The 144,179-nt window shown below is 32.0% G+C and overlaps 8 protein-coding genes and 1 long non-coding RNA gene across 14 annotated transcripts; 6 read left to right on the plus strand and 3 right to left on the minus strand.

Moving 5' to 3' along the window:
- The first annotated feature begins 32,001 nt into the window (after positions 1-32,001).
- Positions 32,002-32,502, plus strand: LOC127811249 (S-protein homolog 29-like). Its single transcript, XM_052350959.1, has one exon. It carries the CDS (start codon positions 32,002-32,004, stop codon positions 32,500-32,502), a length of 501 nt encoding a protein of 166 aa, XP_052206919.1.
- Positions 32,503-38,742: 6,240 nt separating this feature from the next.
- LOC127811250 (S-protein homolog 29-like) lies at positions 38,743-39,174 on the plus strand. Its single transcript, XM_052350960.1, has one exon. It carries the CDS (start codon positions 38,743-38,745, stop codon positions 39,172-39,174), a length of 432 nt encoding a protein of 143 aa, XP_052206920.1.
- Positions 39,175-47,087: 7,913 nt separating this feature from the next.
- On the plus strand, positions 47,088-47,573 carry LOC127811251 (S-protein homolog 5-like). The gene has a single exon (XM_052350962.1). The coding sequence runs from the start codon at positions 47,088-47,090 to the stop codon at positions 47,571-47,573; it is 486 nt and encodes a 161-aa protein (XP_052206922.1).
- A 15,173-nt stretch (positions 47,574-62,746) lies between these two features.
- LOC127811252 (uncharacterized) lies at positions 62,747-67,089 on the minus strand. Its single transcript, XM_052350963.1, has 4 exons — positions 66,908-67,089; positions 65,889-66,814; positions 64,545-65,762; positions 62,747-64,338 (listed from the first exon to the last, which is right to left on the minus strand). The coding sequence occupies exons 1-4, from the start codon at positions 67,087-67,089 to the stop codon at positions 62,747-62,749; spliced, it is 3,918 nt and encodes a 1,305-aa protein (XP_052206923.1).
- A 727-nt stretch (positions 67,090-67,816) lies between these two features.
- On the plus strand, positions 67,817-77,034 carry LOC127810987 (uncharacterized). 4 transcript variants are annotated; one of them, XR_008025615.1, is made up of 5 exons: positions 67,817-68,253; positions 68,366-68,527; positions 69,399-69,496; positions 74,321-74,374; positions 74,460-77,034. It is a non-coding gene; the product is annotated as an uncharacterized LOC127810987 (long non-coding RNA). The 4 variants fall into 4 exon arrangements; XR_008025617.1 differs by having other exon boundaries at positions 75,056-77,034; XR_008025614.1 differs by having other exon boundaries at positions 74,321-77,034.
- Positions 77,035-87,540: 10,506 nt separating this feature from the next.
- On the minus strand, positions 87,541-102,619 carry LOC127810888 (NADH dehydrogenase [ubiquinone] 1 alpha subcomplex subunit 13-B). 2 transcript variants are annotated; one of them, XM_052350475.1, is made up of 3 exons: positions 102,297-102,619; positions 98,560-98,631; positions 87,541-87,924 (listed from the first exon to the last, which is right to left on the minus strand). In XM_052350475.1, exons 1-3 carry the CDS (start codon positions 102,509-102,511, stop codon positions 87,780-87,782), a joined length of 432 nt encoding a protein of 143 aa, XP_052206435.1. In that variant the 5' UTR covers positions 102,512-102,619; the 3' UTR covers positions 87,541-87,779. The 2 variants fall into 2 exon arrangements, with proteins under 2 accessions (XP_052206435.1, XP_052206434.1); XM_052350474.1 differs by lacking the exon at positions 87,541-87,924 and adding an exon at positions 98,091-98,477 and having other exon boundaries at positions 102,297-102,617.
- Positions 102,620-114,605: 11,986 nt separating this feature from the next.
- On the plus strand, positions 114,606-115,010 carry LOC127811253 (S-protein homolog 5-like). Its single transcript, XM_052350964.1, has one exon. It carries the CDS (start codon positions 114,606-114,608, stop codon positions 115,008-115,010), a length of 405 nt encoding a protein of 134 aa, XP_052206924.1.
- An 8,443-nt stretch (positions 115,011-123,453) lies between these two features.
- Positions 123,454-129,069, plus strand: LOC127811698 (chaperonin CPN60-2, mitochondrial). The gene is made up of 18 exons (XM_052351822.1): positions 123,454-123,670; positions 123,762-123,786; positions 123,885-124,016; positions 125,018-125,177; positions 125,429-125,604; positions 125,737-125,832; positions 125,970-126,074; positions 126,231-126,317; positions 126,426-126,515; positions 126,621-126,701; positions 126,812-126,880; positions 127,075-127,152; positions 127,353-127,448; positions 127,565-127,664; positions 127,749-127,852; positions 128,201-128,306; positions 128,391-128,469; positions 128,557-129,069. Exons 1-18 carry the CDS (start codon positions 123,633-123,635, stop codon positions 128,660-128,662), a joined length of 1,728 nt encoding a protein of 575 aa, XP_052207782.1. The 5' UTR covers positions 123,454-123,632; the 3' UTR covers positions 128,663-129,069.
- A 219-nt stretch (positions 129,070-129,288) lies between these two features.
- On the minus strand, positions 129,289-142,173 carry LOC127811699 (PHD finger protein ING1). 2 transcript variants are annotated; one of them, XM_052351824.1, is made up of 7 exons: positions 142,006-142,173; positions 140,839-140,910; positions 138,999-139,186; positions 137,629-137,692; positions 137,407-137,506; positions 129,802-129,946; positions 129,289-129,704 (listed from the first exon to the last, which is right to left on the minus strand). In XM_052351824.1, the coding sequence occupies exons 1-7, from the start codon at positions 142,034-142,036 to the stop codon at positions 129,594-129,596; spliced, it is 711 nt and encodes a 236-aa protein (XP_052207784.1). In that variant the 5' UTR covers positions 142,037-142,173; the 3' UTR covers positions 129,289-129,593. The 2 variants fall into 2 exon arrangements, with proteins under 2 accessions (XP_052207784.1, XP_052207783.1); XM_052351823.1 differs by having other exon boundaries at positions 138,999-139,189.
- Between the last annotated feature and the right edge of the window lie 2,006 nt (positions 142,174-144,179).

The following is a 144,179-nucleotide window of genomic DNA, read 5'->3' on the forward strand; positions in this document are numbered from 1 at the left end:
TCTTCTAACAGCCGCACGACCATCGCCACAGCCGCCCGAACCAATAACCATCTTCTTCGCGCGACTCGAGCTGCTATGTGCTCGCTGTCATGTCCACCGATCTCTATTACTGGTTCACCAAGGCCCCTTGGTTGCTGCCCCGCCGCTAACCTTCCCGTCTTCCACATGATCGGCTCAGCCCGTCACTGCCGCGAACCACCAGCCAGCCTCCTCGCCTCGGCCATCGCTGCCCTGCTTGATGTTCGTCGGCCATGGCCGCTCTAGCTTGCTGAAAGCTCACGGCCATGGCTACCGCGAGCTAGTTGCTTCCAGCTCTCTCACAATCTCTCCCCCTCTCTATCTCTTGATCTCTCATTTGTTTGCTTCTCAATCGGCCGATTCTCTTGCCTATTTATAGGCAGCCACGACTTGCTCTCCAAAGTGCATATATATATAAATATATATTGTACATCACATTAATCACGTAATCTCTCAAATTCGGCTGCCATTTCCTCAAATCTAGCTGCCACATCTCCTGCTAAAATCTCTTTAATCTTGCGCAAATCTCGGATGCGGCTGAATTACAAGAATTTCTTAGCTATGAAGATCTCACAGAGGCTGCCTCTGCCATTCACGCATATATGCACGTGCATATATATATATATAACTATTTATTACACTTTAAATTAAGAGAAATTATATATTAATCCCCAATTTTATCATAATATCACTTAGGAAATTTTCTTATTGTAACCATGCCCTAAAACACCGATTAAACTTGCATTTTAATACCGAAAATCCACAATTAATAACTTGAATTTTACTCGATATAGATGACTTTTTGCCCCAATGACCTTACCGGGTCGTCGATTCATCCCAAAATCACTGAAGGGTTACTCATTACGCAAAATCGAAGCCCCTCTAGGGTTCCATTAATTTTTTTTTTTGGAGTCTCATATGACAATTCGATTTTTCAGCCTAAATGGCAACTGCAATTTAGCTGTACCAAAAACTGTTCCTAATCCGATTTCTTTTGATACCATAAATCCTATCTCGAAACGCTCATCGAGACCATATAATTTTCTTTAGACAATTTCACTCCGAGACATTCCCTGCAATTGATTCGGTACTTGAAATTACTATAAAATCAATTTTTCGATGTTCTAAACTCATTGAAATTATGTGGCAACCTTATCTAAACATGGGGTATTACATGCACTATTTGATTAATTGTTAAGTTGTAAATAGTTGTTAATGTTAGTATTTTTGTTAACGTTAATATTTTTGTTAACTATTAATGTTAATATTTATTATAATATTAATTAACTGTTATTTATTAATGTGTTATATTATTTAATACATTAAATAATAATATTAGATCTGTTATTTATTTAGTAATAATAACAAATCTATTAGTATTATTTATAACAGATGTATAAATAATCTATTATAAATGATCTGTTAGTATATTTTATGTTATAATTTTAAATATTTGTTAGTATTATTTTTGTTATTATTTATAAATTATTATTATGTATTATGTGATTTAATTAAATAAATTAAATTTAAAATAATATATAATTAAAAATTGAGTGACTGTGTGGGAGGGAGGAGCGACTGTTAGGGGGAGGGTTTATTATATATTTTGTATTATTATTATTATGTATTATGTGATTTAATTAAATAAATTAAATTTAAAATAGTATATAATAAAAAAAATGGTGACTGTGTGGGAGGGGGGGTGACTGTTAGGGAGGGGGTAAGGATTTATTATATATTTTATATTATTATTATTATGTATTATATATTTTGTATAAATTATTATTATGTATTTTGTGATTTAAATAAATAAATAAAATTTAAAATAATATATAGTTCAAAACTTTGTGATTTGGGGGAGGGCGGCTGTTAGGGGGTTAAATTAAAAATAAATGTTTAATATAAAAATATTATATTAAATATTTAGTAAAATGATTAAAAATATGAGAAATGAATAAAAATAGGAGTTTTATTATAGGAAATTAAATAATTTGTAAGATTTTTAATAGAGTAAAAATTACAGTTTCTTCTCGTTGTGCCTTTTATACGTTAGATTTTAGATTATCAGGAAGATGAGAAATTAATGAATAAAAATAAGTAGATGATATTTTAAATAGATAAAAAAATTGTAAATAAAAAAATATAAGAGTTTTTTGTAATTATTATTTTTAATATAAAAAATAATTATTCAATCTAAAAATAGATATAAATTTTATAATGATTTTAAACAAATTTAAAAAAATAAATTTGTTTTAGTAAATTTTCGTATGGAATTTTTTTTTTGTTTCTAAGTTAAAACATATTTTTTTTATTTTTAATTTTTTGTGGATGAAACTGTTTTTAATTTCATTTTTTTAACACATAGAATGAATAATAAGAATAGGAGTTTTAATTTTAAATAATATATGTATATTAGGTGATTTTGTTTAGTTTTTAAGTCGTTTAATATTTTCAATATTATTTGGGAAAATTAGAATTAAAGAATAATCAAAACATTAAACATTAGAATTAAAATGAAAACATTAAATGAGAGAATTCTTGAATGTTTTAATTTAGAATTTATGATGTGATTTAATTTGTAGCTCAAAAATGATTTAATTTGTGATGTGATTATTTAATTCAATGCTCTAGTCACTGGCACGACAAGCACCGGAATCAAACATGGAATATTCCATGTTAATCCCACTATAATTGCAATTGCTTGCACAAAATTTATAAATTAATTTATATTTGGCATTAGGTGTGGAGTTTCATTTATTTTTGGCATGTTGACTGTGTGGGTTATGAGGTATCAAATTAATTTATTTAATACTCAATATTTTTAAATGCCAAAAATTAATGGCAAAGTTTGAAGAGTTATATAATTTTCTTACATCTCTCATGTTTTGGGATATATAAGATATATGGGGTTAGGTAGGTGAGTGTTTTAAAAATAAATTATTAATAAAATTTAAATAAAATTTTAATTTTATATTTAGTATTTAGTATTATTTAAAATTTTTAATGTTATTAATATTAATAATATAGTTAAATAATTTTAGTAGGATTAAATAAAATTATTTTGCACAATTGCGGTTTTAAATGTATAATCTTAATAAAATTAGATAATAATAATTGATTTTAATTAAATTAATAATAATCACAATTAGGGTTTTAAATGTGGTGTGGTTGGGGCTTTGGCTCACGGGTTTGGTTAATTGTAAATTTGCAATAAATTTAAAATTGTAAAATAATTTATATTAATTTTTTATTAAGTTATTAATATTACTATAAATTTGGTTGTTAAATAATTTTTTTAGGGCCAAATCAATGTTTTCTTAATTAATTTTGATATTTTGACTTTAATTTTAATTAAAATAATTATTCACAAAAAAAAATATGTATTAGTAATGTTCTTAAGAATAAAGCCTAATTTTCTAACTTTATTTTTTATTAAATCTCTTGTTAGAAATTAAAATAATTTAATTTTTTAATTTTATTAATTATATATTATAAATTTAAAATAATAAATATATGTTTTTTAATTTTTTAATAATATGGGTTTCAAGATTTAAGCAAGGTTTAACTTTAGGTTTAATGAAGACTAATCTTAACAAAATTATACAATAATACATAATTGAAATAAATAAAAACTTGTTGTTTAGTCTAGTTTAATTTAAAAAATGATTAGTTTAACGATAAATAATATATTTAAATATAACAGTTGAATGTTCGATAATATAGTTGTCAAGTTAGTTATTTATTTAATATAATATTAAAATTATAACTACAAATATAATGTTATTAATTATTTGGTTAAACTTTTGTTACTTGGTAAAAAATTTAAAGTTCTGTACATCTGAAAGTGGAATTATAAATTACATACTAAATAATGGTTTTGTGAATTTTCAGGATAGTTTTTTCGTCATACATATTATTTAATTTAAAATGAAAATTCCGTCGCATCGTAAGTGGATTGATAATAAGTGTAAGCCAAGAATGAGTGGGATTACTAAAGAATTTTATGAGGGTGTCGATGAGTTCATTCAATTTGCGTCTACCCAAGAAAGTTTTAGAAGATTAGAAGGAAAGTTAAAGTGTCATTGTATGAAATGCGAGTATCTAAGGTTTAAATCAGTCAATGAGGTGAAAAGAGATATTTATAAACATGGATTCATGAAAGGTTATTATTATTAGACGCATCATGGTGAAGAAGTGCATGTTGTGCCTCATTCAGTTGTTGAAAATGAATATTATAGAAAAGACAATTTTAGGGATCAGTTTAATTCCTATGAACAGATGGTAATGGATGCGGCTAGGCCATCAAATGCGCTATATATAATGCAAGAGACTGGTATTGAAAGTGGTTATCAGACTTACAATATAGATGAAACACCGAATGAAATTGCGACTTGGCCATCAAATGCGCCATATATAATGCAAGAGACTGATACTGGAAGTGGTTATCAGACTTACAATGTAGATAAAACACCGAATGAAAATGCACAAGCATTTTATGACATGTTATCTACTGCACAAGCTCTATTGTATCCAAACTGCAAAGTAGAAAGTGAACTTTCTACTGCAGTTAGGATGTTGAGTATTGTTATACGCTATTCCAGCATCACCCCTATATGAGCCAGGCTCAGTCCAATGAGCCGACCCAATCACCCAGAGCTCGGAAAGATCCCAGCGACCTCGTCAAATGAAATCCATACACCACCGAAACCCGAAGCCTGTAAAGCAAGCACCTTACGAGCTCCTGATAAAACTCTTGGTGAGCTCTCAACGATCGACTAACGGGCTCGCTATAAAACCCTCAGTTCGCTGTAACACCCAGGTCGCTGGCCTAAGATCATCAGCTCACATAAGTGGTAAAGTTACTGAGAAGTCAGAGGTAGGGACTATTCACTTTACCTGCAACAACCTATGCCCCTCGTAATGAGGATCCCACTCCCATTTTATGTAAACGATAAGGGCAGTTTGTCCGCCATTATACAATCATTGTATTTTTATATGTTATCTAAATTGTAAAAGCTCCTCAGTATAAAGGAGAATGGTAGATATCATGAGGGGCAATGACAGAAGGAATAATGAGATACCGCCATTCTGAGAGAATAATCAGAGGGCGGTCGTGGAGTAGGCATCGTTCTGGCCGAACCACGTAAAAATTCTGATGTTGACTCACGTTTGGAATTTGGGGTTCTTTTCATCTTCTTGGTATTTTGGATTTACTCACCGCAGCCCAAAACGAATCACGGTCGGCTGAAATCGAACGTCGACAAGTATAAAGTCTGATTATAACAATCCTGAAGGTGGATATAATGAAATCATGCAGTTTATGCATCAAACAATGCCAACTAGTAATCGAGTGCCAATTGATTTTTATCATACCAAGAAATTGGTTTCACAACTTGGCCTCGGTTATCAGAAGATTGATTGTTGTTCAAATGGGTGTATGTTGTATTACAAGGATGATGAATCCGGGATGAATTGTAAGTTTTGTGGTCATCCTCATTTTAAACCTGTAAGAAGTGGGAAAGGAAAATTTAAACAAATTTCTTATAAAAAAATGTGGTATTTGCCTCTCATACCAAGACTACAGAGAATATATACTTTTATGGTTACAACTGCGAGCATAAGATAGCATCATGAAAGTTGGAGGGATCCTGGTGTTTTGTCTCACCCGTCTGACGGGGAAGTATGGAAACATTTTGATTAGAAATATCCTAACTTTGCCGCTGATCCTAGAAATGTGAGGTTTGGTCTTTATGCAGATGGATTCACTCCATATGGTAATTCGGGTCGGCCATGTAATACCCCGAGAGCCCAGAGAAGTTAGTATATAACTCCCAAGTTAAGCGTGCTTGACCTGGGGTAATCCAGGGATGGGTGACCCCCCTGGGAAGTTCGTGTAGGCCCATCAGTGTAAGTTGTTCCGGATCTTCCTATTGCTCGAACGGGATGTTACAGGCCATATTCTTATTGGCCAGTTATTGTGACACCATATAACTTACCTCCTGAATTATGTTTGAAGAGAGAGTTTTTTTCTGACTGCTATTATTTCAGGTCCATCAAATCCGAAAAACAAGATAGATGTGTTCTTACAACCTTTAATTGATGAACTAAAATTGTTGTGATACAAAAGTGTTCTGACTAATGATATATCAACAAAAAATAATTTTTTCATGAAAGCTACTCTATTGTGGACCGTCAATGATTTTCCTGCCTATGGAATGTTATCTAGTTGGATGACATCGGGTAGATTAGCGTGTCCATATTGTATGGAGAAAACTAAAGCATTCAACCTCAAGTATGGTGAAAAGACTGAAGGATCATGAACGAGGATACAAAAGCATGCAACGGAAGCGTTTTAATCAAAAAACGTTCCTTGTATTGATTAGAATCTAGGAGACTTACTTTTTCGGCGGATTACCGGACGGAATGGAGCGATAGGAGCAGGATGAGCGGGAACCTCTTCTCGTAGTGGAGACGACGGCTGTCCTGCAATCCTTCGGCTCCTTCGCATCAGAACTCAAAGGCACTCTTTCGATCTTTCGGAGTATGACTCGAACTCGTGGCCTCTCTTTCGGTGAAGAAGAGTCAAAAACGACTTAAATGAAAAAACAACCAAGGAGAGAATATAAAGGGAGAACCCTAGGGTTAAAACCCTAGTGGGCCAAAACCTAATGGGCCAAGTCCATTTAATTAATTTTCTAATTGGGTTAGCCCAATTAATTAATTAAACTAATGAACTATTATTTTATTCTAGCCCAATTAATTATGGACCATTCTGAATAAAATAATTCTCTCTCAATATAATTCATCCAACAAGCCAAATGTATTAAATAATACATGAGTTATATCGAGCTACCCCGGGGACCAAAAGACAAATTATTCACGGCTACTAAAATGACCAAAATATCCCTGCTACCTAGTAGCTATATTTTGTCATTCTAAGTGTTCTAACTATCACCATATGGTAACACTGACCCCACGAATAATTTTGCATATGCCATGTCTTTGACCTACTAGTGTAATGACGAAAATACCCCTCTGCGTAACACCCATCATTTAGAAAGGAATAATGTACTAACACCTCTCTAAATGATTTCTACCATCCTTAGATCACTAGTCCAATAATCTGTGACTACTCGAATGTACTTGCTTATCACTGGGAGCTACCCAGAAGCACACACTCTTAAGTCACGTTCCAAGGGCCCTGGATTATTTGATTATTCTTGGACAATCACAAGGGGGTGAATCACAGAAACTATCTTGTATTAGTCTGTCTTAGCTAATTAAAAATCATACTCCCAACTCAAAAGGATATTGATCTTTGATAGACCTCACCTACAATGAATCTAAGAATATAGCTCTAGGTTCACTAGACCACCAACTAATACTCAAGTATTAGAGCACTCGTCCACGTAGTAGCAGTGATAGACTAGCTCCATGATAATTAGTACTTTGTCATTAGCTTCTATCACAGGTCCACTCTACGCATTCCAAATGCGCTTGTACAATTAGAGTAAACGGACTGTTTACTGGCTAAGGCAAGCCATCCTCCATTAGGATCTATTGCACAATGATCTTATCATGATAGAATGCCCAGTTCTATCAAAAGATCAAGAGTAATATTTTTCTTGCTTATTAAGTACCCATGATTCATGCCTAACTGTGAAGAACGACCCATCACATGAATCACTTACTTAATAGCATGGACACTTTTCCAACGATTAAATGCAAATAATATATGTGCCATGAACTGAATAAAAGAAACATCATTACCATAAATTAAACAAAACGTGTCTTTAGGGCATACATTTCCAACAAAGACATCATTTTTTTACTGTCACAGACAATTTTTGCCTATGAATCACGCTTTCCGGAGAAATATAAGTGCATTTAGAAAAAATAGAGTCGATAATTCTTCTCCATCACCACTGTTAACTGGAGATACCATTTTTCAGAGAGTCTGTAATTTTCCCTCTATCCTCCAGTTACAGGACTGTGCGATGCCTGAGTATGGTGTTGAGCACAATTGGACAAAACGAAGCATTTTCTAGGAATTGTCATATTAGAAAGATAATTTGATCCGACATAACTTAGATGTCATGCATATTAAGAAAAATATTTTTGACAATATTTTCAATACAATTATGGATTTGAAAGGTAAAACTAAAGATAATACCAAAGCTAGAATGGACCTTAAAGAATATTGTAAGCGCAAAGAACTTGAACTAATAGTTGGATCCTCAGAGACCTATTATTACGGAAAAATTTTAGATATTATTGAATTGGAATATGCAGGCCTACCAATCAAAAGGGTAGTTATGTTCAAATATGAATGGTACAATCCAAATCCCAGGGGAACCAAAATTCACGAAAAGTATGGTATTATCGAGGTTCGATCATCAAGAAGGTATAAGAAATATGATCTTTTCATTTTTGCTCAACAAGCTGAACAAGTATATTACGCATCGTACCCCAGCACTTGCCGTGATAAATGTGATTGGATGGTTGTAATTAAAACAAAGGCACAACCTACAATAACGTCTCCTGAGTCTAATATGGAAGAACCTTTCCAGGAGGATGAAATACCATAATTCCATCAAATTGATCAAAATGATGACTTTAAAGATAGTTTACAAGATTTAGATGGGATAGTCGGAGAAATAGATATTTCAAATATTATTCAACAAGAAGAAGATGATGATGCAGAGGAAGAATCTATATTAAAAAACGACGAATAAGAGTTATTGTCTGATGACATAGATAGTGATGAATTTATAGAAGAAGATTGATATATTTATAAATGCATGTGAATTTAAATATATATATTATGATATAATATCGATCTTTTGTGTAGCATCTCAAAAATTTGGAGACAAATAAAAATAATTAATTTGGGTGTTTGAAGAAAGTTTGTAGAATTTATAGGATTTAGATTATTAAGTGTTTAAGGTAAATAAAATATTATAAATATTAATATATGTATACATAAAATAAAATAATTGAAAAAAATAAAAAATAAAAAATAAAAGAAGTGATAGAAATTTACAGCATGTTAGCGTGCAAAGTTGCTCTTAATATGAATAGGTAAAATATATACATAATACTATCAAAGGCATAATGTATAATATACTAATATATGGGTACATATGGTATAGGCTCATAATTGGTATATATATAACTAATGGCAGCATATATAGGTTGGTAGTATATATATATATTATATAATAAGGTAAAATAGTTTTAATCAATATATTAACATTATAATAATATATTAATAGGAGAAATGGGCAATAGTGGACGCGTTGGGTTGTGGATTTGAAAGTGCCCTCCATTCTAGTTTTGGACCAAGCTTCACGCACAAGTCTATCTCATTTCAATAAAGTGATTAGGATTTTGCTGTTTGACTTTAGAAGCTCAAATGATATGCTAGGGAAGCGTGGAGCTTAGCTGTTAAGGCAAAATTGAGGTATAAATAGAGAGTTAAACTCGGCCACGGGCAGATTTGGGCACGAGCCAAGCATTGTGAAAAAGAAAAACAGAGAGAAAATAAGAAGGAGAAGACGGAGGAACGGCCAGCAGCGCGCGCGGGGAAGAAAATTGAAGGAAAAGTGGCAAAACATTTTACTTCACCACGGGAGCATGAAAAAGGAAGGAATCAATCATTTTTAGACAAGCTCCTAACCCTCCTCTCGCGTTATTTATTTTCCGCGAAAGTCTTCAAGGTTTCTTATACTCTAAACCCTCCCTCACCATGACTCGGTTCTACGCATAAATAATAATAATTTGTGTAGTAACCATTTTATGACTTTTATTTTATTAATGAGTTTATTGTTAATGGGATAAGCTAAGTAAGGATGTCATGGCGTCTTTTATATCGACCGTCACGGAGCTTCGTATTGCTCCGCCTCCCTTGGGAATGATGTTGAACCCGTTGGGGTTAATTTCTTAGAGAAATTGGTTATGGTCAGAATTAGGAGAATGTGCTAAAGAGTCTATTATGTATGTTGAGATGGTTTTTTATGAATGAGGAAGAATGAGAATGATATCATGATGTTATGTGGTTATGTACATGAAGAGTTTTGGAGAAATGTTGTGTAATGTTAAGTTTATAGGCTATAAAAGTTAATGGTGTCGGTAAGTGTGTCTAAGGGTATGGGTACAAAGCCACTGACTGTCGACCGTGAGTCGTGACAGTTGATGGCTGGATGTATGGGCGCCAGTCATCGGTTGTTACGATAAGCGCTAAATGGCCAGAAGAGCTGGTACTCCAGATTCCCGCCTTGGTTTGTGCATTTCATGATGTGTGTGCCACAAGGGGCTGGGTTGCATTCACGTGTGGACATGCTTTGTGTGTGATGGGATGTATGAGCATTTGCACGACCCGGTTGGTCTAAGAGCCAATTTGGGTACCCTATGTGAGCATATGCATTTAGAGCATGCTGCATGTGTGTATTCCTATGTGAGGCGTAGCAGGGCCTGATGCTTGGTTTATGGGGGTCTTGACATCACATTTATGCTACAACGACCATTGCATTTCTTACGTGTTGCATTGTATGATTTTATTATTATTGTTTCTCTGGACGGGAGTACCGTGCCAGGCGTCGGGAGTATCGACTTATGTCAGGATGTAACGAGTATCAGGAAAAGACCGAGGATTATAGTCCCACGGCAATAACAAGACCGGGGGTTAGAGTCCCACGGCAACGGAAGGATAAGACGACAATGACAAGGAAACTCAGGTGGAAGGGAAATGAAATGGTAGCCTATGTTAGGCTACAACAGGTTTGTATGTGGGACCTGGGTGCCAATGTGTGACTTATGTGGGCCCCTGTTCTTTATATGCAGTTAACTTTATGTTATGCATGTAGAAGTAAGGTACGTATGGATCATGATATAGCATGATTGCATTGGCATGAATTGCATGGGGTGTCACGGGAAGAGTCCTATCTTAAGCCATAGCCTTTCTTTCATGAGCTTGCTGAGTCTCGCGACTCATGTTGTTTTCCATCATTCCAGGTACGTTCCACGGGGTTTGGGTCTAGGACGTCAAGTCATGGTAGCAAGTGCGGAGCTCTCCCAAAACTAGATCCTGGGTGTCATCGTATCTTTGATAAGGTTAATGTTTATGTTTTCAGAGTTTGTCGTATGTTATGTAAGCCCATGTGGGCCAAAGTGATGAATGGTTTGTAAGGATCATGATGAGATGTTATAATAAAGAAGAGTTATGATTTCTAAAAGGATTATGTGTGTGTTGTAGGTGCGTCATTGTTCGATATCATTTTAATAATGACCTTCTCACGGATCCTCTATGCTAGCGGGGGCTCCGGGAGGCGGGCCGTTACATTTTATATTTTTTAATGTCTGAGACCTTGTACGTTTTATCATTTTTTTTTGTTTTATGTAATTTAAAAACAGATGTCAGGGCATTCACCTCCCGAACCAAGCAGGGGTAGGGGTAGTAGGGGTAGAGGAAGATGTCGATCTTATAGGGACACACCTTCCCCAGATCCTAGTAGTGCTGGTTCACAGTCTTTTCCTTTTGTCTTCACATATGCTGTTCCGTCTACTCCTGTATATCCTCAGCCATTGCACCCACATGCTTTCGTTCTGATGTCTCAGTTCCAACAACCATTCCCCTCTATATCATATCCTATGGGTTATACTATAGTCCTACTCACATCCCACCCACCTAAGACTGTACCACATTTTGTCCCTTATCCTGGGTCTACTTTTCATTCCATAGGAGGTTCATATCCATACTCATTTATGCCGACACCACATGCACATCCTTCGACATCTTTTCCTGCGCAGAATGTTGATCTGACTCCATCTGAGCCAATTAATACCGATCGAGCTGATCACCGAGTAGAGTTATCTTGCAATCTGAATTGTGATCAGTGAGTATTTTAATTATATTCTTTTTAATTAATTGTTTGTGATTTTTTATGTATAAATACAATTTCTTACATGATAAATATTAGTTTTACAATTTTTTCCTCGAGGTTGGCCCACCAGGTGTACAGTCTAAGATTTGGAAGATACGGTACACTAAAGCTTGGCTTCATTGGGATGAGGTGCCTGAATTAACACAACGGATGTGGTCAGATGAATTTAGCGTAAGTTTAATTGTAATTTTTAATTATAGAAAGTTTAAATTTAAAATTGTATACATATTTATTCATTTTTAATTTCTTGTAGAAGGAGTTTAAGTGGCAACCCGATGAGAGTGATCGTATATGGATCACTTGGAATAAATCTGGTCGGAGAAGTTTTAAAAATAATTTGAACAAAATTAAGGAGGTACAGATAAGGTGGAATGGATGGATCCGATGGTGCGGCGAGCATTACAGGCTAAGTGGGATGAAGATGAATACAAGAAGAGAGTAGAACAAAACAAAAAGAATCGTGCATCCGAGATTGGTGGATCAATACACACAGGTGGATCCATTCCTTTCACAGAGAGCCAAAGAAATATGGTAATTAGTTTTTTTACTAATTAAATATAAATTTTATAAAGCTATATAATGGTTTTAATTAGTTTTTGTTTATTTTATATATTTGTCATGCAGGCAAGGGAATTAGACTGCGAGCCCAATGAATTTGATATTTTTAGGAGAACCCACACTCAAAAGAATGATCAAGGATAAAGAAGTGTGGGTTGATAATAGATCAAAAACCGTCGCGGTAATTGTATTTTGTATAATTTAATAAACATTATAATTTAATGATTTTTTTAATTAGTTGACAACATCAATATTTTAATTTATATAGGAGGCCTTCAAGAGATTAAGTGTAGAGGCATCTTCAGCATCAATCGGGGATAGTGAGTCGTCCTCTCCACCTACAATCGACGAACGTCAAATTTTTTATCAAATTGTCTCTGGTAGGAACAAGAAAGGTCGTGTCTATGGTCTCGGCTCTCAAGGTAGTCAGTCTTTCCCGATTGGATCTGATAGCAGTTTCAGTGGTTCATATGGTTTGTCAACAAAATTAGAACAAATGAGATTAAGGGTCACCCAGTTGAATGAGGAGTTACATTCTGCTCACACCAAGGTCGTCCAGGTGAAAAATCAGATGCAATCCACCGAGGCTCGGATGAATGCGGAGGTGACAGATGTGAGAAATGAGAATGTGCAACTACGTCAGTGGCAACAACAGATGATGGCGTGGCAAGAGCAGATGAATACACAAATGATGGCTTTACAACAACCTGGCCCATTTTATTAGCAACCTGGATCGTCGATTCAACCAGGACTGAGTAATCAATTTTTTGATGATGAAGAACAAAATGATGATGATTGTAACTGAATATTTATGAATTAATCAGTTTGACTTACAAATTCAGTTTTGTTATGAATTTAGTTTGATTTAATATGAATTTTGATTTTTTTAAAAATAATATATTTTAAATTTATAATAATTAATTAAAATAAATTGTTAATTATCATTAATTTCATTTATATATAAATTTTCTTTTAAATAAATATAAAAGCTAAAAAATTTTGAATAATAATTAAATATGAATTTTTTTATAAATATATTTTTATTTATTGTAAATTTTTAAAATTTTATTTTTAATTTACGTTAAAAATTATTTTTTTTAATATTTTAAATTTTTTTATTTATATAAATTATTAATAATTTGAATTTAAGTTTTAAATAATTTAATTTTTTTATTTTATAATTTTTTTTATTTTTAAAAGTCTATTAGCGACGGGTAGTGACGGGTAAGACCCGTCGCTGATCAGCGATGGGCACCATGCCCGTCGCTAAACTCCTCCGTTGCTATTTTTCGTTGCTAAAATTTAGCAACGCCAACTTTAGCGATGGGGGTTCGCTAAATCTGTCACTAAAAAGTTTAGCGATGGATTTTAATGTTTTAGCGACGGAATTTTTTGTTACTAAAACTATGATTTTTTGTAGTGTTAATTGGATAAAATCGAAATTGAACCAAAACTGGTCTAGTGTGACGGATTGGTCATGGTTTGGTTTTATATATATAATGGTTCGGTTACGGTTCTTATTTTTTCGAAATAGTTAAAAATGGTTCGGTTACTGAATTCTTATAAAATCAGACCAATCTGAACCGTTGACAACTCTACTTTCATGCACCACAATTAATCGAAACAAAAACAACCATCACATGTACCAACAAAATAAAAATAACAACGAAATCTTCTTTTGATAGGGTACAAGCGACAACTTCTTTTGTTAATTTTTTATATACATATATACATAAGCTTAAAAAAAAAAATTAGGCCACCTCAACTGTGGGCCCTGGGCTGTAGCCCAAGTTGCCCTAGCCCAGGGCTGACTCTGGCAACAGGACATCAGTTTCAGAAAACTGCAATCCATATTCGTAACGACCTCTAATCAGACCTATTTCGAGAATAATTTTTAAACAACTTTGATAGTCAATTTTCTTTATGATATGACTCTAGGATTCCCGGGGAATAATTTTTAAGTCACTTTCTCACAAAAAAAATTGGGTCATACTATTTGTACATCATTTATATACACTTTGACCTACACAAGGTACATAAATGACATAAATATCCCTCACCTCATTGTGTCTCACCATCTTGTGTGAGGGCATTTTAGATATTGGTACATCATTGTGTAGCCCAAGGTGTACACAATGATATACCAATAGTATTTTTCAAAAGATTTCCATGGGAGTTGGGAATCCAAGTTTCTTATGGACTTGGAAATGTTTTTAATAAAGAAAAACACTAAAATGCCCCTTACCCTTTTATTCAGTATATTAAATATATTATATATATGTATATATATTTATATATTATATATTAAATATAAACATATATATTATAATGTATTTATATTATTTATTATAAAATATTATATATATATATATTAAAGTAGATATTCAAACAAACATATATTATATATATACATACACCCTATATATACATAATGCATAAAAAAAATGATATTTTTTTGACTTTCTAAAGATGTTGTGAGTCCTAATATTTTATATAATAGAAGGAATTTATTATTTTTAAACAAAAAAAATTAAATAACGGAAATTTGAGTAAAAGAACATGAATTTTCAAAAATGTTGCATTTAAACCAAACATAGAAATGTAAAATTTCTAGAAAATAATACTCAGCATTTCTAAGAATATTTAAATCTAACCAAACATAAAATTACATAAATCCTAGGAATCAAATATTTTTAAGAACATTCCCATAAATTATGAATTTTAGAAATTTAAAAACTTCTCCCATACTAAATGACCCGAACATGGTGCCAAACCCATTCTGTTGAGTCATTTTGAGGGCTATGCACCCTTTTGGTCAGAGTGTGTTGTCCTGTCATGGGACGAGTCTAGATATTTCTAGAGCATCATCTATTTAGTCTCTTAAGACTAATTAACATATCATCTTTAAATGAATCTACGTGTCTTTTCTAAATTAATCGATGTACCACTAGAGGCTAATTAATTGATAAATACTTTAATTACAATTGGAAACATTTTTATGAATGATTTAGTTGTTTCTACACCAAACCATTGAATGCTCATTAACTCGCTCTTTCAATGATCATTATATTACTGCATCTCTTAATTTGATTCTCTTGCCCAAACATGTACCAGAAGAAACAGTGCTTGGACAGTCCCAACAAGAGCATGTCCCGCTTCTTCCTTCCCTCGATGATACTAATGATGATTTGTTCCAGCAGCCCAACATCCTGCGAGCAACAGGACATCAGTTTCCAGAAAACTGCAGTCCATATCCGTAACGACCTCTCAGACCCATTTCGGGTTCAGTGTCAATCCAAAGACGACGACATTGGCATGCACACACTGAACCCTGGGCAACTTCTTAGTTGGAGATTCGTTCCCCATTGGTTTATCAGAGAGGACACTCTCTTCTTCTGCCATTTTTATTGGGGCCCCAATCAGAGAATCTTTGATGTCTACAATAATAAAGTAGCTAGCTACTGTTCGGATAAGTACACGAGCGACAAAATTTGCTATTGGTCTGTCAGATCGGATGGTTTCTATTTTAGTGGAACCAATGGACCCAATAGTTATGCCTTCTGGTATGGGTGGGAATAATCATTGGTTCTTATGATCGGGCTAATAGATGAATCAAGCTAATCATTGTTTCTGGTGCACTTACAGCATAAATAAAAGTGGGAACTTCATCTATAATCTTTTGTTGGTTCTCTTTAATTATGATGCTTTTTATATGTATTTTTGCTTGAGGGAGATGTTTCTGTTGGATTTTGTTGGGTTTTTCTACACTAATTATTTTGAATTGTGAAAAATAATTTGATAACACCAGTAAAATTTATTTAAAGTGATCCAATTAGCTCTATCTCAATATTTACTTATGTGCATGTGATATGAAAAAGTATAGATAGACTATAAGTTATTGGGCCACTAAACTTAGTGGGAGGGTGTAGGGATAATATTGTTATTTTACCTGATAAGAATAATCTGATGTAGGAAAGATCTCTCAATTAATTTTTATTAGATGATGATTTTAGTTGGAAGATTAGGATATGTTCAGTAAGCTTAATTTTGTTGTGATTGTTATTTGGTGCTTTTAAATAGGCAGCCTTGATTCAGCGTTTGGTGGACTATTCACAATAATATATGAAGAGATATATATCCAGATTAGTTATGGTGGTGTATCTCGAGTACATTTCACAACTTGATAACACAACTCTGGTGTGTAGTGTGACCATGAGATTAGTAGCCATGAGATTAGCAGGTTTTGGCTAGGAAATTATCCCTCTTGTGGTGGGATCATTGATCTAAGCTATTGAGTCGAACCACATTAATTTTTTTTGTGTTGTTATTTTTCTTATTTAATTTTTATTTATTATTCTTAGTTTGTGCGTGAATCAATTTTAACAAGTTATATAATTAGAGTGATTTGATCCTAACAAAAGGCCCATTAAAGTTATGGTTGTTTGCCACTATAACTAGATCCCCTCTCTTATTCAATATTCAGTTTTTTATTTAAATAAAAAATTATGGTTGTTTGGCCCATTGATAATTTCCACAGAGTTATTGGTGAGGGCAAGGGAACACATTTGTCTCTCAAGCTTGTTTAGCCGATCAAAGATAGGTTGTATGCCTTTCATTTTGGATCATCACTATATATAGATAACCAAATGCCATAGAGTTGTTGACAAAAATTATGCCATATGGTTTTTTAAGTTTTGACATTTTAGTTTTGTTGACTAACGATAAAATTTAGTTAGCCAAAGTCTTCTAATATAGTCGGAAACAATTTTTCAAAATCAATTTGGTTGACCAAAGTTTGAGTTTAGTCAACCAAAATCTTGCAAAATTGAATATGATCCTAATTTGAGAAGCCAGTTTAATTCTTCAAAACTTCATTTTGGACTACCAAAAACTATCAAAATTAAAATTTAAGTTTCAAAAAATATAATCCCTATTTACTTGCAAAAAATATTTTATGTTATTCATTTTTAGTTTCCATCTATGTTTCCATATTTCCATTTCTACAAAAAAATCAGAGAAAAATAAAAAACACATTTATTTCTCTTAAATAGAAACTAGTTGTAGACTTCAAAAAATAAAAAAAAAATGTTTAAAATCATGTAGAAGAAGAAATGTAAAAAATAACAATAAAGGAAGAGGTAAATGGCCAAAGTGGCTTGATGAAAAGAGGAGTTATGTTGTCGCAATGGCCAAGGGAAACGTGATGGTGTTGGTCATAGAATGAGAACGACAAAAGAAAAAGAAGAGGGCGCTAGTGGTGCTTGCCGACCAGTGACAGAGAGTGTCATTATAATGGTAAGGATAAGGACAATAAAAGAAAAGACTAATTGTGCTCGCCATCAAATGGCAACAAAGAAGATGAGAAAGTGTTGTGGTGAGTGAGTGGGTGAGTGTGAATAGAACACTAAGAAAAAGAGAAGCAAAAGAGAAAAAGTTCTTATTGATACGATTGAGAGGGGCTCAAATTAAAAAAAAATAAAGAAGCATATTTTCCCTAAATAACATATTTAAGATGTTTTTTAAAATCTAGTACAATTTTAAAAAATAAAAAAAATATTTTTTATCTTTTAATTTATATAAAAAAAACTGTTTTGAAAACAGTTTCTAATTTTCTATCTTTGTAAATATTTTTTGAAGAAAACTATTTTAATTTTTCATATTGCAATATTTTTGAAGCACATTGTTCACTCTTTATCTCACACACATTTAAATTTTACTTTATAAGTTTTATGTGATTTTTTTTTTTTTTGTGAGCTAAACAAATATTTCCTCATCCTGAAACATTAGTATCTTTCATTAAAATGACCACAAATAGTCCTTATCATCGTTTACCTCCAGAACCATTTTCTCCTCTTTGAGCTCTTTTCTTTTTCTTAAAATCTATTAATGGTTATTGTTTTACTTATTTTTTAAAATTATTTCAATTCTAATAGTCAAAAATCATATCTGATAATCTGTGGAAATTTTACCGACCACCAATATGAATTTTTTTTTTTTTTTTTGTTGCTTGGCATTAATTATGCTTGACCTGTTCGTTGTTGACTTATTCTTATTTAAAAGATTAACTTGCAAAACTTCATTTCACTACAAACCTAAAAAAAATCACAAGATTAATGGAGACTTTTCATGAAACTCAAAAAGGTGCTATGATATAATTTTTGACCCTGATGGCAGCTACTTCAACTTACTTATTTAGCTAGAAGCTAATAAAAGGGTTATAAAAGAATCTTATATATTAGCATCAACATTTACTTACTGAGCTCTTAAGTGGTGTGTTTAGAGTTGAAGGTGCTCAAGTAGTCAACTGAGTTGTACTTCTATTGCTTCTTTTTTCTTCTTTGATCATTGTAAAGGTTTGTAAGTCATTTTATTAAGTTTGAACTTATTAATGTGTGAGAAGATCTCACTTAACGAGGGTGTTAACTTGTTACAAAGGTGGTTTTGTTAGCAAGGGACATTTATAACGAGCTTTTGAACACCTTGACAAAAACTAGGGTGATTATTACTGTAGTCAAATATTCAAACTTTAATTTAAAGAGAGAGGGCACATGCTTTTAAACTCAAATTTATACAAAATCTTGGAGTGTTTGTGTTTGATTATACTTCTACTTATTCATCTATATTCATTAACAAATCACACTTTAAATTAAAGTTATATATTCAAAGTTCAGTAAAAAAATTCTTAAATTTTTAATTTTTATATATTTTTAAATTAAAGATATATTTTGAACATGGATAATGTTTATCGTTGCCTTAAGGGTTATGGTTAAACTGTAATAAGTGTATCTTATTTTCAGTTAATCTATATTTTATTACACATTGTTTTCAGTAGTTAAACAATTTAATTGGTTAGTTAGATATTTTAAAATGGGATTCATTTATCATCAATTAATTAAATTATTTAAATATTAAAAATAAAATATACTTATTACAACTTCACCATTTGCTTGAGATTAAAATGCTAAGGGAGGTAAGATATATGAAAATTGAGAGTGCAAATCTCAAAATAAAGTCATCGAAAAATTTCTCTTTATGTTAAATGCATATATATTGGTATATTAGAGTCATTTTTTTTTCAATTTTAGTTGTGAGAATCGAGGTATGCCTTATCATAAATTTGTAAACGCTTTGAGATTTTGTTTAATGAAATTTTTACTTATAAAAAAACATTTATATACAAATAGATAAATAATCTCTGCTCACAAGTAACATCTCACAATTTCACTTATCATAGCATTATCCATGAATGTGTATAAATGCATAGCATTAATTTGGGTTCCTTAATTGAGTCAAATTCTGTTCATGCTTTTATGATAATCATTTACTCAATCCATCAATACTCATAATTCACTTCCCAAACATTCAACCAATAAAAGAAAATTTATATTTAAATTCTTCTCTTTTTCTTTTTTCAACTAGTGGTAAACCCGTGCGATACATGAGAGAGTTTAATTTAAAAATAAAAGATTAAACACGTTATTTTAAATAATTCTAACATAATTAATACTTATATTTTTTCTTTTAATACTCAATTTTTTTTATCAAAATTTAAGTTTAATTAATTATTCTCTATTCAATATACTAATGAAAAACACTTTTAATTCAATGTATTGCCATTCAATGTGCTAAAGAATAATTAATACATTAAGTAGGTTATTTGACAAAATACTTATAAATTTTTTTATTTATTATATTATATTTATTTATAAATAAATATTATAAAATTTATAATATATCCACTCAAAGTTATTCGTTATTTTTTTATTTATTATATTATAAATTAAAATTAAAATTCTTAAATGTGAGTGAAAATAAGTTTTTCAATAATAACAAAACTTTAAAAATATGAATTTTGATTTCTTCCATAGTCTTAAAAATGTGATACCTTAAATATTAATTAACATTAAATATTTTTTTTACGAATTTGTTACGATATTACATTTTCAAGATTATAATATAATTATTAAAGTAAAATTAATAGTTAATTAATCACTACCTTTGATTTAATGCAAGTTTTTGAAGGAAAAAATTCAACGACACTTGGCAAAATACTTTGCCTGATTAACCTATTTTAATATTATATACATATAGAATAAAGATATAAAGATAAGATTTTAAATAAATGGATAATTTTCTATAACTTATTTAATAGTTCAAATTATCTATTAATATTTCTTAGAAAACCCATGTAAATCTAATATAAATTTTAGAGGCAAAAACAGTTTGGTAGATTTTTGGAGGGAAAATTTTTTTACAAACTATTCTACTTTAATATAATATATTAGTGTTCACCTGTGCGATGCACGGGAGGTGTAATCACAATAAATTTAAAAATTAAATTTTAATTAATATTAAAAAATTTATATATTAGTCTTAAAAATACAATATCTTAAATCTTAATTAGTATTGAAAAACTTATGCATTAATCTTGAATTAAATTAAAGGTAATGATTGATTAATTATTAAAGTAAAATTATTTATTATATTATATATTTATTTATAAATTATAAATATAAATATAAATTAAAACTCTCCTAAATGTGGGAAAGCATGGATTTTTCAATGCTAATTAAAAATTCACTTAAAATTTTTAATTTCTAATGTTAAAATTTAATTTTTGCAGTGATAACAAAATTTTGAAAATATGAATTTTGACTTATTTTTCTTTCACTATGTATTAATTTTCTTCCATAGTCTTGCAAATGTGATATATTAAATCTTAATTAACATTGAAAAACCCATACGTTAATATTTATTTTTTAATAATTGAGGAATTAATCAAAAATAATATTATAAATATTTTTTATTGATAATATTTATAAAAAAAATATTTATTTTTAATTCATTGAGAAATTATATATCTATACATGACATAATTAATAATTTAAATTGTGTATTCAAATTTTCTATTAATAATATTTATTTAATTGATAGTGAAAAATTCCAAAATACTTGATTGGAGGTCTCTAATTGCTTTGAAATAATAAATACTAAATGCAAATTATTTTTATTTTATACAAAAAAACAATTTTCTATGACTTAATAGTTTAAGTTGTCTATTCATATTCTTAAAAAATAATATTTATTTTTGATTGATTGAGGGATTAATTGAGGAATTAATCAAAAATAATATTATAAATATTTTAAATTAATTGATGAGGAGATTAATTGAGTTTAAAATTAAGTTATAAATAAATATTGTAAATAGTATTGGAAACCCATGCTTAATTTTTTACTTTAATTATTAATTATTACTATATTTAATTTAATACAAATTTTAGAGGTAAAAAATACTTTGGCAGACTATCGGAGGAAAAAAATGCTTGGAAAATTATTTAATAACTAAATGTTTATATACACATAATAATGCATTGAAAAATCCATGTTTAGAAATTAACTAACTAAATATTTAAACGGGTGGATAAATAATATACACATTATTAATGACTTTTAATAATTTTTCAGCAAGTAAGCCGGAAATACTATGGAAAATCAATATAAAAGTAATGTTTTGACTACATCTTGGTGTGTATCCATTCTTGCAGATTAAAAATGTAACGCCCCGTAAATGACAATTTAATTTAATTTTGGGGTAATTTGATTTAAAATAAATATCAAAATAATTTTTTGTGATTAAATAAAAATAAATTATGTGATTTTAAGGAAATAAGAAATTAAGGTAATTGATTAATTATTTTAGGAATATTCTGGAATAAGAAAAAAATTGAAATAAATTAACTTGTGTGATTTTTAGAAGTTTCGGGCATTAATGTAATTAATATAGGGGGGTGAGAGTGTAAATAATGGAAGTTAGGGGCAGCTGGTGCATTTCCGAAAAAGGGTCCGAAGACTCCTTTAAATAAAATGCGCGCACTATATGGTTAAGGCGAGCCTGTGGCGCGGGTGGTCACGGGCGTGCGTGCGAGGCGAGGGTTCGAAACACGGGGAGGCGCGCGCGAGGTCAAGGTTTTGGGCTGATTTTTAATCAGCCAGGCGTCCCAAAACGACGCCGTTTTGGGATAGAGGCGGTGGCCTCCGACGGCTGGCCGCGCGCTGCCACGTGGCGCATCCTCCTCCTTTCATTTTGTGGCCGAATTAAAGCCCAATTCGGGCGTTTTTTCTTGCAAAATCAGTGAGCAAATTTCAGAAAAGGATCCAGTGTGCTCACGGGAGAATTTGAGAAATTTGGGGCCAAAAATTCATATTAAATCACGTTTAATTCCAGGTATGTAGACAAACTAGTAATTAATATTCGGTACGGTCAAAATTTCTTTTAGAGCTTAATTTTATTAATTTTGGCGAATAATTGGGATATTGCAGTTTGTATAATTTTACCGCGTTTGGTCAAAACGAGCCTAAGGCTATCTTCGGAAAGGCAAGTTCTTTATACCCTTATCGTCGATTCTTTCGTTGTCAATTTATTTGACCTCCTTTCATTGGTTTCGGTTGTTAATAAATTATGGAATTTTAACCGGTTTGTTTTAAAATTTAATTTATTCAAATGGTTTCGAGGGTTTTATTCATTGGTTGCCTACGGGGGTTTGTACCACCCCAAAACCTGTGGGAATGATGCCATACTCACCCAGGGCTAGGTTTTTAGCTATTCGGGTATTATTATGGCTTTTGGGTTGTTTATAGGCTAGAGTGGTTGGGCAGTAGGGGCAAGGATCGGTTATTCGGTGACGGAGTGACTGTCGTACGGTCTATCTTAGGCCGTCGGCTGGTCTCTCCTATCCACTGACAGTTGACCGGTGCCAAACACTGTTGACTGGTTCTGCCGTTACGTGATTATAGCATGATCTGGTATCATTTTATCTTTATTGCATGGTTTGGTATGCACATGGGTACGAGCTACATGTTGGGATTATCATGATTTGGTTATGCTTAGTCACGGACATCCTAGTTTGGTTATGATGCATCCAGCACGGGCATATGCATTGCGTGTGGTTTACTATATGGGCGGAGCATGGCCTGATACCTGGATGTATGGGTGCCTTGTATCACGTTGATGCTCATTACGCCATTGCATTTTATATGCATTGCATGGTTACTGGTAGTATTTAGTTCTCGGACGGGAGTATCGTTCTGAGGGAGCCTATGGCTCGGGTGTCGAGAGTACCGACATGGACGGGTGACGAGAGTACCGACCCGGGACAGTGCGCACAGGTTTGTTGGAAATCTATGTTGCCTTTTAGGGCAGCGGCAGGTTGGTATGGGACTTGGGTGCCAGGTGTCTTATGTGGGCCCCAAGAACCGATATGTGCTTTTATTATGTGGCACTATTGTATTGTTGCGTCACATGGCTTGTGTGTACATGTGGGTCTATATTTGGGGTGATCTCCTTTTCTGTTTCATTTACAGCCTTCATTTTCATATAAACTTGCTGAGTCTTGCGACTCACCTTGCTTTCCATCATTTCAGGTAAGGGTAAAGCAAAAGTCGAGGGCGAGGACCGCGTCATCTAGCAGCCAGCCGTGTCGGTAGGGTGTACAGTTATCTGCCCCCGCCTTTTCTGATGTTTTGTTAGGAGTTCTGACTCTCATTTTTTACTGTGCCCGGTTGTTCCTTGTATCTTTTATTTGTTGGCACAGGTGTCTGTATATTTTTATATACTCCTTGACCGCTGTTCCAACAGGGTACTTGGGGTGTGCATGTATATTGTTTTGCTTCCGCTGTTGTATTTTTCGTATATATGCATGCCAGGATATTTTTGTCTTATGTCTATTTCTCTTCCCTTATGTAAGCGCTTTCGTTCGGATAGACCGGGTGGTTGGGATATCCGGGCGGGGGTGCTTACAAAAAATTAGTGTATATGTATATTCATCTATTTAATTGTGTCCACAACAAATTATTTACTATCTAAATATTTAATATACACATAATAATACATTAGAAAACCCATGATTAGCATTGAAAAACTCATGTATTAGAAATTTTATTATTAATTTTATAGTAATTATTAATTACTATTATTTTTAGTAATAATAATTTAATTATTATTAATGCAAGTTTTGAGGGAATTTGTTTTTTTGCATACTATCCTATTTTTATAATAATAATAATAATAATAATAATAATATAAAGATAAAGATAATCTAATTATTATTAATGCAAATTTTGGGAGGGAAAATTCTTTTGCAGCCAATCTTACTTTATTATGTGTATATTAATTAAATATTTAGTATACATAAATTAGTGCATTGAAAAACCCATAATTAGCATTGAAAAACTTATGTATTGAAAAATTCACTATTAATTTTACAGTAATTAATATTTTTAGTAATTAATGTAAGGAAAAACTCTTTGCCAAACTATGCTACTTTTATATATATAAATATAAATATTTTTTTGGTAATTATACTTTTATGTACGTTTAGAATAAGTTCTACCATCACCTCCTTGATTTGGGTTATTTTTACTAATACTTCTTAGATTTAATTTTAATTTTAGATTCTTTTGATTTGTTATCTTGCAAAATGCATTTAGAAAAATAAATCATAACTCAAAATATCATATGTAAACCATAAGCGGGTATTTGTAGAAAAAGCCGCCCCCCCCCCCCCCCCCCCCCCAAAAAAAAAAAAAATGATGAAATTTACCCTTACATTTACTATATAAATTGGGAATGATCCTTAATAGTTATGGAAAAATTATTTTTTTAGGCCCCAATAGTTGCTCACATGGTGACTAAAAAATTATAAATTCTAATTATAAATTTTTTTTTATAGAATAAAAATAAAATTACATACAAAGAGAGTCTTTTGACCCTTAATCTCACGCACTATCAAATTATTATAGAGTACCAAAAATAGTTTTACAATAATTAATCCTCATTAATTACACCTTTATGATTTTTCAAATTAATTTATTAAATTAATGAGTATCAAGAGAACCATTATAACAATCCCAATCTGTTGCCTGATGCGGGCTAGTAGAGGAGGTCGCCCCCGCCCCCCTTCTCTCCTTGGTTGCTCACGTTGGGCAATTGATCTATTGCCTAATGCACGCAAGAGATCAATTTACACCATTATGAATATTCTCTATAATGGATACTTAAAATGTTATTAATCATTAAATACTCTTTAAATGATCATTATATGATTTTTTTTAAAGAGTGTCATTTTAATACTCTTTAAAATATATTTAATTTTTAAAATGTAAATATTTTTATTAATTAATAAAATATTTTAAAATACGATATATTCACCAACACTTAAAAAGAGTGTTTGAACACTGAAAATAAAATGTTTTAAACACACATTAACTTACGACACCCATTAACAAAACGATAATGCTAAGCTGAGTGTCTTGTTATATTACTCCATGAATGTTCATTGATTCACTTACTAAAACTGAGGGATTTCTACCTACCAACAAGTTCATCTTCCATCCTTCAATTTCTTTTGCTTTCCTCAACAACTTCTAATTCCAAGCGTTAGTAGATGGCAGTTGTAAACTTTCCCAGTTCCACTAATGCTCATTAGTTACTTTTCTAAGTAAATAATTTATCTACCAAAACATGTATTTATGTGTGTGTGTGTGTATAACAATGTTCAACAAAGACATACAACTACGTACAAACATGTATCATTTTGACAATTGCAGCAACGCAATGCCTCGCTTCTTCCTTCCGTCAATGGCGTTGGTGATGATATGTTTGATCGGGTCAACGTTGTATGAGGTGAATGGTGAGAGAGCCCAATTTTTCTTTTTTTAAAAAAACTAGGGTTCATGTCATGAACCAGCTCCCAATGTCAAGACCCGCTTCCGGATTTTCCCATTAGCACAGGAAGTCCGAGAAAAGGTCCATTCAAAATAGATATAGATACTCAAATTTACAAGAAATTTCTTTTCCGAATTTGCTCACCAATAATAGGAGCCAAAATAAATTACATAACACTCATTACATCAACATCTTGGGCTTACCGCCCATAAATTTTGAAAATAAAGGGCAACAAGGTTTTAGAAATAAAATAAACCCTCAAATTCTTACCCTCAACATACACCCACGAATCTTTGAGGCTAAGACATCTTTGTACACATCTAACCAGAACTCGCCCCAAAAATCACTATCTACCATTACCTGGAATGAAAAAAGAAACAACGTGACCCACAAAGTTCAGCAAGTATATAGCAAAGGAAGTAACCATAGCACGATACATGAAGGCATGAATAATTTAGAGCCAAAGAAAGACCATTACCCAACATCTAAATACCCATTGGGTTCATGCCTTTTAAACTAGACAACAACATCTTCAAAAAAAATACTTCATTTTGGTTCATCAACCCATATTTCAAAGCGAGCCATAAGGTTCGACAGATATATATATATATATATATACACGAAAACAAGAAAGAAGGGATGGATAACAACATAGAGTACACCCGACTCCCCAATACCATTTGAATTCATCCTTCAATTCTCATTAATAAAACCATTTCATAGGCAAGCATATATTTCAACAAAGGGAGAAATAGAGTTAAGGGATGGATAATTCAAAGTGGAATAGATCCTACTCTCTAAGTACGAGTAGCATTTTCCATTTAGTTCCCATCAATAAAATTATTGCCATGCCATTGCCATTATGCATTTTATGCATCGATTCATCTCTCATGAATATATAAATCTTCATGCACCATATTGGCTCACATAGCCATCCATATACATGGATCACATTGGCTCTCAAGCCTTTTATTCACATTAGCTCTCAAGCCATTTATTCACATGCATGAATGCATACATATATATAAAAAATTAATTTGCCACTCATTGCCTCAAGCATCGCCTACTGGGTTTATGGCCACCTCACCAGCGTCAGGTGCTCTTTTAGGATATCCTTTTCTTTTCCCCATTTGCGGAACATAGCCGCCGTGCCAAAATAATAACAATAGGGCGCAAATCATAATGCCATACCATGCTCATAGAAGCTCACATAAAATATAACATACATGTTTCTTTATAGAAATGTACACATCATAAATATTATGCACAATTATACATGTCAATAACATATTCACTCATGAGCCCGTGCATGCACGTACGCATATCTTCCATCACCTCCTAGCATTTTGGAGGGTTAAGTGATGCTAGAGAAAGCAATCACCAACAATTTAGGTTATCAATTATTCTTAATTTAGATTAAGGAAAGCCTTGGCCCACTCAATTTATCACCAAAATATATGATATTATATATCAAATTAAATCCCTCAAAGTCTAGTTTATGGTGCTTCAAACGGATCGTAATTCCGAGTTTTATATCAAAAGTTATGATCAAAATAGCGCAACTTGCACAGTACTTAACAAATTTGATTAGTCAACTTTTAGATAGGCATTAGTCGACTTATGGGTAGGCAATAGTCAACTTTTGGGCAGACATTAGTCGACTTATGATGAGTCGACTCATGAACGCCTATTAGTCGACTGGGCCAAGGCTGGCACCGAAAAACTAAGAAAATAGGCTTCCGATGAGTCAATTAAGCCCCAAAAATAGTCGACTCATCACCCACAAACACCCAAAATGACCCCAAAACACCCCAAAACAATCCCAAAACAAACCATGGCTAATCTCCTAACCCCCAAGTTGCCATTCCATGAATTGAAGATGGGGAAAACAAACCCCAATGAAACCATTTACAAGACACCCAATGTCAATAAAATGAAAACCCACAATTTAAAGAAACTAATACAAGATAATTATACAGCTTTTACAACTAATAAAGAGAGACCCATTTTCACCAAAATAGACCCAACAAAAATAAAAAAAAACACAAAGATCTTGCATCAAATGGAGAGAACAAGAGAAGAGGGAGACTTGCACAACCAAGGTAAGAAGTGCAAGGAGAACTTGCCTTGATGATAGAATCCCAAAGAGAAGAAGAGCACCCAACTTAGACCTCTCCACTTAAAGCTTCACCCAAGAGAAGAAATGGAGAAGATAACAAAGAAAATAAATGAAGAGAAAGGAGAGGAGGTTCACTAAAAGGAGCAACAGAATTAAAGAGGAGAGAGGGAAAAATTAATTAAAGAAGGAATGAGGGAGATGGGTTGCATGACCCTTCTCCAACCACTCCATCCCACATTTCCAATTTTGCCCCTACCTCATACACACAAATGAAAATATCCTCATGACCCATTTGGACATTTCTCATTTTCCTTATTTCTTTCCTCTTTTCTTTATTCAACCCCATTATGAAATTCTCTAATTGCCCTCATCACCTTTTTTAATAAAGCAAGGACCATTTGGTCACTTTGCATTTTACATTTCCTTTCTCCTTTACTTTTAATCCACAAAATACAAATATATATATATATATAATTCCATTTATTAAATTCCATCTCTCATATTTTACACATGGGCCTAAGCCCAATTCAAAAATCCACTCATACAATTACATGGGCCCAAGCCTAACTCATTGGCCCAATTAATTATAATGGCCTATTTCCATTAGCTCACTCAAAGGGCCTCAACATAACATTAAGCCCAATGGACTTCACAACCATACAACACTTGCAATATACAAAATCTCTCTTTAGGCTCAACCCAAGTTTTCAAAGACCAATCTATTAATTTAATATATCATTTAATTACATAATTTTGCCACATAAAAAAAAATATTTCTCAACATTTAAATTGATAGGGCAAAATTTTCCAATTTCCATAAATAAAGTATTAGAAAACTCTAAGGCCCACTAACGGGTCATTACACCCGGACCTATATATTGACTGCTCATTGCAAGTCTAAAGAGAATGATCTGATCTGGGCGAGAGAAGACTCCAAGCTGGGCAAGCGTTTAGTTGGATATTCGTTCCCAACATCATTGGAGAGAACACTCTCTTCTTCTGCCACTTTTATTGGCACTCTCACAAAAATGTCTTTAATGCTTACGATAAGAACATAGCCAAGCGTTGTAAGTCTTTGACGAAGTATGATAGCCATTGTTATTGGTCTGTAAGATCAGACGGACTTTATTTTACTGGTACCAACGAAACTGGTAGTTATAGCAAATGCCATGACTGGCAATAGTCATTAATTGGCTCTTATGAAATGAAGTAATTAAACAAGGAAAATGCTATTGGTACATCATTGTGTATTTATGTTACCTTGAGCTACACAATGATATACCATTATCTAAAATACCCTCACCCAAGATGGTGAGACGCAGTGAGACTATGGGTATTTATGTCATTTATGTGTCATGTATAGCCTAAGATGTACATAAATGATATATAAATAGTATAACCCAATTAACAAAGTGTATGTACTCAAAACTTCATATATATATATATATATATATGAATATTTTGTTGCATCTTTTTATTATGCTTCATCATTTTGTAAGATGATAGTTAATTCTTTTGTTTTGTCAAAGGAAAAAATTAGTATGTGTAATTTTAAAAGATTTGAATAAATTTTCTTCTTTTAGAAATAAGGCTATTTGATACTCTTATTTTTAAGGAGTCTTGATCTGTTGCCCGCATCAAACACGCTACAGATCATGGGGGGGAATCATGGGGATGTAGGACCCAATTGGGTTCCACCCACCCTCTCACAATGATGTGTTATCACGTCAGTATTAGACAACATAATTATTGTCCAATATAAGTAACATCAGTTTTATTTTTTTAAGAGAATAAAATAATTTCATAATTTTAAATTTTAGGTCCAAAAAAAATTGAAGTATAAAAATAATTAATGATCCTAACAATCTAAACTCAAGTCCAAATCGAATACTCCATTATATATAATTCCACCTCATAGATGTATTTATAGTCATTCATAATTAAAGAATTCTATGTCCTTCGAAACAAACTAAAATACCCTAAAAATAGAATATGCGTGGTATGATTGGAGCTCTAATTTGAGACTAATTTTGAGGATTAAGATTTGATTTGAGGTAGACTTATTGATGGAATATAAAAGTCACTGCGATAGCATCTATTGTAAGGGAAAATGTGGCATTAAGTTTGAAAGAATAAGAGTTTATTTGGGCCTTTTGAAAGGACGCCCATTTAGCCCCTAAGCCAATGTGCAAATGCTAATTTGACACTTATTTTATGTAATTAAGATATACTACCACTGAAAAAAAATGAAAAATTTAGTCTAAAATTGAAAAGCCAGGTAAAATTATTTTTTTTATTTTTAATTAACCCTTCCTACTCCAATTCTCATAGTAATCCACTTGCCAACCAATAGATAAAAATCATACTTGTCCAATACTTCAATTCAAGTAGTTTCACTTTCGTTTTTACTATCAAGTTCCCAAACACTTCAAAATAATTAATGTAAGAGTGCGTTGATTGCAAATGTAGAATTTGGGTAGAAAGAAAATAAATTTCATGGAATTAAATTACCTAGAATTCAAATTTCAGGAAAAATATCAATTGAAGACGTTTAATTGGCTTAATTTTCTACCTAAAAATAAATCAAATATATTGCATAAAATATTCAAAAAATCAAATATATATACACAAATATTCAAAAAAAAAAACAAATATACTATACAAAATATTCAAAAAAAACCAAATAACATAGCATAAGGTTAATTGGATGTAACTGTATGTTAAACAATTGTCACTAAATAACATAAGGTTATGTTTAGCATATATGACTGAAATTGGACTAATCATGAAAATAATCCAATCTTTCATGTGAATTCGTAATTTTATACAATCCTTTTTATTTTGACAATTAGATCCAAATTAGCTTAATTGGATGTAATTTTATCTAACATATAAAATTGATTTAGAGAGAGTGTGTTCATATTGATTTGACATGACATTTGTCATATAATAATAATATTTATGAAAATTACATATACATATAAGTAAAATAAAAAGAATAAAAAATATAACCTGTAAAAAAAATAAAAGAAAAAAGTAAATGTGCAACAAGTTACATTTTTTTTTTTTACTTATGTGTATATGTACAAATATTACTATTATATGACACCTGACATCATAAGTTAGTATGAACACACTCTCTAAATTGATAGATAAAATTTTACCAAATTGATTCAATTTGAAATTAATTGTCAAAATTAAAATGATTAAATAAAATTATAAATTTACAAAAAGAATTGAATTATGTTCATGATTACCCCTTTGAAATTCTGGAATTCTTACCCTTTTTAGTATAAATCCCTTTTGAATGTAGCAGCAAGAGAAAGGCCCTATAACCTTTTGATCCTGGGCTCAAGTCATATTGGACTAAAGCAAAGAATTCACAATTTTTCAATTCCAAAACCATTTTAAGAAATTAGTTACATGGGTGGTATAATTGTTACAGCCATTGAATGCTCAACCCACCCTTTGAATGGCCATTGTGTTACTCCATCAATGCTCATTTATTCACTTGCCAAAGCTGATCGAAGAGGGTTCAACCAAACAACTTCCCAAAAAATGTATATATATATATGTGTGTGTGTGCGCGCGCAAGTGTATGTGCAACTTCATCAAAGATAGATATATAGGTAGACATAAACATGCTCCAAAGAGCATACCGTTCTTGGAGTCTGAGCAAGATAATGTCACAATTCTTCCTTCCTTCAATAATGCTGCTGACGATTGCTTGTTTCATTAGCTCAACATCATGCGATCATCAAGATGAGGCAATGAAGGCCTTTTTCAGGAAAACCGCTGTCCGTGTCTTTAACAATGTCTCGGGCCTATTGATTGTTCGCTGTCAATCAAAGGACGATGACATTGGCGTGCAGACCTTGCGACCTAACCAAAATCTCACTTGGAGATTTCGTCCTCACGTGTTCCCAGCCAACACTCTCTTCTTCTGCCATTTTTATTGGGGCTTCAAGGATCAGATCTTTGATGTTTACAATAACTACATAGATGACTTCTGTACACATCGCCACTCCAAAGATTATAGTTGCTATTGGTCTGTAAGACCAGATGGTTTCTATTTTAGTGGTACCAACTATGCAGGGAGTTATGTCAAATGGCATGACTGGAAGAACAGGTCATTGATTTGAGACCAATCGTGCGCTACTCATGTTGTGTCTCATGTACTCATTCTCCTATCCATCTTTCTATCTATATCAAAGAATAAAAGTTCATATATCATTTGTCATTGGTTCTCCTTGTCATGACTCTTAAATAATTATTTTTTTTATTTATTGATTATAAGGTTAGCATTTAGGTTGCTAGTTGTCACTCTAACACACAATATATATTTTAACTATAAGAATATATTTTTAATTACAAAAAATGATTGCTATAACTACTATTGAATACTCTCATTAACTCTTTTTTTGAACAATCATTATGTTAAACCATCAATGCTTGTTTATTCAGTAACCAAAACTTAAAAAATGATTCTATTAAACAACTTAATTCGTGTACATATATGTGAGCGACGATATTGTATTAAGGTTATATTTGTTAATCAATATATGTGTTGAAAAAAATAAGATATTGAAAATATTTCAGACAAAAGTATTTTTCATTGTATTTATTAAATTTATTTGTCAACTCACTAAAAACAATTACGTAATTTCTTATTTAGCATTTTATAGATAAATTTATCCCCCACTCTAGATAAATTTATCTGAGACTAGGGGCAAAGCCAAGATTTTGATTTAGTAGGATGAACTTAAATACAAAAAATATAATTTTAAAAATAAGATAATAACGGTAATATTAAAATAAATTTTTTTTTTACAATTGTTCCTTATGATTTTTCATACTAAAAATTGTAATTGTTCAAGAAAGTTACCTTGATTATTTAAATTTTTAGATTTGTCATGACCACGAAATGCTAGTTCTTACTATATAAGAAGTCGAACACAATCAATTGATGCATTCAGACGAATTTGATAATCACACAGTATTTATTCTAACTATCTGAAGAAAACTGTCTCAATATTTTACTCTTGATATTCATTAAGATTTCATAGTTATTTCGAGTTTAATTATGTGCACTATTAGCAGTTTTAACATGAACTTAAAGTCTATATTTTTTTATAAAAAAAAAAAATTATTGAAGCCTTCTTTCACAAAAAAAATCATTATCTTCTTGTTCCTTATTATTTGTTTTAAAAAGATAGCAATATAAGCAAAATGTGACATATTTGCATATACTATATTCCAACCAATCACCAATCATTGAACTAAACTAGAATAAATTGTCTTAATTTCGAGACTAACACAGACTTCTTTGCAAGTAGACTCTTCTAATTTGATTTTGAAAACTAACACTATAATTCATTATTGTGTTTCTTAGCCTGAGATTCATAAGAAGTTATGCAACATTAATTTACTCAATATTTGTTTTGTTAATTTGTTCATTTTCTTCAATATAAATTTCATCCATACTTCCTTTCTTTGTTTCATAATTTTCTTCAATACTTAGGTTTATTTACATCATTATTGTAAAAAAATAAAATTATAAGCAAATTATAAAAAATATTGTGATGGTTTTTAATTATTATTAGACCATTATATACTTGTTTTCTTCAATACTTATTTTTTTTTTATTTCTAGAAGTAAAATATAATATATTTTTTATTTCTAATAGTAAATCATTATAAAAAAAATATAATTAAAAAAAATCTAGCTTCCCTCACTGGGCCTCATGCGGCTTTGCCCCTGTATGAAACTTTATAGATAAAAAAAAAAAAAAAATGACCCATATATGTTCCAATGCATTTTAAAAATTCAACAAATAGTTTGATAAAAATTTTAGAATACTTTCCACTCTTATTTTGATCATTTTATATTTAAGTCAGAAAGCATTCTAATCTTATTTCGATATAATTTTATCTTTCTTATTTTAACAAAAGAACATATTCAGTCCATTGATAGGTTTATACGTGAGACCTAACTTTAGCCACCCGATGATATGAAAAATTCAGAGAAGCAAAGTATTATATATATATATATATATGCATGCGTGTGTAATCCAAAGAAAGAAAGTGAAGACAAAATCAATATTTAAAGAAATAGAGTGAATGTAATTAGGGAGTAATTTAAGTGAAGAGAAATAATTTTCAAAATTAAAATTACAAAAGCATTTCCAAGAGCCTTTTTTTTTTATTCTTGAACATAAAATAATTATAGAATTGGTTTAGAGTCTCAAACCTATGAACCTCTTTCTTCTAAATTTTACTTTCTATTTGCCTTTCAAATGATATGTATGTATACACATATATGAGCCAAGACTATATATATGTTGCAAGTTTTGTGCTCCAAACTTAAATGCCATTATGGAATGGACAATCCCACATAGGTGTAAATAAAAAAATAAAAAAAAGGTGATGGTTTATTCATAACTCCTAGACTCCTTCCTCGAGAGATTCATTTTGATTACAAAATCATGCAAACTATGCGAAGGATGTATTGAAATGCTAAGAGTGCTACATAATTTTGAAAAATGTTACTTTGCTAGAGAAGGTTATCAAGGTGTCAAAATGGCGAAAATACTCTCACACCAATTACAAAATTGCTTAGTCATCTCCTCTCTACCCTTCCCATGGCCGCTTTCAACAATCATCTTCCCCTCGCTGCCTTCGCCGCGGAGGATGTAGTGATGATCGTTGTGTGAGAGGCGAGATCAGGCGACGACCGTCGCTACATCCTCCGAGGCGGCGAAAGGAAGGTGGTTGCTAAAAGCAGCCATAAGAAAGGGAGAGAGAGCAGGAGGCCAAGCAATTTTGCATTTTTGGATGAAAGCATTTTCGTTTTTTTAATGTCTCTTGATAACCCTCTCTAACAAAGTAGAAAAATTGCATAGTTTTAGCCACCAAAGGATTTAGGGTTTCTAATGATTTTTGGACATTGTTTTCATGGTCAAACCAAAGACAAATATCTCAGATACATAGACTTCCCAATAGTAAAGAGTACAATTGGTCATTTAAAACCCGAGTTGATTAAATTGTTTACTAATTAAATGATGATTTTAATTTCGTAATAGTAAGATCAATCTGATGTAGGAAAGATCTCTCAATTAATTTTTATTAGATGATGATTTTAATTAGTAGGAGGATTAGGATATGTTTGGAAAGCTTAATTTTGTTGTGATTGTTATTTCGTGCTTTTAAATAGGCAGCCTTGATTCAGTGTTTGGTGGACTATTCACAATAATATATGAAGAGATATATATCCAGATTAGTTATGGTGGTGTATCTCGAGTAAGTCTCACAACTTGATAACATAACTCTGGTGTGTGGTGTGACCATGAGATTAGTGGGTTTTGGTTAGAAAATTATCCCCTTGTGGTGGGTTCATTGATCTAAGCTATTGAGTCGAACCACATTAATTTGTTTTTGTGTTGTTATTTTTCATATTTAATTTTTATTTATTATTCTTAGTTTGTGCATGAATCAATTTTAACAAGTTATATAAGAGTGATTTGATCCTAACAAAAGGCCCATTAAAGTAATACTAAGACTAGATCCCCTCTCTTATTCAATATTCAGTTTTTTATTTAAATAAAAAAGTATGGTTGTTTGCCCCATTGATAATTTCCACACAGTTATTGGAGAGGGCAAGGGAACACATTTGTCTCTCAAGCTTGTTTAGTCAATCAAAGATAGGTTGTGTGCCCTTCATTTTGGATCATCACTATATATAGGCCATATGGTTTTTAAAGTTTTGACATTTTAGTTTAGTTGACTAAAGATAAAATTTAGTTAACCAAAGTCATCTAACATAGTCCGAAACAATTTTTCAAAATCAATTTGGTTGACCAAAGTTTGAGTTTAGTCAACCAAAATCTTGCAAAATTGAATACGACTAATTTGAGAAGCCAATCTAATTCTTCAAAACTTCATTTTCGACAACCAAAAACTATCAAAATTAAAATTTAAGTTTCAAAAAATATAATCCCTATTTACTTGCAAAAAATATTTTCTATTTTTCATTTTTAGTTTTCATCTATATTTCCATATTTTCATTTCTACAAAAAATCAGAGAAAAATAAAAAAAAACACGTTCATTTCTCTAAAATCAAAACTAGTTTTAAACTTCAAAAAATAAAAATAAAAAGTTTAAAATCATGTAGAAGAAGAAATGTAAAAATTAACAGTAAAGGAAGAGGTGAATGGCCAAAGTGGCCTGATGAAAAGAGGAGTGGTGAGTGGGTGGGTGAGTGTGAATGAAACACTAGGAAAAGAGAAGCAAAAGGAAAAAAGTTCTTATTCATAAGATTAAGAGGGGCTCAAATTAAAAAGAAAGAAGCATATTTTCCCTAAAGAACATATTTTTAAGATGTTTTTTAAAATCTATAACAATTTTAAAAAATAAAAAAATTATTTTTTATCTTTTAATTTATATAAAAAAACCATTTTGAAAACAGTTTCTAATTTTCTATCTTTGTAAATATTTTTTGAAGAAAACTATTTTAATTTTTCACAAGTAAACAAACCCTAATCTTTGCCATATTTTTGAAGCACATTGTTCACTCTTTATCTCACACACATTTAAATTTTACTTCATAAGTTTTATGTGATTTTTTTTTTTTTTTTGTGAACTAAAAAAATATTTCCTTATCCTGAAACGTTAATATCTTTCATTAAAATGACCACAAATAGTCCTTATCATCGTTTGCCTCCAGAACCACTTTCTCCTCTTTGGTGCAAGTTAAGAGCTGCTCTAGAATTGATCTCTTTTCATTTTGTTAAAATCTGTTAATGGTTATTGCTTTGCTTATTTTTTAAAATTATTTCTATTCTAATAGTCAAAAATCATATCTGATAATCTGTAGAAATTTTACCGACCACCAATATGATTTTTTTTTTTTTTTTGCATGGCATTAATTATGCTTGACCTGTTCGTTGTTGACTTATTCTTATTTAAAAGATTAACCTGCAAAACTTCTTTTCCCTACAAACCTAAAAAAATCACAAGATTAATGGAGACTTTTCATGAAATTCAAAAAGGTGCTATGATATAATTTTTGACACTGATGGCAGCTACTTCGACTTACTTATTTAGCTAGAGGCTAATGAAAGGGTTATAAAAGAATCTTATATATTAGCATCAACATTTACTTACCGAGCTCTTAAGTACTGTGTTTAGAGTTGAAGGTGTTCAAGTAGTCAACTGAGTTGTACTTCTATTGTTTGTTTCTTTTTTCTTCTTTGATCATTGTAATGGTTTGTAAGTCATTTTATTAAGTTTGAAATCACTAATGTGTGAGAAGATCTCCCTTAAGGGTGTTTACTTGTTATAAGGGTGGTCTTGTTAGCAATGGACCATTATAACGAGCTTTTGCTTCCTTGACAAAAACTAGGGTGATTATTGCTTATAGTCAAATATTCAAACTTTAATTTAAAGAGAGAGGGCACATGCTATTAAACTCAAATTTATACAAAATCTTGGAGTGTTTGTGTTTGAATATACTTCTACTAATTTATCTATATTGATTAACAAATCACACTTTTAATTAAAGTTAGATAATCAAAGTTTAGTAGAAAAATTCTTAAATTTTTAATTTTTTATATGTTTCTAAATTAAAGATATATTTTGAACATGGATAATGTTTATCGTTGCCTTAAGGGTTATGGTTAAAGTGCAATAAATGAATCTTATTTCCAGATAATTTATATTTTATTACACATTGTTTTCAATAGTTAAACAATTTAATTAGTTAATTTGACATTTTATAAAATGGGATTCATTTATCACCAATTAATTAAATTATTTAAATAGTAAAAATAAAATTTAATAAATATATTACAACTTCACCATTGTGCTTGAGATTAGGACATGTATTTTATCATCTCATTTACTTATTTTTTTATACATGAAAGTACATAGGTTTTAAGGGATAATTGGAACAATAAAAAATTAAAATTACCATCCGAAAAAAATACCAAAGTATAGAGATTAATTGACTCAACAATCAAATTTAGGGGGATAATTGAGACAGTAAAAAATTTAAGTAACCATACCAAAAAAAATATAAAAATACATAAATAAAAACATGTACTAAACCATATTTATTGCGTCATGCTCATTGATTCACTTGCCAATCCTAAAAGAGGCTGGGCTGGCATTCTAGCAAACCTTTCCTTTCCTTCTTCTCTCAGTATTGCTCATTAAATCATTTTCTCAACTAATACCTTCCTTCTGTGCTTACCCATTAGGGTAAAATAATGAACCAAAAGTGTATATATATATACACACGTGTGTGTGTGTACCACCACAGACAGCTAGATTCATAAACATATATGCACCAAAGACAACATCGTTTTGAAGGTCTCATGAAGACAATGTCGCGCTTCTTCCTTCCTTCAATGGCATTGATGATGATTTGTTTCATTGGCCCAACGCTGTGTCGGCAGCAAGACGAGGAAGAGAAGGGCTTCTGGATGAGAAGTGCAGTCCATGTCGTTAACAACCTCCCAGACCCAATAAGGGTTCGTTGTCAATCTAAAGATGATGATCTCGGCCTGCAAACACTCCAACCTAGGCAAGATCTTACTTGGAGATTTGTTCCCAACGTGTTCATAGACACTCTCTTTTACTGCCACTTCTACTGGGGCTCCAAGGATAAATTTTTTGATGTTTATAATCATGACATGGGCAACCATTGTTCAATTTTGCATTCCAAAGATAAGAGCTGCTACTGGTCTGTACGATCAGATGGGTTTTATTTTAGTGGTACCAATGAGACTTACACAAAGAAATATGATTGGTACTAGTCATAGGATTCTTATATATGATGATATATATAGGGGAAATAAAGAAACAATCATGTTAATAATGTTATTCTAGTAAAAAAATATCTTGTTTGTTCTCTTTTATAGTGTTTTTGGATTTTTTTTTTTTCGTGGAAAAGATCAGAATCGGATAATCAAAATAATTATATGCATGCATAATTGTAATTAGAGATAAATGTGAAATATATATCTGATATGTCCCTTGTATGCACTTACACGATACAAGTTAGGATTGGTACTAGTCATTTGTAAATTTGTGCATTCACATATATAATTTAAAATGATATTATTTCGCATCTAAATATGATATTATGCATAAAAATATTAAAATAGTCTAATAAATATTAATAGGTAGTCAGTTTAATTAATTTCCTCATTAGTTAATATTGATGAATGTCCTCATCAAATGCAAAACAAATAAAATAAAAATGTTTTTGTTCAAATTGAATCAACTATAGGATAAAATCAAAATAATAGACAGAAAAGGAGATCTAGGAAGATGAAAAAAAAAAACCCCAAATAATATAATAGATAGGAAAGTGTAACTGTGGGAATAAAATAAATAAGTAGTGTTTGAGACTTTTAATTCTTTATTTAACAATTCTAACAAACTTTGATCGAAATTCAAATTCTAAAGTTTGAAGGTAAATAAAATTTCAATTGTTAGACCTTTTTTTTTTTTTCAAACATAAGAATTTATTGTAAATTTCTCAAATTAATTTTTTTTCTTTAAATAAAAAATTTCAATAAAGGAAAGATTACAAAAGCATCTACAATTATCGGCTTAGGCATGCTCCAAGCATTACAACCAAAACAAATTCTGTAGAGAAAAAACTAACAAAGAAAAGTTTCATCTGAACGAAACAAAGAAACAAACTGTAAAAATCAAAATTTCAATTCTAAGAGTTTTAGAGGTTTTGAAATAGGTTGATAATGTTAATTGTCTCACACTATGAATGATTATTAACTTATTCTATCGATCCCAATTGACTCAATATAAAAAACATTATTCTTTAAAGTGTAGATAATAGTGGAATTTGTAGATTTCTTCCTATTTCTATTATATTGATGCTTTTATGTTAACCATTTACTCACTAATAAATTCTCATAATTCACTTGCATTAATATTCACCCAAAAAAAGAAGGATAAATTTTGCTCCTATTTTTTTAATCAAGAGGTTCTAGCTACTTTAATTTTCGTTGCTTAAATTTTAAATTTTTTAAAATAGATTGCAAATTATCAAGTGATAAAAGATCTCTCAAGTAAAATCTAGATTTGTTAATCTTTTGTGATATATTTCGAGAAAAGGATTAGAGTCGGGTAAATGTTAATCTCCTTAGAGATATTTAATTAATAAAAAAAATCTCCTTAGAGATAAATGAGTTATTCCACTTCTCTTGAGTATGTTCCTTTGTCATTTTTTAAGAGAGCGTTTGGTAGAGGAAAAATTTTTAGATTTATGAGAATGTTAGATTGAAAATCTATATTCTCATATTTGATACAATTTTTTTAAAAAAGAATCATGTGAAACAGGATTTATTTTTAATCAATTTTTTCACAAAAAAATTTCTATGAGGGATTGAAAATCTTGGATTCCCATGAATTAGGGAAAGTTTTTAACAAATAAAAAGACTAAAACACCCCTTACTCTCTTATACAAACATATATTTATATTATGTATATACACACACACACATATATACATAATGTGTAAAACAAAATGATATTTTTTGATTTTCTAAAGTGGTTGTGGGTCTTAATATTTTAAATATTAGAAGGAATTTATTATTTTTAAACAAAAAATCAAATAAGGGGAATTTTGAAAAAATAACATGGATTTCTAAGAATGGTACATTTAAACCAAATATAGAAATCATGTAAGATTTTCAAAAAAGAATACTCAACATTATTCCTGAGTGATAAAAATTCTTATGTTTATAATCATGACATGGGCAGCCACTGTTCAATTTTGCATTCCAAAGATAAGAGCTGCTACTGGTATGTACGATCAGATGGGTTTTATTTTAGTGGTACCAATGAGACTTACACAAAGAAATATGATTGGTAGGATTCTTATATATGATGATATATATAGAGGAAATAAAGAAACAATCATGTTAATAATGTTATTCTAGTAAAAAAAATATATTGTGTGCTCTCTTTATAGTTTCTTTGGATTATTTTTTTTGGTAAAAAAGGTCAGAATGAGATAATTATATGTGTGGATAATTGTAGTTAAGTATAAATGTGAAATATATCTGATATTTGTGCGTGCTTACATGATACAAGTTAGAGTTGGTACTAGTCATTTATAAATTTGTGCATTCACATATATAATTTAAAATGATATTATTTCGTATATAAATATGATATTATGCATACAAATATTAAAATAGTCTAGTAAATATTAATAGGTAGTCAGTTTAATTTCTCATTAGTTAATATTGACGAATGTCCCCATCAAATGCAAAAAAAATAAAATAAAAATGTTTTTGTTCAAATTGAATCAACTATAGGATAAAATCAAAATAATAGACAGAAAAGGAGATCTAGGAAGATGAAAAAAAAAACCCCCAAATAATATAATAGATAGGAAAGTGTAACTGTGGGAATAAAATAAATAAGTAGTGTTTGAGAATTTTAATTCTTTATTTAACAATTCTAACAAACTTGATCGAAATTCAAATTCTAAAGTTTGTTGGTAAATAAAATTTCAATTGTTAGACTTTCTTTTTATTTCAAACATAAGAATTTATTTTAAATTTCTCAAATGAATTCTTTTTCTTTAAATAAAAATTTTAATAAACGAAAGATCACAAAAGCATCTACAACTATCTGCTTAGGCATACTCCAAGCATTACAACCAAAACAAATTCTGTAGAGAAAAAACTAACAAAGAAAAGTTTCATCTGAACAAAACAAAGAAACAAACTGTAAAAATCAAAATTTCAATTCTAAGAGTTTTAGAGGTTTTGAAATGGGTTGATAATGTTAATTGTCTCACACTATGAATGATTATTAACTTATTCTATCGATCCCAATTGACTCAATATAAAAACATTATTCTTTAAAGTGTAGATAATAGTGGAATTTGTAGACTTCTTCCTATTTCTATTATATTGATGCTTTTATGTTAACCATTTACTCACTAATAAATTCTCATAATTCACTTGCGTTAATATTCACCCAAAAAGAAAAGGATAAATTTTGCTCCTATTTTTTTAATCAAGAGGGTTCTAGCTACTTTAATTTTCGTTGCTTAAATTTTAAATTTTTTAAAATAGATTGCCAATTCTCAAGTGATAAAAGATCTCTTAAGTAAAATCTAGATTTGTTAATCTTTTGTGATATATATCAGGAAGAGGATAAGAGTCGAGTAAATGTTAATCTCCTTAGAGATATTTAATTAATAAAAAAAATCTCCTTAGAAATAAATGAGTCATTCCACTTCTCTTGAGCATTCTCCCTTGTCATTTCTTAAGAAAGCATTTGGTAGAGGAAAAATTTTTAGATTTATGGGAATGTTTGATTGGGAATCTATATTCCCATATTTGATACAAATTTTTTAAAAAAGAATCCTAAGAAACTGAATTTATTTTTAATCAATTTTTTCACAAAAAAACTTCTATGGGGGATTGAAAATCTTGGATTCCCATGAACTAGGGAAAGTTTTTAACAAATAAAAGACTAAAACACCCATTACCCTTCTTATACAAACATATATATATTATGTATATATATACACACACACATATATACATAATGTGTAAAACAAAATGATATTTTTTGATATTTTAAAGTGGTTGTGGGTCTTAATATTTTAAATATTAGAAGGAATTTATCATTTTTAAATAAAAAATCAAATAAGGGGAATTTTGAAAAAATAACATGAATTTCTAGGAATGCTACATTTAAACCAAATATAAAAATGTAAAATTCTCATAAAAAAAATACCCAACATTATCCCTGAGAATATTTAAAACTAACTAAACATAAAATTGCATAAATTTTGATAATTAAATATTCTTAAGAATCATAAATCCCATGAATCTAAAAACTTCTCTTATACCAACGCTTCGTAAAAAATAAAAGAATAATCAATTATGTACCCTTCTTATTTTCATTAATTTTACAAAAAAAAAAAATATTTTAACAATCAACAACTTTTCAGTTTTCAAATGAAATATGATTACTCAACTAATGAGTTGGATATAAAGGGATACTTGGTCAAAATATTATTAACTTTTTTATGTATTTGTTTAAATTATTGTTGATCTTTGAATACTCATTAACCATTCTTTTTAGATTAAGATTTTCTCCCGTCTCTTCCATCTCTAAATTTGTCTCAAAAAATTTCGTCTCAAAATTTTGTGTCTAAACTATTATTTTATTGTAGTGTCATTTCGTCACAATAAGTATGTTGTCAGAATTTTCATACGTATTGTAACAAATTAATTTATTATAACAAGTCTAAATTCTTGTACTAAAGGTGTTCACCATCTTACTGTGAATGACATTGTCGAAATCTTTAAGGGTTAATTAATTGAATATGTCTTTAACCTATCATGCATCCTTAAATAAATGAACAGTCCTTAGATTTCTCATAAAAGAAAAATATGATAAATCGATTATAAATTGACACATGGACTATTACTTTTAATTAGTATGAAATATTAATCTTAAAGTTTAATGAGTCACATGTCAATATTCATGAGATGAATATAGTATATATATGAATAAATGTTAGTTAAACATCTACTGAATGTGACACGAGTCGCATAGGTAGCACCATTTTTTTTTTTTTTTGTTGATTCCTTTAAGAAAATTATTTATTTATTTATTATTGCATGTCTATGATTTTATTATTTAACATTTTTTAATTGATTTAAAGGTTTTTTAGTTATTTAATCATCGTAAGTTGTAGATTGATTAACTTTTAATTTAATTATTTTTTAATATTTGATTCCCCCATTTTACCTCCTTAAAATTTAAAATGTAGTGTATGTTTAGTATATATTTTATTTATAGAGTTTCATAATATTAAAATGTAGTATATATATTATTAATATTACTAATTAAAATGGAGTGTGTGTTTTATAAAATTTTATATTTAGTTTACATTTTCTAATATACTTTTCATTAAATTTTTTATTTTATTATTTATATATTTAAATAAACTTTCAATAGACTTTAAATTAAATAATTATATTTAATTTCCGATTAAAGACAGATTTTAAGACGGAAAAAATCTATCTCAAAATAGAAATAAAAATTTGTCTCAAATCTGAGACGGATTTTGTACTATCTCTAATTCGAGATGAAAATTTTTCCGTCTCAAAAATCATCTCAAATTTGAGACGAAATTTTTTTCGTCTCAAATTAAAGACGAATTTAGAGACGGGAAAAAATTCGTATGTAATTAGAGACGGAAATAAATCCGACTCAAAATCCATCTCAAATTTTTTAGACAGATTTTTCCCATCTCTAAATCCATCTTTAATTTGAGACGGATTTTTTTTCGTCTCTAAATCCGTCTCAAATTTAAGATGGATTTTTACTGTTTCTAAATCCGTCTCAAAATAGTTTAGTCTCCAAATTCGTCTCCAATTTGAGACGAAAAAATCCGTCTCTAAACACACGTTTTCTTGTAGTTCATTGATCTTTCTCATTATTGACTTTGGCTTAAATACCCTAAAACTAATACATTGTTGAATTACAAAATTGCCAATGCAGGCTTGTAAACACAAAACAAAAAATATAGAAAATGCAAAGTAAATAAAACAATACAATAAAAATACAAAATTCACAACGAACTCTATTACTCTCTCTTAAGATGGACCATGAGGATTAACAACGACCATCTTGGACAATAAGGAAAACAATTGAAGAGTTGGGAGAGCTTTAGTAAATAAATCTGCTAATTGATGATGAGACCGAATAGGAAGAAGCTTGATGTGACCAACAATCACTTTGTCCCGAATAAAATGACAATCAAGCTCTATGTGTTAGGTATGTTCATGAAATAAGGGGTTGTTGGCAATGTGCATGGCAGCTTGATTGTCACAAAAAAGCAAAGCAAGAGATGAGGTAGAAACCTGAAAATCCACCAAAATCTAAGTAAGCTAAGTAATCTCGCTAGCAATAGAAGCTAAAGCACGGTACTCAACCTCAGCTGATGACCTAGACACCATGGTTTATTCCTTAGATTTCCATGAGACCAAAGAATTATCTAGAAATACATACTAACTAGTAACTGAACGACGTGTATCCAAACATGACCCCTAATCCGAATTCGAGAATGCCTGAAGTTGTAAGACAAAGAAAGCTAAAAAATATAAGCCCTAACCCGGAGTGGATTTGAGATACTGTAATAAGTGATGCACAACATCTAAATGGGGCTTGCGAGGATGAGATACAAATTGACTAAGTTTATGAATCGCAAGTGTGATATTGGGCCCAGAAATGGTGAGATAGAGTAACCAGCCAATAAGACGTTGATAGAGTGATGAATCTTCAAGTAGCTCACCCTCATGCATACTTAGTTTAAGATAATGAACCATAGGCAAATTAACATGTTTACAATTAAGAAAACCAATATATCTTCTAAGAGTTGTAAGGTGTAATGTCTTTGAGAAAGAAATATCTCTCTTAGATTGAGCAATTTCAAGCTCAAGAAAATACCTCAATCGACCGAGATCCTTCAGCTTAAATTGACTACGGAGAAAAGACTTGAGAGAGTCTATAATAGTCAAATCCAGACCAATGATGATGATATTATCCACATAAATGAGAAAAGCACAAAGGAAGACCCATTGCCTTTAATAAACAAGGAATAATCAGATTTAAATTGCTGAAAACCAAACTGAATAAAGGCATGAGAAAATTTGGCAAACCATTACCTTGAAGCTTGTTTCAAACCGTAGATGGGTTTATGCAAATTAACAACACACTAACTTATTCCTCTGAATACCAGAAACAAAAGGCTTATACTTAAGAAGTAAATCCATATATATATACTTCCTCAAATAAATCTCTATTTAGAAAAGCATTTTTGACATCTAACTGAACAAGGGCCCATTGCTTCATAGCAGCTAGAGCAAGCAAGATTTTCACCGTAACAAGCTTTGCAACAGGAAAATAGGTGTCTAAGAAATTCAATCCATCTTGTTGAGTATACCCCTTTGCTACTAAACAAGCCTTATGCCTCTCTATGGAACCATCAGTTTTATATTTAATTTTGTAAACCCACTTACATAATGATAAAATTTTTCGTATTATAAACGTTATAAACGAGAGTCAATTATGTATCTTAATTTTATAAAGAAATTGTTTTCACAATTCACAACTTATGCTCTTTAATTACAAAAGTTCCCATTCACTCAATTCTCAAAATGAATATTTTCATATCTAAATTAATGATGAGTAGGAAAAATTGACATTTGTTTAAGTTATTATTGACCTTTGAATGCTCATTAACTCACTTGTTTGGGATCATCAATGTCTTCTTCCATCAACGCTCTTTTGATTCACTTACCAAAACTAAAATTTAGAAGCCCAGAACCACCAAACAATAAGTTTTCTTCCTCTTCCTTTTCCGTCTAACAAATTTGATTCTCTTGTTTTTTTTGTTAAGTAAGAAGAATATTTGATTCCAAATAAAGCATTAATTCTGCATTCTTGCCACAATTTTGCTCATTAAATCACTTCCTCAACTAATACTTTTTCTCAATGCCTACCCATTAGGGCAAAATAATGTACATGTATGAGAAGTGTATATATATGTGGGTGTATGTGCAATGCATCCCAATTCATCTTTCTACCTGTAAAGATCGTATATCTGTGTGCGCTTGCTTGCTTTTATGCGCATGTTCGACAAAGGCAGACAATCATAAACATGAACCGAAGGCAGCATGATTTTGAGAGTCCCTACAGCACATTCCGCCACTTCTTTCTTCCCTCGGTGGCGTTGATGATGGTTTGTCTCGTCGGTTCAACATCGTGCAATGAGCAACAAGGTCAGGAAGAGAAGGGCTTTTGGTTAAAAGTTGCGGTGCATGTCATTAACGACCTCCCAGACCCATTGCGAGTTCAATGTAAATCTAAAGACACTGATATTGGGTTGCACATACTCCAAACTGGGCAAAATCTTACTTGGAGATTCGTTCCCCACATCTTTATTCAAAATACTCTCTTCTTCTGCCACTGTTATTGGGGCAACAAGGAAGCAGTCTTCAATGTTTACGATAAGTTCATAAACGTATACTGTACAACCTTTCAGTCAGACGATGAAAACTGCTATTGGTCTGTACAACCAGACGGTATTTACTTTAGTGGTACCAACAAGATTGGTAGTTATGCCAAGTGGTATTTATGGAATTAGATAATTGTTATTAGATAGGATGCGGCAGAGCCCTCATGTACTCAAACGATCAATATATATATAAATTGGAATTTCAATTAGCCTCCAACTCTGAAATTAGAATTCCCATTAAATGATATTATATTACGCAAAAAGTTTGTGCGTATTTGGTGTTGGAAATTAAACTTGCACGGGAGGAATGATGTCTTCTCCGGGAGGACTTCTCCTGGAGGATGTGTGATATGTGCAGTAAACATGGTATAATTAGTTAGTTTGTTTGTTTATTTGTTAAGATAGAGGTGGTAGTGTAGTACTGGATAGTATTTTCTTAATACCATACATTATAGTGGATAATTGTTCCCATATTTATTTTCTTTTTCTGACATGTGAAACTATTATAAATTGGCAAATAATATCATGAATAAGGAGGCAATTGAAAATCCAATTTTTGTCTCCTCTACTATTCTTTCTTCTTTAATTAGGATTTTGTTTTTTTACTCTTCTTTTTCTCTTCCAAATTTTATCCATATTAATGTGCTACAATCTTCTTTGAGAAGGCGTCACGGAGCAATGAATCTGGAAGAAGAAGCAGGGAAAGCTGCGTGCACAACACGCTGAAAGAAACCGAGAAGCCTTTTGGAATCCCGATAAAACATCAATATACTGTAATTACTTTCACACAGCACCCCACACACACCATGGTTGAATTAGGAAGTAGGAAGGAGTACCTTCCAACATTTGGTGGGCGTATCGATGTTGTTCTCACCGTCCCAACAATACTACGGCTCGCTCCTTCCTTCCCTAGTTCCCTCCATGGCGCTCATTATGATTTGCTTCATTGGCTTAATGTCAAGGTGAGAAAGATAAGACCTCCCAAAAGTTGCGGTCCATGTCATGAACAATCTGCCAGACCCGTTGCACGTTCACTGTAAATCTGTTTTCACATCACTCAAAATTGGGCAAGATATTACTTGGAGATTCATTACCAACTTCTGTTTTGGCATGGTACCCTTCTCTTTTGCCACTTTCACTGGGGCTACAAGGATAAAGTCTTTGATGTTTATGATATTCACATCGACAAATGACAAGTACTGTTTACCTTATCACTCAAAGGATCACGGTTGCAATTGGTCTGTAAGATCAGATTGTTTCTCTCTTAGGGACACCAACTAGACTGGAAGTTATGAAAAGTGGCATGAATGGTAGGTATTGGTTCTTATGATAGTAAGGGATAGTCTTATGATGTACTCATAGATCATAATATAAGAATAATCTATGATATGTTGTTGATTCTAGCTGCTTCTTTTTTTGGATGAAACTCCATCATAGGCGCCCCGCTGCTCGGCCCCATGATTCTAGCGAAAGGAGTAAATCAGGGAATTGCAACAGTCAAAGATTCGAACACTAGCACACTGCAAACATGAGAGCGAAAAGCCTTTTCTACGTTCGCCCTGACCACTGGACTATGCCCCTGGGGTGATTCTAGCTGCTTATTGAGTGAAGGGGAGCTAGAGAAAGAGATGACCCTACTCAATTGAGGGGTAAAAGTGAAAAAAAAAAAATGTCCTTAACATACTTGTAAGGTTCTATATAGAGGATAAAATTTAACCTTTGTTTGGAATGAATGAATTTAATAAAATTTTTGGAATTAATTTGCAATTCCAACTTTTCATGTTTGGAGTGAAAACAACAACGAAATTCAATTTCTGTAACCAAAATACCCAAATTCCTATGGAACTTTTATTGCTTTTTTTATGTTCCTAGAATTGAATTCTTATGGAATTCAAGTATATTAATCCAAATTCAACCAAAGTAAGTGGAATATTTGGCTTGGTTTCAGATGTATAGCCCAAGGTCATTATTCGCTTTGGTTTGCACAACCAACAAATTATTTCAAGAGATTTAGAAGGAGATAAAAAATACAAGATTATATCAAAAATTATATTCAAAGGAATATATGAGAATATCTTCTTAACATTGAGGGAACCGCACGTATAGGGATCGCTCCTCGGAATGGGATTATTTGTTTATTCTATTGATGTTTTATGGTAATCATTAACGAACTCACCATATCAATGTTTGAATTTTTTTTTTATCTTAGTTCAAATTTTTAATTAAGCAATTTTAATGTTAATTCTAATATTTAATTTTAAATACATTAGTGAACTATAATTTAATAGTTTCCGTCCAATGATATAACACTAAAAATTCACCTATTCAATTGCTTACTGAAATTCGAGAAAGATGCAATTAAAGTGCACACCCACAATTTTCTAATTTCAAAATGAAATAATAAATTATTTAATGAATATACGATTGATGTTAGGAAGTTGGGACCCAATATAACATTATCTGAATTTCTATAATGTCGAGGCTTTTGTCTCTTAATTAGGTAAACTTTGATAGTCAATTTAGTATTTAGAATTGAATAACCAAATAAGACAAGTAGAGAAATGTGAACAGTAGATATAATTATTCCCTTTTTTAAAAAAAAAATTAGGATCTATATAACCTGATCAAGGATGATTTGAGGGTAATTTTCTTCATGATGTGACTCTAAGGTATGACCCAAATATGGTGCCAAACTCATTCTTTTGAGTCATTCTGAGGGCTATTATAATATTCTGAAATTTGTAAGACGAAAATAATTATCAAATTTCGGTATTTGAGGTCCCTATTGAGGATATGAGAATTTAAGACATCAAAACAATAGTGAAATAATGTTAATGATGATAAAGATAACATCACTAACATAATAATAATAAATGAGTAAATCAAACTATAACTTCAATTAAATTTAATTAATTAATATGTTTATAAATGAGTGCCTGTGCACGTGTGCTTGGAGATTAAGTAATGCACAATGGCCATTTCTTTCAAATTGAAACAGATGAGAGAGAGAGGGGGAGAGTTTGGGAGGGATATAAAATATATATATATATGTATGCATGTGCGTGGCCTTGTCTTGGCCATTTTTTTTTGTGGCTTAAAAGCCACTTGAATTGTATATAAAAAGAAGAAATTTTGGGCAATTTAAAGGCCAATTTTGTCCTTCTTTGAGCCAGCGAGCAGAGGAGAAAATGAGAGGGAAGAAGGAGGCGCTCGGTAGCAAGAAAAGAGAAGAAAAGTGAGGGAATTAAAGGATTTTTTGAGGTTATTCGATATTTAAAATATTTCGGTAAGTGGGTTAAATTATCGAAAGTGTTATAGATTTAAATTATGGATTTTTCACTGTTAGATTATGTGGATTGTGCGACTAAACTTAATTAATCTGAGTCATAAACTTGTTATTTTTTTGTAGAACATTTTACTTCACATCGGGAGCGTTGAAAAGTCAAGAATTGGCCAAATACAGGCAAGCTCTTAAACCTCTACTCGTGTTCTTTAATTCCCGTAAAAATCTCCGTGATTTCTAGTATTTTATTCCCTCCATCACCGTGACTCGGGTCCACGCATTAATAACGCTAATCTGCATGGCAACCATTCCATAACTTGTATGTTAATAATGGGTCTATTAATGATTAAATAAGTTAAGTAAGTGATATTTTGGTGTCATTCATTCCGTCCGACACGAAGCTTCGTATCGCTTCGCTTTCTTTGGAAATGATACCGTACCCATTGGGCTAGGTTCTTAGAAGAGTTGATTATGATTTAATGAGCTTATATTAATAATTTATTATTGAATGTGGAGATGATTTTCTATGTATGAGAAGATATGAGCACAAGAATGATATAATGGAGTTTATGTTTTCATGGAGAAAGTTTGTAGTTTGTGAAATGATAAGCTTAAAGTGATTAAGTTCAGTGTTATTTATAAGTGTGTCTAAGGGTATGGGGTACAAATTCACTAACTATCGACCCTAGGTCGTGACAGTTGATGGCTGGATGTATGGGCGCCAATCATCGGCTGTTACGATAAGCGCTAGACAGGCCAAAAGAGCTAGTACTGCCAGATTCTCGCCTTGATTGTGTGCATATCATGATATGTGTACTGTATAGGGACTGTGTTGCATTCACTTGGGGACATGTTTTGTGTGTGATGGGATGTGTAAGCATCTACATGACCCGGTTAGTCTAAGAGCTAACCTGGGTTCTTTAGGTGAGCTGGTGGATTTAGAGGCATTTCGCATGTGTGAATTCTTATGTGGGCGTAGCATGACCTGATGCTTGGTTTATGGAGGCCTTGTCATCACGTTTATTGCTACATAAGCCGTTACATCTCCTAATTGTTCCATTGCATAGTAAGAATGTGCGGTTTTAAGTGATGAATATGTGTGGTTGGTATAGCCACGATAAAACCTTGGGAGTGAGACCCACGACAGCGTGGACCACGGAAAGATCAGGGGTTAGAGTCCCACGACAACAAGACCGGGGGTTAGACACTACAAAAAATTTGATTTTTAGCGGCGGTTTTTTAGCGGCGGTTTCTAAAACCGCCGCAAAAAATGAAATTTTGCGGCGGTTTGCAAACCGCCGCAAAATACTATTTTAGCGGCGGTTTTTTTTTACATTTTGCGGCGGTTTTCAAAAAACCGCCGCTAAATTTAGAAAATAATTAAATAATTAAAAAATAAAATTTAATTTAGCGGCGGTTTCTGAGAAACCGCCGCTAAATTCAAAAATTATTAAATAATTTAAAATTAAAATTAAATTAATATTTGCGGCGGTTTTCAAAACCGCCGCAAAATTCATTAAAAAATTTAATTTAGCGGCGGTTTCTAAAAAACCGCCGCTAAATTCAAAAATTATTAAATAATTTAAAATTAAAATTAAATTAATATTTGCGGCGGTTTTCAAAACCGTCGCAAAATTTATTAAAAAAAATTAATTTAGCGGCGGTTTCTGAAAAACCGCCGCTAAATTCAAAAATTATTAAATAATTTAAAATTAAAATCAAATTAATATTTGCGGCGGTTTTGAAAACCGCCGCAAAATTCATTAAAAAAATTAATTTAGCGGCGGTTTCTGAAAAACCGCCGCTAAATTCAAAAATTATTAAATAATTTAAAATTAAAATTAAATTAATATTTGCGGCGGTTTTCAAAACCGCCGCAAAATTCATTAAAAAAATTAATTTAGCGGCGGTTTCTGAAAAACCGCCGCTAAATTTAAAAATAATTAAATAATTTATAATTAAAATTAAATTAATATTTGCGGTGATTTTTGAAAATCGTTGCAAAATTCATTAAAATATTTAATTTAGTTTTCAAAAAAGAAATTTCCCCCCAAAACTTGCATTAATAATTTACAATTAATACTTATTGTATTAATAATTTATATTTTATAATTTGCATTAATAATTTAAAATTTTCAATTGCTTTGAAATAATAAGTAGTAATAAAATTTTTCCCCAAAATTTGCATTAATGATTTACATTTAATACTTATTGCATTAATAATTTACATTTTGTAATTTGCATTTTTATATATATAAAAGAAGGATAGTTTTCGAAAAAGAAATTTCCCCCCAAAACTTGCATTAATGATTTACAAATAATACTTATTGCATTAATAATTTATATTTTGTAATTTGCATTAATAATTTAAAATTTTCAATTGTTTTGAAATAATAAATAGTAATAAAATTTTCTCCCAAATTAATGATTTGCATTTAGTACTTATTGCATTAATAATTTACATTTTGTAATTTGCATCTTTATATATATAAAAGTAGGATAGTCTTCAAAAAAGAAATTTTTCCCCAAAATTTGCATTAATGATTTACATTTAATACTTATTGCATTAATAATTTACATTTTGTAATTTGCATCTTTATATATATAAAAGAAGGATAGTTTTCGAAAAAGAAATTTCCCCCCAAAACTTGCATTAATGATTTACAAATAATACTTATTGCATTAATAATTTGTATTTTGTAATTTGCATTAATAATTTAAAATTTTCAATTGTTTTGAAATAATAAATAGTAATAAAATTTTCTCCCAAATTAATGATTTGCATTTAGTACTTATTGCATTAATAATTTACATTTTGTAATTTGCATCTTTATATATATAAAAGTAGGATAGTCTTCAAAAAAGAAATTTTTCCCCAAAATTTGCATTAATGATTTACATTTAATACTTATTGCATTAATAATTTACATTTTGTAATTTGCATCTTTATATATATAAAAGAAGGATAGTTTTCGAAAAAGAAATTTCCCCCCAAAACTTGCATTAATGATTTACAAATAATACTTATTGCATTAATAATTTGTATTTTGTAATTTGCATTAATAATTTAAAATTTTCAATTGTTTTGAAATAATAAATAGTAATAAAATTTTCCCCCAAATTAATGATTTGCATTTAGTACTTATTGCATTAATAATTTATATTTTGTAATTTGCATCTTTACATATATAAAAATAAGATAGTCTTCAAAAAAGAAATTTTCCTCCAAAACTTGCATTAATGATTTACAATTAATACTGATTGAATTAATAATTTGCATTTTGTAATTTGCATTAATAATTTAAATCTTTCAATTGCTTTGAAATGATAAGTAGTAATAAAATTTTCCCCCAAAACTTGCATTTAATACTTATTACTTTAATAATTTACATTTTGTAATTTGCATTAATAATTTAAATCTTTCAATTGTTTCGAAATAATATATACTAATTATGTAAAATTAATAATAAATTTTAAATATACAAGTTTTTCAATGCTAATTGTTTTCTATTAAATTTGCATGAATTTTATGAGAAATATTAATAGACAACTTAAACTATTAATTAAGTCATAGAAAAGTATCTATTTATTTAATATATTATTTTTATATCTTTATTCTATGTATATTTATATAATAATAAAATATGATAGTCAAATAAAGTATTTTGCCAAATGTCAATTATTAGGGTTGTCAAGTATTAGAGTTTTTCAATGCTAATTAATATTTAAGGTATCACATTTTTAAGACTATGGAAGAAATCAAAATTCATTTTTTTAAAATTTTGTTATTATTGAAAAAACTTATTCTTACTCATATTTAAGAGTTTTAATTTATATTTATAATTATAATATAATAAATAGAAAATAACGAACGTCTTTAAGTGAAAATATTATAGATTTTATAATATTTATTTATAAATAAATATAATATAATAAAAAAATTTATAAGTATATTGAATTAAAAGTGTTCTCCATTAGCATATTGAATAGTGAATAATTAAGTAAACTTAAATTTTTTCAATATGATTAAAGATTAAAAAAATTATAATTATCAATTTAGTTAAAATTATTTAAAATAATAAATTTATTTTTTTATTTTTAAATTAAACTCTCCCACATATCACGCGGGTTCACCACTAGTTAAAAATTTAATTTAAAAAAATAAAAATAAAAATAAATTTAACAAAATTTTAATAATTTTAAAATATATATATAATTTTTTTATTTTTAATAAATTAATTTAGTTAATTTAATTCAATTAATTTATTTTTAATTTATTCCTTTATTCTTTTAAAAAATGATAAATTAATTAATGTTTTTCTTTCTATATTAAAAAATATAAAATATAATTCTGAAAAATAGTGGTATATAATTTATATATGTAATTATATAACAAGGGAAGTTGGTAGATCAGGCGGTTTCAAGCATGCAATGGCATATGGGAGGTTGTGGGTTCGAAACTGGGGAAGGGGGGAGGCTGGAAATTTATGCAGCCACGTGGCTGGGCGGGGGGTGGGCAACCGTGTGGGCGCGGGCAGGTGAGAGTAAAATTTTTAATTTTTTTTTAATTTTAGCGGCGGTTTCTAAAACCGCCGCTAAAATTTAAAATTTTAATTTTTTAATTTTTTAATTTTTTTAATTTTTGCGGCGGTTGAAAAACCGCCGCTAAAATAAAAAATTTTAATTTTTTTTAATTTTAGCGGCGATTTTTAAAACCGCCGCTAAAATTAAAAAAACCGCCGCTAAATCACTGATTTTGCGGCGGTTTTAAAACCGCCGCAAAATCAGTGATTTAGCGGCGGTTATTCCAGCGGTTGGTCAAAACCGCCGCTAAATGCTCCACGACGGCTGGTTCAGCGGCGGTTTTCAAAACCGCCGCTAAATCACTTAGCGGCGGTTAAAAACCGCCGCTAAATGCAAAAAAAACCGCCGCTAAATGCCAGTTTTTTTGTAGTGAGAGTTCCACGGTAATGGCAGGATAAGACGATATGATGATAGGGGATAGCATATTTGGAATAGTGATGATCTGGTAGCCTATAGAAGGCTGCCAACAGGTTTGTATGTGAGACTTGGGTGCCAATGTGTGTTTAATGTGGGCCCCAATAACCGTTTATGTGAAGTTTATTATATATTTATGCATTTAGAAGTAAGATAGGTATTGGGCATGGCATGACATGACGTTGCATTGGCATGAATTGCATGGGGTGTTATGGGAAGAGTCTTGTCTGTACCCTTCAGCCTTTCTTTCTAGAGCTTGCTGAGTCTCGCGACTCACGTTTGTTTTCTATCATTCCAGATAAGAGAAACATCTGTGATAACAAGTACGTTTAGCGGGGTTTGAGTCCAGACCGTCGAGTCATGATATCAGGTGCAGAGTTCTCCCGAAACTAAATCCTAAGTGTCATGGTGAGTATGTTGAGAGTAATGTTTTATATTTGTGAGATGGAGGTATGTTATGTAAGCCCAGATGAGCCCAAGTTGTGAATGATTATGTAAAGACGATTATGCAATGTTATGTGCTAAAAAAAAATATGGTTTCTAAAAGAGTTGTGTGGGAGGTTTCAATTAGATTATTGTTCGATATCATTTAAATAATGACCCTCTCACGGATCCTCTATCTGCGGTTGGAGGCGGGCCGTTATAGCTATGCACCCTTTTGGTCAGAGTGTATTGTGCTGTCGCGTGATGGATCTAGATATTTCTCGAGTATCCTCTATTGAGTCTTTTAAGACTAATTAACATATCATCTTTAAATGAATCTATGTATCTTTTTTAGATCAATAGATGTACTATTAGAGGCCAATTAATTGATAAATACTTTAATTACAATTGGAAACATTTTTATGAATGATTTGGTTGTTGCTACACCAAACTATTGAATGCTCGTTAACTCACTCTTCCAATGATCATTATATTACTCCATCTCTTAATTTGATTCTCTTGCCCAAACATGTACCAGAAGAGACAGTGCTTCGACAGTCCCAACAAGAGCATGTCCCGCTTCTTCCTTCCCTCGATGATACTAATGATGATTTGTTCCAGCAGCCCAGCATCCTGCGAGCAACAGGACATCAGTTTCCAGAAAACTGCAGTCCATATCCGTAACGACCTCTCAGACCCATTTCGGGTTCAGTGTCAATCCAAAGACAACGACATTGCCTGCACACACTGAACCCTGGGCAACTTCTTAGTTGGAGATTCGTTCCCCATTGGTTTTTCAGAGAGGACACTCTCTTCTTCTGCCATTTTTATTGGGGCCCCAATGAGAGAATCTTTGATGTCTACAATAATAAAGTTGCTAGCTACTGTTCGGATAAGTACACGAGCGACAAAATTTGCTATTGGTCTGTCAGATCGGATGGCTTCTATTTTAGTGGAACCAATGGACCCATTAGTTATGCCTTGTGGTATGGGTGGGAATAATCATTGGTTCTTATGATCAAGCTAATCATTGTTTCTGGTGCACTTACAGCATAAATAAAAGTGGGAACTTCATCTATAATCTTTTGTTGGTTCTCTTTAATTATGATGCTTTTTGTATGTATTTTTGCTTGAGGGAGATGTTTCTGTTGGATTTTGTTGGGTTTTTCTACACTAATTATTTATTTAAAGTGATCCAATTAGCTCTATCTCAATATTTACTTATGTGCATGTGATATGAAAAAGTATAGATAGACTATAAGTTATTGGGCCACTAAACTTAGTGGGAGGGTGTTGGGATAATATTGTTATTTTACCTGATAAGAATAATCTGATGTAGGAAAGATCTCTCAATTAATTTTTATTAGATGATGATTTTAGTTGGAGGATTAGGATATGTTCAGTAAGCTTAATTTTGTTGTGATTGTTATTTGGTGCTTTTAAATAGGCAGTCTGTATTTAGTGTTTGATGGACCATTCACAATAATATATGAAGAGATATATCCAGATTAGTTATAGTGGTGTTCGAGTACATTTCACAACTTGATAACATAAACCATAAGATTAAAGCGATTGAGTCGAACCACCTTAATTTTTTTTGTGTTGTTATTTTTCTTATTTAATTTTTATTTATTATTCTTAGTTTGTGCGTGAATCAATTTTAACAAGTTATATAATTAGAGTGATTTGATCCTAACAAAAGGCCCATTATATTAAAGTTATGGTTGTTTGCCACTATAACTAGATCCCCTCTCTTATTCAATATTCAGTTTTTTAGATAACCAAATGCCAGAGTTGTTGACAAAAATTATGCCACATGGTTTTTAAAGTTGACATTTTATAAGTTTAGTTGACTAAAGATAAAATTTAGTTAACCAAAGTCTTCTAATATAGTCGGAAACAATTTTTCAAAATCAATTTGGTTGACCAAAGTTTGAGTTTAGTCAACCAAAATCTTGCAAAATTGAATATGATCCTAATTTGAGAAGCCAGTCTAATTCTTCAAAACTTCATTTTGGACTACCAAAAACTATCAAAATTAAAATTTAAGTTTCAAAAAATATAATCCCTATTTACTTGCAAAAATTATTTTATGTTATTCATTTTTAGTTTCCATCTATATTTCCATATTTCCATTTGTACAAAAAATTCAGAGAAAAATAAAAAACACGTTTATTTCTCTTAAATAGAAACTAGTTGTAGACTTCAAAAAATAAAAAAATAAAAATGTTTAAAATCATGTAGAAGAAGAAATGTAAAAATTAACAATAAAGGAAGAGGTAAATGGCCAAAGTGGCCTTATAAAAGATGAGTTATGTTGTCGCAATGGCCAAGGGAAACGTGATGGTGTTGGTCATAGAATGAGAACGATAAGGGGAAAAGAAGAGGGCGCTAGCGGTGCTTGCCGACCAATGATAGAGAGTGTCATTATAGTGGTAAGGATAAGAATGGTAAAAGAAAAGACTAATTGTGCTCGCCATCAAATGGCAACAAAGAAGATGAGAAGATGGTGTGGTGAGTGAGTGGGTGAGTGTGAATAGAACACTAAGAAAAAGAGAAGCAAAAGAGAAAAAGTTCTTATTGATACAATTGAGAGGGGCTCAAATTAAAAAAAAAGAAGAAGCATATTTTCCCTAAATAACATATTTAAGATGTTTTTTAAAATCTAGTACAATTTTAAAAAATAAAAAAATTATTTTTTATCTTTTAATTTATATAAAAAAACTGTTTTGAAAACAGTTTCTAATTTTCTATCTTTGTAAATATTTTTTGAAGAAAACTATTTTAATTTTTCATATTGCAATATTTTTGAAGCACATTGTTCACTCTTTATCTCACACACATTTAAATTTTACTTTATAAGTTTTATGTGATTTTTTTTTTTTTTTTGTGAGCTAAACAAATATTTCCTCATTCTGAAACATTAGTATCTTTCATTAAAATGACCACAAATAGTCCTTATCATCGTTTACCTCCAGAACCATTTTCTTCTCTTTGGTGCAAGTTAAGAACTGCTCTAGAATTGAGATCTTTTCTTTTTCTTGAAATCTATTAATGGTTATTGTTTTACTTATTTTTTAAAATTATTTCAATTCTAATAGTCAAAAATCATATCTGATAATCTGTGGAAATTTTACCGACCACCAATATGAATTTTTTTTTTTTTTTTTTTGTTGCTTGGCATTAATTATGCTTGACCTGTTCGTTGTTGACTTATTCTTATTTAAAAGATTAACTTGCAAAACTTCATTTCACTACAAACCTAAAAAAAATCACAAGATTAATGGAGACTTTTCATGAAACTCAAAAAGGTGCTATGATATAATTTTTGACCCTGATGGCAGCTACTTCAACTTACTTATTTAGCTAGAAGCTAATGAAAGGGTTATAAAAGAATCTTATATATTAGCATCAACATTTACTTACTGAGCTCTTAAGTGGTGTGTTTAGAGTTGAAGGTGTTCAAGTAGTCAACTGAGTTGTACTTCTATTGTTTCTTTTTTCTTCTTTGATCATTGTAAAGGTTTGTAAGTCATTTTATTAAGTTTGAACTTATTAATGTACGTGAGAAGATCTCACTTAGGTGGTTTTGTTAGCAAGGGACATTTATAACGAGCTTTTGAGCACCTTGACAAAAACTAGGGTGATTATTGCTTATAGTAAAATATTCAAAACTTTAATTTAAAGCGAGGGCAGATGCTTTTAAACTCAAATTTGAACAAAATCTTGGAGTGTTTGTGTTTGATTATACTTCTACTTATTTATCTATATTCATTAACAAATCTCACTTTCAATTAAAGTTATATAATCAAAGTTTAGTAGAAAAATTCTTAAATTTTTAATTTTTATATATTTCTAAATTAAAGATACATTTTGAACATGGGTAATGTTTATCTTTGCCTTAAGGTTTTGGTTAATTAACTGCAATAAGTGCATCTTATTTTCAGATAATTTGTATTTTATTACACTTTGTTTTCTTTTTTAAGTAAAAGAGATATATATAAAAATAATTAAAATGTCTGTACAGAACACAATCCAGGGCATACCCTAAAGAACACGCTCACATAAGCAGAAACAGATACTCAAGATCCATACATGACAGAATCAAAACAATATAAAAAGAACACAAATAAGGTACATGGAATAGAAAAAGTAACAACTCTAGCTTGAAGTCAATAGTCTAAGACAAAAGGCACTCCAAAGCATGTCATCGTGGTCAAAAAAAAGACCAGGAGCAAATAGCAGACCTAAAGATAGCCACGAATGAGCTACCAAACTGACAATGTGAACAGAGAAAAACCATAGGATTGAGAGGATAAGCATGTATCAACTTATCCCAAGACCAATACAGGAACACACACTCAGGACCATAACCGTCAATATATGGACCTAAGCCAAGAGTGCTGATTGGTAAGGAGCTGCCAAACATGTCAAAGCGCACAACTCTATAAAGTATGTGAAAAAAATGGTGACCACCCGAGCCCACATTGCACACTACTTTGTTTTCAGTAGTTAAACAATTTAATCGATGAGTTAGATATTTTAAAATGGGATTAATTTATCATCAATTAATTAAATTATTTAAATATTAAAAATAAAATTTAATAAATATATTAAATTTATTAAATATATTTATTACAACTTCACCATTATGCTTGAGATTAAAATGCTTATGGAGGTAAGATATCTGAAGATTGGGAGTGCAAATCTCAAAATAAAGTCATCTAAAGATTCTTCTTTTATATATATATACTCTTATGTTAAATATATATATGTATTGGTATATTAGAGTCATTTTTTTTTTTAGTTTTGGTTGCGAGACTCGAGGTATCTCTTACCATAAACTTGTAGACATTTTGAAATTTGTTTAATGAAATTCTTACTTATAAAAAAAAAAAATATATATATATATATATACAAATAGATAAATAATCCCTGAAGTCACATCTCACATTTTCACTTATCATAGCATTATTATCCATGAATGTGTACAAATGAATAGCATTAATTCGGGGTTCCTTAATTGAGTCAATTTATGTTCATGCTTTTATGATAATCATATATTTACTCAATCCATCAATACTTAATTCACTTCCCAAGCATTCAACCAATAAAAGAAAAATTAAATTTAAATTCTTCTTTTCTTTTCAATTTTTTTGGTAATTATACTTTTATGTACGTTTAGAATAAGCTCTACCTTCACCTCCTATGATTTGGGTTATTTTTTCTAAATCTTCTTGGATTTAATTTTAAAATTAAATCTAAGAAGATTTAGATTCTGTTGATTTGTTATCTTGAAAAACGCATTTAGAAAAATAAATCATAAGAACTCAAAATATCATAGGTAAACCATAAGCGCAAGGGTATTTGTAGAAAAAGCCCCCCAAAAATGATGAAATTTACCCTTACATTTACTATATAAATTAAGAATGATCCTTAATAGTTATGGCAAAAAAATTTTTTTAGGCCCCAATAGTTGCTCACATGGTGACTAAAAAATTATAAATTTTAATTATAAAAATATTTTTATAGAATAAAATAAAATTACATACAAAGATTGTCTTGTTTTCCCTTAATCTCATGCACTATCAAATTATTATATGGTACTAAAATTAATTTTACAAGAATTAATCCTCTTTAATTCCAAAGCAAAGTACATCTTTATAAATTTTTAGATTAATTTATTAGATTAATAAGTATCGAGAGAACCATTACGACGACCCCGATTTGTTGCATGCGTTGAGTAACATAATTGCTACCCAATACGAACTAGCAGAGAGGGTGGGGCCTGAGTCCCACCCCTATGGGTTCCATGTCCTCCTCCCTCTCGGGTTGCCCACCTTAGACAATTGATATGTTATCTAATGTGGGTAAGAGATCAATTTTACCATTATAAATACTCTCTGTAATGGATAGTTAAAATATTATTAATCATTAAATACTTTTCAAATGATCATTATATCATTTTTTTTAAGGAGTACTGTCATTTTAATACTCTTTAAAATAAATTTAATTTTTAAAATATAAATATTTTTATTAATTAGTAAAATATTTTAAAATACAATATATTTACTATCACTTAAAAAGAGTGTTTGAACACTGAAAATAAAATGTATTAAACACACGTTAACTTACGACACCCATTAACAAAACGATAATGCTAAGCTGAGTGTCTCTTGTTTTATGATTCCATGAATGTTTCATTGATATTCACTTACTAAAATTGACGAGAGATTTCTATCTAACAACAAGTTCATCTTCCATCCTTCAATTTCGTTTGCTTTCCTCAACAACTTCTAATTCCAAGCGTTAGTAGATGACAGTTGTAAACTTTCCCAGTTCCACTAATGCTCATTAGTTACTTTTCTAAGTAAACTAGTTCTCGACCCGTGCGATGCACGAGATACAATATTCAACAAATATATATATATATATATAAATAATAGTTCAAAATATGAAATGCACATTATAATAAATTTAATATATTACATGAATTAATGAAGAAATAACAATTTTATTTCATTGTGATTAAAGTAAATTTTGGAAGACTTCTTTGTATACAACATTTGTAGTCGAAGTTGTTTGTTCACCCTCTTTATCACATATTAGCACCTTTAACCCACTGCGACTTGTAACTCTTGATATTGCAACGTACAGTCCCGTGACTGAACAAAGGTTTCTTCAAAAAAAGACCTACATGGGTCAAAGATTGGCCTTGACTTTTATTGATAGTCATGGCATACGAAACAATAAGGGGAAATTGTCTTCGTTGAAATTTGAAGGGCAACCTTGTATCGGATGGAGTCAACGATATTCTTGGAATTAACACTTTATGCCCTGCATTAGTACCTGACAATATTGTAGCCTCCAACACGTGACTTCCAAGTCTTGTAACAATTAGCCTAGTCCCATTGCAAAGTCCAGCGGTATGATCAATGTTCCTCAACAACATAACCGGAATACCAACCTTTAATCTCAACTCGTGGTTAGGGACACCAGAACATTTGATACTGTTTAAAAATTCTGTGGAATGAAGATCTTCCAACAAATCAATATTTGTATCTGACCTGCAAATCGTATCTGAACTGAAGTATGTCGTTCCTTCACAATCACTAATAGAAATCATGTAATCGTTGACAGATTCAACGACATCCAATGTTGGTGCAAGAATGGCCCTACCTTGCAAGTAGGATGTATTACCAACGTTGTTTGAAAATGACGGGTAAGTGGTCTCAACAATTGATTCAATCATATTACTGGACCCATGTATCAAAATATCATCTGGTATTTCCACAGTTGCATGTCCATCATTTCGGCCACCTAAAATCCCATCACCAATGCTTGATATCCATTCAGAAAATTCTTTCAAGTAAACATTGTGATCGTTATCAATGAGATTTTGGAGTCTCATATTCTTTGTCAATTTCAACACCTTGCAATGTCGCCACAAATAAGACGAATTAATTGTTGCATGCACAATATCTTGCCTACTACCTTTCGGTATGACTGGTAAAATTTGCCTGAAATCCCCACCAAACACCACAGTTTTCCCTCCGAATGGTTGGTCTAAACTTAATGGATTTTTGAATCTCATAATATCTCGCAAACTTTTGTCAAGTGCCTCAAAACAGTATCTGTGCATCATAGGGGCTTCATCCCAAATAATAAGCTTTGTCTTTAATATCAATTCAGCTAATGGACTCCCCTGTTTAATGTTGCATGTGGAGTCTTCAGTCGGATTGAGAGGGATCGCAAATCTTGAATGGGCTGTTCTACCACCGGGCAAGAGCAAAGATGCAATTCCACTTGATGCCACATTTAAGACAACTTCCCCTTTTGATCGCAAACCTGCAGAAAGGGTTTTCCATATAAATGTTTTCCCCGTGCCACCGCATCCATACAAAAAGAATACACCACCTTGATCAGACTGAACATCACTCATTATCATATCATAAACACTTCTCTGCTCATCTGTCAGTCTGGAAACAAACAACTTGTGATCTTCGGCAAGAGACCTTCTATCATATCGCATCTCATCGTGGATAAGCCTATTTTCTGAAAATGAAATGTCGATCTCGTACGGAAATGGCATTGATTTAAATTCACGAAGACTCTTCCCTCTACTACGCAATATCTTTTCAATCTCCAAAAGAACATAATTTTTCAGTTCCTCTTCACTTAGTTCCAAATCTGTAGTCATTTAAAACAACCAAATAAATAATTATAAATTTGAAACATATAAGTAAAACTTGGACGACATATAAAATCAATACAAACTAATTTTTTCATAAGTAATTTGTGATATTTGTTTTGGATGGAAAAAATAAATCTAAAACTTTTCACTGAACATGTTAAGTGATATTATGATCATTGATTCATAAAAAATCACAGAGTACCTTCATGAGCTAAAACACACCGCTGTCTATGAAGGATATCGTCAGACAGTAATAACCAACATTGTTCCCAAACATATTCAGGTCTCGACAAAGAATCAGATGCCAACAATGTTGCGAATAGATTTCTCAACGATTGCGCCGAACCCCAATGACTTGCTTCGACAATACCGTCGATGTACTCTTTATCGTCATCCAACAAACCCAGCGCATAGCAAGCATCCCTGAATGAATCGTACTGCACACCATTAACACACCTAATCTCTTCATAACTCTTTGGACCCCGTACTATATTGAGAAGGGTTCTCAAATAATACATCTCTCCACACCCTGGAGGAACGTAAAATATACGCCCTATTGAAAAGCCACGTTGTCTTGGAAGCCATTCTCTCTGTTCATGTTTCCAAACGAATTTAGTTGGAAATTCCGCATATGTAAGTTCCCTTGCAGCTTTATACTTTCTATTAGCATCCATCCAAGCAGTGAACATACTTTCCTTAACCGAAGGACGACTAAGAACATCATCAATATGATCAGAGTCGGAGAAGAATATATTTTGCTGGTTTGGTAGATGAAATGATAAGCGCTCAACCGGGGGATTCCTGTAGTGAATGTCATAACCAAACATCCTCCAAGCTGCCTCACAAGATGATATATATCTGCAATCATAGTACATGCTTATCTCATCAACCTGCTTATTATTGTTTTCACCTGCAGCGGTCTGATAAAAACTGGCTGTGACACGATCATGGCCCTTGTTCACATACTTGAAAAGATATTTAATTGATCTGGACTGATTGCACCATTCCACATTTATGTGAGCACCATACTTCAATAACAGGTAACGATTATGAGGAACGACAAATCTATTGTCAAGATCAATGCCACTCTTGTTGACAGTTATACCATTATCTCGTCGTCGGTAAATTGGGTACCCATCATCGTCAACATTTGTAAACTCTGCAAATTTTTTTGGAAAATGCTTAGAGCATTGTCCATTAACCATGCATGGGGAGCTCCTTCTCAAACTGCCGCATGGACCATGAATCATTAGATCTCTCACTGCAGCATAATATTTGGGATCAATCGATTCATCAGGGATTTCCGCAGATATGATGCGGTCTATGTCATCTCCAGTTGGGTACTTAGCATCTTGAGATAAAAAAAGCAATATATGGGCATGGGGCAAGCCACGCTTCTGAAACTCAATCGTGTAGACAACTAAAAAATAATTGAAAAAGGAAAAAGAAATAATGTGAACAGAACGTCGTACAAAGTCTCAACTAACAATGTGAAAATAAGATTATTAATTATGAATGTCTAAATAGTTAACAAATGTATATTTACCTGCTCTGACAGTCCCGAATACTTTATTTTGCCTAAGATCTTTCATCAAATGATCCAACTTGACCTTGAATATTCTGCACAATATGTCAGGCCGGTCCTCTGATTTCAGGCTTCTATTTTCTAGGAAGCGGATAACCTCTGGCCATTTCGGGTTACACGTAAATGTAATGAAAAGGTCAGGATATCCAACCCAACGACAGATAGCCATTGCATCTTGATAGTTCTGTATCATGTACCGGGCTCCACCGGTAAAAGTAGATGGTAGAACAACTCTTTTTCTTTGTGTGGATAGATTAGTCTCGCCTCGTAATAAGGCATCGGCCAAACCATTGTAAATGTCACATCTCAATTGCTTCTGATGAGTGCGTACATAATTCAATCGAGACGTCTCGACCATAGTGTACGCATCGACTAAAAATTGCTGGAACAATTTTCTGGAGAATAGTATGTGAGGCGATTCACAATCCCTTTCCTGTAGTCTATATGAAAAGAATTCTCGCATGCTTAACTTTTTTCGTGCACCAGATGATCCTGATCTCGAATTCTTTAACTGAACGTCTTCTCTATAGCCATCTTGGCCGTACACGAAAAGCAATGGGTACTGAAGCCCAAGATATGAAGGATTTAATTCATTAATTCGCTTGAGAAGTCCACTTCGAGTTTCAACAACTATATCTCTCTCACCAAGTGCAGTCTCGAAATCGCCGGGTACCAAACCCGCAACCTCTTCAGCTGATGGAAGGTTATACCTCCTTCCATCTGCAAATCGCTTTCCAATTAATCTAAGCTTTACTTCAGAGTAATCAGGCTTTCGCATACTTTCCCTCACCATCCTGAAAGACTTCACAAGGACATTGTGTTCATCAAGCATATCCTGAAGATCTTTGACAATATCCCCATGGAATTTAGTTGTCTCTGAAGTCCGTCTACACGAAGGAATAGAAAATTTAAAAATGATGTCGATACATCACATTAAAATAATATTGACATAACAAACTTTTATTTATAAGATTGCTTACCCAACAACGTTCATACGGTTTGCAACTTCGTTCGCAGTGTCGTATATGTATAACTGAGCAAACTTTGGTATAGATCCTTCTGTTGGCAACAAACTACCGATCATGTGATAGTTTTGCCCATGCAATCTGAAGACAGGAGGGGATTTACCATGATGGACACTTGTGTCAATCTTTCCGCCCATTGATGTGAAGGAAAACATCATGTTGTATGCCCTTATGTTTTCCAAGAAATGCTTGCTTTTATCGTTATCAGAATAAAATAAATCAATAAGAACTTGAGGCGGAGTATGCATCAGAGGGAGCTCTACTTTGCCTTGCATGCAACACAAAGAGAACTTTGGGTTTTTGGTATTGTAATGTTTTCCCACCCTTTCCTCGTACCAGAATATGGCTCCGCAAAATTCGCATTTATTATTAGGATCTCCTATATCAGTATATTCTGAACGATAACATAATTGATATAAGATTTTATTAGCAAAAAATAAGAATAAAGAATAAAGGAAGAGAGCGTAATAAAAAAATACATACAAAGCTTCTATCTCATTTAGAATTATTATATTAGAAACTCTATATTTTTCTTTAGCAAGAAGCATCGCAAAAAAAAAATGAAAATTAATTTCCATTTTTTGTTCTTTTAAGTTATTGTAAGCAACATAAAAACCTTACACATAGGGTTCTGCATGAACAAAAATTATCGTTCAGAAAATTAATTTTAATAATTTTAATGTTATTCGAATCTTTTTTTTTTTTTTTAAGTTTGAAACGTTGCTTAAATATTTAAATATAAACATTCTGTGAAACAGTCACAAGCTAAACAAAATATATAATTAGTGTAAATGAATGGTTCATTAGAAAAAAACAGAATAAAGCATTAACCAACATCCTTCCAGTCCATACTCCACGCGCACATGTGTGATGAGCATTCTAGAACCTAATTTTTTACACATTATACACACCATCACCCCCTTCCCACAAACCCTAAATCCTCATGGATCTACACACACATCTAGCCGAAACAATCAACATCCTCTCTCGAAATCCAGATATCTTCACAATCGGAGACATTAATACCTATTCTAAGTGTGATTGCTCCCAGATCTGCCCAAAGCCATCCTCAACAGATGCGTTGTTACACGAATTTGGGCAAAAAAAGAAAGGAAAATTAATTCGAAGGCACCACTTCCGTCCACCATCGTCCTGGGATTTATTTTTCTTCTGGAAAACCGTGGAAGCAAGCCAGATCTTTACAGAAAAATGGCCGACGAAGTTCAGATGCCACAAGGAGCTTGAATTTTTTTTTTTGTTTTGACAAACAAAAACCAAAGACGTTCCACTCGTTTGGATGGGTAATTTTTTCGTATAAGGACATTGAAAATATTTTGATTTAGTCATTACATCTGTTTCTAGTAGATGAAAATAAACTTTGCTTATGTTAGATGTTCTTCTATTTTTTTTTAGCTTTATTCAGGTGGGTCTTTCAAAGTAGAGCAGGGGGAGAACGAAGAAGACAGTAAAAGTGGGAAGAAAAAAAGAAAAAAGAACCTCTTCGGACACACTAATTCCAAAGGATCTACAGAACGTGTAATGGCTCATCGATTAGTGCAGCATAACAGAGTTTTGGTAAGTTCTTCTTTTAATATTTATAGATCTGTTATAAGCAATTTAAACATAGTTGTCTATTCTATAAAGAAAACATTAGAAGATGAAAACTAACCTGTTAGCTGAATGTCCGAACAAAGAACATCGCCACCTGCATAACCAATTAGACAAAGGGCTATAAAATAAAAGGCAAAAATAACAGCTTCCACGGATTTAACATACATAAGTTAGAAATAAAGAGAATGAATAAATATTACCGTCTAGTGAATTGCCATGATTTATGGAACCTTGAACCAAATTCCTTGAAGGTTCAGAACCTTCAAGTGAATAGAAATCGTCGTTAGATACAGCATGAAGATGGGATGCAATAAGAATTAATTGAAAAAATAAACCTTTTATTTATTTATTTTTTTTAAATGGAATAAATAAAAAATCTAAGAATAACCTGTGTCTGGTAAACCATCATTTTCTTGAAAGATTATTTCCGATGCACCATAATCTAAAGTAGAGCATCCTATCGAGGGCATAGATCTGACAAAACGTCCATTGCTTATGTTGTGTTTGCCGGACGACAACGTGCCTAAAGTCACAAACGTGCCACTGCGTTGTTGTCGTTGCCTATTACCAGAAATCGAAATGGGACTACGAAAACACGAATTTTCATCCCGACCCCTTTCAACAACTGTAACATGAAAGATATTTTAGTGAAAATTGTAGACAATTTGGTGGTTGAAAAAAATAAAACAAATTTGTAAATCATAATACCGTTGGTTATCACACTTAACGGAGTGCGTGTCTGATATTCACTTGTATTTTTCAATTGCGAGCCAACATTGACCCGACATTCTTTAAACTGACCGGTCCCCTCACGTGGGTTTGATATCTGTTGCAGAACAGAAGGACCTCCTGCGAGCGTCATTCAAATAGCACCTCAGATTCACAGATGATTCATCGGCATGTAATTCAAAAAATTAATTTTTACAGGAACAGGTAAGTATTTCTCACCCATGTGATTCCATGAATGTGATGTATTGCTTGCTTGATCCTGTGCATAGTCTACACAACAAAAGCGTCACAACAAATGGATTATTTATCACTTTATTAGTGCAAATACAAAATAAACACGAAAAAAATTGATAAAAAAGAAAAACATAAAAAAAGAAAAGAAAAAACAATAATTGATAGCATGAAGCCATTAGAATGTTCATAAATGTAATCGGACTTAGCACATGCAACGTAAGGTGGAAGCAGTTAAATGAGTTAAAAGATACTGATTTGTAAGATTAATTTATCAAACTTGAGTACCATAATAAGCATTAGGAAAATATATATAATGGGATTGTTCATAATATTTTGTCCAGTTCTTGATTGCGAATTTAAACCAATTCCTTGGACAAAACAGGAAAAAATGAATCTACCTGTTTCTTGTATACACACCCTTGCACGCTTTATCGATTTGGGACGAAGCTCTGCCATCCCGTAAGTCAACTTTAAGCAAAAATTCAAAAAAGCCAAAAGTTCAGAATTCCTTTCTCTAAAAATCTATAGAACTAAATTGTGGTGAAGAGAAAGTTCTAGGATGGAACAAATATAGGAGATAATATGCCAATAAAATGATTTATATATGCCGAAGGAATATGTAGAAATATAAATTGGATCAATTAAATGCACCAACAGCTGTATGCATGGGAAGACGATCCATGAATACATGACTTAAATGACATATGGAAGCACAGGGAATGTGAAGTGGCATTTTTTGTCCATATTCATGATTTTCAATGATTTATGTGCATTTGTATTTAATTTATTATCAATGAGTTGTGTTTTTTTTACAATATGATAATATTTCTTATTTATATATACCACACAAATTGCCTGAAGTCCACATATCTATGTGGACAAAATAACGTCATTTTTGTTCTGGAGATTAATTTTCACACAATGTAAATTATTTCACTATATAAAATTCACTAATGAGAACCATAATAAGCATTAGGAAAACATATATAATGGGATTGAAACCATCATTTTTTGGTGCATTGAAACATCCTGTATTTAATAAATTGAATGTAGGCAGAGTAATAGTTTGAAAAAGAAGAAAAATTAGCACAGTCAACTTATTAAGTTTCCGCATTCCTAGTTTTAATTGATAGTTGTACATTCAGTAATATTTATTTATTTGAAGAATTAACATTGTAACCATCATTAACCATACTTACCAAGTTGAATTTCAAAAGCTTTTCATCATTGTTTAATGTGTATAGATATATATTTTTTATTTTTTAATTCCTAAATATTTTTCTGTTGCATTCAATAAATTGAATAATTTATTTTTTGATGTATTGGAACTGTTGTATTCAATAAATTGAATGATTCATTTTTTGACTAATTGGAATTGTTGTATTTAATAAATTGAATAAATCATTTTTTGGTGCATTGAAACTTGCTGTATTCAATAAATTGAATGATTAATTTTTTGATTCATTGAAATTGTTGTATTTAATAAATTGAATAAATCATTTTTTGGTGTATTGAAACTTGCTGTATTCAATAAATTGAATAATTTATTTTTTAATGTATTGGAATCTGCTGTATTCAATAAATTGAATGTAGACAGAGTAATAACTTGGAGGAAAAAAAATGAATATAGTCAACTTATTAAGTTTTCGCCTTCCTAGTTATAATTGATAATTGTACATTCAACAATATTTATCTGCTTGAAGAATTAACTTTGAAACCATTATTAACTATATTTATTTGCTGTTTAATGTGTCTAAGATATATTTTTTTATTATTTAATTCTTAAATATTTATATATTGTATTCAATAAATTGAATAATTTATTTTTTGATGCATTGGAACTGTTGTAAATAATTTAATTATGTTAAAAAGATTCCATAAATAATTTAAGCAAATGGTATGAATATTAATACGTGTTGTGGTAGGAATGCAGTGAGGAACCACCTTCACTGCCGTTCCATTATAGCAACGAAATGGGAAATCATAGAAGTAGAAATAAGCCAATGTAGTCTGAATTCAGTGAGACATAACCCAACAGCCAAAAAAGGAAAAAAAAAAAAAACAAAAGGCAGTACTTGTCTGAATATGTAAGTGAATAGATTAACATCCACAATCCTCCTTCTCAACCTTCACGATGTTGCGAATTTTAGTAGCAGAAAGCTTTGTAGAAGAACCACCTTCACTGTCGAGCTCAGTGATGTCCAAGTCATCAGTTGACTTACGCTTCGACTTGCATGTAGATTTTATTGGTGTACCTACCTCGTTTTCAGATACAGAATCCTAAAAGGGCGTTAGAAAAGCAAAATTAGTTAAGACCGTAGTAAGCATTAGAGACTGGTATAAAGAACTCTAAATATAAGGATTGTAAAGTAGGCATACTTTAGGAACATATTCTTCGTGCTTGTCGAGCTTAGAAACTAAGTCAGATTCTTGTTCCACCTCGGTGCTCTCATCAAGTTTGTACTTTCCAATCAAGACTTGGTCATCGGTAAGCCTTGTCACAGAAAAAACCTCATCATTTTCACTTATGTTCTGCTCCTTTATATGTATTCTAAACAAAGCCTTTCGCCCAACCAAGTCTTCGAGCTCATCAGGAAACTCGTTCTCTGAGGATTCCTATAAGTATCAATAAGTTGAAAATTGTATTAGAAAGGAAAGGGTTGATCAAATTGCCCAATTAGAAGAATTAAGATATTCTTACTTAAAACATAAAAATAAAACTTACCAGAGCCAATCGTTCCCTTAATTGTCTTGCAGTCTTACCGATTAGTTGTACGCTCTCCCGGTCCCATAGCAAAAAGAATGCGGTACCAGTCCCGTCAACAACCCTTACGCGTAACTTATATCTAGGATTACCCGAGCTATCATATCTACCACAATTTTCACAATACACACGTTTGCCCTGCTTTTGAACCTTTTTAGGACATTTTTTGCAACTCATATACCACCATTCTGACTCCGAATGCACATCCACAATCCTTGCAGCAACCCAGCAATATACAGCCTTTGAAAAACGAAAAAAATGTAACATGAATATTAAAAAAAAAAATAATCTGATAGGAGTTATTAAGGTTCTGCTAGATAGGAACTCTCTAATTACGGCAATGAAACTTATTAATTTATGGCTACCTCAGCACATTGAAGAACCTCTCTTATAGTCTTAAATTTGGTCAAACCGCCTTCAAGGTCTTCTGTTATAGAATAGACAGACGAATTTGAAATCTGGCTTATACGTTGTGAATTACATTCACGGACAGTCAACAACCTCGTAAATAGAAAAATACAGCGTGTTTAGAAACAAACCGATTTCAAAACAATAGCAAAAAATAAAACAGTCTAATTTGAATGATTTAGAAACATACTTTGCCCGAAAATCCTCAACCTCGGCTATACTTGCATTCACCAGAACCTTTGTGACATAGTAGGAACTTGTCAACCTCATACCACCTAGAATTGAAAAACACAAACCATTAGAGGCGATCGACTTGTACAATAGGACAAAGCTAATAGCTTCCATAATCATTTAATTAGTACCATTGTAACTTTTCATACGGCATAATTGCATAAGCACAATCACAGGTTCATTTGACGTAGATTCAAGATAGCTGTTTACCAGATCGACATGGTCACCCCAAAGAGTACATGGTAGTCGATTTTTTCTTCAAAACAGAAATTAAAAAAATGACCACATATCCAACAAAATATATTATAAATAAAATACCCAACACAGGTTATATAAAGATACATTCTGCAACAAAAAAAGATAAAAAAAAATTAAAGACAGATAAAAAAAATTAAAAGATCATACTCCAAATCTTCAAGAACAATATCAATACACTTTGTAGTGGATCCGGAAGATGACTGAGTTCTAGCTTTGTCCTTCTGGACGACTTCGCCTATCACATCTTTAAATTCGAGATAAACATGGACAAAACAAAAATGAAAATGTATTAGAATTATGGAATAGTGCGTCTCACCAAAAAGAGATGCAAGTGAACAGTGAAGAATAATCTTTAAAAAATTAACTAAAAAGATTGATTTAAATTAATTGGGAAAAGAAACAGAACAATGTAATAAAAAATTGACCAAAAAAAGAGGTAGAAAAAGATTAACTTAAAAAAGGGGCCGAAACACACCAAATAGATAAGTTTCCTTGGACTGTGGACTGGACAGAATTTCGACAAAAGGCTTGAACCTATATATATCAATAGGAAATGATTGATCTTCAACCTCAATCACTTGAGTGGTCCTCATGAAACTTAGCACGTACTTATGTGTGGTAGTCTTGAACGTCATAGTATTATGATCAACTACGAAATTTTTCATTATGTACAACTTGTGCTCTTCAATTTTATCCGCAAAGTAACGCATCAAGTTTTTCTTGATTATTGCATGCATTCGTGTCCCCTACACAACATGATAAATGACACATTACATATATTATATATTGGCAAAAACAACAAAAGTGCATGGTAAGAACAAAAAGTAGCGTTTTCTGAACTTACATCTTTGTCAGACAATACTAAAGCGATGCTGTTAACCTCGTTTTGGTTATGATAACTGTAAACTTCCCACTTCCGGATGACTCGTATCTTGAACGCCCAATTCGCCCGAGTGTTGTCAACATATCTCAGCATGTGCAGTATTTGAGCCATGGAAAATACTGTGTCTCAGTTTTAGTTTGCAGAGAAATAGGTTGAATGAAGAATATTTATTTGCTGTATTCCTAAATATTTATATGCTGTATTCAGATGCCATTTAGGGAGCAGATAAATTTGTTTGTTTGACAAACAGGTTCCAAAGACGTTCCACTTGTTTGGAGGGGTAATTTTATATTGTGTTTAATGTGTAAGATATGTTTTTTTATTTCTTAATTCCTAAATATTTAACTATATTTATCTGCTGTTTGATGTATTAAAATTCTTGTATTTAGGGCATTTCTTGGAAGCGTGAGCAACTACTGTGCACGGAATGTCAAGTGCCCGATTTTGATAGTGAAGAGGCCGAAATCAACATCTGATAAGTTTAAATAAATTATTTTTTGATGCATTGGAATTGCTATATGCAATAAATTGAATAATTCAATTTTTAGTATATTGAAACTTGTTGTATTTAATAAGTTGAATAAAATATTATTGAATAATTTATTTATTGGTTCATTGAAATATGTTATATTTAATAATTTGAATAAATCTGCCTCATTGAATAAACTTGTTATATTTTTTGAATTGCTATATTTAATATACCTGTTACATTGAAACTTGTTAAATAATTAATATAAGTAGAGTAATAACTTGAGAAAAAAATAAATAAATCAGTACAGTTTAGGCGAGAAATTGGGATTCAGATGCCATTTAGGGAGCAGATAAATTTGTTTGTTTGACAAACAGGTTCCAAAGACATTCCACTTGTTTGGAGGGGTAATTTTATATTGTGTTTAATGTGTAAGATATGTTTTTTTATTTCTTAATTCCTAAATATTTAACTATATTTATCTGCTGTTTGATGTATTAAAATTCTTGTATTTAGGGCATTTCTTGGAAGCGTGAGCAACTACTGTGCACGGAATGTCAAGTGCCCGATTTTGATAGTGAAGAGGCCGAAATCAACATCTGATAAGTTTAAATAAATTATTTTTTGATGCATTGGAATTGCTATATGCAATAAATTGAATAATTCAATTTTTAGTATATTGAAACTTGTTGTATTTAATAAGTTGAATAAAATATAGTTGAATAATTTATTTATTGGTTCATTGAAATATGTTATATTTAATAATTTGAATAAATCTGCCTCATTGAATAAACTTGTTATATTTTTTGAATTGCTATATTTAATATACCTGTTACATTGAAACTTGTTAAATAATTAATATAAGTAGAGTAATAACTTGAGAAAAAAATAAATAAATCAGTACAGTTTAGGCGGGAAATTGGGATTCAGATGCCATTTAGGGAGCAGATAAATTTGTTTGTTTGACAAACAGGTTCCAAAGACATTCCACTTGTTTGGAGGGGTAATTTTATATTGTGTTTAATGTGTAAGATATGTTTTTTTATTTCTTAATTCCTAAATATTTAACTATATTTATCTGCTGTTTGATGTATTGAAATTCTTTTATTTAGGGCATTTCTTGGAAGCGTGAGCAACTACTATGCACGGAATGTCAAGTGCCCAATTTTGATAGTGAAGAGGCCGAAATCAACATCTGATAATTTTAAATAAATTATTTTTTGATGCATTGGAATTGCTATATGCAATAAATTGAATAATTCAATTTTTAGTATATTGAAACTTGTTGTATTTAATAAGTTGAATAAAATATTATTGAATAATTTATTTATTGGTTCATTGAAATCTGTTATATTTAATAATTTGAATAAATCTGCCCCATTGAATAAAGATACTTAATTGAAACCTGTTACATTGAAACTTGTTGAATAATTAATATAAGTAGAGTAATAACTTGAGAAAAAAATAAATAAATCAATACAGTTTAGGCGGGAAATTGGGATTCAGATGCCATTTAGGGAGCAGATAAATTTGTTTGTTTGACAAACAGGTTCCAAAGACATTCCACTTGTTTAGAGGGGTAATTTTATATTGTGTTTAATGTGTAAGATATGTTTTTTTATTTCTTAATTCCTAAATATTTAACTATATTTATCTGCTGTTTGATGTATTGAAATTCTTGTATTTAGGGCATTTCTTGGAAGCGTGAGCAACTACTGTGCACGGAATGTCAAGTGCCCGATTTTGATAGTGAAGAGGCCGAAATCAACATCTGATAAGTTTAAATAAATTATTTTTTGATGCATTGGAATTGCTATATGCAATAAATTGAATAATTCAATTTTTAGTATATTGAAACTTGTTGTATTTAATAAGTTGAATAAAATATTATTGAATAATTTATTTATTGGTTCATTGAAATATGTTATATTTAATAATTTGAATAAATCTGCCTCATTGAATAAACTTGTTATATTTTTTGAATTGCTATATTTAATATACCTGTTACATTGAAACTTGTTAAATAATTAATATAAGTAGAGTAATAACTTGAGAAAAAAATAAATAAATCAGTACAGTTTAGGCGGGAAATTGGGATTCAGATGCCATTTAGGGAGCAGATAAATTTGTTTGTTTGACAAACAGGTTCCAAAGACATTCCACTTGTTTGGAGGGGTAATTTTATATTGTGTTTAATGTGTAAGATATGTTTTTTTATTTCTTAATTCCTAAATATTTAACTATATTTATCTGCTGTTTGATGTATTGAAATTCTTGTATTTAGGGCATTTCTTGGAAGCGTGAGCAACTACTGTGCACGGAATGTCAAGTGCCCGATTTTGATAGTGAAGAGGCCGAAATCAACATCTGATAAGTTTAAATAAATTATTTTTTGATGCATTGGAATTGCTATATGCAATAAATTGAATAATTCAATTTTTAGTATATTGAAACTTGTTGTATTTAATAAGTTGAATAAAATATAGTTGAATAATTTATTTATTGGTTCATTGAAATCTGTTATATTTAATAATTTGAATAAATCTGCCTCATTGAATAAAGATACTTAATTGAAACCTGTTACATTGAAACTTGTTGAATAATTAATATAAGTAGAGTAATAATTTGAGAAAAAAATAAATAAATCAATACAGTTTAGGCGGGAAATTGGGCAAGTACAAACATGTATCATTTTGACAATTGCAGCGACGCAATGCCTCGCTTCTTCCTTCCGTCAATGGCGTTGGTGATGATATCTTTGATCGGGTCAACGTTGTATGAGGTGAATGGTGAGGGAGAGCCCAGTTTTTCTTTTTTTTTTTTTAAGAAAACTAGGGTTCATGTCAGTGAGGTGAATGGTGAGGGAGAGCCCAGTTTTTCTTTTTTTTTTTAAAGAAAACTAGGGTACATGTCATGAACCAGCTCCAGACCTATATATTGATTGCTCATTGCAAGTCTAAAGAGAATGATCTTGTAAGCACCACCGGCCGAATATCTCAATCATCCGGTATACCTGAATGGAAGCACTTACAAAAGGGAAAAGAGAATAAAACACAAAACGAGAATTTACCCTAACATGCATGCATAAAAAAACAACAGCGGAAGCAAACTACAAATATGCACGCACACAAGTACTCTGCTGGAACAGCGGTCATGGAGTATAATAATATATACAGATGCCTGTGCCAACAATAGAAGATACAAGAAATAACCAGGCACAGCAAAAAATAAGAGACAAAAATACTGACAAAATATTAGAGACAATGGGGGCACCTATCTGTACACCATACCAACGCGACCGGCTGCTAGGCAGTGCAATCTTCGCCCTCGACCTTCGATTTCCCCTTACCTGGAATGATAGAAAGCAGGGTGAGTCGCAAGATTCAGCAAGTTTATAAGAAAAGAAAGATTATAAATAGAAGAGGAGATCACCCCAAACACAATCTTGCACGTACACACAAACCATAAGACGCTACAATACAACAGTGCAGCATAATAAAAAGCATATACCGGTCCTTGGGACCCACACAAGACACCCGGCACCCAAGTCCCATACCAACCTGCCGCTGCCCTAAAAGGCAACAAATATTTTCAACAAACCTGTGCACACTGCCCCGGGTCGGTACTCCCGTCACCCGTGCGTCCGTGTTGGTACTCCCGACACCCGAGCCATAGGCTCCCTCGAAACAGTCCTCCCGTTCGAGAACTAATAACTACCAGTAACCATGCGATACACATAAAAATGCAATGGCGTAGTGAGCATCAATGTGATACACTAGCACCCATACATCCAGACATCAGGCCATGCTCCGCCCACATAGTAAACCACACGCGATGCATATGCCCATGCTGGATGCAACATAACCAAGCTAGAATGTCCGTGACCAAGCATAACGAGATCATGAAAACCCCAACATGCAACACGTACCCATGTACACACTAAACCATGTAACAAGAATAAAATGTAACCAGTCATGCTATATTCACGTAACGGTAGAGCTCATTAACAGTGCCTGGCACCGATCAATGGTCAGTGAATAGGAGTGACTAGCCGACGGCCTAAGATAGACCGTACAACAGTCACTCCGTCACCGAACAGTCGATCCTTACCCCCACTACCCAACCGCTCTAGCTTATGAACAACCAAAATCGATAATAATACCCGAACAACTAAGAAGAGGTCAGTTTAATAAATTAAATTTAAAGCAATTCATTTAAAATTTTCATAATTAATTAACGGTTGAAACAAACGAAGGGAGGTCAAATAAATTGACAATGAAAGAAACATTGCAGAGGGTATAAAGAACTTGTCTTTACGAAGATATCCTTAGGCTTGTTTTGTCCCAACGCGGTAAAAATTATACAAACTGCAACACCCAATAATTTACCAAAATTAACAAAATTGAACTCTAAATGAAATTTCAACCGTACGAAATATAGTACTCAGCTCCCTGAATTACCTGGTATCATCGAATTACGGTTAAAAGTGAGATTTTCTGAAAAAAAATCCCAATTTTCCAAAATTCCTGCTGCTCGCGCACGCGTCGCTGCTTCTGCCCAATTTCTTCCGCTGCTGCCGATTAATTGCTCCAATAGCCTGTTTAATTGGCTGATTAGAGACTTTAACTTAAAGGAGAAATGCTTGGAGGAGAGGCAGCCACGTTGTTGCCCCAATTTCTTCCATACGACACCGTTCTAGTGCTTTAATAATGTTGGAATTAATTTCCAACAACAACAACCAGCCAAACAGCCCCCATGCGCGCCTGCCACTTGATCCAATAAGCACCTTATTAATAATATACACATTCACTTGTATTTAATTGCTAACTTGAGTTAGCTTTATTAAACTTGGCATCTTCGGCACTTCACGCACTGCACCCTCCAATTCCTTAATCTCTTAATAAATTATTATTATGATGCTTGATAATGAACTTATTCTTACACTTAATATTATAATTGTTAATGTCATTATTCTCATACTTATTATCATTATAGTTATTAACAATATATTTTAATATCTTTTTTAAATTAAATTAACTCAATAACAATTAATTAAATTAAATTACGATTTACGAGTCGCTACAGATTTGATCTAGGCGAGAGAAGAGTTCAAGCTGGGCAAGAGTTTAGTTGGATATTCGTTCCCAACATCATTGGAGAGCGCACTCTCTCCTTCTGCCACTTCTATTGGCGCTCTCACGAAAATGTCTTTAATGCTTACGATAAGAACATAGCCAAGCGTTGTAAGTCTTTGACGAAGTATGATAACCATTGCTATTGGTCTGTAAGATCAGACGGGTTTTATTTTAGTGGTACCAACGAAACTGGTAGTTATAGCAAATGGCATGACTGGCAGTAGTGATATGTTATCACGTCAATGTCGGGCAACATATATAATTGTTATTCAATGTGTATAAGAGATTAGTTTTATTTTTTTAAGAGAATAAAATAAACTCGTAATTTTAAATTTTAGATCAAAAAAAAAGTTGAAGTATAAAAATAATTAATGACCCTAACAATCTAAACTCAAGTCCAAATCAAATACTCCATTATATATAATTTCACCTCATATACGTATTTATAGAGTCATTAAAGAATCCTTCCTCCTTCAAAACAAACTAAAAAACCCTAATAATAGAATATGCTTGATGTGATTGGAGCTCTAATTTGAGACTAATTTTGAGGGTTAAGATTTGATTTGAGGTAGATGGAATATAAAATTCACTGGATGTCATTTCGATAGCATCTATTGTAAGGGCAAATGTGGCATTAAGTTTGAAAGAATAAGAGTTTATTTGGGCCTTTTGAAAGGAGGAGGGCCCATTTAGCCCCTAAGCCAATGTGCAAATGCTAATTTGACACTTATTTTATGTAATTAAGATATACTACCACTGAAAAAAATGAAAAATTTTGTCTAAAATTGAAAAGCCAAGTAAAATTCTTTTTTTTTATTTTTAATTAACCCTTCCTACGCCAATTCTCATAGTAATCCACTTGCCAACCAATAGATAAAAATCATACTTGTCCAATACTTCAATTCAAGTAGTTTCACTTTCGTTTTTACTATCAAGTTCCCAAACACTTCAAAATAATTAATGTAACTGTATGTTAAACAATTGTCACTAAATAACATAAGGTTATGTTTGGCATATATAATTGAAATTGGACTAATCATGAAAATAATCCAATCTTTTATGCGAATTTGTAATTTTATACAATTCTTTCTATTTTGACAATTAGATCCAAATTAGCTTAATTGGATGTAATTTTATCTAACATATAAAATTGATTTAGAGAGAGTGTGTTCATATTAATTTGACATAAAATGTGTCATATAATAATAATATTTATGAAAATTACATATACATATAAGTAAAATATATATATATATAACCCATAAAAAAGAACAAAAGAAAAAAATAAATGTGCAACAAGTTACATTTTTTTTTTTTTTTACTTATGTGTATATGTACAAATATTACTATTATATGACACCTAACATGATAAGTTAGTATGAACACACTCTCTCTAAATTTATAGATAAAATTTTACCAAATTGATTCAATTTGGTATTAATTGTTAAAATTAAAATGATTAAATAAAATTATAAATTTACAAAAAGAATTGAATTTTTTTCATCATTACCCCTTTGAAATTTTGGAATTCTTACCCTTTTTAGTTTAAATCCCCTTTGAATTTAGCAGCAAGAGAAAGGCCCTATAACCTTTAGATCCTGGGCTCAAGTCAGATTGGACTAAAGCAAAGCATTCACAATTTTTCAATTCCAAAACCATTTTAAGAAATTAGTTACATGGGTGGTATAATTACATGGGTAGTATAATTGTTAGAATCATGCTACATGTATATCATTTTTGTATATTTTGAATTATATAAAGAGATATTATGACTAAAATGCCCTTCGCCTTCATGCTCCTCACATGCTTCTATGCGCCTCACGAGGAACTTTTTGTCATTGATACACTTTTATGTAGTTCAAGGTATACCAATAGCAATTATTCTAATTGTTACAGTCATTGAATGCTCAACCCACCCTTTGAATTGTTGTGATTTTGGTGTGTGAGTGTAAGTGCGTGTGTGGGTGATTGTCCCACATTGGTTGTGTAAAGAGATGGGAGTGGGTATTTATACTCCACCTTCCCACTTGGGGTTGGGTCCTAAGTGGCACCCAGATTTTGTGAGCGAGCGAACCCTTTGGGCCTCGCACATTGCCGTTGGTCGGACGGGCGGGCGGGTCGGTATATATCTTTTTATATAAAGAAAATTAAAACAAAACAAAATTGTTTTCTTTTATATTTTATTTTTGCTTCTTCTAGAAGCGGTCTGGGTTTCCGAAGCGACTCCTCTTTTCTCAGTTGCTGCTTCATCTTCCCCAAGCAACGGACATTGAAGCCGGTGTTCAATGCAAGCTTTAAGTTCGCCATCTCTTCGGTGTCCCAACGCAGTCTATAAAAGGCTGGTCGCGCTTCGATCTTGGATCATCAAGTACACAGTGCTTCTTCTTCCTCTCAAGTGTCGTTTGTCACAGATTGGGTTTCATCGAGTTCTGCCATATCCGAACGGTAGTGGTCGCCGTCCGTCGGAGTTGACCGTTGTAACCTGTGTAGACAGTCGCCGTAGCCTGCTAGTGACCGGAGCAGGGCACATCTGTGCAGCGTGTGTGTATCTGCCGTCGTTCACCTCACTAAGAGCTGGGTTTGGATTCCAATTATATCTTCCTTGTTGCCACTATTGTCGCGAATATACTGCTGTGAGTATTTTGTGTTCATTATACTCTGTGTTTGGGAACTTCGTATACACAACGTTGCTGCCAGTGGGTTTGGGGATTTAGTAAAATTGTTTGCCATTATTCTTGATTGTGCCAACGTTCTACATACGTTTTGTGTTGCTGTTCTAACATGAATGGCCATTGTGTTACTCCATCAATGCTCATTTATTCACTTGCCACAGCTGATCGAAGAGGGTTCAACCAAACAACTTCTCAAAAAATGTATATATATATGTATGTGTGCGCGCGCAAGTGTATGTAATGTGCATCTTCATCAAAGATATATAGGTAGACATAAACATGCTCCAAAGAGCATACCGTTCTTGCAGTCTGAGCAAGATAATGTCACAATTCTTCCTTCCTTCAATAATGCTGCTGACGATTGCTTGTTTCATTAGCTCAACATCATGCGATCATCAAGATGAGACAATGAAGGCCTTTTTCAGGAAAACCGCTGTCCGTGTCTTTAACAATGTCTCGGGCCTATTGATTGTTCGCTGTCAATCAAAGGACGATGACATTGGCGTGCAGACACTGCGACCTAACCAAAATCTCACTTGGAGATTTCGTCCTCACGTGTTCCCAGCCAACACTCTCTTCTTCTGCCATTTTTATTGGGGCTTCAAGGATCAGATCTTTGACGTTTACAATAACTACATAGATGACTTCTGTACACATCGCCACTCCAAAGATTATAGTTGCTATTGGTCTGTAAGACCAGATGGTTTCTATTTTAGTGGTACCAACTATGCAGGGAGTTATGTCAAATGGCATGACTGGAAGAACAGGTCATTGATTTGAGACCAATCGTGCGCTACTCATGTTGTGTCTCATGTACTCATTCTCCTATCCATCTTTCTATCTATATCAAAGAATAAAAGTTCATATATCATTTGTCATTGGTTCTCCTTGTCATGACTCTTAAATAATTATTTTTTCTATTTATTGATTATAAGGTTAGCATTTAGGTTGCTAGTTGTCACTCTAACACACAATATATATTTTAACTATAAAAATATATTTTTAATTACAAAAAATGATTGCTATAACTACTATTGAATGCTCTCATTAACTCTCTTTTTGAACGATCATTATGTTAAACCATCAATGCTTGTTTATTCAGTAACCAAAACTTAAAAAATGATTCTATTAAACAACTTAATTCGTGTACATATATGTGAGCGACGATATTGTATTAAGGTTGTATTTTTTAATCAATATATGTGTTAAAAAAAATAAGATATTGAAAATATTTCAGACAAAAGTAATTTTCATTGTATTTATTAAATTTATTTGTCAACCCACTAAAAAAAATTACTTAATTTCTTATTTAGCATTTTATAGATAAATTTATCTCCCACTTTAGATAAATTTATCTGAGACCAGGGCAGAACCAAGATTTTGATTTAGTAGGACGAATTTAAATACAAAAAATATAATTTTAAAAATAAGATAATAATGATAATATTAAAATAATTTTTTTTTTTTTACAATTGTTCTTTATGATTTTTCATACTAAAAATTGTAATTGTTCAAGAAAGTTATCTTGATTATTTAAATTTTTAGACTTGTCATCACCACGAAATGCTAGTTCTTACCGTATAAGAAGTCGAACACAAACAATTAATGCATTCAGACGATTTCGATAATCACACAGTATTTGTTCTAACTATCTGAAGAAAACTATCTCAATATTTTATTCTTAATATTCATTAAGATTTCATAGTTATTTCGAATTTAATTGTGTGCACTATTAGCATTTTTAACATGAACTTAAAGTCTATCTTTTTTTTAAAAAAAAATTTACTGAACACGTCTTTCATAAAAAAATCATTATCTTCTTGTTCCTCATTATTTATTTTAAAAAAATAACAGTATATGCATAATGTGACATCTTTGCATATACTATATTCCAACCAATCATCAAATTCATTGAACCAAACTAGAATAAATCGTCTTAATTTCGAGACTGACACAAATTTCTTTGCAAGTAGACTTTTCTAATTTGATTTTGAAAATTAACACTATAATTCATTATTGTAGTTCTCTTACCCGAGATTCATAAAAAGTTATGCAATATCAATTTGCTCAATACTTGCTTTGTTAATTTGTTCATTTTCTTCAATATAAGTTTCATCCATACTTGCTTTCTTTGTTTCACAATTTTCTTCAATACTTAGGTTTATTTGCATCATTATTGTAAAAAAATAAAATTATGAGTAAATTGTAAAAAATATTGTGATGGTTATTACTAGACCATTATATACTTGTTTTCTTCAATACTTATTTTTTTTTTATTTCTAGAAGTAAAATATAATATATATTTTTTTATTTCTAATAGTAAATCATTATATTAAAAAATAAAATTAAAAAAAAATCTAGCCCGTGGGGGCAACTTCCCCTACTGGGCCTCATGTGGCTTTGCCCGTGTATGAAACTTTACAGATAAAAAAAATAAAAAAAGACCCATATATGTTCCAATGCATTTTAAAAATTCAACAAACAGTTTAATAAAAATTTTAGAATACTTTCCACTCTTATTTTGATCATTTTATATTTAAGTCAGAAAACATTCTAACCTTATTTCGATATAATTTTATCTTTCTTATTTTAACAAAAGAACATATTCAGTCCATTGATAGGTTATACGTGAGACCTAACTTTAGCCACTCGAGAATATGAAAAATTCAAAGAAGCATGGTATTATATATATATATATATATATGCGTGAGTGTGTAATTCAAAGAAGGAAAGTGAAGACAAAATCAATATTTAAAGAAATAGAATGAATGTTAGGAAGTAATTTAAGTGAAGAGAAATAATTTTCAAAATTAAAATTACAAAAGCATTTCCAAGAGCCTTTCTTTTTTTTTTTTAATTCTTGAACATAAAATAATTATAGAATTGGTTTAGAGTCTCAAACCTATGAACCTCTTTCTTCTAAATTTTACTTTCTATTTGCCTTTCAAATGATATGTATGTATACACATATATGAGCCAGGACCATATGTTGCAAGTTTTGTGCTCCAAACTTGAATGCCATTAAGGAATGGACAATCCCACATAGGTGTAAATACAAAAATAAAAATAAAAAGGTGATGGTTTATTCATAACTCCTAGACTCCTTCCTCAGGAGATTCATTTTGACGACAAAATCATTCAAACTATGAGAAGGATGTATTGAAATGATAAGAGAGCTACATAATTTTGAAAAATATTACTTTGCCAGAGAGGATTATCGAGAGGTGTCAAAATGGTGAAAATACCCTCACACCAATTACAAAATTGCTTAGTCGTCTCCTCTCTACCCTTTTCATGGCCGCCTTCAACAATCACCTTCCCCTACCACCTCTGCCACAGAGGATGTAGCGACGATCGTCGTGTGAGCCTCTCACACGACGATTGTCGCTACATCCTCCGCTACAGAGGCAGCGAAAGGAAGGTGATTGCTAAAAGCAGTTGTAAGAAAGGGAGAGAGAGGAGGAGGGCAAGCAATTTTGCATTTTTGGATGAAAGCATCTTTGTTTTTTTTATGTCTCTTGATAACCTTCTCTAACAAAGTAGCAAAATTGCATAGTTTTAGCCACCAAAGGATTTAGGGTTTCTAATGATTTTTTGACTCTGTTTTCATGGTCAAACCAAAGACAAATATCTCAATACATAGACTTCACAATAGTAAAGAGTACAAATGGTCATTTAAAACCCGAGTTGATTAAATTGTTTACAAATTAAATTATAAATTAACTTTATTAGTTTCATGTTGACTTGAACAAGATTCGATATTGATTGGATTTATAAAATTAGACCCAAAGCTAAACCAATCACTATAAGCACTGAACCAACTCAAGCCAATAAAAGTCAAGTTGCTCAGTTTGATTCAAGTAATAACATATTAATCTAAAAATTTTGAGATAAATTAATTAAATTAAAATTCTTTCTTTGGCCCAATTATCAATTAGAAGATTATAAACTCAAAAAATAGTAACAATCAACGCTCAACAAACAATTTATTGTTTGTATTTAACAAAAAAAAAACGTAGAATAACATATATCATGCTTCAAGTCTAAAAGCAGGTAAAATCAATAAATATAATTTGTTGCTTTGTCCTTCACTATTTTTGTTGTGCATATATAAAAAACATAATATTAAACATACATATCATATATTATATTTTTATTTATAATATTTATATATTTATATTGCATACTTTTTGTTTATTTATGTATATTGATTGGTTTGGTTGGGTCTATGGACCCAAAAGTTTGATTCAGAACCAAATCGATCATTTAATTAATAAAACATAATTGACAGTGAGCCATCTTGGTTTATGTTTGCTCCTTACAGTCGACTAGCATTCTTATATTAAGTTTTCGTTGCAGATTAGGAGCTATATTTACTTGATAATTGACTGTTAATTAATTATTAGAAGCTTTGTTTGGTATAGAGCTGGTGATGGAATGGAAATAATTGGTAAAATATTTTCTCTTGATTTAATTAATTAGAATAACATTAGATGAAAAGTAATGATAGAAAAATGTTATTATTTACTTTTTTGTGACAAAAACTTGTCATGAAAAAATATGTCACAATGAAATTATTGTTGCTAAAAAATCGTGGCAAAGAAATTACATACATATTCAAAAATTTTGAATATCTTTTATGCATCATCGTGGCTAAAAAGAAAAAGATGATGATGATGTATTTATAAATTATATTTTATGTATTACAAAAATATTTTTAAAAGTTTTTCAAATATATTTAAGAGAAGGATTATTTAGTTGCTAAAATAATGTTTGTTAAAATAAGTAAGATAAAACTTTATCCAGATAACTTATCAGTAAAGTTCAAAATAAATTATTCAAAAGAAGTAAAAGAATAAATTTATTTTAAAAATTTAAGTTGAGAAGTCATGTGATTTCTTTTTAAAAAGTTTAACAAATACAATAAAGATCACTTTATGAGATGTTTTTTATATTTCACATTTTCTAATATATATTTTAATTAACAAAACTACTTAAATAAAATATTTTTATTTATTTTACTTTTGACATAATTTTTCAAAATTATGAAAATGGCACAAAAATATGTTTTTAATGTTTCTTGAGATTTTAGGATAAAAAATATATCGAAAATGCCAAAACGATTGGGTTTCAAAGTTTCCATGCATCAAAGGTGCCCATCAGATCCTATATCGCAGAAAGCAAACACAAGAAGGAAACAAAGATGATTCACCACAACATCTGATATGAAGTATGGCAGATGCAAGATTTCAAGAGTCCAAAACTTCAAATCAACTAGGAAAGTGAACAATGGTGTGGACAAGACCATAGTCATATCATATGATGGGATACATTTTTATTCAACTCGAAGGAGGACAATGTTTAGAAGCCAAGATGTTGTTCCAAAGCTTTTGACCGCTGACAATGCCGCAGTGTGGTCAAAGTGCCGCCACCTTACCAGACCTCGGGGCGGAGCTCGCCAGTTGCTGGTGGCATCCATCTTCCAGAGTGGTAGACGCTTTCGCCGACTTTCCAACCGGGCACATCCTTCTTTATTCTAGCCTCTTCTTCAAGAAACTTCTTCCACTCTTTGACAAATCTAAGACAAAGACAATAAGTTTTGAGTGGAGTGAAAAATTTAGTTGAGGAAAGGAAAGAGAGGCCGATTGGGACAGAAAGTTACCTTTCGTCCTCTTCAGCTTGAAGGAAGGGCAGTACAGCTCTGCGTGCAGCATACTTCTCTTCCTTAAGCTCTCTGAACAGACAAAATAATTTTAGCATCCATGAACGACTATTGGTTATTATCCAGAAACAAAATCGGAAGCTTAGCCCTTAGTAACCCGTTAATTATCATGTTTTCACTGTAAAAAGCACATCAACGAGCTTACCAAATATACAAAACATAAATACGAACTTATCACTAGATTTTTTAAATAAATATTTAATCTTTTTTATAATGATAAATATTTAATCCTAATAAGTTCTATTGAAGTACTGGGAAAACCAAGTGCCCCCGGCAGCAACAACTGAGCTCACTAATGAAGCAGACTTATTGTTACTACAAAAATAATTATGATTGTAACTACAAGGCAGAACAGCATCTATAATACAACACCATATTACAAGAAGAAAAGAGGCGTACAATTGAAGGTGCTTGACACAAAGGAGAAACGATAATAGAAGGCAATTTATTTGACATAAGTGTGAGCGGGCACTTGCTCCGCACATAAAGACGTTAACTTTGCCTCGTCAGCATTGCCACTTCATCAAAATTATCCCCGTCAGTTTTTTTCCCTAATTTTAAAAAAATAAAACAAAAAAAAAGACCTAATTTATTCACCCATCCCCCACATTTGTGGGCTTCGTGAAGCAGCTGTCGGCCACTCCCTGTCGTTCTTCCCGTTGAATCAAGCAACCGGCCCTTAGCATCAAATCTGGCTAGCTTTTCCTTGGAACCAGTCACCCTCTGACTCTCCCTGGGAGGGGTTATGCTTGGATAGGCTGACAGCAACAGAGGTAGCCTCGTCATTGCTAGAGAACGCCTTGAATGCATGTGTCTATTTCCTATTCAAAAACCAAAGCCTTGTCTATCACTAGCTCCCTCGTGAACGTTGATTTCCATGTGCGAGATGGAGTTCAATTCCAAGTATTGAGGACTATAAAACAACTCATTTCCAGCCTAAGAAGTCAAAGAAACAAAAGTATCAAGTAATGGGATGGTCAGTTCCTTAATTACTCGATCTCGGGACCCCTGTTTTTCTTTCCTCTGTTTCACATGCACTGGAATCATCCTGACCCTCCCCCACCCAACCCTTTCTCTTTCTCTCTCCCCCCACCTAACCCACCAGCTTGCTCTCTTCCCCAAAACTAGATTTGGCACGCAGTGGCGACGACCGACAGCGACGAAGACCTCCAGCGTCGTCGTCGTCATCTTCTTCTTCTTAAATGAGCTGCTGCTGCTATGTGATATTTTGTGCGATTGATGTTGTGTATATTTTGTTATTGATTTGTGTGTTTAATTATTAATTTTGTATATGTGTTTATTTAATTATTTTATGTATTTGATTATTAATTATGTAAAATTATATATCTGATTATTTTTGTATTAAATGATTGATATAGTGTGTTTAGTTATTAATTTGTATAGTTAATTATTGATTTGTGTATTTAATTATTAATTTTGTGTATGGGTGTATTTGTTAAATTTTTTGTATTTAATTATTAATTTTATTTATGTATGCATTTAATTATTTTATATATTTGATGAAGTGGCAGTGCTGACGAGGCAAAATTAACTCCTCTTTTAGCGATAGTTAAGTCAGAGATGAAAAATATACAAAAATATTTAATTCAAGAATAAACAATAAGTACAAAATATTTGAAATTCTTAAAGTCATTTTTTTAATTAGTTCAGGAACAAAATAATGCATCAAGCCCTTTCACTTATCATAGCATTGACCATGAATGTGTACAAATGAGTAGCATTAATTTGGGGTTCCTTAATTGAGTCAATTTCTGTTCATGCTTTTATGATAATCATTTACTCAATCCATCAATGCTCATAATTCACTTCCCAAACATTCAACCAATAAAAGAAAAATTAAATTTAAATTCTTCTTTATTTTATAATTATACTTTTACTTGTAGAATAAGTTCTACCTTCACCTCCTATGATTTGCTGTCATGTTTTCTAATACTTCTTATGGTTTAATTTTAATTTTAGATTCTTTGATTTTTTTTTTTTCAAAATAACCCCTTCCACTAGATCAACAATATGCTTATCTCGCAAAATATATTTAGAAAAATAAATCATAAGAATTCAAAATCCCATATGTAAATCATAATATATTTAGTAGAAAAAGCCCCCAAAAAATGATGAAATTTACCCTTACATTTACTATATAAATTGAGAATGACCCTTAATAGTTATGGAAAAATTATTTTTTTAGGCCCCAATATAGAGTTGCTCACATGGTGACTAAAAAATTATAAATTCTAATTATAAAAATATTTTTATAGAATAAAAATAAAATTATATACAAAGAGAGTCTTTTGACCCTTTTTCTGTGCACTATCAAATTATTATAGAGTACTAAAATTAATTTTAGAAAAATTAATCCTCTTTAATTCCAAAGCAAAGTACACCTTTACGACTTTTCAAATTAATTTATTAGATTAATGAGTACTGAGATAACCATTATGAATACTCTCTTTAATGGGTAGTTGTTAAATGCTCGTGAACGCACTCGCTCTTTAAATGATCATTATATGAGCTTTTTTAAAGAGTGTTATTTTAATACTTTTTAAAATATATTTAATTTTTAAAATTTAAATACTTTTATTAATTAATAAAATATTTTAAAATACCATATATTTACTATCAGTTAAAAAGAGTACTTGAACACTGAAAATAAAATGTATTAAACACGCATTAACAAAACGATACCCATTAACAAAACGATAATGCTAATTAAGCTGGGTGTCTCTTGTTATATGATTCCATGAATGTTCATTGATTCACTTACTAAAACTGAGGAGGGATTTCTACCTAACAACAAGTTCATCTTCCATCCTTCAATTTCTTTTGCTTTCCTCAACAACTTCTAATTCCAAGCGTTAGTAGATGGCAGTTGTAAACTTTCCCAGTTCCACTATATAATGCTCATTAATTACCTTTCTAAGTAAATAATTTATCTACCAAAACATGTATTTATGTGTGTGTGTGTGTGTGTGTGTATAACCATGTTCAACAAAGACATACAACTACAAACATGCATCGTTTTGACAATTGCAGCGACGCAATGCCTCGCTTCTTCCTTTCGTCAATGGCGTTGATGATGATATGTTTGATGGGATCAACGTTGTACGAGGTGAATGGTGAGGGAGAGCCCAGTTTTTCTTTTTTTAAGAAAACTAGGGTCCATGTCATGAACCAGCTCCCAGACCTATTGACTGCTCATTGCAAGTCTAAAGAGAATGATCTGGGCGAGAGAAGACTCCAAGCTGGGCAAGAGTTTAGTTGGATATTCGTTCCCAACATCATTGGAGAGCGCACTCTCTTCTTCTGCCACTTTTACTGGGGCTCTCACGAAAATGTCTTTAATGCTTACGAGAAGAACATAGCCAAGCGTTGTAAGTCTTTGACGAAGTATGATAACCATTGCTATTGGTCTGTAAGATCAGACGGGTTTTATTTTAGTGGTACCAACCAAACTGGTAGTTATAGCAAATGGCATGACTGGCAGTAGTCATTAATTGGCTCTTATGAAAGGAAGTAATTAACAAAGTGTCGTGTACTCAAAACTTCATATATATATGAATATTTTGTTGCTTCTTTTTATTATGCTTCAGCATCCTGTAAGATGATAGTTAATTCCTTTGTTTTGGCAAAGGGCAAAATTAGTATGTGTAATTTTAAAAGATTTGAATAAATTTTTCTTCTTTTAGAAATAAGACTATTTGATACTCTTATTTTTCAAGGAATCCCGATCCCTTGTCTGTGCTAGACACACCATAGATCATTGGGGGGGGGGGGGGTGGATTTGTTATCACGTTAGTGTCGTTAGTGTCAGGCAACATAATTGTTATCCGGCGTGAGTAACATATCAGTTTTAATTTTTTAAAATAAAATAAACTTATAATTTTAAATTTCAAATCAAAAAAAGTTATAAGTATAAAAATAATTAATGATTCTAACAATCTAAACTCAAGTCCAAATTGAATACTCCATTATATATAATTCCACCTCATAGACGTATTTACAGAGCCATTCATAATTAAAGAATTCTACCTCCTTCAAAACAAACTAAAAAACCCTAATAATAGAATATGCTTGATGTGATTGGAGCTCTAATTTGAGACTAATTTTGAGGGTTAAGATTTGATTTGAGGTAGACTTATTGATGGAATATAAAAGTCACTGGATGTGATTTCGATAGCATCTATTGTAAGGGCAAATATGTGGCATTAAGTTTGAAAGAATAAGAGTTTATTTGGGCCTTTTGAAAGGAGGGCCAATTTAGCCCCTAAGCCAATGTGTAAATGCTAATTTGACACTTATTTTATGTAATTAAGATATACTACTACTGAAAAAAATGAAAAATTTTGTCTAAAATTCAAAAGCCAGGTAAAATTCTTTTATTTTTATTTTTAATTAACCCTTCCTACTCCAATTCGCATAGTAATCCACTTGCCAACCAATAGATAAAAATCATACTTGTCCAATACTTCAATTCAAGTAGTTTCACTTTCGTTTTTACTATCAAGTTCCCAAACACTTCAAAATAATTAATTAATGTTAACTGTATGTTAACAATTGTCGCTAAATAACATAAGGTTATGTTTGGTATATACATTTGAAATTGGGCTAAATCATGAAAATAATTCAATCTTTTTTGTGAATTTGTAATTTTATACAATCCTTTCTATTTTTGGCAATTAGGTTCAAATTAGCTTAATTAGATGTAATTTTATCCAATATATAAAATTGATTTATAGAGAGTGTGTTCATGTTGATTTTACATAACATGTGTCATATAATAATAATATTTATGAAAATTACATATACACAAAGTAAAAAAAAAAAAGTAAAAAATTATAACCTATAAAAAGAAAAAAAAATTGATTCAATAAATTATATATACATTTTTTTTTTTTTACTTATGAGTATATGTACAAATATTACTATTATATGACATCTGACATAATAAGTTAGCATGAACACACTCTCTCTAAATCGATAGATAAAATTTTATCAAATTGATTCAATTTGAAATTAATTGTTAAAATTAAAATGATTGAATAAAATTACAAATTCACAAAAAAAAAATGAATTATTTTCATGATTACCCCTTTGAAGTTGTGGAATTCTTACCCTTTTTAGTTTAAATCCCCTTTGAATTTAGTAGCAAGAGAAAGGCCCTATAACCTTTAGATCCTGGGCTCAAGTCATATTGGACTAAAGCAAAGAATTCACAATTTTTCAATTCCAAAACCATTTTAAGAAATTAGTTACATGGGTGGTATAATTGTTACAGCCATTGAATGCTCAACCAACCCTTTGAATTGCCATTGTGTTACTCCATCAATGCTCATTTATTCACTTGCCAAAGCTGATCGAAGAGGGTTCAACCAAACAACTTCCCAAAAAATGTATATATATGTGTGTGTGTGCGCGCAAGTGTATGTGCAACTTCATCAAAGATAGATATATAGGTAGACATAAACATGCTCCAAAGAGCATACCGTTCTTGGAGTCTGAGCAAGATAATGTCACAATTCTTCCTTCCTTCAATAATGCTGCTGACGATTGCTTGTTTCATTAGCTCAACATCATGCGATCAGCAAGATGAGGCAATGAAGGCCTTTTTCAGGAAAACCGCTGTCCGTGTCTTTAACAATGTCTCCGGCCTATTGATTGTTCGCTGTCAATCAAAGGACGATGACATTGGCGTGCAGACACTGCGACCTAACCAAAATCTCACTTGGAGATTTCGTCCTCACGTGTTCATAGCCAACACTCTCTTCTTCTGCCATTTTTATTGGGGCTTCAAGGATCAGATCTTTGATGTTTACAATAACTACATAGATGACTTCTGTACACATCGCCACTCCAAAGATTATAGTTGCTATTGGTCCGTAAGACCAGATGGTTTCTATTTTAGTGGTACCAACGATGCGGGGAGTTATGTCAAATGGCATGACTGGAAGAACAGGTCATTGATTTGAGACCAATCATGCTCTACTCATGTTGTGTCTCATCATGTACTCTTTCTCCTATCCATCTTTCTATCTATATCAAAGAATAAAGTTCATATATCATCTGTCATTGGTTCTCCTTGTCATGACTCTTAAATAATTATTTTTTCTATTTATTGATAAGGTAGGCATTTAGGTTGCTAGTTGTCACTCCAACACACAATATATATTTTAACTATAAAAATATATTTTTAATTACAAAAAATGATTGTTATAACTACTATTGAATGCTCATTAACTCTCCTTTTGAACCATCATTATGTTACACCATCAATGCTTGTTTATTCACTAACCAAAACTTAAAAAAGGATTACATATATGTGGCCAATGATATTGTACTAGTATTTGTTAATCAAGATATGGACCGAAAAAAATGAGATATGAAAAATATTTCAAATAAAAGTATTTTTTATTATATTTGTTAAATTTATTTGATAACCCACCAAAAAAAAGTAACGTAACTTCTTATTTAAGATTTTACAAATAAATTTATCTCTCCCTCTAGATAAATTTATTTGAAACTTTATAGATAAAAAAAAAATAACTTATATATCCTCCAATGCATTCCTAAAACATCAACAAACAATCTAATATAAATTATAAAATACTTTCCACTATTATTTTGATCATTTCATATCTAAGTCAAAAAGCATTCCAACCTTATTTCGATATAATCTTATATTTCTTATTTTAACAAACGCTATCTAAATAACATATTCGATCCATTGATAGGTTTACACGTGAGACCTAACTTTAGTCACCCAAGGGATATAAAAAATTTAGAGGAGCATAGTACTATTATATATATATGTATATATGCATGTGTGTGTGTAATTCAAAGAAGGAAAGTGAAGACAAAATTAATATTTAAAGAAATAGAGTGAATGTTAGGAAGTAATTTAAGTGAAGAGAAATAATTTTCAAAATTAAAATTACAAAAGCATTTCCAAGAGCCTTTCTTTTTTTTTTTTTTCTTGAACATAAAATAATTATAGAATTGGTTTAGAGTCTCAAACCTATGAACCTCTTTTTTCTTCTAAATTTTACTTTCTATTTGCCTTTCAAATGATATGTATGTATACACATATATGAGCCAAAGACTATATGTCCCGAGTTTTGTGCTCCAAACTTAGATGTCATTAAGGAATGGATAATCCCACATAGGTGTAAATAAAAAAAAAAATAAAGTGGTGGTTTATTCATAACTCCTAGGCTCCTTCCTCAAAGATTCATTTTGACAACAAAATCATGGAGACTATGCGAAGGATGTATTGAAATGCTAAGAGAGTTACATTGTTATTTTGCCGGAGAGAGTTATTAAGAGGTGTTAAAATAATGAAAATACCCTCACACCAATTACAAATTGTTTGGCCACCACATTTCTCCTCTCTCTTCCCTTCCTATGGCCGCTTTTCTCTCGCTACCTCGCATCTCATGCATCGATTGCCGCTATATTCTCTTCAACGAAGATGACAAAGGAAAGACGATTACTGGAGGTGGCCATGGAAAAAGAAGAGAAAGGAGGCGGCTAAGTAATTTTGCATTTTTGAGTGAGTATTTTTATTATTTTGATGTCTTTTGGTAACCCTCTCTACCAAAGTAACAAAATTGCATAATTTTAGCCACCAAATGATTTAGGGTTTCTAATGATTTTTTGACACTGTATTTTCATCGTCAAACCAAAGATAAATATCTCAGATACATACACTTCGCAATGACAAAAAGTACAGATGGTCATTTAAAACCCGGGTTGATTAAATTATTTACAAATTAAATTATAAATTAACTTTGTCAATTTCATGTTGATTTGAACACGAGTCGAAACTAAACCAATCACTCTATGCAGTGAACCAACTCAAGCCAATAAAAGTCAAGTTGCCCAGTTTGATTCAAGTAATAACATAGTAATCTAAAATTTTTGTTATATAAACTCAAAAGATAGTAACAATCAACGCTCAACAAACAATTTATTGTTTGTATTTAACAAAAAAAAAACGTAGAATAACATATATCATGCTTCAAGTATAGGTGTCAAAAGGGCCGGGCCGGGCCGGGCCGACTCGATCCGGCCCGAGTCGGCCCACGGACTTTTTAAACGGGCTGGGCCGGCCCTTTTACTAAAAGGGTCGGGCCGAGCCCGGGCCCTTTTGTCATTGATAGGGCCCGGCCCGGCCCACGACCCCCTTACAAAGGGGCCTGGCCGGGCCAGCCCGTGGGCTAGAGGGCCGGGCCGGGCCCTTAGCCCACAGGGCCTAGCGGGCCGGGCCCGGTGGGCCAGACCCTTTTTTTTTATTTTTTTTAAATAATTTTTTAAAAAATAATACATATAATATATAAATATATAAATATCAAAATAATACATATATAAAAATTAATTTGTTTCTTTTTAAAATATTTTCTATCTTAATTCTTAAATTTTAAATATTATTTTATTATTTTATATTTCAAAATTCTATATGCCTTATAATTTTTCTTGTGAATTAATATGAAAAATAATGTACATATAAAAAGGAGAATGTTTATTTATAATTTAAATATATAAAAAAATTAACTTAAAAATTTTAAATAAATTAATTGATAGTTATTATTTATATATATTGCGAAATTAAATTTTTTAATATCCAATATCAATAATTACTAAAGAATAACAAAATTAAAAAAAATAAATAAGGGTCTTACTGGCCCATAAAGGTCTCATGGGCCCGGCCCATAAAGGCCCAATGGGCCACGGGCCGGGCTGGGCCGTGGGCCCAATTTCTTTGGCCCAGCCCGGCAATGGGGGCCGGGCTCGGCCCGGCCCGTATGAATAGTAACGGGCCGGGCCAAAGCCCGGCCCGTCACGGGCTGGGCCGCCTGGCCCTTTTGACACCTCTAGCTTCAAGTCTAAAAGCAGGTAAAATCAATAAATCTTATATCGATAAATATAATTTGTTTGTTTGTCCTTCACTATTTTTGTTGTGCATATATAAAAAACATAATATTAAATATACATATCATATATTATATTTTTATTTATAATATTTATATATTTATATTGCATACTTTTTGTTTATTTATGTATATTGATTGGTTTGGTTGGGTCTATGGACCCAAAAGTTTGATTCAGAACCAAATCGATCATTTAATTAATAAAACATAATTGACAGTGAGCCATCTTGGTTTATGTTTACTCCTTACAGTCGACCGTACGTACTACTGCTTTGCATTCTTATATTAAGTTCTCGTTATAGATTAGGAGCTATATTTACTTGATAATTGACTGTTAATTAATTATTTGAAGCTTTGTTTGGTATAGACCTGAAGATGGAATGGACATTTCTTGATTTAATTAATTAGAATAACATTAGATGAAAAGTAATAATAGAATATTTACTTTTTTGTGACAAAAACTTGTCATGAAAAATACGTCGCAATGAAATTATTGTTGCTAAAAAATCGTGGCAAAGAAATTAGATACATATTCAAAATTTTTGAATATCTTTTATGCATTTCCGTGGCTAAAAAGAAAAAGAGGTCAATGTTGTATTTATAAATTATATTTTATATATTATAAAAATAATTTTAAAAGTTTTTCAAATATATTTAAGAGATGGATTATTTAATTGTTAAGATAGTATTTATTAAAATGAGTAAAATAAAATTATATCAAGATAATTTATTTATAAAATTTAAAATAAATTATTCTACAAGAGGGAAGGGATAAATATAAAAAATTATGTGATTTTTTTAAAAAAATAATAAACAATAAAAATTACTTTTACCTCATATGCTTTTTATATTTCACATTTTTTAATTTATATTTTAATTAACAAACGGTATCTAAATAAAATATTTTTATCTGTTTTACTTTTGACATAATTTTTCAAAATTATGAAAACAGCGCAAATACATTTTTTTAATATTGCTTGAGGTTTTAGGGTAGAAAATATTTCAAAAATTCTGAAGCTTCAAAGTTTCCATGCATCAAAGGTGCCCATCAGATCCTATATTGCAGAAAGCAAACACAAGGAAACAAAGATGACTCACCACCAACATCTGAATATGAAGTATGGCAGATACAGGATTTCAAGAGTCCAGAACTTCAAATCAACAAGGAAAGTGAACAATGGTGTGGACAAGACCATAGTCATATCATATGATGGGATACATTTTTATTCAACTCGAAGGAGGACAATGTTTAGAAGCCAAGATGTTGTTCCAAAGCTTTTGACCGCTGACAATGCAGCGGGTGTGGTCAAAGTGCCGCCACCTTACCAGACCTCGGGGCGGAGCTCGCCGGTTGCTGGTGGCATCCATCTTCCAGAGTGGTAGACGCTTTCGCCGACTTTCCAACCGGGCACATCCTTCATTATTCTAGCCTCTTCTTCAAGAAACTTCTTCCACTCTTTGACAAATCTAAGAAAGACAATAAGTTTTAAGTGGAGTGAAAATTTTAGTTGAGGAAAGGAAAGAGAGGCCGATTGGGACAGAAAGTTACCTTTCATCCTCTTCAGCTTGAAGGAAGGGTAGTACAGCTCTGCGTGCAGCATACTTCTCTTCCTTAAGCTCTCTGAACAGACAAAATAATTTTAGCATCCATGAACGACTATTAGTTATCCAGAAACAAAATCGGAAGCTTAGCCCTTAGTAACCCGTTAATTATCATGTTTTCACTGTAAAAAGCACATCAACGAGATTACCAAATATACAAAACATAAATACGAACTTATCACTAGATTTTTTAAATAGATATTTAATCTTTTTTATAATAATAAATATTTAATCCTAATAAGGTCTATTGAAGTACTGGGAAAACCAAGTGCCCCTGGCAGCAACAGCTGAGCTCACTAATGAAGCAGACATATTGTTACTACAAAAATAATTATGATTGTCACTACAAGGCAGAACAGCATCTATAATACAGCACCATATTACAAGAAGAAAAGAGGCGTACAATCAAAGGCGCTTGAAACAAAGGAGAAACGATAATAGAAGGCAATTTATTTGACATAAGTGTAAGCGGGCACTTGCTTGGCACACAGAAAGGTAAACACCATAAAACCTATAGGCAAGGGTGGCTGGACCAAGTCTAGCCTCATCCATTACTCTTATTGACTGTGATTCCATCTATTACTGCCATCCAAACATAGCCTCAGTGCCTATGTGAATGTCTAAATACATTTGTCAAGCTGACCAACCACTTCTTGCCTTTCCCACACGGCCCTAAACTAAAAAATAAACACCTCCACCACATAGTTCCCAAACCATCCTGTGCAAAATCCACAAGAATATCCTACCCAGATGTCATGACCCCAAGGATAAATTAGTAAATATAATAGTAGGAGTTTTCATGCATTATACAATAATTGTAATTTCCTTTTCAATTTTCTATTATAGGGTTTTGTCCTTAGCTATAGGCAGTTAGGCTATTTGTTGTATTGCACATGAGTGCATGCGGGAGGCTGTTAGGCTATATATAAGCTACAGCTGAGGATGGAAAGAATTATGTTGAATGATATTGAATTTCTCTCAAATTCCCTCTCACGAATTCTCTCTAATTCCTCCCTCCCTTTCTGCCAATCTCCCCCTTTCTCTGTTCAGTCTATTATCTCCCCCCAATTCTGCTCAATTCTTCCTCCAATCCCTTCTGTTCTCAGTCCCAATTCATTTGGATTCTTCCAATTTCCAATCCAGCCCTAGGCTAAACCCTAGGTACATGCCACCATATAACATGGTTCCAGAGCAAAACAGAGGTGGCCAGCGGGGCTATGATCTGAATGTTAAGAAGCCAGTAAGTCAAAGTAAAGCAAGGTTAATACTAGGAAGTAATGGTTTGTGCTGACCAACCAGCAGGAATGCCGGAGGCCGCTTGGAAAGGAAGCTGGGAGAGGACGAAGAAGAGGGAGGCCATAACTCTTCATCAATAGAAAAACCATTGAAGAATACAACTCCATTTTATTAGCAAATGAGAAGTGAGCCCAACATGTGGGCTAGACCTCGAGTTTTAGGGTGGACTATTCTTCCATGCCAATGAGGTAGATAGACTACAAACCTTAATAAAATCTTTATAGTTCTAAACAATAGTCCACTAGTTAAGAGGGGGAGGGGGGGTTGAGGAGAGATGGCATTCTGGGTTTTGACCAGAATCAAGATTCTAGTAGGTGACTTATCAAAGATGCCCTGCTGGAGAAACAATGTCATGACGAGATGCTAAGGAGATTCATTGCAAGGAAGTATCTGCAGGAAGCATGAAGTGATAATGAAGAGGATATTAGCCACGAACAGGCGATACTTGATGATGGTTCTGAAGAGCATAAGAATCAAAACTCAGGCACCAAAAGAGATTGATTGCATATCTTCTGGTTGAGGCAATCCCTGTATAGATGGCACTCATGTTAGCAGTATATAGAGAAATTTGAGAAAAGGCCTTAGGATTTTGAAAGAGGTAGTGATCGTCTTCTTCTTCTTTGCCTTGTATGAGGATATCTGCAACAACAAAAAGATCATACACACTGGGGGAAACACAAAGCCCACCACAATGCTGTACATTCCCCTGCCACCCCTTTCTATCTTCCCTGCTTGAGGGCCATAGACACCTAAAAAAGGCCACCTAACCTGTCTGTCAACCATGCTGAACTAACAAGGAGCTCTAAACACTCCAATCTTCACCTCAAAAGAACAAAAACAAACACAGGAATTCTGAATCCCCCATAATCAGAATATCTCCATCTGTTGGGACAGATGGAGATAGATACAACAAACACAAGCCACAACCTCCTATCAAAGGAGAATATCCAAAGCAACCTCTTGTCAAAGTTGATACCCCTCCCTAACATGTGAAAGAACATCATCTAACCATTTTCTAATCAACTTCCTAAGCACCACATCTTGTCAAAGTTGATATTACCCAATATTCAAAGAAAGAACCCAAAGTTCAATAGATACTATGCCACACCCTCTACCCTTCCCCTCCTCCCCTCCCCCAGCGGGGGCATTGTATACCCTAGTAACAATTGACAAGAACTCAAATTTTCCAATGTTCTCTCCCTTCTTTCCCCAGATTCAGCAGTCTTCCTCCAAGAAATGACTGATCTTGTTCCAGCATGTTTGGATAATGAAAAAAATGCAATCATATCATTTTACTTGAGAAGTCAAAATTGTATCCTTTTGCCTTTCCCTTTCCTTTTCTCCCATCCCATAAGTCACACATGCTACACTGTCCATAGTTACATATCATGGACATGATTAAAAACAAATTAATAAAACTAACCATCTCAATCAATGTACCACCAACTGAGCTACTGCTACATTTTCCTAGAAGTGTCCGTGCCAAACACATTATTTTCCTCTCATGCAACCTTACCGCATACAATATACAATAAATTTCTTCTATAAATGAAGTCAAAAACTAGGATCTTGCTTGGCATAGGTTCCGCACACACAAAAATTAAACAAAAATAACCTACAACCACATATATCGATAATGAGATGGATTCAAGAATGGGTATAAAACAAGGGATCCAGAAAATACAGATACTGATTACTGATTGTAAAACCAATGATATCTACACCTGTTTTGTCAGCTATGTCTAACGAAAATAACATATACAAAGTTATGAACTACCAAATGTAATGATAAATAACAGTTATATAATAGTTTCTTTTCCCAATCAAAAAGTGTAGTAAGGGGGCCTTTGGTGCTGGTAAATAGCCTCTTCCCGCTAAGAAATTGGGAGTATGGGCCTTCTGACGTGTTTGAGCTATACCAATAAACAAATGAACCTAAGCCCTAGAGTATTCATGAAGAATAATGAATTTGGAGCCAATTATGTAGGCCAAACAGAGTGCCAAATAAACAAAATGTCTGGATTGCCCTTGCAAGAGCAATCTGAACATGTTGTCCAGTAGGCATCTCTGTTTGGCCTCAATAATCCACCCCAAAATCATTGCCCATTGATGAAAGGGCCAATCTCGATCGATATACGGATTCAGAAATACCCATTTCCATTAACACAACGAAATCATAGATGCATACATACATATTGGATACATATGCATACGCACACAGATACATATACACACAAAAAAGACTTAAAATTGATTACTCCCTAAACCTAGCAAAAAACCTACTTCCAATCGCAGATATCCATTTCAATTAACGCGATCAAAAGAGATATACACACATATAGGCATACAAAAACATAAACGCCGATGGGTAATGGGAAAAATCCGGACCTTCGGATCTTGTTGCCCTTTCCGACCTGGTACATGCCCCAAGAGAAAGCCCCGAAAGCGGTGAGGAAAATGGCGACGGCGCTGGGACCCTTGTTAGGGATCCGCCGGGCGAATCGAACCGGCGGAAAGCCGCCCGGCGGCGGGCCATCCTGGAGGATCGGCATGTCCTTCACGCTGGCCATCCCGGGCTTGTTCCTTATCACCGCCTCCGTCATCTTCTTCTTCTTCTTCCTTCTTCTCGACTCTGATTTTCCAGTTCAGTCGGGAGAGGACTGCAGAGAGAAAAGCCCCTTTCTTGAGTTGAGATTCTGAGAAGATTGGCATTAGTTACCTTGGCCGCTCTTTAGTATGTCACTTGCCACCCATAAATTTAAATTATTACATTTATTGACCAAAACTATTAGAATTTACGGTAAATTACACCTCGTCTTCTTTACAAATGAAGCTTGCGTTGTCTTTATTTTTTATTTTTTTATTTTTAATTTTGAGTTTTAAATTTATTTTAATTTTTTATTTTAGAAGTCTATTTTAAAAAATTAAAAACACATTTTTTTTATCATTTTAAAATACTATTTCTCAAAACAGAAAATTAAAAAACGCCTTCTCTTTGAAATTTTGAAAATATTTTTTAATAATATTTTATTTAATAAATAAAAAATACTTAATGTTAATATATTATTAAAAATATATATATACATTTTAAAGTTAATGAATTTTATAATATTTTTTTCATTATAATAATAAAATATGAATAAATAAATAAATGTGTCTTGAGTTTAAAATTTATTTTGAATAAAAACATTCAAAATAATTTTTTATTATTTTAAGTTTTTTATAATTTTTTTTTCAAAAATATATTTTTAAAAATAATAAAGAGAACGCGTTTTTATTATTTTAAAAAATCAAAAATTAAAAATGACTTAAAAATAGCAAAAATGCATTCTAAAGTTTAAGGTGAGTTATTCCTAAATTTTATATTGAGTAAACTAAAAATATTATGCTACACCAAAAAAATTCTTAAATGGAATAGTTATTGTATCAATAAAATAATGGCTAAAATCCAATTGATTAATCGACTCAAAATTATAATTTTTGACACTTAATCTGCTTGTAGTTTTATTTTTAACTGAGAACCCTTTCAACATCTTTTTTAACCAAAAAATAAGGTTGCATTCTCTTTGTTATTTTAAATTATTTTTAATTTTTAATTTTTTAAAATAAAAAAAATGTAAAGAAAACTTAAAACAACAAAAGGTTATTTTGAGTGTTTTCATTCCAAACAAACTCTAAATTCAAAATAAATTTATTTATTTATTTATTCATATTTTATTATTGTAATGGAAAAAAATATTACAAAATTCATTAACTTTAAAATGTATATATATTTTTTAATAATATATTAACATTAAATATTTCTAATTTACTGATTAATCAAATTTATTGAATAAAATATTATTAAAAAATTATTTTCAAATTTTCAAAAAAAACACGTTTTTTAATTTTCTGTTTTGAGAAATAATTTCTTAAAATAATAAAGAGAATGCGTTTTCAATTTTCTAAAAATAGACTACCAAAACATAAAACTGAAAAATGAATTCAAAATTCAAAATTAAAAAATAAAAAGAATGTAGTCTTAGAATTTTACATGAAAAGAAGAAAATCCTAATTAATCTTAAATAATTACACAATTCTATTATTGTAGACCAAAACTTACTTTTAAGTGAAGAAAAGTGACGCTAATTCATGATTTGAGAAAGAGAAAATAGAGGGGGGGAAATGTAACCACTAACCCCAATTAATCCCTCAATTTGAGTAAAATTCCAATCTATTACCAGAGAAATGCAAGACCTAATCAGTCCATAACCTATCTGAAATTCAATTCATCTTTGAATCACAAAATCAAATTAGTCTCCAATTTATTTTTGAAGGGAGGAAACAAAATAATCTCTAAATAATTAATTTTTTTATTAATCAAATTTATTGAATAAAATATTATTAAAAAATTATTTTCAAAATTTCAAAAAGAACACGTTTTTTAATTTTCTGTTTTGAGAAATAATTTCTTAAAATAATAAAGAGAATGCGTTTTCAATTTTCTAAAAATAGACTATCAAAACATAAAACTGAAAAATGAATTCAAAATTCAAAATTAAAAAATAAAAAGAACGCAGTCTTAGAGTTTTACATGAAAAGAAGAAAATCCTAATTAATCTTAAATAATTACACAATTCTATTATTGTAGACCAAAACTTACTTTTAAGTGAAGAAAAGTGACGCTAATTCATGATTTGAGAAAGAGAAAATAGAGGGGGGAAAATGTAACCACTAACCCCAATTAATCCCTCAATTTGAGTAAAATTCCAATCTATTACCAGAGAAATGCAAGACCTAATCAGTCCATAACCTATCTGAAATTCAATTCATCTTTGAATCACAAAATCAAATTAGTCTCCAATTTATTTTTGAATGGAGGAAACAAAATAATCTCTAAATAATTAATTTTTTTTCTTAATGAATACAAATTTTGATTGAATTTTCAAATACATAATTCTTTGAATTTTCTTATTTTTTCCTTAAAAAATATAATTTTTTATTGAATCTTCAAACACTATATTTAATACTTTTAATTTCATAAGTTGGAGTTTACTTTGCTACTTAGCAACAACCATAACAAAAAATTACTATGATCTACTTTATAGTGACAAAGTGTGTTTTAAGCAATCATAATATTAAAAATACTCATATATTGTTTCCATTAATTTTTCAAATCTTTTCAAAATTTTTGAAAACGAAAACAAGAAATCAAATAATGATATCTTCTATTTTTATTTTCAAAAAAAATGAAAACCAAAAGTTGAAAAATGATGTCAAAAGGGGTTATTAGTAAAAAATAAAACTATAAAAGGGTAAAGTGTCCTAAATTGTCAGGGATTTACTAAATTTTAACCTAAAAGAATATAATCCAAACAAAAATATATAATATATGAAATTTGGTAATATATATGTGAGATAATAATAATAATAATAATAATAATAATGAATTGAATATATTTATAATTTTCATTGTTCTATGGAGTAGATTAGAAAGAGGACTTCAAATTTGAGGGAAAATAAAAATTAACTTTAATCGAAAAAGTGAATCACACAATTTTAACATGAATTTTTGCAATCATTTTCATTCGTATTAGTTGATACCATATTTTGATTAGAATAAAATGATTAAAATTGTTTATGATATGTATCAACTATGACAAAAGAGATCCTGTAGCTATATTTAGGTGTAATTCTTAATATTTTGGGGGCATTTCACCAACTTAAGAAGGTGTCACTAAAGGGATCTTTTAGTGACGCTTTTAGTTGGCACTTAAAAGATGATTCTTTTGGTAAAATTCCTGCATTTATATATCTGAATATATGTTTTGAATGCAAGACTTCCAGACATGTTTTTAGGGATTTGCAATCAATTTGGACTGTTTGAAGTGGAATTGAAATTTTTTTAATTTAAAATCGAAGATCGGATTGATTATCTAGCAGTGACATGTCTAGTTTGGTCTTGTCTTGTCCAAATCAGTCCCATAAATTAAATTTATTCTTATTTAATATGAACTTCAAAAATATATATACACATTAATATATGCATGGATCCGAGCAAAATTAAAAATAATTTAATATTTAATTTTTTATTAAACAAAACAATTCAACTTAAAAAATATACATCTATGCAGGGTCGGACCTTCCATGAGGCAGCTGCCTCAAGGCCCACGAAAATTCAACAATTTAAGGGCCCATAAATTGAAAATGGCCCATATAAATTTCACAACTAGAGGCCCATGGAAATTTCACAACTCAAGCCCCATGCTTTTTCTGCCTGCCCACCCCCTTCTCACAACCCTTCTCCCTCTTTTTCTTTCGCTCGTTGCCCTGACCCTACTTCTTTGGCTCTGTTGCACCTCGCCCTCTTCTCGCGACCATTTTCCCTCTCTCTCTTTCACTCGCTACCTTAGCCCTATCTCTTTGGCTCCGTCGCGCCTCGCCTTCGCCCTCGCTCTCACTTCTCGCTGCTGCTTCGTCGCCAGTAGCTCGCTGCTTCTCTCTCTTCTTGCTACTCCTCACCCTCGCCCTCGTTTTCTCACCTCTCGCTGCTCGATCGGCGATGGCTCGTCCTCAGCGACTTGCCTCACCCTCATGGCCGATGGCTCGCTGCTCGGGCGCTCACCCAGCAAACATCGCCTCTCGTTGCTCTGCTCGGTCGCTGGCTAGCCATCGCCCTCCGTCGCTCGCCCTTGTGGGTTGTGGCCGGTGGCTCGCTACCCTACCTCTTGATTGTCGATTGGGTCATCAAATTAGATCTGCTTCTCAGATGCTCTAACTCCATATCTGCTTCAACTTTCAGCGGTTAGTTGCTTTTTCATTTCGTTTCGTTTATGGTAATTTTTAATTGGTAATTTAAAAAAAAATAATTTTATTCTTATGGTATAAATATTTATTTATTTTTTATATTTTATTATACAATTCGGGGCCCATTTTCACGTCTCGCCTTAGGGCCCCAAAAACTCAGGTCCGGCACTACATCTATGTACATATACTTGGTTTCCAATACTATCATAGTTCGGACGACGAGAAACCAAGAATTGCTATTTTTCATATTAAGATGGGTCGATCCTAGGGTATACCGATGTTTTTGATCTAGTTCCACCTTGGATCGAACTAGTGTTTTTGGTCCAATCTAATTTAATTTTCTAGTCCAAACCAAAATTTGCACACCCTTATATGTTTTTGCGCTTCAATTTTGGTATGTTGCATGGTCAATTGATTTTTATTTTGTAAGAAATTGCTTCAAATACATTACTATTTTGACTAGTCTTACATACTATTATTACCTTTTTTTTTAATTTAAAAGAAGATAGAAAGAAATAACAATGCCTTCTCTTTAAATTGAAATGCATTCAATATTTTTTAGGGTATGCTATCCAAATCCATTGCATATCATGAAATATGGAAGATCTAGTCATTAAATTATACATTTAATTTTGGAAGACCAAAAGCAAAAGGATTCTCCTTTTCTTGTAATTAGCTATTACATTATTGTGACGCTCTAGAGATATTTGTTCTTATGATTTCGCTATATTTGCACTCTTTCTACAAAAGTAGAAATGCATTTGTTAAGTTTAGATGTCTAATCTCTTTTGGGTTTTTGAAAAATATATGCAATTACTCTTATATATATGATTCCATTTAAATCTAATTACTTTAGCATCAATGTGTATGTGTATATAAGGGGACAAGGCAACATCACTTTGAAAATCAAGTAATACAATGGAGTGTTCATTTCTTTCATTAGTCTTTCTAATGTTTTTATTTGTTCATACAACTTCGCTTCCCATTCCCAAATTTTCTTTCATCCAACAGGTTACAATTCATATCATTAGTCAAGTTCCAGATGACCCGTTAACATTGTTCTTTCGGTGTCAATCCAAAAATGACGATCTTGGATACCATTCAGTGTATTTTGGTCAAGAATATAGCTGGAAGTTCAAGTCTACCGTTTATTCAAATACCCTATTTTTTTGCCATTTCTACTGGAATAAGAAGGAGATAACTTTTAATGTTTATGATCGTGATGTACGCAGAGAATGCATCACTAAAGATTCCATTCATTATGATTGCGACTGGATTGGGAGACCTGATGGATTCTATTTTACCACCCAAAATGGAGTGGAGAAAAAATATGATTGGTAAATACTTTGTATTAATTTGATCCCTTCAATAAAATATATAAAAAATAATAATAGTAAGGCGTTCTTTATTTATGTTACATTTTTCTTGTATCTTGCGTATGAGAACTTGCGACAATCATTACAGGTATATGTCGAACAAACTCATCAAGCATACACAATAGTCCAAAAACCGTGCGCATCAAAAAGCATATAGATATTTTCGTTCGAACATGCCCTAGTAAAGATCTAAACCTTGATGGTAGAGAAATCTATTGTAGCTTCCAAGTCCATTTGAGGTTTAAGTATTTAAGGATGACAAATAGTTAATGGATAGTTCTTATTTACCTATTTAAATTTAAAATAATTACGGAAAATTTATATTTTTGAGTCATAGAAATCAATTTTATTTGAATATTTACTACAATAAGTCCTAATTATCTATTTAAAATTAAAATAAGTTTGAAAATTTTATATTTGAAAGATATAAACATAAAACATATTTTAATTATCCGCAAAATAAGTATGCAAATAGGTAGATGGGGCACTGTTCCTCATTATGTTTTCCCTTTTTCAATCGTTATTTTTTTTACCGATAGTATCTCTCTCAAAATGAGAAATTAAAAAAATAATAGTGCCCCATAGCAATCAAATGTTGCCACTTCTGGTTTGGGTCTTGACACTTCCTTTAGTCTATCTTTGGTCCATCTTTGGCTTAGAGGTCCCCAGACTTTTCATTTATTTCGATCGTTTGTCTAGTTTCAAATGGTATCCCAAGTCATGATTTTCGTATCATTAATCTAGTTTCAAATTATCATTTATCGTTGTTCTTTCGATGCAAATCTGAAAATCACGACTTGGGATACCATTTAGTGTATTCTAATGAAGAATACAATTAGAAATTTTAGTCTAATACCAATTCATATAATTTATTTTCTTGCCATTTCTACTAGAATTAGAATGAGATAGTCTTTCCTATCTATGATCATGATTTAGGTGATGAATACATCACAAACGATTCAGCTCTCATCATGATTGCTATTGGACAAGGAAACTTGATGGATCCTATTTTTGGAGGCCAAATGGGATGGAAAAAAATATGAATGGTAAACTTTGTATATGATTCATCCAGTAAGACATATGAAAAAGAATAATAAGGCACCTTATTATGTAGAGAGATTTTCTTTGAAATTATTTTTCTTTGAAAAAATAAAATAAAATCAATACATAGCAAGACTCAAACTTAAACCTTAAGCTTGCGTTCTCTTTGTTGTTTTCAAATCATTTTTAGTTTTTAATTTTTTAAAACAATGAAAATATGTTTATTTTGTTATTTTTAAAAATGCATTTTAAAAACAAAAAATTTTTTGTAAAGGAAACCCAAAACAACAAAAAATTATTTGATTGTTTCCAATCAAAACAATCTCTAAGTTCAAAACATAAAAAACACAATCAATTTTCCATGTTTTGGCTCTAAAACAGAAAAGGGAAAAAAAAGAAAAGAATGAAAAAAAAAAGAAAAATTGTTTCTTAAATTTTAAAAATAAAATTATATATTTATTTAAAATTTAAAAATATAATATATCTATATTATAATTAAAATATAAAATAACATATAGTATATTACACATATTATGTAAGCACCCCCACCCGGATATCCCCAACCACCCGGACTACCCGAATGGGAGCGCCTACGGGAGGAGAAAGAATGAACCACAAGACAAGAACCACCCTGGCATGCATACTCAAAATAGAAACAACGGAAGCGAAGTTAAACACATGCATGCACTACGGGTACCCCGCTAACACAGCGGTCATAAGATAAATAAATAAACACAAACTCCTGTGCCGACATACACGAGACTCGAGGAAAGATCTGGCACAGTACAAAATGATAGAGTAAACTCTACTCAACCATCAGAGTTGACAAGGATTGACGGGACTGCCTGTACACCACACTGACTCTGCCGCTAAAAGATGACTCCCTTACCATGGCCCACGCTGTCATTACCTGGAATGATGGAAAAACAAGGTGAGTCGAGAGACTCAGCAAGTATAAGGAAAGAAAGGCTGCAAGCTACACAAAACCAGAAATCTCAACCCAGAATAAACCCCCAGGTACACACAAGCCATGAGACGCTACAACCCAATAGCATAGCATAATAAAAACATATACCGGTCCTTGGGGCCCACACAAGACACCTGGCACCCAAGTCCCATACCAACCTGTCGCTGCCCTGGACGGTAACAAATACCTCCAGCCAATCTGTGCGCGCTGTCCCGGGTCGGTACTCCCGTCACCCGTCCATGTCGGTACTCCCGACACCTGTCCCTGTCGGTACTCCCGACAGCTGAGCCATAGGCTCCCTCGGAACGGTACTCCCGTCCGAGAACTAAATACTACCAGTATCCATGCAATGCACATAAAATGCAATGGCGTAATGAGCATCAACATGATACAAGGTGCCCATACATCCAAGCATCAGGCCATGCTCCGCCCACATAGTAAACCACACGCGATGCATATGCCCGTGCTGGATGCAACCTGACCAAGCTAGCATGTCCGTGTCCAAGCATACTCAATAAATGAATATCCCAATATGCAACCCATACCCATGTGCATATCAAATCATGGACAACAATATAATAAATCTAAACGTGCAGTAAATCACATACTGGCAGAGCTAATCAGCAGTGCCCGGCACCGGTCAACGGCCAGTGATAAGGAGTGTCCACCCGACGGTCCACTACAGGGCCGTACAATAGTCTACCCCAACATCACCAACAACCGACCCCTGCCCTACTGCTCGATAGCTCTAACCGTACCATAAATAAATCCGAGAAAACTGTAAATAAACCCGATAAAATCGTACATAAATCCGCACGTCTAGAAACCTAGTTCCCAAACTGGTTCAGCATCATTCCCAAAGGGATGGGGGTGATACAAACCCCTGTAAACTCACAACAAATAAAACTCTAGAAGTTCTAGATTTAATTTACATAAACACAAATGGATAATAATCCAACAAATAAGGCTATGCGCCGAATTAGAGTAAGGGAGGTGATAATATACAGAAAATCACGGGGTCTTTCACCGGAATTAAAGATTAGGAAGAGAGGGTTAAGAGCTTGCCTTTACACGGTCGTTCCCTCCATTTCTTGCATTCCCGCTGCGAAGTAAAACGTTTAAAAACGTTTGATAACAATTAATAAAACCCGAGTCTCACATTAATTAAATCTAACCGTATAATATAATTAATTTAGCCATCTAAATCCCACATAGGCACCTCGTAAATAAAATCCCAATAAATCTCATATTTCTTTTAAATTAAATCCTGCCCATAACATCCCTAATTCGTATAATTAATACGCAAAATCAAACCGAATTAAGGGAAGACAAGGGATTCTCCAAATGGAAATAGATCGCAAGGGTAGAGGAGAACTTGCCTCGTTCAGCTAATTACAGCGTTTCTACACTTAAACATCACCAAACTAATACACGCTGTAAATTAGATTAAACTCCCAAAATTAATAAAATTGAGCCCAAAATTAAATTCCAACCGTACAGATTAATTAACACATATTTCTCTACGTACCTGGCTAAATAAAACCCAATTAAATCTTGATTAAACACTTAATTTCTCCCAAAATTTCCTTCTTCGTGCTCACTGTGCGCGCTTCTTCTCCTTCCAATTTTCCTTTCTGTTTGCTAGTTCAAAATTGGGACGAAACTTTGCTGAAATCGGCCTTTAAAAAGGCCAAAGAAGAGTCACCAGACGCTGCCGCGTGGCAGCCAGCTGGTGCCACCGCCTAGCCTCAAAACGACGCCGTTTTGGGCGCTTGAGGCTTAATAAAATCCAACAAAATTCCTCCAGCGCGCGCATGCTCTCCCAGCCCAGCTCGATCCCGCGTCCCTTGCCTGGTCATACGCGCGCGCGAACCCGCGCGCTGCTTGCACTCTTCAATCTATATGCACACTAAATTAGTTTTAAGGTGATCTCACGGCAGCTCCGGAAATTACATTTTAACACCCACAAGTTCCTTTAATTACACACACACCCTAATACCTATTTTCCCTTATTACACTTATACTCCAAACATCCCAGAAATTTCACTAATTTAATTTATTTTCTTATTTCCATAAATACTTCCAAATTACTAATAATTACTATTAACACCAATTAAATTAATTAAACATAAATTTACTATTTCCTCAAAATTACATAATTCATCATTTTTCTTAATTCCTCAAATATTCAATAATATCCTCAAACACCGGTTTGAATAATTATTATTTATTTTCAAATTTTGGGATATTACATATTATGTATAATAATATTTAATATAAATTATCACTTAGATGTCAATAATTTATTAATCAAATTTATTATTTTATTTTAATAATAAAATTCTATTAAAAATAGTTAATTTTATCATTTAATAATCGAATTTATTAAATAAAATATCATAAAATAATTTGTCTCAAAATTTTAAAATAAACGCGTTTTGTAGTTTTCTTTTTTAAGAAATAATTTTTTAAAATGACAAAAGAACACATTTTTAGTTTTTTTAAAATAAACTATCAAAACAAAAAATTAAAAATAATTTAAAATTAAAAATTGAAAATTGAAAATGCAAACAGAATGCAATCTAAAAGATTCTAAGAGAATCCCTAACGAATGCAGCAATTGCAACGCCAATTGCAATTTAGAGCAAAAGCGTCTCCAACGAATACAGCAAAATGGTGTTGGGCACACTTTTTAATTATCAAATTTGGTGTTGAGTGAATAGTGTAACACTAAATTTGGTATTATACTATTCACCAACACTAAATTTTATTTTTCATTTTATTTTCAATTTTACCCCTCTTTGTATAATTTCAAAACAACTTATTCCTTTTATATCATTTATCACTTTTATTATATTTGTATATTTTGATTAATAATTAGAAATATAAATTAAATTATTATAAAAAATATATACCAATGAAAATATTTTACTAACATCTATAAAATGAGTATAATATTTAATATATTTTATAAATACCATGTTAATATAAAATGAACTATTTTTGTTTATGTATATGAATTTTTTTATTTTAATTATTACTTAATAGAAAAATAAATTAATTAATATTTATTACTTAATTAAGTTAAATAAAGTAATTAATATTTATTTATAGAATATTCTTTAAAGATTCTATTTTACACAAATTTAGTGTTACGCATTGGAGACAACACCAATTTGGTGTTAAAAATTTTAGTGTAAATCACTGTTATTTGATGTCCAACATTGGAATTGCTCTAAGGCCTTTGCTTACTATTGAACCAAAGTTTCACTAATTATTTAAAAATATTTTATTACAATGTATTTTAGCATTCCCTTATTTTAGTAAAATATATATATATATATATTAGATAAATTCATCTGACATACAACAATGGGCAAATTATACATATCAGATAAATTTACAAAAATCTATGGACATAACTCTTCAACATTTCTCACATGTGGTGTCATCGTGACCTCTAGGCATTTATTTAGTATGGCTAAATTAATAAAAAAAAAAAAAAAAAAGTCACTAAAGGCACCTTTTAGTGATGCTCTCAGCTGTCACTAAAAATAAATTATGTAGTAATGACAACGTACCTCTATAGACTTGGAATTTGATTACAAGATGAATACACGATTTGAATGATTTTTATTTTGTCGTAAAACTACTCTAAATAAGTTATTATTTTGACTAGCCCTACAAGATTATACTTTCATGGGATTTTTTTAAAAAACAAATTATAATATTGTTTTCTTTTTATATTGAAAAGGATTCAATATTTTGTGAGTTCTACCATCAAAATCCATTGTATGTCTTGAAATATGGAAATTAGAGTCATTAATACATTTAATTTTGGAATACCACAAGCAAAAGGATTCTCAATTAAATACATACAACTACTATTAATTCAATGGCTATGAAAATATGAAGATATTTGCCCATTAAATACATACATTTTGGAGATATTTGCTCTTACGATTTAATTTTGTTAAATACATACATTATTTGAAAATATGAAGATATTTGCTCTTACGATTTTGCTATATTTGTTAGGTTTAGATGTGAAAGCATTGAACTAATTCAATGGCTTGTAAATATTTCATTTAAATTCGGTTACTTATTTAATTCTCAATTAAATACATACAACTACTATTTTATCACTACCTTTAGGAAAATGATTCTCACTTGGGGGCAAAATGACTATTTTACTCTATTTTATCTTCAACAATGAAAAGTACGTAGGGGCAAAAATGGTCATGTTACTCCCTCAACCAGGGGCGGATGTAGAGGGGGCTGGCACGGGCTCCCGTGCCAGCCCCAACTAAATAGTAAAAATATATATAATAAATAGTAATATATATATAAATATATAAAATCCCAAGCACAGCCCAGTTCCAGTGGGCCTTTGCATCCGCCCTGCCCTCAACTGATTGGGTCAATCTAGAAATCATAATCCTTCCATTTAAATCCAATTACTTCTAATGTCAATGTGTCTGTGTTTATAAGGATAAGGCAACATCGCTTTGACAATTAGGTGTTACAATGGGTTGTTCTTCCATCCCTTTGGTCTTTCTAATGTTTCTATTTGTTTATACAGCTTCATCAACCTTTGAAGTTACAGTTCATATCATCAGTCTGGTTACAGATGACCCTTTAACGTTGTTCTTCCGATGCAAATCTGAAAATGAGGATTTGGGATATCAGCAGGTGTATTCTGATGAAGAATACAATTGGACATTCAAGTCTGATACTAATTCATATGATTTCTTTTTTTGCCATTTCTACTGGAACGGGAAGGAGATAGTTTTTCCTGTTTATGATCATGCTATAGGTGAGGAATGCGCCATTACCAATTCGACTCATCATGATTGCTATTGGACAGGGAAACCTGATGGATTCTACTTTTGGATGAGGCCAGAGGTACTGGAGAAAAGATATGATTGGTGAACTTCATTTGATCCATTCAATAAAATGTATGAAAAAGAAGAGCAATAAGACAATCTTATTATGTTTTCTCGTTTTCTTTTTCTTGTCTATGAAAATCTGCAATCTTTACTTTTCGGGTCTGCACTAGCTAAACTCACCAATCACGCATGATGGCCCACAAATCACTTGCATTAGGAAAGAATATGTATATGCATGTGTGTGTGAATTTATACAGAGATGTTTGAATTCTGGTAGTAAAAGAGATCATTATAATCGAGCATAAAAAAAAATGAAGGTCACTATACCTCATTTCCACCAATTTTCAAACAAAAAGAGTAAGTCCTTTCCACCAAGATCAATTAGTCACACCTATTTCTCCATTAATACTATTAATTGTCAGAACAACTTAATCTGATGGACCTATATAAACTTCTCAGGGGGTCATCCATCCTTGAGTTTCCCCAGATCAAGCATGCTTAACTCAAGAGTTCTTTACCTATATTCAGCTCAGAAGGTATTCAGTTGGTATTGTTTCTTTTCTTATTTATTCTCGATATATATTATCCTTCTCTAAACTCTTGGAGTGTTACATTCTCCCCCTCTAAGCACATGACGTTCTCGTCATGCGATCTTATTACCGATCTCAAATCTCCCACCTTTGAATAATCGATGTGAGATTCGTCTAAGGTGCCTACATTAATAATCTTAGCAAATTCAATTAAACATAAGGTCAACTAACTAAATTAAGATTCTTAATTTTAAAAAATGCCTACAGTAAATAAATTATAAATTAATTTAAGAATGTTATGTTATATAATATATGAAATTTGATATAAACAAACCCAAATGGCATTGGAAGGCCTTTAGGTGACGTCTTAGCCAAACAAACAAAAGAGCTAATGTAGCCTTTAATTTGAAGGTACGAGGGCTTTATTGGCCTTTTGGAGGCAGAGGAGCAATCTGGCTCTCAAGCCAAAGTTTAGGGATCATTCCTTCTATTCACCCTAATAATAATAGTAAGGATAAATTATCAAAAAATATTAAACTTTTGATTTTATTTTAGTCTTGTAACGAACTTTTAATTTTGTTAACCTATCACGAATTTTATAACACCATGACCCTTCGTTTGAGTGTGTGGTTAAGTACTAAAATGTTCAATTACATGGACGGAATTATTGATAGATGTGGATAATAAGTTCTAAAAACTATATATCTAAGCATTTAATGACACAAATGATACAGAAAAATATGATATTATAAAATTGAAACTAAATACAAAGTTTGGTATATTGTTGAAAATTTTGAAAGTTCATTATAAAATTGAGAAAAATTAAAGTTTAGCATTTTTTTTATAATTTACCCTAATAATAATAATAAGGCCAAATTATCAAAATATTCTACTTTACCCAATGTATCAATTATATAATGAACTTTAACTTTGATTAAATATATAAATATACCCGAACTATCATAACCTAACAATAATTACATAACACTATCAATTTCAAATTAATAGAGCAACTTTCCAGTTGAAAATAATTTTTTTATGTTTACAAAAACTCATCAAAAAATTAAAAAAAGAGGAAATAAAAAAATAAAATATTTAGACTGCGTTTTCTTTATATTTTTAATTTTTAATTTTTAATTTTGAGTTTTAAATTTATTTTTAATTTTCTATTTTGATAGTATGTTTTCAGAAAACAGAAAATATGTTGTTTTTGTCATTTTAAAAAATTATTTCTTAAAATAAAAAATTAAAAAACGTGTTTAGTTTAGAATTTTGAAAAAATATATATATTATGATATTTTATTCAATGAATTTCATTATTAAATGATAAAATTTATTATTTTTAATAAAATTTTACTATTAAAATAAAATAATAAATTTAATTAATAAATTACTGATATTTGAGTGATAATTTATATTAAATATTATTATACATAATATGTGTAATATACTTAATAATATACTATATGTTATTCTATATTTTTAATTATAATATAGATATACTATATTTTTTAAATTTTAAATAAATATATAATTTTATTTTTGAAATTTAAGAATTTTTTTCTTTTTTTAATCTTTTATTTTTTTCCATTTTCTTTTTTAGAGCCAAAACATAAAAAATTGATTGTATTTTCCATGTTTTGCACTTACAGATTGTTTTGGCCGAAAACAACCAAAATAACATTTAATTTTTTTTTACAAAATTTTTTCTTGTTTTCGAAAATATATTTTTAAAAATGACAAAAGTAAACGTATTTTCATTGTTTTAAAAAACTAAAAATGGTCTAAAAATAACAAAGAAAACGTAATCTTAATTTAAAAAAAAATCTAAAAATTCATGTTTTTTATCCCCATCGGTATAATTTCCATCTAATTACATGTTCAAATTAAAAACCCATTTCACATCTAGCCCTTCAATCTCATCTTCCTCTCATAGTCGCTAGCCATTGTCCATTGGCCGACCCTTTCTCTCTACCATTGTCCTCTCGCCATCCCGCCATTCTTATTTTTAGATTTTTTGATGTACTTTTGCCAAAAAAAATAATTTTTAATGGAAAATTAACTCTATAAATTTGAAATTGATAATGTTGTACAATTGTTACAATTGAAAGTTCTAGTATATATTTAATAAAAACTGCTCATTATATAATTAATACATTGGGTATCATGTGGAATACATAATTTCAAATTGCTATGATTGGAGAGAGAAAGAGAGCAAGGCCAAGAGTGAGCACATTAAATTTGAGAGAGAAAAGAGAACTTAGTTTGACAAAGAAAACCACACTCATACAATTTGAACATGATTTTTGTTGTTATATTGGTCTATATTAGTCTATACTTATTCAATATTTTAATTGGGATAGAATAATAAAAATTGTATATCAAATCACTTTGTTATGATATCGAGTGACTAGTTGATACCTACTCGATATTTTGATCAAGATGTAATGACTAAAATTGTATCGAATTACTCCATTAAGATATGATAACAGTACCAGCCAACATGATAGAGATCCTCTAAATGTGGTCATGAGTATTTCTTTAATAATTTTTCACTTATAGATCTTTAATTTAGTGATGCTTTAGCTAGCACTAAAAGATGATTTTGTGGTAACAAAATAGGTTTAACATTTTGGATATTTTGAATCCAAGACTTGAGTGTGTGTTTCTAAGCTTCAATTTTGGTTTGTTTAACAATTTTGAATTATTTTTATTTTGTAAGAAATTGCATCAAATATATTTTGATCAATCTTGAATGACAATATTTATATTTTAAAAAAATATTTTCTATTTATGCAAAATTGAATTCATTTTTGGATAGTCTAGTATCAAAATATACTAGGTAAAGAGTCATTAAATGCATTAATTTTGGAAGCAATGGAGGTCGATTGGTCTTAAGTTAACTTTATAATCTCTTCCTAAGAAGAATTGTAACAAGTGTCTCATTTATTAAAAAAAGTCATGTGTCTCACCCTTTCTTGGTTGCCTGAAAACGTCACATGTGCTCAAGATACTCTACTTCATAGCTCGAGAATTTTGAAATTGATAATGCCAAAGTTTCGTCTAACATTTTTGAAGAATGATTTTGTCAAGTATCCTACTTAATCGTTGAAGGTATAACTTAATTAATAGTATACAATGTTAACAAGTACACGTAGACATATTCTTTAACCGACATAGTATTCTAGTGCTAATACTATTCCTTTCCAGAGTTCTAACTTAATTTTCAAAAACTATTCCAAAGATGAAAACTTATTTTTATCAGAGTATGACACTTGGTATGTCTAATGCCCTTCCTCAACAACATCAAGAGAACCAAAAAAAAAAATTGAAGATTGTCCTATTCTTTTATTGCATTATATTGTGAGACTAGAGATTGTACATACTCTTTCCACAAAGATATGAATGCATTTGTTAATGACTTTAGATGTTAAAACATTAAACTAATTCAAAGGTTAGTAAATATTTTATTTTTTTGTCCAATTAGTCATTTAGTTTTTGATTAAATATAAACAAATTTAATCATTTATCATTCCATTTAAATTGGATTACTTTATAATCAATCTTTTTTAAATAAGGCATTCTTTTATTTAGATGAAATAATAAGGCAATTCTTAATTTAGGTTTCCTCTCTCTTTTAATCATTTATTTATTTTTTATTAACAATATCATTTTCAAAATCACCTCTATAACAATTGTTGAATTTCTTAGAAAAGTAATAACAAATTTTGTCAGAGCCCGCTTCCAGATATACCATTAGCATAGGATATCTAAAATAAGGTCATTCCAAAATAGAATACAGAAATAAACATATAAAAAACTTGCATGATATAAATTGGCTCACTTCCCACAGGAGCAACATTCATTCTTACATCATTTCTCAAAACTTTAAAAAAAATCATACATTTTTCAAAATAAATTTACCAGGGCACCATTACAATATAAAAGAAATAACCTTCTACACCGACTCTCTGCACAAGTCCCAAAATTTCTAGTCTGGGGCGGATCTCTGTACACGTTTAAATTTAACTTCAAGTCCCACTAAACTCCCTTTCTATCATAGTTTTTCCATTACCTGAAATGACAAAAGCAAACAAGTGAGCCACAAAGCTCAGCAAGCATATATATCGCAAAAGGAATAAAGATAAGATAGATCTATGAATGCATGCATAAGATAAGAACCAATGGAAGACTAATGCCCGATATTTAAAAACAAAACTTTTAATCATGCATTCTGCATTAATAATACCTCGATAATTGGTATCTCTTTGCTTAACAAGGCACATATTTAACTCATAGAGTAATATTCGCACAATTTACATAATGGCATAATACCATTTTTCCATACATGACTCATAGCATAATAAGTTACCAATCCATGCTCATGCATTATTATTATATAATGATAGAAATACATATGTCACACTGGCCCTCTAGGCTTCCACATCCATAGGATTATATATGTATATATATCAAAATTCATCAGCCACCCATAGTAAGGGGAGCATTACCTACCGGGTTTATGACCACCTTACCAGCGTCAGGCACTTAATGGGATATCCCATCTCACACTTGAGGAACTTAGTGGCCCCATGAAAATAATAATAATAAGAGACGCAAAGATAATGGTAGTAAGGCATCACACATGAGATTTCATGGACATGCCAACCAAGAACATTCCTTAATAACTTCCCAAAACATGATTATTATGCTTAATTTGGATTTAGGAAAATTTTAACTGACTCAAACCATAACCAAAGTATATGATATTATATATCAAATCGAATCTCTCAAATTCTAGATTATGAAGTTTCAAATGAATCTTAATTTAAACTTCTACATAAAAAATTATGATTAAAATAGTGCAATATTCGTAGTGCTGTCAGGAGCTGCCAAGTCAACTTGTGGGGAATCTAAGTCGACTTAGGGCAAGTCGACTTGCTAGAAACCAAGTCGACTTGACCTCTTGGACGAGTCAACTTGGTTGAGAACAGGGAGAAATGGCCAAAAAAAATTGGCTTCGACCAAGTCAACTTAACCCACAACAAGTCAACTCAATGCAACCAAAATACACGAAATGGACACAAATCACCCATGACTAAACTCCTAACCTCTAGGTTGTCATTCCTTGAAGAAAAGATGGGAAAAACAAGTCCCATAGAGACAAAAAAAAAAATAAATAATAAGACCCAATAAAGCTATTGAAGGAGGCCCACAAATTTTAGGAAAACATGAAAAATAACTTATATAATTCAAGCTCTTTCAAAACACCATATGAAAAATATGAGCTTTGATTAAACATAAGGATATAATATTGCATTAAAAGATAGGAGATGAATATGGATGTTTGCCTTTTTGATAAAAAAGCCAAATAGAAAAAAAAAAAAACACTCTGGGAGCTCAAAATCTCTCTACTTTAAGAGTTTGATTCTACTACAATTAATGAAAGAATAAGGGAAGAAGAAGATAAAGAAGAAGGTGAAGGAAGACTGCTGAGAGAGAGCAAGAAATGAAGAGAAAGAGAAGACAAAAGAGAAGTATGAGGGAGAATGGGTTGCATGTCCATTCTCTAACCACCCCTCTTTCCCAAATTCCAACCTTACCCTCAACTTTTCCTAGCGCGCACACATCATATAAGCCCTATTTGGACATTTTGCATTTTCATTTTCTTTTACAATTTCCTTATTCATTCATCTTCCACCATATATATATATATACATACATATATCTCATTAAATAAACCCATATTTATATATGACCCAAGTCCATTTAAAAACCCAATTCATATTAGGCACATAGGATTATTTTAGACCCACCACTTCCATTAGGCTTTAAATCCTTGGCCCAAGCGCACTTATAACACAATTTATGCTTTATTATTACACATATACATTAATCTACTCATATGCAATGACCCCAACATATTATTTCCCACTAACTTGTCTCTTAGACCCTATATAAAATATTTTCGACATTCATCAAATAAAGTCTACATGCAACACACTATATCAAAATATAATTAACATCTATGACCTATTCAATGGGTCGTTACACATTTTGTTTATAATTACTAAAGTTATAAGTAGTTAACTTAGTATGACTTTCAATATTATAATAAATGGATAATTATAAAAAAAAATTAACCTAAAATTTATCATAATTTCACTTTTGATTAGATTTACTATCAATCTTACAAAAAAACTACTTAAACCATTTTTCAACTACTAGATATAAAATTCATAAAAATAATCAACACGTCTTAAAGGCAAAGAAAAATGTTGGTAAAATTGCATGTTTAAAAAAAATATTCTAAGCTTTTTGGGTATCTAAAACTCTCTCCCATATAATTAACTCTTTGATACTCGAAAATTTTTAAATGATGTTTTCTTGAACTTGCAAGCTTTCCAACACTTTGCCATACACCTTTTGAGTAGTACATTGACTAATTTTCTAGATTTTTTTCCTGTGAAGATCAAGATATTAAGTGGGTCCCACTTAAGTTAAAAATTATTTTAAGTACATATTCTTAAAGTTTTTTTTTAAAAAAAAGAAACACAAAATGTCTACATCATATGTCAAGGCATACTCCAAACAAAACAAAGAAAACTAAAACAAGAACATAACAATATAAAACTAAAAATCAACAAAAAGAGACTCACCTCACATTACAAGAAACATACTATAGGAGGCCACATGCATGATGTTAGATCTTTAAATACTGCTTTTAAATCGCTTATTAGCATTTTCAATCGCATGTTTTTTTCTTTTTCTCTTTCATTAATTGGGATATCGATTTCTTTTGGATGTCTACAAAATTAGAACATTTAATTTGATCAAATTCTTAAGTATCCTCTACCTTTCTTCTTAAAGGTAAAGATAATTTTATGAAAAAACAATAATATTATAGAAAAACTCAAGTCGATTTTTGTAGTTGTCCAATAATAATTTGGAATTTTTATAAATAAGGTTTCTATTCAAGATTTTTATGGCTAAAAAATTCAAGGAAATTATAATACAGAATTTTGCCTTTCTCAATCAAATAAAAGATGAAAACATACTAGAATATGAAGGGAAATGAGAAGAAAAAAAACAGAAAATTACTCAAAAGCCAATAAGAAAATTTAAATTTACTATTTTTAATCTTTTGCCCATCTCTTCTCAATTGTTTTTTTTTTACTAGTCTCTTTTGCTCAATTTTTTTAGTCAAAATGGAAAAGTCGAGAACTAAAGAATTCTACTCACTAGTACTATTTCGTTTAGCTATACCAAAAAATTGTTTAGGATGTCAACAATATACTTTATTTAGTTAGATTATACGAAAACATAAACTAAAAATGGATACGACGAAATAGAAATAGAAAAATGATATTTAAAAAAAAAGTAAAAAACAAAAACATGTAAATAAAAAAATTATAAAAAATAATTATTTAATTTAAAAATAAATATAAATTTCATAATACATTTAAATAAATTTTAAAAAAATTGAGTTATTCAAATCAAAGATGCATTTTTGATATTTTTTAATATTACGAAACGATTTTGAAGCGTTTCTAAAATTACAAAAATGACCTAAATTTTTTTTTCGACATTTTAATTTTTTTTTTATGAAAAACATCCAGTACCCTTAAAAATTTTCATGCATCATAGTTACTTAAAGAGGTGTTAGCATTATAAATTCTTTCATTATTTATCAAGATTCTATAGTAGCTAAGACCATCAATACTTAATATAATGCAAAAGGTATTTTAATAACATGAAGAATATATAAAAATCTTTTATGTTATATAAAATACCCTCAGCGTTGTATAAAACAAGTTCGTTTTATACAAAGCGGTGGTTGAATTCAATTAGTAATGGTGAGGGCTAAAGGGTAATTTTGAGGTCTTAAAATTTGCTCGTAGGTTCAAATTGAACGTTACTTAAAACCTAATTTGGAGGGGCACGAAAAACCCTAAAAACCCTAGAGCCTGCTTCTTCTAGACCCTTCTCTTTCCTTCTTAAAGAACAATAGCTCTTATCTGCTGTAGCTCTGGCTCCGTTCTCGTCCATCTCTCTCTCTCTCTCGTGTGCATTAACAGCTTCTCCAGATCACAATCATAAGCGCTTCTTCATTTCTTGCATAATCTAGAAAGCCAATGTACCGCTTCGCCGCAAACCTTGCCTCCAAAGCTCGGTACGTGTTCAATCCGTTGGTAGTTTTGCTTTCACGTAGTTTAGTTGTGTAGTTGTTGTCTGATCAAAACCTCGAATTTCTTGATTCACAGGGTTGCCAGGAACACCACCCAGCAGGTGATTGTCAGCGAGCTCTGCAAATTAGTCGATTCAGCTTCGATTTCTTTCTCTTTCAGTTTGTGTGTGATGTGGATTGGGCTTTTCTTGGGATGCAGATTGGGGGCAGATTGAACTGGAGCAGAAACTATGCCGCGAAAGACATCAGATTCGGGGTGGAGGCTCGGGGTTTGATGCTAAAGGGTGTTGAAGAGCTTGCTGATGCTGTTAAAGTGACTATGGGCCCGAAGGTATTATTTTCTTGAATTTGTAATAGTAATCTAACTCGTTGGCTTATTACTGTAATTTTCTGGTGCTTGACCGAAATTGATTTACAGAAATGAGCTCTTGCTTTACCAGATTTCTTGGTAAAGCTTGCACACGAATACTGCTGTATCTTGATTTATAATATAATGTATGCGGTTGCATATTCGTTGTATACAAAGTGTCTGTATGGAGCTGTTTCAGAAATCTCATTGATGACATCTCGTTGCCATCAAGACATCAGGTCGGATCAGCTACAGTGGGAACCGTGTACCGTAGTCCAGGTTGATGCTCCTAGGACTTGCAATGAGGGCTTCCCAGGGCCTTCACCAAAAAAGACCATCGATGCTTAAGTTAGCAAAGGCGTGTAAATACTAGGGATGAAGGAAGTTGAGAGACAGTAATTAGACCTTTTACGTGGATTGACTTCGCGTATTAAGCAGATTAGAGGCTCCAAGCTGGTTTGGCCCAAGAAATCGGGGTGAGGATTTGGGCTGATTTGGTGCCTTGTCTTGATCTTGGCCCTTGCACGGTATTGTTTTGGTTACCAGGCATTGATGATTACTGATTGTGTGTGTTGGAGCCTAGCTGTTGCTCCATGGTTAATATTCCATAGGTGGCAAACCAACCTCATAAGTCAGAACGTGGGATTTCTGACCACTTAGGGAGGGATAAATTGAGGTTTTATTGTGTTGTTTTTGCACGTAGGAGTCATATTCTCCTTGCTGTTTCATGTATAAGTTTGTTTATGTTGTCAAAAATCTCTACATGAAATAGTACTTTTATTACCATTTTGTTTCTTTTAGCCGTCATTCTTCTACCCATTTAGCAACAATTTTTCTGTTCATTTCTGTCGGCATACATCTTAAAACAGAGTAGTACTTTAATTACCATTTTTGTTTCTTTAGGTGACATTCTTCTGCCTTTTTAGTAATGCTTTTTTTGAGTGTAACTGATGATGCTAGCAATTGACTTCGCTACTTAAAAGGGTCGCAATGTAGTGATTGAACAAAGCTTTGGTGCCCCCAAAGTGACCAAGGATGGTGTAACTGTTGCAAAGAGCATTGAGTTCAAGGACAAAGTCAAGAACATTGGTGCAAGCCTTGTAAAACAGGTTGCTAATGCAACCAATGATGTAGCTGGTGATGGTAAGGCTTTCTCTCTAAACAGAAATGGTATAAAAGCAGCACTCTGCATTCCCAAGTTGAAGAATAATATATAGAGTCTAGTAAAGGGGAAAAAAAAACAAAGAATAACAATTCTGATATAGATAATTTGGTTATTCTTTGAAACTGAAAGAACTTTAAAATGAAATTTTGTGTTTAAAGAGCTTCAGTTATTAAACATAGTAAAAATGTCATATTCATCATATTCTAATGTGACTTTGTGGTGCTGTCAGGTACTACATGTGCTACAGTTCTTACCCGAGCAATATTTACCGAAGGTTGCAAATCAGTTGCTGCTGGGATGAATGCTATGGACTTAAGACGGGGAATTACTATGGCAGTTGATGCTGTAGTAACAAACTTGAAGAGCAGGGCAAGGATGATTAGTACATCTGAAGAAATAGCCCAGGTTTTTTTTATTGAAACTCATTATTCTACTGTCCTTTTCTTTCTTTCTAGAAGTCTAGGGCAAAAAAACTGTAGGAGCAAATAGTTAAGAGTTTTAGGATGTGAGGTTGCTTATGTGAATCCACTCTGCTAGGTGGGGACAATATCTGCAAATGGTGAAAGAGAAATAGGTGAGCTGATAGCAAAGGCAATGGAAAAAGTTGGCAAGGAGGGAGTCATCACGATTTCAGTATGTTCTTATCTACAATTGGTTTTTTCATGTTTCACTGCATGTAATATTGCTACAGCGTATGTTGGCTCAATTTTTGGAATTGACTTCCAATTCCAGGATCAGAGATCTGACTCTGCTCTGCTAAACTTTTCCAGGATGGTAAGACACTGTATAATGAATTAGAAGTTGTAGAGGGTATGAAACTGGATAGGGGCTACATATCCCCATATTTCATCACGAATGAGAAGAATCAGAAATGTGTAAGTTCTCTTATTTTAATGTAATTAACATCCGTGTATATTGGTTTTTTTCATTGTCAAAAACTTGAATCATCAATGTGGACTTTTCTGCTTGTTTTATTTATACCTACTTTTTATTGTTTCTTTAGGCTGACAATTCTGGTATTTTGCTTGCAGGAATTGGAAGACCCTCTAATTCTCATCCATGAGAAGAAAATCTCAAGTATAAATGCTATAGTGAAAGTTCTTGAGTTGGCATTAAAGGTAATTAACTCCTTGCTAATTAATGTCACATCAGTAGATCTAGTCTGTATACTTTTATATTTCTTATCATGGAATTGTTTTATTGATAATGTTGTTTCATCTATTCAGAGGCAAAGGCCCCTGTTAATTGTTGCAGAAGATGTGGAAAGTGATGCTCTAGCAACTCTTATTCTCAACAAAATTCGCGCTGGAATCAAGGTGTTTTTTTCTGGATGCCGCTCTGGTTTCTGTTAATTCTCCCTTTTGTCTTTGAATTATTTTACACCTTTAGGTACTAATTCTGTTTGTTTTGCACATCTATAGGTTTGTGCTGTAAAAGCCCCGGGGTTTGGAGAGAACAGGAAGGCCAATCTGCAGGATCTTGCAACTCTTACTGGAGGAGATGTAGGCTCTTTGTCTTATTGATGTTGTCTGTTTGTCTTATTGATGTTGTCTGCTTCTGTACAATATTTATTCGATCATAAATGTGCTCGCTCATTTATCTAATGTTGTAGGTTATAACTGAAGAACTTGGTTTGAATTTGGAGAATGTGAATTTGGACATGCTTGGATCATGCAAAAAGGTAAGGCCAAATGCCATCTGGGGCTTCTTGCTTAGCAATTTTTCATTTGGTTGTATGATAAAGCTTTTCGAAAGTGGTCTCCTTCATTTCATGTCCATGAATTAATGTAAATTTTGCTCCTCTGGTAATGAAAATTCACAACACCCTTTTCTTCTATATCTCGCAATTTGTAACCAACAGCATTGTCATTGTAGGTCACAATCTCCAAGGATGACACAGTTATTCTTGATGGTGCTGGAGAGAAGAAGGCGATAGAGGAAAGATGTGAACAGGTACTTTTGCTTCATCATTTAGCATATTTAAGCCCCTCACTATTCAGCTTTTGTTTATTTATGTAGCAAATACTTTAATTGACTGATAGTTAACATACAACAATAACCAATGAAATATTTGCTTTGTGAGTTCTTTGGATAATATATTTAGTTTCTTTGGATCCTAACTTGAGTAATATTGCTGGCATTTGTAACTACAGATTAGGTCAGCAATTGAAGTAAGCACTTCTGATTATGACAAGGAGAAACTGCAAGAGAGATTAGCAAAGCTTTCTGGAGGTGTTGCTGTATTAAAGGTGTGTTCCTGTTTCTAGAGTTCTGGGATGGCACTTGCAATAGAATTCTGGCTCTTAGGCAGTTAGGCTAGTTAAGCTTTCAAAACTATGCTAATTGCGGTCACATTTTCTTCTAGATTGGAGGAGCAAGTGAAGCTGAAGTTGGGGAGAAGAAAGACAGAGTGAACGATGCTCTGAATGCTACTAAAGCTGCTGTAGAAGAAGGAATTGTACCAGGTAGGGTTGTGCTATTCTTTTTCTGCATTTTCTTGTTTATTGGGATTTAGTGAACCAGTTAGACAAAAAAACTCTCTTCTGCAGGTGGTGGTGTTGCTCTTCTTTATGCATCAAAAGAGTTGGATAAGCTGCACACAGCCAATTTTGATCAGAAGATTGGTGTTCAGATTATTCAGAATGCTCTAAAGGTTTGAATTTTCTGTAGTTCCTTTAAAACCTATAAGATTCTGCATGTATTTAATTGAATGTGATTGATTATTTATTGGTATATCATTGCTCATACTTGTTTATGGGTCGCATGAAATCCTAAATGTGGTTTTCTTACAACTGCACTTTCTGAGTAGTAAACCTGACACATGTTTTGTTTATGGGTCAGTACTCTAGTATCCCTCCACTGAACCCTAATAATTATGTGAAAAATAATGGCCTCTTTGCTGCAGAACCCATCCAAGATAATAGAACTTTACCATTCTAGAGCAGGCATCTTTGGGCTTTCGTTCACTAACCACTTTCTGATGCGAAACTTTTGACTACAGACACCTGTTCACACAATTGCCTCCAATGCTGGAGTTGAGGGGGCTGTTGTCGTCGGCAAACTATTGGAGCAAGACAACCCTGATCTTGGATATGATGCTGCCAAAGGTGTGATCTCCGTACATTGTTGCTTTGCACTTGCCAACAAATGTTATTTACAGTATATGCTAAATGTGCACTTTATACATCCAGGTGAATATGTAGATATGGTAAAGTCTGGAATTATCGACCCACTGAAGGTCATAAGAACTGCTCTGGTTGATGCAGCAAGGTAAAACCAAAATCTCCAATTTTGAGTTAATTGTTCTATATTATCCCAGCATTTGATGTATAACCATTTGTGTCACCATGCATGCAGTGTCTCGTCGCTGATGACAACCACCGAAGCAGTTGTAGTCGAACTTCCCAAGGACGAGAAGCCAGTCCCGGGTATGGGTGGCGGCATGGGTGACATGGATTATTAAGGATCCTAGCTGTTTCTGTGCTGATCCAACCTGACTGACATTGTGTTTCAGAAAAGAAATAAACATCACAATTTTGGTCCATCTAGTAAATCTTTTATGGAGGGTAGGATAAATATGTTTTGGCCCCATGAGAGTTCCATTATGTTCAAAAGTGAGATTGTAGGATACGAACTTGCTCTGTTGTTGAAGGGAGGATCAGTCTGTAATTTCTCTGATGCATAATCAGCAATTGAAAATCACTTTGTTTCAATTATCCTTTCTGCTCTCGAGTAGTTAGTTAGTTCTATTGTGATACTGGCTTCTATTCTATTTTTAGATAGAAGGGTCACTCTCAAGTTGTTTGGACCTCAATAAACTGGCCCAATCCTTACCCTTTTTGTTTTGTCATGGTTGAAATAATTATTCTATTTTAGAGAGTAAGTTTTGATAGTAACAATGACAATATAAAGTTGCTAAAGTTGTTTCTTTTACAATTGAAATGACCCTACTGGCAACTACTGGAGAAAAATTTTCTTCTCCATTCATATGCAAATTAGAGACCTTCCAGGTTCTGCAGAACCTTGCAGAATTTAAAAATCACACAATAATAGTTCATTTGTTTAGAATTCTGGGAATGACAATCTAAATGTATTTGACCAAGATGTAGATGTTGTGATTTAGAGAATATGAACTAAGAGTGAAATGTTTTCTATATCAAAATTCTCTCTATCATTGAGGTCAGTATCTGTTCTAGACATAATAACAGATGTTCAGTGACCATGCGAGGTTCCATTTATTTACAGGGCGGCAAATAAGGATCTAGAAGGAAGAAGCAAAAAAGATCCATTGTCACACATTCAAACTCAAAACAAATGTTATAAGCTTGAGAAACCTAGCTCCAGTAGTAAATAACATCGGAGCAAACTTGAAAAACATTCAGCGTCTCCAGAGATCATTTGCCTCTCCTACGCTTTTGTGTCCCAGCACATTCTGAACAGTACCATTTTCCCTTCGGCTGATCCTTCAGACCGACACAGCCATAATGGAACCATTCTATCTTGCACTGTTGAAAGAGAGCAAATGCATTTCATCAGACAATGGGCTTGGAGATGTAGGGATCATATTAAAAGAGAGAAAACGACAGAAAATTCAATACATACATCGGGATTGTCACATGCGACCATCTCCCCGTAGCTGACTTGATTGCAGAAACAGTATGTGGGTTCATTGGGATCCACTGGTAGATCCAAATCCATGCTTGTTGGATTTGCAGCCGAAGTTCCTGCTGCTGTAGCTAGGCGAGTCCTGAAATAAGCAGTTATACATGGTATCATTTCTACTACAGAGGTCTGAGAATATAATTATCAACATCCAGATGGCAAATTCAGCACAACAATCACACGGGCACAAATATGGCATTTGATAATGGAGATGGTTCTAATTTTAGAATGAATCCAACAGGCAATAAACCAATGCAATTGAAGAAAACAAAGATTCGCTGAAACATTTTTGGCAATTTATTAAAAAAAACAATCTTGAGGACCATAGCTATAATTGAAGAATTTTTCACAAGAATCAGAAGACAACAGAAAATTCAAGAGGTAATTGCGTAGGAGCCTTGTGCTGCTAACAAATTTGTTCATTATGCCTACAAGGTGCAGCTTCATTCTTCTTAAGATTGTTCCTTGATTAGTGATGTCTACCATTCCAGTTTCCTCCAGAATAGAGCACTGATGTTATCACGGGTAATGCAAAATTGTTTGGTAGGATAATAGAAGGGTTAGCAATTAGGTAAACAACAACAATCACAAACCTTAATCCCACTAATAAGTAGGGTTGGCTACATGAATTGCCGACTTTCAGCCATCTCTATCCATCACCATATCCTTTGAGAGATCATTATATCCTATGTCATGACTAAGGTTTCCCACCAAGTCTTTTTTGGTTTTCCTCTCCCTCTTTTGCTATCAACTTCCTCCTTTTCATCCACTTGCCTCAAAAGGTACTTTTAATCTTCCTCTCATGTCTCCACACCATTTTAATCATGATTCCTGCTTATCTTCAATAGGTACAACTCCAACCTTATTGCATATGGTCTTGTTTCTTATTTTGTTCTCTCTTGCACAACTGCACATCCATCATAAGATTCTCTTCTCAACTATGCTTATATTTTGTCCGTGTTGGCATTTAATTGCCCAACAATCCATGCCATATTACAAAGATGGCATTATAGTTGTTGGATAAAATTTCCCTTTTTAGCTTTAAAGATTTTACAGTGGCATAAAAAGTTGGATGCAATTCTCTACCTTAACCATTATGCCTTGATTCTATGACATGCTCCATAATCTCCCTTTGAGCAATTGATTTCTGAAGATTTTCTTGTAATCTTGTATATTCACAGAACCAATTTACATTGGGATCTAAGGTGGATCCCAAAACCTTCATAAGGAAACTAGAAAACTAATCAATAAGGAAACCTATACATTTGGAATCTACCTAATAAGGAAAAACTATCTATACATTGAATACCTATACATTAGGACTAGAATCAATAATTTCCATAATCTTCATTATTTAATAAACACCCGAGAAAGCATTCTCAATTACTCGAGTAAGCTTTCCAATTACTTATGTAAGATTTCTCATTACTCGGGTAAACTGTCCATTCTTACTCAATTAAGCTTTCTCATTACTTAGAGTAATCTATCCATTCTTCAGCTTCAACACTCCCCCTCAATCTAGTGAGTGGATATCTTCCATTCCCAACTTTCTAGAATCTCTTGAAACCTTGAAGCAGGTAAGCCTTTGGTTAGAACATCAGCCAATTGATTTCCTGATGTCACGTGAGAGATAGTGATGAGTCCATTATCAATATTTTCTTTGATGAAGTGTATGTCCACTTCCACTTGCTTCATTCAATTATGTTGAACCAAGTTATGTGCTATACTAATAGTTTATTTGTTAACACAATATAGATTCATTGATTCACTTGCTTCGATCATTAAATCTTGTAGAATTATTTTGATCCAAATAAGTTCACAAACACCAAGAGCCATAGCATGGAATTCTGCCTTTGCAGTTGATCTGGCTACAACATCTGTTTCTTGCTCCTTCAAGTAGCTAGATTTCCTCCTATGAAAGTGCAATAGCCTGTAGTTGACCTCTTGTCTGTAAAAGATCTTAGACAGTTAGCATTAGTCTAGAGTATGCCACTCCAATCCCAAGAAAGTATTTTAGTCTCCCTAGCTCGTTTATTTCAAATTCTCAGGTTCTCAGTCTTAATTTTTCTTCCTCATCATTTTCGGTAACTATGATATCATCTACATATTCCAATAAGGTTGTGATCTTTCCCTTACCTTAGTGTTTCACAAATAGAGTATGGTCACCATGACTTTGCTTATAATAGCTAAACTTCATCATAGCCTTAGCGAACCTCCCAAACAAAGCTCTCAGAGATTGTTTTAATCCATACAAGGCCTTCTTCAATTTGCAAACTTTATTAGAGCCATACTTGTCATCAAACCCTAGTGGTGGTTCCATATACACCTCTTCTTCTATATCGCTGTGAAGAAATGCATTTTTTATATCATATTGCTAGATTTCTCATTCAAACTATACTACTAGAGATAAGAGAATTCTCACCATGTTCATCTTTGCCACCGATGCAAAGGTCTCTTAGTAATCCACTCCATAGATTTATGTGTAGTCTTTTGCAACTAACCTCACCTTGTATCATTCAATAGTTTCATCTACCTTGAATTTTATAGTATAGACCCATTTGCAACCAACTACTTTCTTTTCCTTGGGATGCATAACAATCTCCCATGTTTCATTTTTCTCCAGTGTTCTCATCTCCTCCTTCATTGCATATGTCATGTCCCTGTCCTTTAAAGCATCATCTATTGTTTTGGATATTTTGATTGAGTTAAAGGTAGAGAGAAAACTTTAAAGCATAAGAGGATAGTTTATGTGAGGAGATGAAGTTTGTTATGGAACGTTGAGTGCACTTCCATGTTCCTTTTCTCAAGGCAATGGGAAAGATCACAACTTGGATGGTCGTCACAAGGAAAAGAACTATTACTTCAAAACTCCACAAACTCAAAGTCCTTACATCACTTAAAAAAAAAAAAGGTCCTTACATCACCTAAGCTCGGAGAAGGCTCTTGGACTTGCTTGAGAGGTTCTGGGGGTTGTACTCTTCTTGAATACTGTTTCAGTAGCTGTAAAGGGTTCAAGATTTGAACAGGTTCATTGTTATTGGCAGGTTCAGTGGCATTAGCAATGATAGGTTCAATCTCAGTGGCATTGTCAGTGACATTGGCATTGGCATTTGCTGTAGTGATATCTCTGACCTGTTCACTGGTTTCTAGGTTGATAACATTGGGGAAGGTTTGGGAGAGGTTTGTATGTATTTCTAGAAAAGAAATGGAATCTGAGCACACATCTTCTTTGTCTCTGGACTGCTCCCCTTGAAGATGAGTGTGAAGAGATTTGTAGAAAGATTGAGACTTATTGAATGTGACATCAAGGGATACAAAGGTGCGTCTACTAGAAGGATCATAACACTCGTAACCCTTTTATGTAGAAGAATGGCCAACAAAGATGCACCTTTTGGCTCGAGGCTCCAATTTCGATCTTTGATTTTTATGGATATGTAAGAAAACAATGCAACTAAACACTTTTGGAGACAGATTAAAAGTAGATACAATGTCTAGAAAGTGTTTGGACAATGTATTTATAGGACTATAATTGTCTAGGACTCTGGAAGGAAGGCGATTTACGAGATAAGTAGCTATTAAAACAGCTTCCCCCCATAGGAACTTTGGAGCATTTGATTGAAATAGAAGTGCACGAGTGACTTAAAGAAGATGACGGCTTTCTATTTTGCCACTCCATTCTATGGTCGGGTTTCAACGCATGAGGACTCATGAATAATACCTTACCCTGTAAAAAAGGAAGAGAGACTCTGATTGAAATAATCCCTAACACTATCTAATCGAAACCATTTTATTTTCGCCCCAAACTGAGCGAAAATCATTTTATGGAATTGGGGAAGCAATGAGCTAACTTCATATTTGTCTTTCATTAAGAACAGCCAAGTAGTTCTAGTGCAATCATAAAAAAAAATGATAAACCATCCTGTCCCATGAATATCAAGAGTTTTTGTAGGACTCCAAATATCAAAGTGTATCAAAGAAAACGGTTGGCTGCATTTTATTGAATTTATAGGAAATGGCGTATGACATTGTTTTGCAAATTGGCAAACCTCACAAAAATTTTGAAACAACCATATCCTTAAACAAAGAAGGAAACATGTTTTCCAAGAGAGAAAAAGTTGGATGACCAAGTCAAAAATGATGTGCCTAGATTGTGCTTATTTGATATGGTTAAAAAGGCTTGAGAGAGAGTGGATTGGTTTCCTTGTATTTGACCACCTCCAAGATCCTTGAGGTAGTACAACCCAACCCATCACATTCTCTAGCAAAACCAATCATCTTCCCCAAGATCCTAAAAAACACAATGAGAGTCAAAGAAGGTTATTTTGCGCTAGAGTTCTTTAGTAATTTTGTGAACAGAAATAAGATTGTTCGAAAGATTTGGGATATGAAAGACAATTTTAAGGGATATTGAAGAAGTGAGATTAAGGCTTCCTTGCCCAGCCATATCAGTAGGAGAACCATCAGCTACAGTAATTTTTTGGTTTCCTAGAATGGGTCTATATGAATCAAAGAGAGTGTCATTATGGGGCATATGATCTGTTACCCTTGAATCTACAATCCATCTAACCAATTGTTTAGTATTTGATGCTTTAAAGGAATTAGTCACGAGACACATACCACTTGTGGCAAGAGAACAAGAACCAGAAGATTTGTTAAGGAAGTCAAGAAGACGTCTCAGTCTTCCTATGTCCTATTTGTTGAATGCTATAAACTCTTCCTTGTCCAATGGTGTAGTGTTAGTTTAGTGACTGTTCTTTGTTGGCCATATTAGCTTGGTTGTGCACTTGGCCTTTAAATCCTCCTATCTGTGCCAAAACTTGTGCCTTACCATGCAGCTTAAAATAGTCCTCACGAGTGTGGCAAGGCTTGTTGCAATAGGTGCACCACAATCCATCCTTACTAGATGGCTTCCTTGATTCAGTAGGCCGCAGATTATTATGCCTTTTATTCCCTCATTCTCCAGGTCTACGAGGGATCATTGCTGAAGCCTCTTGTGTACAAGGTTCCAACACAACACCAAGTCAATTTTCTTCAGCACGAACAATTGAAAAACACTGTCGAAGAGTTGACGTAGGAACATTACCAAGAATCTAAACCCTGATCTAGTCACACTTTTAGAATTCAGTCTAGCAAGAAATTCAAATACTGGATCATTCTCGATTAGTTCTTGAACAACTTGAGTGTCATGGCTGCATTCTAGTTGCAGATCACGATTATGATCAATTTGTAACCAAAGTCCTATCATCCAATTGTAATACTCAGTGACAAACATGCCCCCTTGCTTGGTAGAACTGACTTGGTTCTTTAACTCATAGATCAACGCTGCATCCTTCTTCTTAGAGTAAGTTTGTTGCAGATTTTCCCATATAGCCTTTGTAGTGGTAAGAAATATTAGATTCTTACTGATCTCTAGTTTAACGGAATTCCATAGCCAAGACATGATCATCGAATCTTCCTCGTCCCATGACCTAAATCCTGGATCCTCCTCTTTTGGACTGGTACCAGTAAGATGACTTATCCTCCCATGTCCTTTAAGAAATGTGCAAACAACCTGACTCCATTGTGAGTAGTTAGTTCCATCAAATCGGTAAAGAGGGCTCATATTTTGGAAATCACTTCCAATTCCTGCCGTGGCAAAAGTCATTGGTGTGGCCAACGATCCACTGATAGCACCTGAGGTAGATTTAGTAGAAACACTTGACATATTGTGAAGGAGAACGGAGAATGATTAAGAGCAACTGCAATGAAGGCAGAACTGCAGGTATATGGTGACGGCAATGAAGGCCGGAAGGAAAAAATACCCTAAAAAGATGGCTCTAATACCATGAAGATTTTCTTGTAATCTTGTATATTCACAGAACTAATTTACATTGGGAATTAAGGTGGATCCCAAAACCTTCATAAAACTAATAAAAAAGGAAACTAACTACTAAAGAAACCTACACATTTGGAAGCTAACTATTAAGGAAAAACTATCTATACATTGAATACCTATACATTAGGAAACTAGAATCAATAATCTCCATAATCATCATTATTCAATGAACACCCGAGAGAGCATTCCCAATTAATTGAGTAAGTCTTCTAATTATTCGAGTAAGCTTTCTCATTACTCAAGTAAACATTCTTACTTGAGTAAGCTGTCCATTCTTCCTCGAGTAATTTGTCCATTTTTCAGCTTACTTCAACAATTTCTTTTTGAGATAACTCGACCACCGAGTCCCGCAATTATATCATTTACACTTTATTTTCTGAACTTACGAGTTACATACTTAGCTATCGACCTACTTAAATTTAAAACTTGGGTTCTATGGTATTTCTCCAAATTCACATTTATTATCCACACATTCTTTCACCTTCCACCAAGACAATACAGTCTGCAAATAGCATATACCAAGGTGCTTCTTCTTGGATATGCTTTGTAGATTCATCCATTACAAGAGCAAAGAGGTGGGCCTAATGCAGATCCTTAATGTAGTCCAATTGTAATTGATAAAGTTGTAGTATCTCCTCCACATGTTCTGGATGTGTCTACTCCATGATACATGTCTTTAGTAACTTGTATATAAGCAATTTAGGCTCTTTTCTTTTCTAAGACCTTCCATGAGACTTCTCTTAGGTATTTGTCATAAGCTTTTCTAAATCTATAAGCATGAATACAAATCCTTTTGTTTGTCCTTGTATCTTTTCATCAAGCGTTTTAGTGAAGTACAACCTCCAATGTTGACCTAGTAGGCATGAAACCAAATTGGTTTTCGAACACATTGGTTTCTATTCTTCACCTTTGTGCTATTCTTCATCTCTTCATAGTGTGGCTTATCAATGTGATTCCTCTATAAGGGGAAAAAAAGGGACACGTAAAAATGGACAAGAGAGAGAAAGGTTTTGTATTTAACCACAACTGAAATTAGGTTTGGAGACCAAACATGAGAAGGTAGAAAAACACCAGAAGAACTATTTAATTTCACCACAAAAAGTACGTATAATTTTGTTCATTCTTAGTTCAATTAAAACCATTAAAGTTCGCAACTTAGTAGTAAAGGATAATATACATGCCTTGTATACATAAAATGGATCTGGTTATAGTGTGCATCATGCCTCCCTATGAGCCAAATGCGACACTAGTCAATGAATCGTCCATTGAGCTTTCCCAGAGCAATTAGGACCGTGCATTGTTGATATCAGCAAAGAAAAAACTAAAGGAAGAGTCACTTTACAAGACTTCCATTGGGACCACTATTCCTACGTCCTTGAACTTTTTCTGTCTTTAATTTCCATGAAATAAAAAGCTACTCTAATCTTCTCATGTTTTTCTCACTAAGAAGACATTTAAAGGTAGTCCTGATGATGGCAGTAATTGTGAAGTTGCAACGACAAAAGCTACAATTTTAAACATCCTCAAAGATTTCCAGTAATTTAAATCAGCAAGTAGAAGGGCTTCCAGAAAGAAATATGAATCCTATCAAAAGCCTCAATAGCCTAAATAAGATATCTAAAACCAACAGAGAACTTTGAAGATCCATGTATGTGAAAGTAGTTAGTTACTTCTTACGCCCTCCTCTGCCACCCTCACTGCCCCTCCCAGATTTAACATTGCCATCAAGGTTTTGAGCAGTTGACCCAGCTGCAGCAACAGTCTCTCTTTCTGCAACAAGTTTTAAAGCAACATTTAGTGATTTCTCGTGACAAAAGTGTAAAAGTTTTCATGTTCACACAAATGTTAAGGCTACCATTAAGAACAAAATACAGAAGGTAAAAGAAACATACCACGCCGAAGCTCTTCATCAAATTTCTTCAGATACTGATCAAGTTGCTGAATATGAGTATCTACCTGTTTTATTGTAATTACAAAATAAACCATAAGCTCAAAAAGAATGGAAAATTTACCATTCAATCAATGAGATATTGTAGATCTTATAACATGTTCCATGATAAGTAGAAATGAAGATCTAGGTCACTCCCTAGCCCACCACATGTTTAAATGTCACATTGTTCATTTAGTATCTGTTCCAGACTATTATTTCCATTTGTAAAGAGGAAGCATTATCTCCTCCCTTTTCATAATAACACTTTCCCTTATGAGAGAAAAAAGAAAGAAAATGTTTGATTGCCACATGAATACAGATTGAGTACATTGTTGCCTAGATCTCATTTATCAAAATCTGAAAGAAGTATGGATATGTATCTGTCCTTGAAATCCTGAAATGGTTCTGATTACTGTATGGGATGGTAACTTTACTTTCTCAGAAACAAGGACACCAGGTAGGTTATATCCCAAGCAAAATAGCTAGTAAAGAAACTTCAGCAGGAAGCCCAACCACTCTAGGAAATATAATAAAATTATGTTGATAAATTCATTTTCCTTTGCTACAGTACTCAATACATAAAAAAGTTTGGCTACAACTTTAACACATCTAACCTCCATCCTTCCTTAAGTGCCTTAAAATTGCAAAGCAATTGCACTTGGATTACATGCTCTGTTCTCCAGATACCAAGCAAGCTATAATTTCACCATGAAGTAGAAAATAGTTAACATCTGAATATCACTCCATCAGTTAAACCAACATTCAACTTGATTGAATCAGTGGTTTAACTGTTCTCCGGAAATAGTCCAACAATAATTTGAACTGGTTACTGGGGTTCACACTACAAGCTTTCAAGTTCATGTGTGAGGACAAATGTCAGTTGATAGGTATATATGGCATAACAAATTCCCAAATGGTAGGACTAGATTTTCCACAGGTCATTATTAGGAAAATATAGGATTTCACTCTCAATGTGCGAGGACAAATTGAGATCTAGATGTGTCAGATACTTATTGAGGAATTTCAACATACATTTTGCTGTCTATAAAGCCTGTTTCTTTTACTCTTCGACAAGCTCTCATTTCTTAAACATATTCATGCAAAATAGGACGTGGTCCTAATGCAGCTTTCAAAACAAATTGAATGCATACAGTCATCAAACAAATTGGGACAAGTCTGAGTGAGTTTGGGAAATTTTGAAACCACATGCCTACTCAATATTTTTTCATTGAGCAACCGGTGAATTCTGGAAAGAGTCAAAAATCATGAAAGAACCAAAATGAAGAAGTCCAGTTTTCAACATAAAGGGAAAATGGAGTGCCCTGTTCATACCAAATCATAAGCTTGAACGGCCAATGCAACCTTCTCATCAGCAATTCTGATAGCATGCTTTTGCTCATCAAGTGCCTCATCTGAGAACCTGATATTTGAAGCATCTGCCAAAATGTTACCAGACTTGATTTCCCGCTTCATTTCCTGTACTTCCTGCTCACAACGTTGGTCATTCTCCCGTTGGATCTCTACTTACAAAGGAAACAGAAATGTGTTAACCTTGCATTAAGGTGAAATAATACAAAACAAGCTGTGTAAGCTTGTACAAATATATGAAAGTTTCATGGTTTATAAAAGGAGGTACTTAAGAGAGATAGAAAGTGTAACAATTAATTAATGGAAATATAATATATGCAACAAGAATACCAAATATGCCCCTTGCCATAACCAAATCCTAAAAAGGTGTATTTGTTTTTATTTTTATTTTTTTGGCTGGGGGAGCGGAGCTGGCTGGGCTACCGTGGGGGGGACTATTCATCATAAACAAAAAAACTTAGATAACCTGGAGATCAGAGAATTGAAAGAAACAAAAAAAGAAAAAAAAAATGTGTGTTAAAGAGAGAGAGAGAAAAACAATTGCTTACAAGCCAATATACTACATGTTCAACAACAATCACAAGCTTTAATCCCACTAGGTGGGGTTGGTCATATGAATTCTAGATTTCCAATTATCTCTATCCATAGTCATATCCTTTGTAAGGCCATCATATATCCTATGTTTTGTTAAAAAGTTTCCTATCAAATTTTCTTTAGTGTTCCCCTCCCTCTTTTGCTACGAACTGCCTCCATTTAATCCGCTTACCTCACAAGTGATTCTATTGGTCTTCTTCTCATATGTCCAAACTATCTTCATCATGAGTCCCCCATCTTATCTTCAATAGGTGCCACTTCAACCTTATTATCTATGATCTCATTTCTTGTTTTGTCTTTTCTTGTAAGATAGCATATACACTGTAATATTCTCATCTCAGCTATGATCATATTTTGCACACATTGGTGCTTAACTAACCAACATCTTGATCCATATAACAAAGGTGGTCTTATAGCTGTCTGATATAACTTCCCTCTTAACTTTAAAAGAGTTTTACAAAAACATAAAATGTTGGGTGCACTTCTCCACTTAAACTATCCTACCTTCTATGAGTAACATCCTCTCTAATCTCTCTCCTCTTTGAACAATTGATCCAAGATATTAAAATTGATCATTTTTTGAGATAACTCGATCTTCAAGTTTTACAACAATTCATCCAAATTTATATTTTTACTTAATATACATTTCACATACTCAGTTTTCAACTTAGTTTAAACATGTTCAACAATTTTTTTTTATCAGTTTTATTCTCATTACAATGTTAGAAGTCCAAAACTCAGTGCATAGTTTTGGTAAGCAGTCAAAACTACGTTAGATGCACTTTACACTGAAATAGGATATGATATATGTTTTCCAATTACAACTGCACGATGCACTTTACACTGAAATAGGATATGATATATGTTTTCCAATTACAACTGCACTTTAAGGTAGAAGAAATGTACGCAAAATTATGAACAAAAACATTTCTATAATTGTTTGCAAATTCATTTTAGCTAAATAAATAAAAGAATTATTAAAGAAATATGAAAGTCACTTATGCCCTGATGTCACATTATATATTGCTAGAGAAAGCACAGTCAAGAATATCCAAACCATGGAGTCCAAGACAGTGGACTGGAAAGCATAGAAAACAATTGGTATTAGTTCTGACATCCAGAAGAGTAAACAAGTTTCTCAGGAGGCAGTAGAGCAGTAAAAATTGAGAATGGTTACATGGGCTCAACAATCTGTATTAACTAAGCATACCTCGTAAACTTTTGTCCAAGTCACGCAACAAAGCGTACTTCTTTTGAAGTATATTCGGCAGTGATTCCAAATCTGTAAGAAAATATATCAGAATGCTCTTAGTATTGCTCATTTGGGACCTAAGATATAATTACAGGTGAAATCTGGAAGATGATATCATCAAATAAGCAGCTCTCCAGGTAACTTGATACAGTACAAGCATACACACACAAACGCGCACATATCATTCATAAGAATAAAGAAGAGATGTTATTAGCAAAAGGGGGGGGGGGGGGGGGAAGACATGGAAAACTAACAACACCAAAGAGGTATAATTAAGAGAAGGGAACAAAATCCTAAGGTGATTCAAGTGAATCGAGTCCATATTTCTGTATCAGAAATTTATGTATAAAGCTGAAATATATGTATAAAGCTCAATTACTATGGAAACTAAAAAAAAATAATAATAACAATAATAAAGGAAACTTCAAGAAGAGTACAAATGTGAGAACACCACATCCAACCGTTCAAAATGCTAAATTGTTGTACAAACTAAAGTAATCATTATCCTCATTAGTCATATATGAAGAAAATCGGATATCCTCATAGATTCAAACTAAGGTAAAACATTAATCATGATAATCTTTTACTTGGCCAAACTTTCAAAGTGGATTTAAGTTTGGGACAGTGCTCATTCCACCACTCTTTCTTTAAATGAAAAATGAGGAACACGATGCAACTATTGTGCAAGTTGATGAGCAGGTTTTGCATGCCATATAATACCCAATGATTTTTCCATTTATTGCTAATCACATCATCACCAGGACACAATGAGTAATGGCAATTGCACGCCACTTAACTCCATATAGGCACAATTACACAAATACTAAGATCATCAACGATAAGATATCCCCCGAACTCTTCTTGAAAATCCTCTGGGTTCTTGGCAAATGAAGCTCTGAACCATACAAGTAAAGAATTTCAAACAAAAAAATGCCAATTTTCTTCCGAGAACTATGAAGGAAGCGTTGTCAACGAATTTACAGAAATTCAAGTTACGGGGAATTGAGTCCAGAATAGCTAGGGTTTCATATGAATCACTGAAATGTAAGCACCAGAACTGCAACTCAAGCAAATTCAACATACACGCACGTATATATATAGAGAGAGAGCGGGGGAGCGCCTTACTGGCTTGAAAATCCTCGAGAAACGAAGACATTTGCCTAAAAAATTGGGAACCTTTCTTCGTACGATCAGCAGAAGTAACTCGCGTGTGGAGAGGCTTCTACCTGTTTCGAGCCCTAAACTATGAATTTGGGATTTTGATGTATTGAAAGGTCGTTTTTCTAGCGGTTGTTCGCCCTTCGTCGTTCCCAATAAGAAATCCGGTTTTATAATTCAAACTCAATTTTTAATTTTTTAATATTTAATATTTTTGTTAATTAATAATAAATATATCATATTTTAAAATACTTTATTAATTAAAAAATATTTTAATATTAAAAAATATATAAAAAATTATATCTTTATTTTTTAATTAACAGTTAGAGAACGTTTCTCTACACTTAATCGTATTAATTTTGTTTTTATCTTTTCTAAATGTATGTTATTTTTGCAAGGAGGCAACAAAGAGGCACAATTGTCTTTTCTTTGACTGTTCCTATTCTCACTAGGTGCTGACCTCTTTTAGGCATTCCAGGAAGTTTGGATGGCAAACAGGAGATGGGCATATTATAAGGTGTGGCAACAAAAAATGAAAACAACTCTCAAGAGGTTGCTAATCCTTTGGTTTTGCAGGCCATGGTATATTTTATATGGAGAGAACGCAAGAATCAGTGCTTCCGAGGAGTAGAAGAGTTTGCGTCCCAATTAGTATATCAAATTCAAATTCAGTGTGTTGTTTAGACACGATTGTCCATCGTCACATTCCTTCAGACTCAACACAGTTTAGCATTATAGTATGTTTAGCAGCTTCCAACTATCCAAGCCTCGTCTACTCCGTTATCTTGAATTGTTTAGTAACTAGAGATTGACGTCACAAATATTAATGTTATAAAAAAAAAAATACTTAAAGAGGGGTGAATTGGATTTTTTAAAAATTAATAATTTTAATTCTTTTGAAAATTCTTAAATTTATAATTTTAATATATAATAATTGCAGTATGATTAATAACAATAAAATCACATAACCACGAGAAATAAGAGAAATTTATAAATGTTCGGTTTTAAAGAGCCTAATCATCTCTCTAGAGACTTAACTTGAGATTCTATTAAAGAGAATCAATATTAACTTTTAATTGAAGATAAAATCAACATACAATCCCTTGCCTAAGCAAGAATCACTAGCATACTATACTAAGAAATATAATCTTTTCACACAATAAATGAGTAAAAATAACAAACTTACAACCAAGAACAATTATAAACAAGTCATCAATGGTTGAGAATTCCACCACTAGCACACTTCCAATACTTTGAACTTTCTCACTTTTGTTTGAATGCTCTATTAAATTTGTTCTTCACCTTGAGTTTTCATACTTACCCTATATATATACATTTTTCAAACAAAGTAGTTATTAAAGAAAATATTAATATAAAGTTTGAAATTCAAAAATTATTTAAACTTTCTCAAACAACAAGGAACAAAACAAAAAAATATGTCTAAAGATAACTCACATTTAATTTGAAATAAATTTACTTTTTAGATATAAATGATTAAAATAAGAAAACATGTCTAAAATTAATTTTTTTTAATTCAAAATAAATTTACTTTTTGTATGAGAAAGAAATACATTTATTAAGATATAAAAATTCAAATTAAGTTTTTGAGACATAAATGATTAAAACAATAAAATATGTCTAAAAGCAATTCATTTTTAATTCAAAATAAATTTTCTTTTTGTATGAAAAAGAAATACATTTATCAAGATATGAAAATTTAAATTTTCTTTTTGAGATATAAATGATTAAAACAAGAAAACATATTTAAAAACAATTCACCTTTAATTCAAAATAAATTTACTTTTTACATAAGTAAGAAATGCATTTATCAATATATGGAAATTCAAACATAAACTTTTGATATATGAATTATCAAAATAAGAAAATATGTCTAAAGATAACTCACATTTAGTTCAAAATAAATTTACTTTTCGTACTCACTTTTAATTCAAAATAAATTTATTTTTTGCATGAGTTAAAATATATTTATATCATAAAAATATTTTTGTTATCATCAAAATCATATTTACTTATCCTTGAGCTTCACAATTAATTTTCATATCAAAGAGTGGTTTAATTCATGAGTATGATATTGACACTCTAAGTCATTATTTGGGAAATAACTGTCTTTATCACAAATA

This window comes from Diospyros lotus, chromosome 10, assembly GCF_014633365.1.
Source record: "Diospyros lotus cultivar Yz01 chromosome 10, ASM1463336v1, whole genome shotgun sequence".
In the NCBI taxonomy this organism is placed as follows: Eukaryota; Viridiplantae; Streptophyta; class Magnoliopsida; order Ericales; family Ebenaceae; genus Diospyros; species Diospyros lotus.

What these genes read in the sequence shown, in the direction of transcription:
- LOC127811249 (XM_052350959.1), top strand. Translation starts at nt 32,002, where the DNA reads ATGCTCCAAAGAGCATACCGTTCTTGGAGTCTGAGCAAGATAATGTCA.
- LOC127811699 (XM_052351823.1), bottom strand. Translation starts at nt 142,036, where the DNA reads ATGTCTTCGTTTCTCGAGGATTTTCAAGCCA. An exon ending in TGATGAAGAGCTTCGGCGTG is followed by an intron (nt 137,507 to 137,628) that starts GTATGTTTCTTT and finishes AACTTGTTGCAG; the next exon opens with AAAGAGAGACTGTTGCTGCA. An exon ending in TCGCATGTGACAATCCCGAT is followed by an intron (nt 129,705 to 129,801) that starts GTATGTATTGAA and finishes CTCTTTCAACAG; the next exon opens with TGCAAGATAGAATGGTTCCA.
- LOC127811253 (XM_052350964.1), top strand. Translation starts at nt 114,606, where the DNA reads ATGGGTTGTTCTTCCATCCCTTTGGTCTTTCTAATGTTTCTATTTGTT.
- LOC127811251 (XM_052350962.1), top strand. Translation starts at nt 47,088, where the DNA reads ATGAACCGAAGGCAGCATGATTTTGAGAGTCCCTACAGCACATTCCGC.
- LOC127811252 (XM_052350963.1), bottom strand. Translation starts at nt 67,089, where the DNA reads ATGGGCGGAAAGATTGACACAAGTGTCCATCATGGTAAATCCCCTCCT. An exon ending in AACCGTATGAACGTTGTTGG is followed by an intron (nt 66,815 to 66,907) that starts GTAAGCAATCTT and finishes TCCTTCGTGTAG; the next exon opens with ACGGACTTCAGAGACAACTA. An exon ending in ATTCGGGACTGTCAGAGCAG is followed by an intron (nt 65,763 to 65,888) that starts GTAAATATACAT and finishes ATTATTTTTTAG; the next exon opens with TTGTCTACACGATTGAGTTT.
- LOC127810888 (XM_052350475.1), bottom strand. Translation starts at nt 102,511, where the DNA reads ATGACGGAGGCGGTGATAAGGAACAAGCCCGGGATGGCCAGCGTGAAG. An exon ending in AAGGGCAACAAGATCCGAAG is followed by an intron (nt 98,632 to 102,296) that starts GTCCGGATTTTT and finishes TTGTCTGTTCAG; the next exon opens with AGAGCTTAAGGAAGAGAAGT. An exon ending in CAAGCTGAAGAGGATGAAAG is followed by an intron (nt 87,925 to 98,559) that starts GTAACTTTCTGT and finishes TCTTTGTCTTAG; the next exon opens with ATTTGTCAAAGAGTGGAAGA.
- LOC127811698 (XM_052351822.1), top strand. Translation starts at nt 123,633, where the DNA reads ATGTACCGCTTCGCCGCAAACCTTGCCTCCAAAGCTCG. An exon ending in CCAGGAACACCACCCAGCAG is followed by an intron (nt 123,787 to 123,884) that starts GTGATTGTCAGC and finishes CTTGGGATGCAG; the next exon opens with ATTGGGGGCAGATTGAACTG. An exon ending in GAGGTGTTGCTGTATTAAAG is followed by an intron (nt 127,449 to 127,564) that starts GTGTGTTCCTGT and finishes ATTTTCTTCTAG; the next exon opens with ATTGGAGGAGCAAGTGAAGC.
- LOC127811250 (XM_052350960.1), top strand. Translation starts at nt 38,743, where the DNA reads ATGTCGCGCTTCTTCCTTCCTTCAATGGCATTGATGATGATTTGTTTC.